Source organism: Jaculus jaculus, chromosome 17 (assembly GCF_020740685.1).
Source record: "Jaculus jaculus isolate mJacJac1 chromosome 17, mJacJac1.mat.Y.cur, whole genome shotgun sequence".
Taxonomy (NCBI): domain Eukaryota; kingdom Metazoa; phylum Chordata; class Mammalia; order Rodentia; family Dipodidae; genus Jaculus; species Jaculus jaculus.
Window position 1 is genome coordinate 2,014,459 of NC_059118.1, and position 121,896 is coordinate 2,136,354.

At 43.6% G+C, this 121,896-nt stretch overlaps 1 protein-coding gene across 2 annotated transcripts; it reads right to left on the reverse strand.

Annotated features, from left to right (window-relative positions):
* Positions 1-74,135: 74,135 nt before the first annotated feature.
* On the reverse strand, positions 74,136-102,205 carry Abhd5 (abhydrolase domain containing 5, lysophosphatidic acid acyltransferase). 2 transcript variants are annotated; one of them, XM_045136908.1, is made up of 7 exons: positions 102,077-102,205; positions 89,892-89,977; positions 86,993-87,365; positions 81,730-81,884; positions 78,165-78,276; positions 77,112-77,298; positions 74,136-76,413 (listed from the first exon to the last, which is right to left on the reverse strand). In XM_045136908.1, exons 1-7 carry the CDS (start codon positions 102,109-102,111, stop codon positions 76,324-76,326), a joined length of 1,038 nt encoding a protein of 345 aa, XP_044992843.1. In that variant the 5' UTR covers positions 102,112-102,205; the 3' UTR covers positions 74,136-76,323. The 2 variants fall into 2 exon arrangements, with proteins under 2 accessions (XP_044992843.1, XP_004662186.2); XM_004662129.2 differs by lacking the exon at positions 102,077-102,205 and adding an exon at positions 101,593-101,742.
* Between the last annotated feature and the right edge of the window lie 19,691 nt (positions 102,206-121,896).

The following is a 121,896-nucleotide window of genomic DNA, read 5'->3' on the forward strand; positions in this document are numbered from 1 at the left end:
GCAGGCCTGCATAGTCCCCATGCTCAAGAGACTGAGACAGAAGAATCAAAAGTGGTAGGATAGCCTGGACTATGTAGCACGACTTTATCTAATGTAGCTTTAATGTCTATCAACATATCACCCTGGCATTCCAGGCAATGCTTTTCCACTGCAAGGTTGGGAGTGTCATTCAGGGACACTCTGCATTTTGAAGGAGGGAAGGAGAGAAAAGCCATAGCACAAGGCACAGTGGCAAGTCAGAAACTGGTTCCAGGGGAGTGACAGAAGAGCTCAATACTATTTCTGCCCCCTTGGTGCCTGGAAACACAAAGTGGAGGTTGACTCAGAAGAGTGTGACAGAACACCTGACTCTGGAGGTGTATGACGTCAGAACATGACCCAGGGGCTAACTGAAGGTGGGTCCCCAGAGTCACTAGGTCATGTCTCCTTCAAATACCTGCTCACCCTCTAAACTAAGGCCCAGGAATAGAAGTGGCGATATGCTGGTGGGGCTATGAACAGGCATGGAACGCAGCTGGAATCACTCCAACCTTGAAGGGAAGCTGTTACACATTCAAGTGTATACCTTACTCAGGTGTCTAGATGCCCAGCCAGGATTTTTCTACTGCATATTGCCTGTAATGATTTATCCCTGCTGTCAACTTGACTAGATTTAGAATCACTTAGCAGACACACCTCTGGGTACGTAAGGATCTTTTCAGAGAAGATGATCTGAGGAGGAGACCCACCATGAATATGAGTGGTACCATCCCATGGGCTGAGGATCTGAGTGAATAAAAGGGGAAAGAGAATGCCAAATGAGATTTGACAGTCTCCTTTCCCTGCTTTCTGCTTCCTGGTCTGCTAAGATGTGAGCCAGCAGCTGCCTCTTGCTCCAGCCACCACAAAGAACCCAACAAAAGTGACTTAAGGAGGGCTGGAGAGGTGACTTAGCAGTTAAGGCTCTTGCCTGCAAAACCAAAGGACATAGGTTCCATTCCCCAGGACCCATGTAAGGCAGATGTGCAAGGGGACACATGCATCTGGAAATTGTTTGCATGCCATGGCACACCCATTCTCTGTCTTTCTCTCTCTCTCTCCTTCTCTCTGCCTCTTTCTCTCTCTCAAATAAACAAACGAAATAAAATATTTTTTTAAAGGGACTTAAGGAAAGAAGAGTGAGTTTTGTCTCACAGTAGAAGGGTATAGTCCATGGTGGGAAGTATGATGGCAGAAGTGTGAGGTGGCTGATCACATTGCATCCATGGCAATGAAGCAAAAAAAGATGAATGACGGTGCTCAACTCTCTTTCTCCTTTTCATTCAGTATGGACCCTCAGCCCCTGGAGTGTTGCCACCACATTCAGGGTTGGTCTTCACATGTCAGTTAAACCTCTTTAGAAAGGTACTTACAGAGCATACCCAGAGGTGTGTCTCCTAGGTGATTCTAAATTCTGTCACACTGACAATGAAAATTAGTCATCACAACCACACACCCCCTTTCTTTCTTCTACCCAAGTCCACATTCTCCATGATTAAAGTGAGGAAGTCTATGAGATATACTGGGAGAACTCAATGAGGTATTCACCAGGCTCACCTCCCTTGGTGGGAGGGATGGGTCCTATAGGCTGAGGTACAGGCAGGTGGCAGGTGGTGGTCAGGATGACGGACAATAATGCAAGGCCCATGGAAGGCAACCCGAGAGAGCCCACATCCATCCCAGCAGGAGCACTTGCTACCCATGCCATTCTGAGCAGGTCCATGTTAAAATGGGGAGGTGCCCACATGGTATTTGACCATCTTGGGAAGACATTCCTATGGGTATGTTGTTTTGCTTACTTATCTGTCAGTGCTGAGGAACCAAACCTAAGGACTTACTCACGCTGAGAAGTGGCTCTACCACTGAGCCACGTGTACCCCAGCCCTATATTTATTTAAAATACTTAGCAACAATGTTATATCCCAACTCCAAAGTAAGGTTGTTTCATTACTCTTCCCACTTATCAAGGAGGAAATAGGCTCACAAAGGTAAGTGGCATAGATTATCAATAATGTTTCTTAATCTCTCATAAAAGCCATGTTAAAGATTTTTTTCTTTATGCTTTCCAATGTCTCTTATATAAGTATACTTCAAAATAAATTCCTTTTAGAATTTAGTGGCAGGTAAGAACCTAGATAATTAGAATTATATAACCTGGATTTATTTTCCATTTCTGTCTTGGGAATCAGAAAACTAGGGGATATATTTAGTTCTTAATCTTCACAGGTATGTGCTTTGGTATTTTTCACTCTACTAAGACCAAAAGGAGGGTATGAAAAGTAAAAGACAGCCTGTGCCCTTCAGCAGTTACACTTTTACAGGGCAGCAAAGAAGTGGCCCATAACACATTCAGTGGATGCCCAGGGGGAAATCCCAAGATTAGGTAGCCTGGTTCATCCTGAAGATTTTTGGCCTGGGCTGTGACCCAACAGCCACTATTTGTATAGACTTCCTGAAGCCAAGGTGTTGTCCTAAGAGTATCCAACACAGCAGCACCCAGAAGTTTCGCCATTGTAAACACATGAGACAAGATCTCGGAGGGATGAGAGAAGGCCTGGAGGGCTGCCAGAGAAGGGTGGAAGGGAGTTTCCCTGCTCCCCTGCCAGCCAGCTTTGGGGGCTGAAATCCACAGGTGAGGTAGGAAAGGTCAATTTGGCAAGAAGGCAACTGGCGCATGGAAATAGGCTGGGACCACTGGAGGAGCCAGATTCTCCCAGCTTCCTCTGCAGTAGTTCTGCCCTGTGGAGTTTGGAGATTTTGCTCTGTTTCATATCTATTCTCTGTAAGCATCCCAAGGACCGCAGCCCTGCCCAGGCTCCTAGCTGTGTGCTGGGCCTTCTGGCTCCAGGTCTGCTGCCTTTCTGGCTGGGAAGACAAATGTGAGGAGGGCCTGAATCCCTGAAACTAGTTGCAGGGCAAGGTCACTGTCACAAGGTAAGCTGCTTCCGCCTGCAAGGTGAGTCTGACGTTGATTTATGACTCCTTCTTACTACACAATACTGTAATTTGGGGAAATTATAGCATTATCGATTCCAGAAAATGTTCTCTTTGCTGAATCCCAGGGTCACGTGCTAAATGGAGCCTCAGGGGAATAACAGCACTTTGCACCTTATTGATTTGATGGGTCTGGCCTCCACTTGGATGGTGCTGCCCAGGGAACAGAGGCTGAGACCTCCGAGCCCTCATTTCTCCAAGGGGGCACTGTTTGTGAAGCAAGGCTCCCTCTCCCTGTGGCACGGTCTCTGGTGACTCCCACAGAACCACTTCACTGCGGCCACTATGTTGTATGGCAAATGCCTCCACATTCAGTAAATAACTATTGCCAGCTTTATCGAAAGCAGCTGGGACAAGTCATGAGGGACTACTGAAATTGAGCCTGTTGACATTCTCCCATAGAAGGAAAGACTTGGGAAAGGTCCTCAGACCCTCATGTGCGAGCTTAGGTACCCCTGAGGCAGCTGTATGCAATGACCCACAAGGTCTTCTGGCCTTAGGGTCTGTAGATGTATATAAAGGTCAAGGGACAGTGAGCTCCATCTGAGCAGCTATGGGGACATTGTCAGCCCTGCTGGGACAAAATTTCACGTTAGATCTGGTTTGGGGACTCCATGCTCTGTGAGTAACCCCTCACACTGAGACTGAGCGGGGAGTGTCCCCAGGAAAAATTCCCACACAGGGAGCTCCATCTGAGCAGCTATGGGGAAGTTGTCATCCCTGCTGGCATGAGGCTTATGGAGGGCTGCTTTGGGGCTCTGTATTTCTGTAAGTAACCTCTCACCCGGCTCTGTAACTAAACTCATTGGCTCACTAAAACTGGTTTTGGTGCAATCATGCTTTCGGTCTGTCATCTGTGCCCCATCTGGGGTGAATAGATGTGTATACTAAAGGTTTTATGCAACATACCCTGAGGAATGGCCTTGGGGTCCTCAGGCTACGTACAGTTCTGTCTTATGCTAGTCCAGATTTCAGGACAAGAAAGGAAGGACTGAGTTCAGGATTAGAAGCGAAATATCCTAATAGGCTGAGGGGATGCAGGGCGGAATAGTGGGATGGAGATGAATAAGGGGAGGGGCATAGCTCAGCGGTAGTGGGCCCTTGGCATGACCCCCAGTGGCAAGCCATGGGTAGGGGAGAAAACAAAGGAACAAGAAAGAAATGAATGAAAAAGTAGCAGAAAAAGTCTATTAATTCAGAATGAACACTGTAAAGAAAAAGTAAGTGATAATTTAAAATAGAATTGGCTTATTTGCTGGGTGCGGTGGTGCACACCTTTAATCCGAGCACTTGGGAGGCCATGGAAGGAGGATCACTGTGATTCAAGACCAGCCTGCGCTAGAGGGAGATCCTACCTTGGAAAAACAAAAAACAAAACAAAAGAATTGGCTTATTTGCCAGTCACGAGATACACTGGCAGTAAGGATTCCTTTGGAAGAAAACAATAGGATTTTTTCTGTCTGTATAAATGTTGTCCCCAGCCTCAAGGTGCATACTGGGTTGTGAGGAATGGAGAAGTGGAGAGGCCAGTTGAATGTGGGCTTTGGTCATGCAGGAATAAGTGGATCAGGAAAAAAGTGGATGGATTAGAGATTTAATTTGAGTATAGCAGGACTTGATGATAGATTCAATGTAGGGAATAAAGGGCTAAGAAGGTGACCCCTCACTATGACGTGATTATAAAATGTCCCCGATTGGCCCCTGTGTTTGAACAATCATTCCCTAGCGGCTGGCGCTGTTTGAGAGGTTTGGAACCTTCAGGAAGGAGAGCCTTGCTGGATTGAAGAAGTGTGGCCCTGGGAGGCGGGCCTTGACGTTTTTGTGGCTCATTCTCTTTTGGCTGCATCCCCTGCTGTTCTGTGGAGATGCGAGGTGGTGAGGAGTCCCTGCCTCATGCTCCAGACACCAGGAAAAAATGCACTACCACACCTTCCCTTCCATAATGGACTGTATTCCTTAAAACCATGAGCCAAAAAAGGAGACTAAGAATACAGGCTTTAGGGCCCCCTGCTGGAAAATGGTCACCTAGGGAAGTGTTTTCCCAGCCTAAGCCACTATGAAGGCACACTGAAGGAATTGCACTTGTAGTTCAAGGGAACCAGGCTACCCATCGAGCTAGCAGCCAAATTTGGTGTAGTCCACATCATACATGGCACAAGAAGATCGTGAAAGCTTGCAATAAAGTTCTAGAAAACTAATGTACCCAGACAACGTGTAGTAAAATTGCGTTTTCTGCATGGAGCCCCTAAGCGGGCCAGTTTTGAGCCTTTACTGTGACAGTAAAGCCCAAGTTGTAGTGGAGACTCCAGGATACTGGAGATGCCGAAACATCAACTACTGCTGAAGAAAGCTGCAGGCACTCAGTGGAGCAAGCCCAAAAGAGGGGCCATTTGTGCTCAGGGCACGAGCTGGAGGGGCGGGTCTACCCAAGGCTGTTGGAATGCGGATCATGTCCTGATGCCAGACAGGAGCTGCAAGATTTGATGTTTTTCCTGCTGAAGTTTTGTCATGTTATGATGCAATCTTTCTTTTCTATATTCCTGTTCCTCCCTTTTGGAATGAAAATGTCTTCTCTGGGCAATTATACATTAGAAGCATTTAACTTATCTGTTGATTTTAACAAGTCTAACAGTTAAGAGATTTCTTTGAGTCTCAGAAGAGACTTTGAACTTTTTATTTTCATATTTTTATTGACAGCTTCCATAATTATAGACCATGATAATTTCCTCCTCACCTCCACCTCTCCCCTCACAAATCCACTCTCCATCATATCCCCTCCCCCTCTCAATCAGTCTCTCTTTTATTTTGATGTCATCATCTTTCCTCCTATTATGAGGGTCTTGTGTAGGCAGTACCAGGCATTGAGAGGTTATGGATATTCAGGCCATGTTGTGTCTGGAAGACTGTATCATAAGCAGTCCTACCCTGCCTTTGGCTCTTACATTCTTTCCTCCACCTCTTCCACAATGGAGCCTGAGCCTTGAAAGGTGTGATAGAGATGTCTCAGTGCTGAACAGTAATATCACTTCTTCTTAGCACTATGGTGACTTTTGAGACTTTCAGTGGCCTCTGCCATCTGAAAAGAGAAGCTTTTTAAACCAAAAGTGAGAGTAGCATTAATAAATGGGTATAAACATTAAGAAAAGTGCTTATAAGGCAGTTTGGTAAGCATAATATATGCATTTAGCCAGACATTAGCAGGTATTACACCCCTAGGGCTCAAGACCTCCCCCATCTAGGTTTTCAGCACGGGGCATGTATTCCCTCTTGTGGCCTCCAGTCTAATTAGAGAGTGGTTGGTTTCCCCCATCACAGACATGCCATCATTGCACCACATGGCACATTTGGCCTAGCTGACCAATCTTAAGGCTTGAAATGTCTACTGCCAATTACCACCATTGATTACTTCTCTCTCTCATAAGGCTGCCTGCAGCATAGCTTTTTCCAGCTTTCTGTCAGCTGGTCCACAGGGAGGAAACTTTCAGCTCAGCTCCAGCTTGTGACCATCAGGCCAAGCATGTGGAGTCTTTAGCAATGGGGTCTTCCCATCTTGAACTTTTAACTTAAAAAAATACTTTTTATTTTTATTTATTTGAGAGAAAGAGAGAGAGAAATAAGCAGGGAAAAAGAGAGAAAAAATGAGTGCACCAGGGCCTCCAGCCAGTGCAAATGAACTCCAGATGTCTGTGCCCCTTGTGCATCTGGCTTACATGGGTCCTGGGAAATCAAACCTGGGTCCTTTGACTTTGCAGGCAAGAGCCTTAACTGCTAAGCCATCTCTCCAGCCTGAGCTTTGAACTTTTGACCAGTATTTGAACTGTAAGACTATGGAGGCTTTTAAGGTTTGACTGAAGGCATTTTGCATTGTGAGATGTTCATAAGCCTATGAAGGACAGGGGAAGAAAGCTTGCATGTGAAATGCTTCCTATAGGCTTGTGTGTTTGAACATTTGCTCCCTAGCTGATGAGAGGAAAGGGCTTAGTGTGGCTCCATTGTGGCAGAGAAAGGGTGGTAGAACAGAGGCTGGACATCACAATCTGCCACAACAGGTGGAAAACAGCAGTGAATGGCCTCTGGCAAGAGGAAGCTGGACTATAATACCCCAAAGTCTGCCCTGTAGCACACACCTCCTCTAGCAAGGCTCCACCTCTAAATTGCCACCAGCTGGGGATCAAGCATTCAAAACACATGAGTTTATGAGGAACATCAGATTCAAACCACCACAGTGGCACTGTTTTGTGTGGGTTGTAAAACCTTTAACCTACTTTTAAAAAATTGGACAACTACATCCAATTGACCACCCTGCTTGCACATCTTCTTGGATTGTAAGATCAAGAAGGCCCTTTTCTGGAGGAAGTAAGTGACAGGAGGGAGGCTTGTGCATTTGTAGTGCAGCTTGATTTCCTGTCCCATCTCTGCTTCCTAATCTTTAAGATGTGAGGAGTCCTAGCCTCAAGCTTCTGTCACCATGGAAGCTGCCCACCACCATGCCTTCCCATCATGAAAGACTGTATTTCCTCAAACCATAAGTGAAAATGAGCTCTTTTCCCCCCAAGTTTCTTTTTAGCAAGTTCTTGATCACAGCAATGAGAGAGGAGTAACTGATGCAGCCCAACACCACCAGTGGGTGGTTATCCCTTCAGGTGGGAAGATGGACAAATACAGCAAAAAGAAAACCTCCTTGTCTAACACTGGAAGCCCACAGGGGCATCTCTGAGGCAGCAAGAATAGGTGCTTCCCCAGAAGAACTTGACCCTATTTCTGCAGACTGTGAGGAGACTGCGCACCAGCTCTTGCCTCCCACACCCTGTGGCTAGAGGGTGCAGGCAGAACGACATTGAAGTGATTGTCCTGCCAATGCCAGTGCTTTACATCCTGCCCAAGGATGAAGTCTAAATCATTAACATGAAAGGAGAAACTGAATGGGATTGAGCTTTGGAGAATATATTAATATCCCCATGGTGGCCTCAAGACACTTGGGAGAAAAATGCTGAGTCACTGCAGGACATTTTATGGGGCCATGATTTTGACAAATTATTTGCATAACCTACTTTTTAAATTTTGGACAGCTAAATCCTGTTGACCAGACTGCGGCATATCCTACTGGATCATAGGGTCAAGATTTTCACGATGGAAGGAGCCTTAAAGGTCCCCCATGCCACTTGCTTCTCTTCACCCAGATCCCTGGTAGCATTCCACCAAGGATGGCCATTCTGATCAGCACTTTCCTGACATCATTCAAGCACTGCAAGGTCATAACTTGACCATGACATCATAACTCAAGTGAGAAGTGCATTTACCTACCACTTTGCCCCCCCCAATACCTGAAATAATACTCATCCTGATTCTTATTTCATTGTGAAAACTCAGGTGAGAAATATATTTGCCTGCCACTTACCACTCTCTCTCTGTCTCTCTCTCACACACCCACACTCACATGTAAACACCCCTAAAACAATACTCATCTGAAATTCTCTACTCTTCTTTCATTATAAAAATTATTTTAGCTGGGCATGGTGGTGCACGCCTTTAATCCCAGCATTTGGAAGGCCAGAGGTAAAAGGATCACCGTGAGTTTGAGGCCACCCTGAGAATACAGAGTGAATTCCAGGTCAGCTTGGACTATAGTGAAATGCTACCTCAAAATAAAAAAAAAAAAAAAAATGATCCCTTGGTCCAGTAAATGGATTGTGTAGATCACTAATGGCTTGCAACCTAAAAGCACTTGTCCAAGTTACAAATTCCAAACCCTCAGGCATCAGGAAACAACAGAGCAAACTTGGGTCCCTCAGTTGCTCTGTTTGATTTAATTCTTCAGAAGAGTGAGTTTCTATTTATGCTTTGTTTTTATAAGTAATCATCATTTTTGGGGGGTGGGGTTCGAGGTAGGATCTCACTCTAGCTCAGGCTGACCTGGAACTTACTGTATAACCTCAGGGTGGCCTTGGACTCATGACAATCCTCCTACCTCTGCTTCCCGAGTACTGGGATTAAAGGCATGCACCATCATGCCCAGCTAATCATAAAATTTTTTGGGGGGGCTGGAGAGATAGCTTAGTTGGTAAAATGTTTGCCTTGAAAGCATGAGGGCCTAAATTCGATCTTCAGTAACCACGTCAAAATGTGATGCACACTTGACTACAGATGTGAGCCACTTGGCTCAATTGAGGAGTTTTCTTAAAATAATGACAAAGCCATGACAGATCAAGGGAATAATTTAGTTTCCTAATTATTTTCATTTCCAACCCAAATCAGTGACTTAAAGAAACATGTTTTGTAACTCTCCACAGAGGGAAATGGTAAGAATCAGGCATGGGTCCATAAAGCACTGTAATTTTGAAATTGGGTTTGTTTAACCAGATTTTGAATCCCCTAAACTGAAGTCACTACACTGAATATACAGCCTGTACCTATGAGAACGGGAGGGCAGGAGGGAGGGAGAAGGGTGGCAGTTAACTGATCTCTGCTTTCAACTTAGTCTGGCCTTAGCTTAACTTCACTTTTAAAATAGGACCTCTTGCCAGGCATGATGGCACATGCTTTTAATCCCAGCACTGGGGAGGTAGAGGTAGGGGGATCACCATGAGTTCAAGGCCAGCCTGAGACCACATAGTGAATTCCAGGTCAGCCTTGGCTAGGGCGAGACCCTATATTTAAAAAAAATATTAGGGCTAGAGAGATAGCTTAGTAGTTAAGTGCTTGCCTGAAAAGCCCAGGTTCAATTCCTCAGGACCCAGCTGCACATGGTGGTGCATACATATTCCTTTGCAATGGCTAGAAGTCTTGCTGTGTTTACCCTCTCTCTCTCTCTCTCTCTCTCTCATAAATAAATAATTTAAGTAAAAATAATAAAATAAAATAGGACTTTTGAAAAAAATACAAAGGCACTTTTAAATGGAGTATCAAATACCCACAAAGCATAAGAAAATAGGAAAAGGATGGAAGAAGGATGTGTCCATTAATGTGCTAGGTTAAACATTCATGTCGAACAGTGGTGTTGTACACTTTGAATGCAACTTTTATCTGTCATGACTTGATAAAGCTGAAGTAAAAATTAAATAAATATATAAATGAAGGAAACGATGAGGAAGAAGCAAAGAAAGAAGTAGGGGGAAATAAAGAAAATTAAATGCACCCAAAGTCCCCTGGAGAAAACCATGAATAACATTGTGTTGTATATCTCTCACTTCTTTCTTCAAATTGCTTCTGATCTCAGGCTCACAAGGCTTCCAAGATTATTTCTTGTTCTTTTAGCTCAATAAAATTCTCACCGCCTTCTCTTTGGCCCAGGGGGCTTTGCTTGAATTCTGGTTTTACAGCCTTGCAAAGCCCATGTTCTCATTAAGACTGTGCCTCATCAGCCTTTTTGAAGCATACATAAAGAGGTGATACCTCTGCCTCACCTCCAGGTCAGCCATTGCTAGCTCACTCCTACCAGCACGCAGAGCACAGTTAACCGACCGTTAAGTCCTGGCTTTGCTTTATGGACATCTAAACACAGAACTTCCTACTGTGACCATCTGATTCTTACTGATGTTATACCCTCAAGGCCTATCACAATCCCAGACACCTGGTAGGCATCCAATCCACGTTTGTGGACATGAACAGAAGAATGTTGAGTGCATTGCTGGGTCAATCTCAAGGGCAGACTGAGAACCTATTGAGAACTTTAAAACTAGGCATGTGGGCTTTCATGATGCACCAGATCACTGAGCAAGACCTCCCCTCTCCAAAAACAAAACAAAACAAAACAAAACAAAACAAAACAAAACAAAACAAAACAAAAACATAGAATAAAAGAGGGTCAAATTCTGTCTATTTGATTAAGTGCCAAAAAGGCTGCTACATTTCCTGAAGGGAAATCCAAAACTCTTCTTTGTGTTTATGTGTGTAGTTGCATGTATCTGTGCAGGTATGTGCACACATGTGTGTAGATGCATGTATGTGTCTGGGCAGGTATGCTCACGCATGTGTGTAGATGCATGGGTCTGTGCAGGTATGTGCATACATGTGTGTAGATGCATGGGTCTGTGCAGGTATGTGCACGCATGTGTGTAGATGCATGTATGTGTCTGGGCAGGTATGTGTACACATGTGTGTAGATGCATGTATGTGTCTGGGCATGTATGTGCACACATGTGTGTAGATGTATGTGTATGTGCAGGTACATGCACACATGTCTGCATGAGCCTGTGGAGACAAGAGGTCAGTATCAGGTATCTTGTTCAATTACCTCACATCTGATTTTATTGAGACACAGTCTCTCAGTGAACCCGTCACTCCTCTCTGATTCAGGTAGCGTAGCTGCTGCGCAGACCTGGGGATCCCCCCGCTCCCACATCCCCAGCACTAGGACAGCGGTGTGCTGTCAGAACCTCTGGTTTTCAGGGGTGCTGCACATCAGAGCTCAGGCCCTCGCGCTTCTGCAGCAAGTACTTGACCAGCGGAGCTGTCTCCTCAGCCCCGGAGCCCAAGGTCTTCTGACGTCAGGACGGCAAACTTGACAGGCCTCACATTTTGACCCTTGAGGGACATCTTGACCCTTGCGGGCTATGAGACTGTCCACCCTAATAGCCTTGGGTTGCTTGAGGTGTCAGCTGTGAATAGAAGGGAGATTCTCACCGCTCAACTTCTCTTTTCCAATGATATTGCCTAGAAATTTAACTTTGTTCTTGTAACAGAAGACAGGTTTAGAACATTTCTCTCCGTTGATGTCAACTTTAATCTCCTTCAGTCTGCAGTAGCCTTTGGTGTCTTTTAGCTTGGATTCCAGGCAATGTCGTTTGTTCTGGGCTTCAGGGGTGTATTTGCTGAGGGATCAATTGGCAGGAAGTCATTAGTACTTCTAATTGCAAAGATTGGCCATGAGGGACCTCATCACTAGTTGCTAGCGTAGCCTGCCCCGTGGCATCTTTCTACAATTGATTTGGGCAAATGCATGCCTGGAGCTCACTCCTTTCAAGATCAGTTTTTCTTCTAAGAACCTCCCTCCTGCCCCCATTCATCCTGAGATTTCCACAGGGGTCTGTAGGGTTCCTCCCATAGGTTGCTGGAAAACTTCCACGTGCCAGCATCCAATAACACCAGCTAGTCCTTCCTGAAAGGCTGCCCTGGAGCTTCAGCAGCTCCCTTTGCATAGACATGGGAGCAGGAAGGACCCCAAGACAGCCCTTAGCCAAGGGGCAGGAAAGATGGAAGTACAAGCCCTTCAGGTTTCTTGCCCCCCAGTGGAAAGAATCTGCAGTACAACCTGTACTGCAAACAGCGCCCCCTGAGGACTCTGCTTCTACATACCCCAGTTCAGCCTTCCCTTTCTGTCCCTCTTCCTCGTTCTCCTGTTGATGCTCCTGGAAACACTTTCTTTTCTTTAATTTTTATTTATTTATTAGAGAGAGAGAGAGAGAGAGAGAGAGAGGGAGAGAGAGAGAGGGAGAGAGAGAAGGGTTTGCCAGGGACTACAACTTCTGAAAACTCCAGACACATGCGCCACCTTGTGCATCTGGCTTATATAGAACCTGGGAAATCAAATCTTGGTCCTTTGGCTTTGCAGGCAAACACCATGACTGCTAAGCCATTTCTCCAGCCCATTTTCTTCTTTTTTTTTAATTTTTAAAATTTGTTTATTTGTGAACAAAGACCAAGGGAGAGAGAGAGAATGAAAGAGAGAAAGAGAATGGGTGCATCAAGGCATCTTGCCACTGCAAATGAACTCCAGATGCGTGCACCGCTTTGGGCATCTGACTTTACATGGATACTGAAGAATTGAACCTGAGGAAGTAAGCTTTGCAAGCAAACATCTTTATTGACTAAACCATCTCCCCAGACCCCTGAAAACACATTCTAATGAACCCCTCACACATGAATCTTTATCTCAAGATAGATTTTTTTGTGTCGCACACTAGCATGATTGACAGTAAAATATCAGATGTTTTAGTTGTGACCTATGGGTTGAATTAACCCATAAGCATACTTCATTCATCGTTCCAGATTAGCTGACCACTACCACTTAGATGTAGTTGGTTCCTCAAAGGTCCAAGTGTTGGAAGCTTGCTTACCAGTGTGCTGTTGTTAAGGGGTGGTGAGACTTTTAAGAGGTGGAGCCTAGTGAGAGGTCCTTGGGTCCTTGCAGGTGTGTCCAGAGGGATTAAGGTAGTGCTGTACTATTGAAACTACAAAACTGTGAACTAAATAAACATCTGTTTTACAGCCCAGCTCTGCTTGCAATTCATTCTCTCTTTCTTTCAATCTCTTCCTCCCTTTCTCTCTCCTTCTTCCTTGCTGATGTGAAAATGTGATTCCAGCTGCCTGCTCCTATCATGCTTTCCCTCCTATGATAAAAGTTTCCTTCAAAACTGTAAATCAGAAATAAGCTTTTTCCTTCCTGAAGCTGCTGCTGGTTGGGTGTTTTGCCCAGCAGTGAGGAAGTAACTGACATGCCCATGCGTGCCACCGTCTTATGCTGGTACTAGGGATTGAATTCATGTCTTCATATTTGCAAGGCAAATACCTTAACAACTGAGCCACCTCCCCAGTCCCAACAAATGACCTCTTCTTCCTGAAAAATCTGGGAATTTCTTTTGCTTCTCTTTTAAGATAATATTTATTTATTTATTTGCAAACACACACAGAAATAGAGAGAAGGAAAGAATAAATGAGAATGGGCATACCAGGACCTTTTGCCACTGCAACCAAAATCCAGATGCATGTGCCACTTTGTGCAGCTGGCTTGCATAGGTACCGGGTAATCAAGCCCCTGACTCTCAGGTTGTGCAAGCAAATGACTTTAACCATTGAGCAATCTCTCTAGCCCCCCACCTTTGCTTCTTATTACAGGTTGATCAGTTGCTGCTAGGAGCTGGGTGCGATTGAAATACTCTTGGCTTGAGGTGTAATGGCACATAAACCTTGTTTCCATACACACCTCTCTCTACTCATGACTTCATGGCTTTCCCTGGTCCCAGGATGGTCCCTTTTGGATGTGCCACCTGACATCTTCCTGACAGAACCTGGGCAAGAGGAGTAGCTTAGAACCATAAAACATATAGTTATGTTGTTTTGTTTTCTTTTCTTTTACTCCCCAACCCCTGCGGGACTGGCAATTGAATCTAGGACCTTGCATACAGCCCTCTTATTACTTTTCATTTCAAAACTAGATCTCCAAAGTAGCCCAAGCTGGCTGTGAACTTGATTATTCCTACCACAGCCTCCCAAGTAGCTGGGATTGTAGGCATGCCCCACTGGGCATTCTTGACTCAGTCTTGTGACATCTTTTTTACTGTGTGTGTGTGTGTGTGTGTGTGTGCGCGCGCGCACGCGTGTGTGTGGTGTAAGTGCATGTTGCTATTTACATGTGTGTATGCATATGAGCACACATACGTGGGCAAGTACATGTGCATGTGGAGGCCAGAGGTCATTCTCCATCTCACTGAATCAGAGTCTCTCTCTTGAACCCACACTTGCCATTTCAGCTAGGCTAGCTGGTTAGCTTGTACCAGGGATGACCTGTCATTGCCCTCCAAGCACCGAGATTACAGGCAGGCTACCATGCATGCCTGGCATTTTTATGGGTTCTGGGGTTCCTAACTCCACTCATGCTTGCTCAGTGAGTGCTTTACCCACTGAGCCATTTCCCTACCCTCTCTTGTGAGATCTTAAGCAGAGGGCCCAGCCAAGCTGTGCCCAAGCTCCTGGCCCACTCTGTGATGCTTAAATGTGTATGTTTTAAGTCACCATGTTTATGGTAATATGGTTGAACAACAAAGATAACTTGTGACAAGACCCTGCAGGTGACACAGAATGACTTGAAGGATGACAGGGATAATGAAGGCTTTCCTTCCCACCCTCATTGCTTCTCCCAGGAGGCCCTGAGGTCCCAGGGAGTAATGACTATGAGGGGCTCTCGTGGGTGAAATCACAGATAGTGACCCCAAAGATTCTCACACAGAAAATTGCTCAGAAGCAGCAACAGAGAACCCCACACCTGCCGAGTTCCCTCACCACAACCAAGGAGTTCAGAAAACCCATGTGCTATCGTGACCAAAGACCAGATACCCTCACTCCAAGAATCCCTGGAACAATGACCCAACCATGGTGACTGGTCTGGGGGCGAATTCCAGGAAACACTGGAAACTTTCCCCAGCTTAACAGAGTATGAGCTTGAAATCGAAACTTAGAATAGAAAATAAAGTTTAGAATAGAAAATAAAGATATTTCTCTTGCAAGTGAAGTTTGAGTTGATTGCAGATGGAAGGCAAGTTTAGCCTGGGGCAGGTGCCCCAGGGCAAGCTAAGGGCAGAGCAAACTTCCCAGTGTCCTCTGGTCACAGCATCTGGGATCAGCCCTAGTTGAGCAAGCTGGGCTTATGACATCCTGCAAGGCAAGGGGTGGGGGTGGTGATGTACAATGTGAGGAACCTTGTGGGGGGACACATCTCAATAAGGAGGTGCTAGGAAGGCTGATGATAGATTTGGGTTTTTGTTAGGTGACTTGGGAGGGTGTGAGGAGACCGGGCTTGGCCCTGGACTGCACACTGTTAGCACGTGGCTGACTTGAGAGAGGCTCATTTCTAAGTAGAAAAGAAGTGGCCATCACTTGTATCAGCCAGAGCAGTAGGATGCTTGGTCATTTTGTGGCTGGAGATGTTTTGTCTGTGTCCAGGTGTGATGTAGTGTGCTCTTGCTTTCATTTCCATCATCCTTGTTTGCTTTTGGCTGTTGTGAACATCTCTAGATTTGCAACATGAAGACCCACCTGTGAGTCCAAGGCTGGCTCGGAGCCATGTCAAAGTCTCCCAGACAGAACCAGGTAAGTCTAGCAGAACAAGGGGGCTGGGTCTTTGTTTGTATGTTTTTTCTGGGGAGGGAGAACCCCATGCTAGTTAGGAAAGGCATTCCTCCCATCACACTCTTTTCAAGGCCCCACCATGCTGCAACATTGCTACAGATCTGCTCCGTGCATTCTCCCAGGAAGTCTCTGGAAAAGCACATCTGGTAACCACATAGTGAAACCTTTTTGGACGGTAATTTTGAATACCAAGACACTTTGGCCTATTAAATCCACCACCAGGGATTTTTCCTGTAAAAATTCAAAAAGCCCTAGACACAGACATTGTGATGGTTAAAGTCTGGTTGTCAATTTGACAGAATTTAGAGTCGCCATGGGAACAAACCTGTGCATTTCTGGCAAGAATTTCCCAGATTAGATTAATTGAGGTGGGAGGACCCACCCTGACTGTGGGTAGGAACATTGCATGGGCTAGGGTGTCCCAGACTGAATAAAAAAGACCAAGTGAGCCGAGCAGCAACATTCATCACTCTGCTTCCCAGCTGTGACTAAATGTGACCAGCTGCTTCAAGCTGCTGTTGCCATCCCTTCCCCTCCATGATGGCCTAAGACATCAAACTATAACTCTCAGTTGCTTTTGATCAGGTCATTCGCTGTAGCAATGTGGAAGTAACTAATACAGATATCCAATATCTAATTGTTTTTTTTTTTAAAAAAAAACACAAATAATGGTGACAAAAATGTCTCATTACGTTGTAGTTTCCATGTTGCTGGGATGAATATCCAACCAAACACAAATTGTGGAAGGAAGGGATTTATTTCGGTTTACAGATCCAGAGGAAGTCCTATTAATGATAGAAGAAACTGGCTCTCAGTTATAAATGCAAGCAGAGAGAGAGAAACCACCAGCAGCCAGAAAACACCAAAACCCACGAAACAGGAATCCTGTCAGAGCTCAAATTACTCTCTTCACTTTTGAACTGCAATAAGATCTGCCCCCAAACACACCTTTGAGCTGGATCCTATGATCCGCACCCCTTCCCCACCCCAGTGATACCTCCTCCAGACAGGTGGATAGAAACCCAAGATACAAGCTTCAATAAAACACCTGAGTCTGTGGTAGACATAAATTCACATTTAAATCACCACACATCACAAGTAGGGGACTGCATCCTTGGGCATCCAGAAAGATCAAGTTTTATTAGGAAACTGGTGCAAAAGTTTAATGCAAAAGTTGCCTTGATCTAATCTAGACATTGGGTCTGTTTTAACAGTGTAATTACTTTGCAGAACTGAATTAAGTCATGCTTTTGCAAATTCCTAGCAGCCTAAGGGTTTGTGTCGGAGAAGCGTGGTACGTGTGTGTGTGTGCCTGCATGTGTGTAAGTCAAATACAGAGTGGTAACTGCATTTCTGTGAGGCTGCTGGTCGGACAGAGGTCGATACAGAGTGGACAGCAGGAACACCCTCACTAAGTTATATCCTTCTGATGAGCTCATGCTGAGCCATCTTGATGCTTGATGTAGTTTGTATGTAGGAGTACTTCCATCCCCAGCTGCTGGTGCTGCTTGGGGAAGGTGTGAAACCTTTAAGAGGTAGTACCTAGCTGGAGGAAGTGAGTCACTTAGTGGGGGGCAGGTGTTGTCATTTTCTAGCCCCTTTTCTGCACTTGTTCCACACTCTCTGCTTCCTGTTTCACCAAGATATAAGGACAGGAAGAGTCCCAGCTTCCCACTCCTGCCACCATAGAGCTTCCTGATGCCATGACTTCCCTGCTATCATGAATGGCACCCTCTCTAACTGTGAGACAAAATAATTCCTGCTCCCCTTAAGTTGCTTTTGTGGGGTATTAGGCCATAGTGCCAAGAAAAGTCACCAGTGCAGAGAGGAACGAGACACCGCCTACCTCCCCTGAATGAAGTGTGGGAAACAACACACCTCCAGTTCCAGCAATATGCCCCAGTAAGGGAGTTGAACATCAAGAGAATAGGGCAGCTCCTCTGAAGACAGGGGATTGGAGCTCACTCTCTGTTCAATTCAGGCAATAGAAAACCAGTTCCCTTTGCCCCACCTTCACCTGCACCAACAGTATTAGAAGGAAATCAGAACACAGAGGTTCTAAGATGCTCATCATTTTTCTGCCTTTTGGAGTCTCCTTACACTCTTTGTTGTGTTATGGCCAGAGTTTTGTAGTTGTAAGAGGTAGAATCTGCTGAGGAGATGGCTCGGTGATTAAAGGCACCTGCTCAGCAAAGCCTGCTGACTAGAGTCCAAATCCATGTTAACTACCTGCAAAGGGGTGCACACATCCATCATCCCAACACACCTAAGGTAATGGCAGTCAGAGCCAGGAGAATCCGGAATCAAGTGCCAACAAACCCTGCATCCTCAAGGAAAGGTCTAAGGAAAGGACCAAGTAGCATGGTGTGTGCCCACACACTTACACACAATTAATAATTATATGACAATTTTTTAAAAGAGGTAGAATCTATGAGAACTAGGATTTTACAACTTGCAAATAGGAGATTCATCATGTTTTTAGGTTTAAGACTTAATACATCTAAAATTTGTTTTCGCTATACATACACACAAAAATATCATTTTCATTCCAATGGGTAACATGCTATGTCATTTAAATTTATCAAACAATGCATTGTTTTCCCAATCAACCTAGACACTACACTTGTCCTGCGTGCTGAGTTCCAGCATTTGCTGGGACATATTTCTAGCTCTATCATTCCATTTGACCTATCATTGTACTCTGATGACAGGAGGTATGTGGTGCCTTTTACCATCAAGGGAGTCTAATGCAACCATTCTTCATTCCTAAGTTCTCTTTTTTGGGGGGATATATGTTAATCTTTCTGAAGTTCAAAGTCATGGTGCTGTGAAGGTTAACTTGAGCAGGTCTAGAATTGGCCTGAACTATTTCACTGAAATAAATGAGTCTTCCTGGCAATGACCCCAGTCTACATATGAAACATCCTGATGAGTAATGCTGCTTTGTCACCGTGGCCACAGATGTCCCTTCTGTTCATGTGTCATAGACCAAATCAAATTAGATCGTCTTGCTGACTTCAACAGGATGGGAACAGAATCCCCTGCTGGGAGGATAATGGGGGGTTGTGTGATATTAACACACCTGTTGCCTAGTCTACTCAGGCTGCAATAGCAGAATACAATAGACTGGTGGTTTCAACAACACTCACTTATTTCCTAACCATTCTGGAGGCTGGAAGTCCAAGATCAGGGTGAGATGGTTGGTTTCTGATGAGGCTTCCCTTGCTTGCTTGCTGACAGTCAACCATCTTTTCTGTGTGTGTGTGATGTGTGTAATGTGTGCATGCACGTGTCCTATGCAAGTGTGTGTGGAGGAGGGTATCGAGTAGTCTCCTCTATTGCTTTTTTGTCTTATTTCCTCAAGACAGAGTCACTCATTGAACCTGGAGCTTTCTGTGGTTTGGGTTACACTGAGTGACCAGGGAGCCCCAGCAATCCTCTGGTCTGCACCCCCTCAGTGCTGGGGTCACAGTGTATATAGCCACACCAGACTTTGTTCACAGGTGCTGGGGACAGAACTCAGGCTCTCATACCTGTGAAACAAGTACACTTACCTACTGAGCCATCGCATAAGCCCTGACAGTCACCTTGTTTTTGTTTTGTTTTGAGTGAAAAGCAGAGAAAAAAGATGTACTGAATGTGGATACATTGGGAATAGGAATAAATAAAGATGTCCAGTGACCCTCAAGTCTGTCTTTAGTCGTATTGACATGAAGTTCAGGTTTAAATAGAGGCCAAGAGGTATGCATAACTGAACAGTACTGGTCCAGGTGTGGTCCTGCCCATCACTGACCCATCACTGTCTCAGCTTCAGTCTTCCTTGCAACCGATGGTCATCTTTGTGCTGTGTTCATGTGGCCATTCCCCTGTGCGTTTATGGAGAACAAAGTCTCTGACATCACTTTGTTTTCTTATAAAGACACTAATCTTGTTAGATTAAGATTAATCACCCTACCTTATTACCTCATTTAACCTTAGTCATCTCCCTATAAAGCCCTATCTCCAAATACATCGATATAATAAGCTGGGGCTTTGCCCTTTGCAGCTGAAGGAGTACTCCTGTAGCAGGTGGTATGGTGATGCCCCCTCAAAGCAGGCACCATGCCTGCAGCTGCAGGTGAGTCACAGTGGAGCCCTCTCCAGGATGCTCTTGGTCTCAGTTCCTGAGCATTTTGCTTCAACAACTCCAGGGCTCCAGAACTAGAGCTGGCTGAGGTCACTGTGGCAGATCTGCCAGAGCCCACCCACCTCCTTCTCCTGCCACTGTAGCTTCCCTTCCACACACGTTCATAGAGGCTAAGCCCAAAAAACAGACTCAGTGTCTGTCCGGCCCTGGGAACCTCATCAGCAACAAGCCAGCCCCCCCGCCCCCCCACCGATGATAAAGCAGAGGTCCTTGGCCACTAGCCGTTCCCACTGTGGGCATTTTTCTCCCATCCAAGCTGTCTCTCATCATTTGAGTGCCAGACCTTCTCCTTCTTGGTGGGCTTGTCATAACTCTGTATCACTCATTCCTGGGAAATGTGTGCAAGTTGGTATCTGAGCAAAATGTTGCAAGTACTGATCTATGCAGACTATGGACTACAGGCTCACTACTGCCCTTTTACCTATAAAAGGAACAACTTGAGCACTGGGGAGATGGCTCAGTGGATAAAGCACTTGCCACTCAAGCTGGACTCCTGAGTTTGATCCCCAACCTCATGTAAAAGGTTGAAAGAAACTTTGCACAAATAGTGGCATAACTTCCTCCTCTTCCCCCTTGCTGAGGTCCTAGAGGAACCCAAGGCCCATTAACGGTCTTCTCTCTGTTCTACAGAACAAGGAGGTGGCTCTATCCCTGAGAGACCAGGAAATTCTGGGATGGCCTATTCTCACACTTGAGGCTGCTTAATCATCGAGCAGAAAAGTCCTTATTGCAACCCAAGATCATGCGCTCATGGTAAGTACCAAGTGGTCAAGTGTAGAGCAGAAATCTCAAGTCCCAAGGTAATTGTCTAAGAGTTAGTCTTTGAGCAGAAACCCAAGCCCTCTTTCTCTCAGGTCCCTCAAAAAGAAAACTGAAGATTACATCAGGATTCATCTTTAAACTACTTGGAAACTTCATGTATAATTGCTAAATAATGAGCTGGAATGTGCAGTGGGAGATCAAGTTTACCTTTACCTTGTCTCCTCCAGCACCTCCTTGGGACTCTGCAAATCATGACTTGCAGGTTGTTGGGGCAGAGGTTCTGGGAAAGGAACAGGATGGGGGTGGTTGAGAGAAAAGTGAAAAACACCAAGTTTACCTTAAAGACACACTTATATACTATCATATATGTATAGAAAAGAATTTACAGGTAAACACCAAAGAAGTCCACATCAGACCTCTTGCCACATCTGAGTTCATCTGGTCAGACCAATTTAGGAATGTCATACTGAATACAAATTCTAAACATTGATGGGACTTTCAGAACATCACCTGGGAAGTATGCTAAAGACCGCTTGGTCCTTCCTTAGCTACTTAAACCACAGGGAAACAAGAAGAAGCTGGTCATCTCTCCACTATGTTCATGCAGATGGTATATCCAAGGCCTGTTTGTAGTGTCAGATCAGAGACAAAAGAAATGAGAGACCTTGAAGCACTGCTCAGGTGTGAGCCATCCTCAGCACACAGGTTTAGGAGAGATCTCCATGAAATGCTGACTGTTAGAGTGTTATATCATTGAAATGTATTACAATACAGCCCAAAGTCAGAGAAATGAACCACTGAGTGTCTCGGGAGACCCAAGAGTAGTGATGGTGGACATTTGTTGGATGTTAACTATCCCAGGTGCATGTCAAAGCCCTTTGCTGTGTAAACTTACTTCATCTTGCTATAAAGCAAGTCACTCTGCAGATAAGACAACTGAAGCATAGAGTTAAACAGTTGTCCAAATCCACATGAATATTAAGTGGGTTTAGGATAGGATGTCACTAAGTTTTGACCCCAAGAGCTCATCATTCATAGCCTTCCCCCAAATCTGTGCCTTACTCCAGAAAATAATTTTTTGTGTTTTATTTGTTTGTGTTTACGTGTTTTATTATAACACTTGTTCATAAGCTAGTCTCTGCTTTGAGTGTACAAGCTTGCTTGAGGTGACCAACCCTTCACAATTTCACATAAGTTAATGACCTAGCTTATCTCCTATAGCCAATGACCTTTTTCTGGACATCAGGTCTGAGGAAGAGGAATGATTTTGAGGTCTAAGAAACATAAATTTGGAGAGAAACTAACTGTGGAGGGGGCTGTGGAGTGCTCTGAGAATCAAGGCTTGGACCAACTAGAGGACATGTGGAGGCACTTGGAGGCTGTGGAGAGCAAGAGAGAGCCTACGTACATTACATCTGCAAGGAGGTACCCACTACTGACAGCCACCTCTCATTTAGCCTGTGTCCCTGTGTAACCTTCACCCACACATTCCCTGTTCCGAAGGCTTCAGTTCACATTGGGGCTACACCCATAGCTGTCTAACCACCCCTCTCCTTGCCGGGGGAGCACTGGCTCAGGATCAGAGCACTACATTCCAGTATTTCCCAAACCTGATCCTCCCTCAGACAGTTCCGTATGCAGGGGTGGGAGGTCACAGGTCACAGTTCGCATGTTCACGCTGCTTCTTCCCCACACCCCACCTCTCCTGCCACACTGATTGGACCAGGACAGAGTGTGCATAGCAAGTGCTCTCAGTGGCCTGCTCCCCATATGGTCCATTCAAGCTTTCAGCAGCTACAGAGACCATGCCCACCTCTGGCACTGTGCTTTTCTCCTACACTCGGGAAGAAGTCTGGTCAGAGAAATGCTTATGTATGGGAAGAAAGAGACTTAATGACCCCAGGGTCAACCATCAACCAGTTAGAGACAAGAGCTGACAGATAAAAGTTCTAGCCTCCCTTTCTCCATTCCCAGGGGCAGGGTACCTTCAGTTAAGCACAGGGTCCCTAGAGGGATGAATCCCCCTGACTTTGGCACAAGAACCTGCTCCATAGCATAGGACACTTCCACTCATTTCATCCTTCTTTAGTCCCACTTCTCCATTGTCTATGAAAATCCAGGGATGAGGACTTGAGTATGGTTGGTTAATCTGTGAGGCAGAAAGGGAAGGGAGAGGAGGTGTCCCCAGAGGAAGCCACGATGAACAAGTTGCTTCCAGGGTGGATGGAAGCATACTCCGTACTATTCAGGAGAGAGGTAAGGATGCTGAGGAATTCATCTAACCATTCTTTCCCTTTGCTGGTGGAATGTTGCCTGTGGGTGGGAACAATGGGAATGTAGTCCAAACCTGCTCTTTCCCTAGATAAACCCTGGATAGGGGCGGGAAGAAAAAACTATTGTCAGTAACCTCTAAGTTGGCCATGGGTGGAATGCCAACAAGATCTGAGGTACACCTGTGGATTTCTGAGGTCTTGAAGCCAAGACAAAGGTGGGGCCTGAAAGGCAGAGTCTGACTTCTCATTGGGATTGTCAGCTGCAGTTGGTCATTGCTGCTTCCCGTGGTTCCACTTTATCTCTAAACATTGTACCAATCATTTGTCCTGAATTTCTGGGGACTCTAGAAATTGAATCACCACTCTCCTGCTTAAGTGATAAATTCCCCTCTTGGCTCTGCCTTTATTTCAGTTACAGAGTACCGAGTCTTTGTTATGTTGAAGGAATTTAAAAAATGGAATATGGATTCTGGTATTAAAGATTCCTATTGCAGGATGTTGCGCCATATCTTTTTCTGGTGAATTATTAATAAAGCTTGTTTTGTTTATTGCCTGCTTATAATTTCTAAAAACAGATCTACGACTTCAGCTGTAAATGCATGTCCATGACTCACTCTACTGAAAACCTAGTTGTATTGTGTGGTGGTTTGATTCAGGTGTCCCCCATAAACTTAGCTGTTCTGAACACTAGGTTCCCAGCTGATGGCAATTTGGGACTTAACGCCTCCTGGAGGTGGTGTATTACTGGGGGCAGGCATATGGGTGTTACAGCCAGTGTCCCCTTGCCAGTGTTTGGCACACTCTCCTGTTCCTCTTGTCCACCTAATGTTGGCCAGGAGGTGATGTCCACCCTCTGCTCATGTCATCGTTTTCCCTTGCCATCATGGAGCTTCCCCTTGAGTCTACAAGCCAAAATAAGCCCCCCTTTCCCCCCAAAGGCGATTTCTGCCAGTAATATGACTCTGACTGCAACATATGGTTAGCAAAAACTTCTGAGAGTGAAAGAGCTCCATCCTCTCAGCCTTTTTCTCTGCCTGGAATTCGTACCAAGGGGCAGCTGGATCAATGCAAGACCCAGGGAGCGAGATGGGGAGCTGAGAAGAAATTGTCTGTATATTCAGCCAGATCACTCAAGGGATACAGAAGCAAATGGAAATGGGGAAGCAGGACATTGGAGTAAAGGACCTCGGGACTTTCCCACTGCTGACTTTGAGTCAGGCATTCCAAGCACCACCAGATGCCCAGCTTCTCCCTTCTATCATACCTGAGGAGTCCCTGCCTCTCTATAGGACGATACTGAGTGCACTCAACCCATCTTCTCAAAGTCTCCACCTACCCTGAAAGCAACTTGCTTATTAATGCATCCCCTGCTTATCAGGGTCAAGGTCCCTAATACCATCGGAGAGCAAGATTCAGGAAGCCTGGGATATAACAAAGCTAGAGTTTAAACCTAGAACAGTGTGCCCTTCAAAGTCTTGGTCTTCCAAGGACCTGTTGCCATAAATAAAATGGCTTTAAAATGCATGTAGTTCATATGTCCATGAGGGAGAAAAAACAGTGTTGCTGTCAGCCTTTTCTCCCAAGAAGAGACCTTGAAGATAGAGATAAGACAACTGTCAGTGTCTATTTGAAAATCCTCTAAAGAAGCTGGGCGTGGTGGCACATGCCTTTAATCCCAGCACTCGGGAGGCAGAGATAGGAGGATCGCCATGAGTTCGAGGCCACCCTGAGACTACATAGTCAGCCTGGGCCAGAGTGAGACCCTACCTTAAAAAACCAAAAAAAAAAAAAAAAAAAAAAAAGAAAGAAAGAAAGAAAGAAAATCCTCTCACTCTGACTGATGGCGCCCTCCTTCCATTAAAGACCTAAATTAGCTTTCTGGTCAGTGCACTGACCCAACCCCATGCTCACTGCGTTGTTATTGATTTAATGCCCACGGCAGCCCGTGCTGTGTTGCATACTGAGGTTCCGATGGGGATACAAACCAGACGTGTCCCTTGCTCACAGTTCATGGCAGGAAGAAACATGAATCCGATATAAAATTGCTCCTATGATGCCCTGAGAACTCTTCTCAGGGAATGGGACCTTCAGGAAGTGATCTTTGAGCTGTCTTCAGAAAATGAAGTCAGAACTCTGAAGGAAAAAGAAGGAAGAGTGCTTCAGGCAGAGGACCCAGCACAGGCGAAGGTGCAGTAATGGCTTCTGAACACAGACCCACAGGCTACAAAGAACAGGGGAGTTTGGTGGCTGCAGGCACTTGGAGGCCAAGTCCTTTGAGGTCTCCAAGCCCCTGTTAAATCATCAGTGTAAAGACAGCAGGGTCATATGCAGAGGTAGAATATAATTCAATTTGCCTTGCTCCCATTGCCCTGGTTTCAATATGAAGAATATTGCTGAAAGGGTTGAAAGAGAGCCAGAAAGAGCACAAGCTCACTCATCCAGAGGCGGCAGCAGGTATCTGAGACAGGATTAGGGCGTTTTGGACTCATGTATGAGTGGCAAAGGACAGGGTCAGAGCTGACATGGGAAAGATGTAGGAGGTCAAGTCATCCATCTCGGGGAGGACTGGACAATGCCAGGGCTTTGAGGGTGGGGGAGAAGGTGTCAAAGGTACTTCTCTTTGTACCTGGATGAGTGAGCCACGATTCATTGAGACAAGGAAAAGGTCCAATTATGGCTTTGTGGAGGATAGGAGAGTAGCGTGTACCTTTTAGATTTCCAAGAGAAAATGTTGACTAGGCAGCTGGAAAGATATAAGCTACACAAACACAGGGTGTGAGTCATCCCCTTACAATTGGGACTGAAAGGTGAGTCTTTCTCACCACTATTGACCTCTAACCCATTCCTCCTGCTGGGACAGCATGTCAGGATGGATCTTTCCCTAGCGACCACAGCAGAAGGGGATTTTGACCCATCTCATGGACCAGAACAGGATTGAGGTCAGAGTCCTACCTGCAACGTTTTAACATATGGGGTCCCTTAATGCCTGACATTTTCAGACTGTGTTCACCCTGGAGTGACACCGGCAGCCTGAGCTTGTATATTCTCCATCCCCATACTGAGCAGCTCATGTTTGTCAACTGTGAAATCCTATACTTAAAAGAAACTCAACATAATTTTCTCCTTCCTCTTCTCCTTGTGACTTGAAGCAGTATGAATATGCCCTCAGCTCTTGACCCCTGCTGGAGCCACCATTCCCACGTGGACTCCCAGAACATCTGCCTTGTTCCTACCTGGCTATGATATAAGCAGTCCACCTTGTCACTTCCCTGGCCTTGCACGCAGAACCTGGTGCTCAGAGGCTTATGACACGTGTAGAGAAGGCAGTCAAGCTGCCTTGTCCTCTTGCTCCCATAGGCATGGCTCACTCTGCCAATGTGGAAGGACACTCACAGTTGACCCTTCATAGAGAGGGGCTCTGGGATTATAGGAGCCTGAGAGCTGTGATGCTGGGTCCAGCATGGTGTCCCCACCCATTTGGTGTTCTAGGAAAAGGGCTCTGTCAAGATGGAACCCAGCAGAAGCATGACACTCGTGTTGCCTTGGACAGCAGGAACTCGGTGCTTATCACGCTTGGCCCTTGATGGCCTGCAGGTAGGAAGTGGGATGCTCCAGGGCAAACACCCTCCCATTCTGCAGCCCCACTCTCTCCCAGAGGCCCTTCAGAGGGCACTGGGTCTTCAGAAGCCCAGGACCAGTAAGGAGAACAGCCACAGGGGTAGCCCCTCCCATCACCCTGTGCTGAGCTCCTGGAACAGGTTTTGTCTTGAAGATCCAAAACTTTTGATGGGTGTGCACATGCTCCAGGCAGGACCAGCTCCCTTCTCTTGAACTGGAATAGTCTGAAGGCACCCACAGGGCCAGCTCTCCTCATCAATTCTGCATCTTCCTGAAAATGTACTTTTAAATCCCTTAATTGCATTTCAGAGATAACCCTGCAAGCAAAGTGGCCGGAAAAGAAACCATGGAGAGAGGTTGGTGGTCAGGCTCTTTGTTTTAAATCAATCCAACATCTGCGACTAATGCAGCCTTGGGCTGCTCCTCAGGAAGCATTAGCCCTATTAGTGGGGGCTGGCAGGAACACAAAATAAGATATTTATGGGCGAGGCACGTGTGCATTGCCATGGGGATTGAGGCTGGGGTGGGGCTGGGTGGAGAAGACACAGGTCAGCATCTTCGTGCAGAATGCCTTGGGGTTCAGGCCAGGCCCGTGTCAGAGTGCCCGAGGTTATTCCGTCTCCAGGCACAAACACACCTTGGCATATTCTCACTGCTTCTGCACAGCGAAGAACACTCTCACGGTCATTGCTTCAACCACTAGCGAGGGTGTCACATTTGTCTGGGGTGACAGGCGCTATGCTTCGGTAGAGACTTGATCAGAACTTGGTCACAACTTGGATTCAGGCTTGGGACAGAAGGCTCATGGAAGCCAGGGCTTCTTGTGCCTGATGGCTCTGGCATCCAGAGGCATTGCCCTCATCCTTCTCTAGACGGTGGCTTCCCACACACTGCTATCCCTGTAGCAGGAAGAGAGTGAAGGGAAAGAGGAGGATGTACTGCAAGTCAAATGGTCGGATCCAAAAATGTGCACATCAGTTATTCACTTCTCCTGATTTCCTATTGGCCAAGCCTTAGTAACAAGTCAGCACCCTGCAGGACTGAAGATGGTCGACCATGGCAAACCATTGAAGGACCATTTGGGTAATTTGTTTTTAAGGTGGGGTCTCACTAGCTCAGGCTGACCTTGAATTCACTATGTAGTCTCAGGGTGGCCTCGAACTCATGGAGATCCTCCTACCTCTGCCTCCTGAGTGCTGGGATTAAAGGCGTGTACCACCACGCCTGGCTGAAGGGCTATGTTGGACAAGAAGTTGTATGTTGCTTTGGTCAGATCACATTGCATAGTGGTGGCTTGGCCTGTCAGGAGTATGGACCAGGCTGCAGTGAAGCACAAGCCTGATTTCAGTGTCTCGCCTTTGTAAGCACAAGGCCCAGGGATCCAGTTTTACCTGACAGGAATCTGCTGATGAAACATGGGGCTGGAAAGCCAGCCTAAAGACCCCAGGGTCACTTCTACCACATGACAGGAGGAGGCTCAGCTATGTCAAAACGAAGCTGACTAGGTTCCCCAGACCACATGCCAAGTTAGACTCTAATCATACCAATTTCACCTTCTGGACTGAGTGTCTGATCTTGCCACCACCCCACCACTAGCCAGGCCATTATCATGTCACATCTGGACACAGCTGCAGGCTCCTGGACATTTTCCTGTTTTCTTCTCAGCCCCACTGCTCCTCCCCAGCTCATCCTCTACCCAGCTCATCTGGTCCTGCTGTCCCCAGCACCACAATCTCCAGTGCCTTCTTCCTCAAAGCTAGTCTGTCCCAATTCTTTTATTTTAACTGTTTATTGATAACCTCCATACATATAGATGATATATCATGATCACAGTCTTCATCCAACACCCTCTCTTTTCCTCCTCCTGAATTCCCCCCTCCCCTGAATCCCTTCTTCATGCCAACTGGTCTCTTATTTCCATGTCATCATTTTCCCTCCTATTATGCAGGTTTTGTGTAGGTAGCATTAGCCATTGTGAGGCCATGAACACCAGAGCTACTTTGTGTCTGGAAGACAGTATTGTAAGCACTTCTTTTCCTCTGGCTCTTACATTTTTTTCTGCCACCTCTCCACAATTGTCCCTGAGCCTTGGAGGGTGTGATAGAGATGTCTCATTTACTGCTGAACACTCCTCTAACCAAAGGTGAGAGTAATAGTAATATATGGTCATAAACATAAGCATTTAGGGGACAGTTTGGTGGGCATAATGTACCCATGCTAAGTCTTCCCATCAACCCTTTGTGACTCAGCCTCTTTCCAAAAGCACCTCCAGGATTCACTTTTCTATAAAAAAAATTTGCATGTGTGTGTGTTCATGTGTGTGCAGGTGTGTGTGTGTGTGCACAGGTCAGAGGATGATTCCAGGTGTCATCCTTAGGAACACTGTCCATCTCCTTTGGGACTAGGTCTCATTGGCCTGGAGTTCACCAGTTAGCCTAGATTGGTTGGTCATGAGCCCCAGGGGTCCTCCTCTCTCCACCTCCTCAGAGCTGGGATTTCAGGCACATGCTTGACATTTTTATGTGGGTTTGGGGGATTGAATCAGGTCCTCATGCTTGTGAGGCAAGCACTTCATTGGCTCAGTTATCTCTCCAGCACCCCTGCCCCTTATCCACTTTTAATGTTGGTTAATAAATCACCACAAACTGAGCAGCTTAAAACAACACAGAGTGACTATCTCACAGTGCCTGTGGATCCAGAGTCTGGTCGCAGTTGAGTTGGGACCTCTGGTCAGGATTTCACAAGGTTGGATCCAGGTGTCACCTAGGTAGGCTTCTTGCCTGAAGGCTCAGTTGTGGAAGCATCTGCTCCAAAACCCAACTCACAAAGGTTGATGACTGAAGCCATTTTAATGAAAGGCCCAAGCTTTCTTCTGGCTAGCTGGTGGAGCTGGACCCTAGTTACCTAGCACAAAGACTTTCTGGTAAGGACCTTCCCCTGCAAAGCTCCCCTTGAGCAACTCCACTCAGAGATTAAAGCCTTATTGATACAGCCATGATATCCCTGCACAGTTACCATAGCCCTTTGAGTAGGAGTAAGTCTTACACACATTCACTGTAAAAATGATGGACACCAAGAGGAGAGGATCATGGAGCCACTTGTTCCACACACCTCCCATGTTCCCACTTAACTGGGAAACTTCCAATTCCCTGATTATGTAAGCTTATGTATTTCTCAGTGTCTGAAAACCTTGCCTGTCCTTTGAGTTTCAACCTCCCTCTTCCCACCACCAGATGGTCATCTGGCTACCAGAACCTCTCTTCCTCCCTCCAAGACTGAGCTAAGCAGCCATACTACCCATAGGCCCTCCTAATTTTCTGCCAGATCTCAATCCCAGGCCAAGAAGTAGCCTCTTCTGGGTTCCTGGATGCTTGACTCACTCCCCAGATACCCTCACCATAATAAAACCCCTCAGGGCCAAGCTGGCCCTGCCCCTCTGGATATAGGAGTCAGCACTGGGACTGGTGTGCTATGGGTGCTTGATAAATGTGTGTGGCCAAAGTGGGATGATTGCCACTGGGAGGTTTGAGAGGGAGCCACTGTGAGCAGTTGTGTGTATGCACACACAAGTTAGATCATTCCAACATCTGCCCTGTGGGGAAGGTAAATGAGACAGTGTTTAACCCTATATTGTGCAAACCAGTCTGTGAGTCCCTGCTGTCATCTGGGAGCTTGAATGAGACCAAATCCTGAACCACCTCACCCCACAGAATCTGCAGTTTAGAGGTAAGATTGCACACGATTGGCATACATGTTAGAGACTCCAAGCATTTCCACTGGTCTCCATTTGGGCAGCAGAGCCCAGATTGCACTGCTCCATCCCTACCATGCCCAGGCTGGCTTCGCCTTGAATTTGTTATCTTCTCTGGGAGCATTCCTCAGGAGCCTTTTGTAATTACTCTACTTAGGAAGTTCTTTCTCTGCTGGGCATCCTGCCAGCTGCAGACTCAACCTCCAGCTCCAAGCTGGAAGGACCAGACAGGTACACAGCTACGGGCAAATGTGATTCCTCAGCAAGACCTGAAATCTCCTGGGAAATCTTGCTCACCCAGAGGCTATGAGGCAGCAAGGCAGCCCACAGGCAGAGAGGATGAAGGTACCATTATTCCTGTCTGTTCAGTCTTGGGACTCAGTAGACCACATGTTCTCAGAAAGAGAATACGAGAAAGAGAAACATGAAGCCAGTCATGGCAAGTTGTGTCTGCATCGTGTCTGCAACCCCAGTAGCACTCGTGGGGGCTGAAGCAAGAGTACCAAGAGTTGGAGGCCACAGGGGCTGTTTAGGGCAATGGTTTAGTTGGCATAATGCTTGCAGCATAAGTGTGAGGGTCTGAGTTTGGGTTCCCACTATTGGGTATGGTGGAGTAAGCCTGTAATTCCAGGAGGTAGACACAGAAAGATCACCAGGGCAATATGGCTGGGCTTAGCCAAACTGATGATCCCTGGATTCAAGTGAAAGATCTTGCCTTGGTAAGCAAGGTAGAGATTGATTGAGGAAGACACACAATGTTGACCTGTGGCCCACATGCATATACAAGCATGTGCACATGCACCCAAACACATGCACACACACATACATACATACATACACATGCAAAAAAAAAAAAGAAAGAAAAAGAAAGAATTCAAGGGCTACATAACAATCCCTTGTTGGAGACATTTTTCCACAGATAATCTGGGTCTCTTATTGCTCAACATCAGCTCTGATTCACTGGCAACATGAAACTCAGGCCATAGTTCCTCACAGGAAGCAAAAAGAAAAAAGTACTATTGTAGGGGCTGGAGAGATGACTTAGCAGTTATGGGCCTTGCCTGTGAAGCCTAAGGACCCAGGCTCAACTCCTCAGAACCCACATAAGCCAGATGCATATGGCAGTGCATGCATGTGGAGTTCATTTTCAAGGGCTGAGGCCTTGGTGATTCTCTCTCTCTTTCCTCAATAAATAAGTAAAATAAAATTTAAATTGCTTTTTAAATATTGTAAAATGCTGGCTTATGTTTGATTAAGAGAGATTATTTATCTCAAGGGAGGGATTCTTATATCTTCTGGCTCCTCTTAGCTGGGAAGATAGCTCAGCAACTAAAGGCACAAGCCTGCTGAGCAGAGCATAGACCCCCAGAACCCTTGCAAAGCCAGACCCAGTGGTGCAGGTGTCTAATTCCAGCACACATATGACAATGGGAGGTGGAGTCAGGAGACTCCCCAAGCTCCTGGGCTAGCTCCTTCAGCTGTCCCTGCAGCCATTAACCACAAGAGAGACCCTGTCTCAAATGAGATGAAAATAAAGGACCCATGTCTTAAGGTTGTCCTCTGGTCCCTTACATGTACACTGCCATATGCACACACCCATACACACACATACACACACATGTGAAAACAAAAATGAAAGCTGCTCTAGTATGGACAGCCCTAAAAGTGAAAGAAAGTGACTGCAAATCCATTACCAAGATGAAATGAATCACCCTAAGGCAATCTTTCACAAATTACCAAGTCACTTCACTGTCCAAATGACAGAGCTGCCAAGACGTGTGCATTTATTTCAGACTTCTCAGCAGAGTCCCAGATATACTGTCCGCTTTCCACTGTCCAAACACTCAGCTCAGGTCTGAGACTTCTGCCAGTGATTGTACTAGTTACTTCTTTCATCACCATGACAAAATACTGGGCAAAAACAACTTAAAGAAGGAAGAGTTGGGGCTGAAGAGATGACTTGGTGGTTAAGGTACTTGCCTGCAAAAGCCTAAAGGACCCAGGGTCAATTCCCCAGTACCCACATAAGCCAGTTGTACAAGGTGGTACATGCATCTGGAGTTCGTTTGCAGTGGGTAGAGGTCCTGGTATGCCCATTCTCTCTATATATCTTCCTCTCTCTCTTTCTTTCTCTGTCTCTCTCAAATTTTTTTTTGTTTTGTTTTGTTTTTTGTTTTTGGAGGTAGGGTCTCACTCTAGCCCAGGCTGACCTGGAATTAACTATGTAGTCTCAGGGTGGCCTTGAACTCATGGCGATACTCCTACCTCTGCCTCCCAAGTGCTGGGATTAAAGGTGTGCGCCACCACGCCCGGCTCTCTCAAAATTTTTAAAAGAAGGAAGAGTTCATTTTGGCTCATGGTCTTGGAGGTTACACTCTATTATGGTGGGGCAGGCATAGAGAGGTGAGGAAGCAGAGAGAGTGGTTCTCAGACTACTTTCTCTTTTTTTCCCTTTCTATTCTGCTGAGACTCCAGCCCATGGGATGGTGCCACCCACATTCAGGATAGATCTTCCTCCTTTAGTTTAACCTCTCTGGAAACACCCTGAGAGGTATGCTCACAGGTATGTCTCCCAGGCAATTCTAAATCCAGTTCAGAATGAAGATGAACCACCAGAGTAGCCAACCATAGCTTTCACTTCTGCATATTTATGTCTGCACTGCTGAAACCCGCCTCCTCCAGGAGATCTACCCCATCACCTCTATTACTCCAGCCACATGTGAGCTGTCTTTCCTCTGGTTCCTGCCAACTCCTGTATAGCCTGGTCTGGACACTGCCCCTCGTGACTACTGGGCCACGCTTCTCTGCTCCAGACTGCATTTCTTCATGCCAACCCCAGCACTGTGCCTTCTTACACTTTTCACTAATGTACCTGCAATGTTAGAGGACCAAATTGAAGCCTTGTGAATCTTTCAAAGAAGTCCCAGCAGCCTCATATCTCTTGCCTCCATAAGCACAGCCTTTCATTCCCCTTTTTACCAATAAAAGAGTATGTTCCTCCAAGTGGTCTCTGGGTAGATGTATGGCTTCATGCTGCCCAATGCCCACCATGAGAGTTCTAAGGCTGAAATTCTATAATAATAGGATGGACAGACAGTTCCAGAGAAGAGCACCTCCCTGTGAGGCCAGCTGAGTTTTGCACGACTGTGATTAAAAGGGTTTGAGTTTTAGTTTGTTCCCTAGTCCAGGCAAGCCTTTGGTAAATTACAAATCCTCTTTTCTATGTGAATATCAATCCCCTGGAGGTCTAATAAATGAAGGCAGTGGGGGCTGGAAAGATGGCTTAGCAGTCAAGGTACTTGCCTGTGAAGCCTGATGATCCAGGTTTGATTCCCCAGAACCCATGTAAGCCAAACACACAAGGTGACACATGCGTCTGGAGTTCAATTGCAATAGCTAAGAGGTGTGCCAATTCTCTCTTTCTCTCTCTCTCCTTCTCACTCACTCTTGCACTCTCTCATAAAAGAAAATTAAATTTAAAACAATGAAGGCAGGGAGGTAAAAACTACTGTCTGTCTATCTATCTATCTATCTATCTATCTATCTATCTATCTATCTATCTATCATCTATGTAATTTTTGCAGTGCTGGGGATCTGACCTATGATTTTCCATATGCCAAGCAAATGCTCCATCCTTGAGCAATATCCCCAGCCCTATTATCCCCATTTTACAGAGAGGTCCTGGACTGCTTAAAGACCAGCAGCCAAGTAATCAGGCAGATGGGGCTGAAAACCTTTTCCAAGTTTTCCTAGCACAGAATCCTGTCATGGGCCCAGCTTGTGAACAAGCCGCAGCCCGAGCAGGAATCCTACCCTGCACAGCACGCAGGGCTCGTCTGAAGACAGCTCCACCCTCCTACCCAAGCACTTGCCGCCCCAACCCCCAGGTTGCACATTTGTGCTTTAGGTATAAAGCTCTCAGCAGCCCCTTCTCTGACACTTGTCCAACGATGTATACTTCTGGCTGTGGTTCTGAAAGCCAAGAGAATTCCAACACTCACCCAGAGGCTGCCTTCTAGCCCCTGAACACTATGGGAAGCTTTCTGAAGATGCTGGGAAAGAGGTGGAGGAAAGAAAAGATTTTTTTGTTCAGACAGCCTTTGACCTCCCTCATCTTCTCCTTTCCCGAACCATTTCCTGTTGCTCCTGCTCTGTGGTGTGGAGCTAGAGGCAATGGTGAACTTAATGGACTCAGCTCCCTAGCAGAGCCACTTTAAGGTGGTGAGTGGCTCTAAACCTGGGAAGCTGAGCAGGGCATGAGCTAACCTGCTGGGTTGCTTTGTGGTGGGGGGCTAGAGGCAATGGTGAACTTAATGGACTCAGCTCTCTAGCAGAGCCACTTTGAAGTGGTGAGCCTGGGAAGCTGAGCGGAGAGCAAGCGCCTGAGTTAACCTGCTGGGTTGTGATGCTCAGCAGGTTCTCAGCAGCATCTTCCCCGGGTCCCTCTCAGAGGAGCACTCTGGGGACGTGTTCTGATTTGCTGTAAAAATCCGCCACCTAGGAACTTTCTCCTTAGACCTCCACCACCAGTACGCCTGCCTGAGGATCCCTAGTACTTCCTGGGCTAGACACTGTCACAGAAGGAATCAGCCACTGAAGGCTATTCCTTTGCACAGGGTAGCTATGCCTTCCCTGGAAGCCACTCTAATAAGATTTTTTTTTCAATTTCAAAATGGGATATTCACTCTTCCTTGGGGAATGTGGGTAGAGAGACACATCTCAAATTTTATTTCCAAACGTGCTTAGATTCTCTGACCCCAGATTCCACAAAGGAGATTTAGACTGATGTCCATGATAGCCACACCCTTGTAGCATAAGTGACTCATTTGAACAGAGTGGAAAGGACCAATGTTGCCATGAAGCCTGGTTCAGTAGTGATGGAAGAGGCCACCAGTCCCCTAGTGGATGGTTAAGGGGACAGTTCACTAAATCAGGGGCCAGACAGGGACAAGGGCTATGCAAAATAGAAGAGATGGGGACTATGGCCACTAGAGACAGTACACACCTCCCTGGCCATGTGGACACTCAAGCCTGTGTGATCTTCAAAAAAAGCTGGAAGTCAGGGCTTATATGCAAAATTCACCAATGTTTTCTGGTTAGGAACTAATTCCAATAAACTTAGAAGAACATGTAGTCAGTGCCTCTTGTCTCTAGGTGCCTTTGCCTGCAGTAGTGAGCTCTCTGGGTGCTGGATGGTGGGTGGTGATTCCCCAGTGGCCTTTGGGGGAGGGAAGGCCGAACAGAAAGTCATCAGGTGGATCAGACTGCTCTGGAATCTTGCTGGAAAGTTCTAGCCTACAGCCAAAAGCCATTGAGAAGTTCCCCTTCTCCTCACACCTCTCCTTGCTGCCAGGGTGGGGTCTCTGCAGCCAGTAGCCGCCGCAGGGTGACTTGCAGCTTTTGTTGGCAAAGCTCTCTCTCTCCCCGCCTGGCTCAGGCAGAGAGTAGGTCCCGAGGCTGCTGCTGCCACCCGCCCAGGCTGTGAGGGGCTGGGCTCAGGGTCTGACTAGGAGCCTGATTATGGGCCTTGGGCCTAGCCCCCCCAACCCCCCATGCTGAAGGTCTGTCTTCCTGCATCTGCTAGTGGGGCCACCTCCCCAGAAACCCAGCCGGAGACACAGCCTGTCTCCATGGCAGATATTGGTTCATTGATCGTGCTTTTGTTGCACCTGCTGCAAAGCTTATCGGGAAAGTCCCCAGGCTTGTCTTTGAAGGGGAAAGATGACTCGGGTGGCACGCTTGTGATGTGTCCTGAATCTTGCCCTTGTGAAATTGAAAGGGGCATCAATACATCCTTCACCCCTGCTTTCACTCACAGACCTGTGAGAACATCCGGAGAGGCTCCGACCAATTCTGCCAGGTTTCCTGGGATCTGAGAACAGATCTTTCCCCTAGCCCCGCCCTTTGGAAAGGAAAAACTGGATCTCTGTAGGGGTCATGGACAGACAAGTTTTGAAAAGTGGATTAAAAGGGCAATTTCACCACTAAAAACAACAGTATCAAAAAACAAACAAACAAAAGCCCTGGGAAGCACAGCTGAAGATCAAGCAAGCCCTTTTGAAGAAATCTCTGCTGGGTCCGCACAGGGTTGGCATAACTCATGGCCACTGATTTCACTGCTAGGAAAACAACTAATTTGGGTGCCTTCCTCCTTCCTCATGACTTTCTTTTTTTTTTTTTTTTCTTCTTCAAGGTAGGGTCTCACTCTTGTCCAGGTTGACCTGAAATTAACTCTGTCATCTCAGGGTGGCCTTGAACTCATGGCAATCCTCCTACCTCTGCCTCTTGTGTGCTGGGATTAAAGGCGCGCGCCACCACGCCAGGCTCCTCATGACTTTCTAAACTTGCCAACAACGTTTATTCTATGGGTTTTTAATAATTCTGTTTAAGATACTCCAGCAGGCCCTCATCTCTGAGATAAAGAGCTTTGACACAAAAGAGCAGGTGATTTAAGCCACCCAGCTTTCCTGTGACCGCCTATGATAAGGAAACTAACCAGATAAAAGCAGTTCTTTTCTCATGGAGTTGTGTTGCTCTCAAGGGAAACAAAATTTTCAAATATAAAGATCCATCCCAGAGGTGGCTTAGCGATTAAAACACTTGTCTGCAAAGGCTAAGGACCTAGGTTCGATTCCCCAGAACCAACATAAGTCAGATGCAGAAGCTGGTGCATGCATCCGGAGTTCATTTGCAGTGGCTAGAGGCCTCGGTGTGCCCATTTTCTCTTCCTCCCTCTCCCTCTCAAATAAATAAAGTATATATTTTTTAACTCCATCCCAAAGCACAGAAATTGAGAGATGCAGAACAGAGTGCTGTTCCCTTTGCTTAATGCATGAGCAGACCTGGACATGTCACTTGAACTAAATCCCAGTTTTCTTTGAATAAATTGAGGTGTTGACAATGGTCCTCATGAATATCCAGAGAGCTGTGCAATTGTAATATGTACACTTTTTTTTCTTGAGGTAGGGTTTCACACTAGCCCAGGCTGATCTGGAATTCACTCTATTCTCAGGGTGACCTTGAATTTACTCACAGCAGTCCTCCTACCTTTGCCTCCCAAGTGCTGGACTTAAAGGCATGTGCCACCATGCCTGGCAATATGCACACTTTTCTGCTTGTGCACTATACTGTAATAAGTTCATTCCCGGGGCTGGTCGTGTAGCTCAATAGCAGAGCACTTGTCTAGAATGTGCAGGACCTGGGTTTGATTCATACCAGTCCAAAAAAAAAAAAAAAGATTAAAGAAGTAAGTTTGGAGCTGAAGGGAATGGCTCAGTGGATAAAGCACATGCAAGCATGAGGACCAGAGTTCATATCCTCAGGCCCACAGAAAAGCTGAACTCTATAGCTATCGTCTGTAATCCCAACATGTCTACAGAGAGATGAGAGGTGGAGACAGGAGAACCGGAAGCTTGCAGACCAGCTGGTGTGGGAAACACAGTGGGGACAATGAGAGCTCCTTACTCAAGGAAGAGGTCAAGCAGTGATACCCAGGGCTGTCCTCTGACCTACACACACATGCCATGGCACGTGGGTACCAGTACTCTTATACATATACATCACACATCACACAGATGCACACACAGACACATACATCATGTGTACACAAATACATACACAGTCACACATACGTATACAGCACACATCATGCATGCTCACATGCCATGCACACATCATGCACACACACACACATGCATACTCACACATACATATACAGCACACAGAATACACACACGTCATGTACACACATACATATGCACTCACACATACTTATACAGCACACATCATGCATGTATATGCCACACACATCATGCACACACATACACCACACACACATATACAGCACACTTCATGAACACACACTGCACACATCATGGACACACACACAGCATAATCATGCATGCACACACCACACACACATACATACACACACACATATACAGCACTTACCGTGCACACACACACACATACAACAATTAGGCTTTTTTTTCCTCTCTCCATACATGCATTATAGACCTTGTCCCTGTCTGCCTCAGGCGTGCTGTGAGATTAAAGGGTTGATGCACTTGGCAATGGTCTCTAGACCACCACGTGTCAGAAGAGGACAGCCGTCACCACGAGCAGGCAGCCTCGTCCGCCCACCCCTGTCAGAACTGGGGCTGGCAAGAGCAGTGTGACAGCATTCAGTGAAGAGTCGGGAAGAAGGCAGATTCCACCCCGCACCAGCTGCACTACTTAGGCAATTATTTAACTTCCCTGTCCCAAGTTTATCTGCCTGTAAAGTGGGCACAGTAACCATCACTCCACTTGATGAATGCCAGTGGGGTTGTTGCTAACTATGTCATAAATGCCAGCTATGCAAGGGTGTGAATTCACTTCCTACCACCGTCCACTTCTTTCCTCCCCTGCCCCTCTTGTCTGAATAATCCAAGGCCCTGTGCTCTTTGTGGGGCTGCAGTCTTCCAGCCCCACACTGCACCCCTGCTGGCTCCTCCCACCCATGGGAGAGTACCATCAGGGCCTGATATTGAGCAAAACTTACAGCTGGCCTTTACAGGTTTACCTGGGGTCCTGACTCTAGGCCTTCCCAGGATTCTCCCCTTCCCTGTTCATAGACCACCCTCTTTTCATTAAGCTGCTTCCCCTCTTCATGCCACACTACCCTATGTGTGAAATTAAAGAAATAACAGGTTCTAGAAAGCAGGCAATAGGGTGAGAACAGAGGACAGAGCCTCTATATAGGGAGCATCTTTCCTGGCTCTGAGTGGTAAAGTGGTACAGCCAGGACCACAGTGACAAGATAACAGCCTGAATACGAGCCCAGCCTCTCTCTCAGTACAGATGAAGGGTGGCCTGTGTGGCTAGACCCAGTCACATACATCTTTCCCTGATATCCAAACATAAGCAGAGGGCTTGCTCACACAGAGCCTACAAGTCAGGCCACCTCACCCACCTGAATGGCCATCCAAGCTGGTTGCTACCCCTCTGACTGGAGCTGTGCCAACCTGGAGTTGCCCCAGTGAGGCAGAGCTGCCTCTGGTCTCCCAGTCCTAACATACAGGCCACCCTCCAGTCCCTAGAGTGATGACTCACTGCTCCCCTTTGTCACAGCCTCGTGACGATCCCGAGCCATTAAGAAATGGAACAAATCACTAAATGGGAGGCACAAGAGAAGTCTCGGATTAAACTGGCTCATTATTCATAAATCATAAACGAAGCTTTCTCTCACAGATTCTTGTCTCTATCTTGGCCCACTGGATTTGAAACAGCAATAACATCGCATGTGTAGGAGTACAGGGGTCATTCTGAGGACCCCAGGACATACTGCCTCTGTGGGAAATATCACCTCTGTACTATGTGTGGCATTTATGTGGCATGTTACCTCTGTGAGTCATGTTACCTCTGGGATATATCAACTATGTATAGCATGTTGCCTCTGTGTAGTATGTCATTTGTGTAGAACATGTTCCTTCTGTGAGCTGTGTCATCTATGTGGAGCATGTTATCACTGTGTGTATGTCATCTGTATTTCACCTCCTGTGATATTTTCTATCCATGGTTAACTTGTCAGGACCTAGAATCATCTGTGAGGGGTTACATAGCTTAGGTGAGTCTCTGTGTGTGTCTGTGAATGAAGATTTTTTAAATTTAAAAAACAATTTTATTTATCTTTTGAGAGAGAGGAAGAAAGAGAGAATGAGAGAGAGAGAGAAAGAGAGAGAGAGAATGGGTGTGCCAGGGCCTCTAGCCACTGCAAGCAAACTCCAGAAGCATGTACCACCATGTGTATCTGGCTTACTTGGGTACTATGGAATTGAACCTGGGTTCTTAAGCTTCACAGGCAAGTGCCTTAGCCACTAAGTCATCTCTTTAACTTGTGAATGACTATTTTGATTAGGTTAATTGAGGTGAGAAGACCCACCTTAATTGTGGGTGGCACCATGCCATGGACTGGGTCCTGGACTACCTAGCAAAGGAGAAAGCTGGCTGAGCAAGCAGCATTCATCACTCTGTTTCCTGACTCTGGACTGAATGTGAACAGCTGCCTCAAGCTCCTGCCACCACACCTTCCCTGCCACAACGGACCATACCTGGAACTGAAAGCTGAAAGAAACTATTTCTCCTTTAAACTGATTTTTGTCAGGTATTTCGTTCCAGCAATGAGAAGCTGAATGATAGACTGCTGTAGGGCATGTCACTTCCTCAGAATATATTGAATTTGCAAAGTTTATATAATCTTTTGAATACAGCATACCTTCTGGGAATATCTCCTCTCTGATGACTGAGAGCCCCTAGATGGCTTGCTGTCCTGGTTGGAGAAAAGACCAGTCAGGGCATCTTCAGAGGACTGTCTTGTTGGTACTGGAGCCAGCAAAGAGACCAGCCAATGCACTACCCTATTCTGAGACAAGGTCGTTCTTTGTAGGTCTGTGAAACTTGACCCACAGAAAGACATAGAAACGTGGTCCTTGTGTCAGAGTTTGGGAAGCAGAAAGTGGAAAGAGGCCTGATGGGACTAAGGAGCATTGAGCCCTGCTAGGATTGTGGAAATGGACACAGGAGAGGGGGCCTCCCCCTGCTGGTTACAGCCAGGAAAGCCACGCTTCAATAAGCCTAGTCCTGGGCAGGGAGCAGAGCAAGAGGTATTGCAGTGGTTATGGGCAACGACTTGCTGCTTTTGGAGTCACCCAGATGCAACACTAGTTTGATCACGTGTGACTCCTAAGTGATGGGTCATCAAGCCAGAAAAATAGCAATGTTATTCTGAAACTACATATGTGTGTGTGTGGGGGGGTATAGTTTCCTAACCCTAAGTTACTGTTATCGTGCCAATGTCAGAAGAAACACCCATGCCACCAACATCCCTCCTGTATATCAATGAACAGCTGGGTTTGAAAGGTAAGCTGAGGCTGGAGTAGAGGGGATGGGAGCTGGGAGGGGCCAAACAGCTGATCCACACAAGAGGTGAGCCCAGATTCTTGCATCACAGTAGGGAGTAACTCGCTAAGGGCCTGCCATGTCCCAGCCACAACCATAACCTCTGAACGCAGCATTGACCCAGGCCTTATTTCACAGATGAAGAAGTTCAGTCTCAGTGAATAGTTTCTTGGGGCAAGTGCCTGATTTTAACTGAGGTCTAAAAAACTTGAGAGCCTATGCTTTATTTATGCCACCAAGCTACCTCTGCAACTAGGGCCATTAGCAAGGCTTGGGTGCTGACACCTTACCTGCCTTCAAAGCATACTCAGGCAGCACCCCCTGTGGTCTTGCCACACCGTCTTGACTCCTCTGAAGTTCTAATTGGGAGGAAGGTCAGATTTTTCCACACTCTCAATATCCAGCTCATCTTGTGCACTTTGATTCTTGGATTCAGGCACTCTCACCCCTGCCTCTTGCTTAACTGTTCCCCGGATGAAATTCAAGTCTTAGCCAAAAGGGCACAGTTCCCAGCGAAGCCAGAAGTCAGGACCTCCTCGCTCACAGCCTCACCAGGCTCCTCACAGACAGCCTGCTGCTGACAGAGACAGTGCCCTGGCCTGTCACCAAGGCTCACTGGGACCCCACAAGCCATTCGATGTGACACTAATCTGTACAGCTATGCAGCAAGTTTCCTTAGTTCCCGTCCCCTGAATGCATTATAAAGTTAAAGGGAGAAAAAGAAGTCTTTTAAAAAATCCCCCAGCTATCTTAATTAACATGCAGAGTGCTTTTCTGGCTGTGCACAGGCTGTGATAAAACGGGAAGCTCCTTAACACAACATATATTTCATCTGTGGCATTCGCTCGCTTCCACATGGAATTCAATCAGATATTTTAAGGGAGTTAACAAGGGCTCTCGGATGGAACTATGAATAAATGCAGGTGTGACAAATACATTCTAGCTATGGAGGTTTTTTTCTTTTATCAAATGAAAGGTATAGAGTGTGGGGTTGAAGGCTGGAGAATAATTCTAATTCTGCCCATCATTGAAGGGCTTACTGGACAATTCCAGAGTATCACATGACCCATTGCCTCTGAAAAAAAATCAATGGCTTTTTTCTTTTGAGGCAGGGTCTCTAGCACCGGTCAGGCCTCTATCTCATAGGTATCCTCCTACTTCAGCCTGCTGAGAGCTAGGACTAAAGGTGTGCACTACCACACCCAGCTTGAAAAAAAATCAACGGAACATGCTTATTGGTTTCATTTTTGCCAGAGCTCAAAAAATAATTTTTGAGACAAAGTCTCATTTATCTCAGGCTGGCCTTAAACTCCCTATGTATCCTAGGATGACCTTGAACTTTTGATCCTCCCACCTCGATCTCTTGAATGCTGGGGTTCTATGTCCCACCACACCCTACTTTACTAAGCCACATCCTCAGCCCACCAGGAACTCTTACATGGCCTGCTATGTGCCAAGCACCAAGGAGATGGTGGCTAACCCATAATGCAGTTTGGGTCTTGTCCCCTCAGTTCCCAGGGGTACATACATTCTATAGAGAGATGAACAATAATCAAAGAAGTGCAAACACAATTTCCAGTTGAGTTAAGTAAGAGCAAATGAGGTGTCCAGGCAAGGCATCTGCAAGGAGTGAGGGAAGGTGAGGCAGGGCTCGCCATGCAGAGGGGACCGTGGTCTGTTGCTGCAATTGAGGCACGAGGTCCTGGGCCAGGCAAGCAGGCAGCTGCTCAGAAGTGCTGGATTGTAGAGGTAATCCTTCCAGATCCTTTTCTTCTTCTCTTTCTCCCAATTAAAGCTTTTGTCTGCTCCAAATCTGTGGAGGCTTGCTTGGCTGCTGATAGGAGGAGAATTGCTCACTACAGGGAAAAGGAGAAAGCCATCATCTCCATCGAAGACAAGTGGCAGCACCAAGGAGGCCCAAGCACTCCCTCGGTGTGAAAGCCAGCAGGCGTGGGAGCCAAGGCGCAGCCTGAAAGGGAGAGCTCTGTGGCAGTGGGATGAGTTCCTCATGTGACCCAAAGCCATAAGCTCAGATGAAACCCAGTGGATGAATCTACTCTCATCAAAATGAGGGATTTTGTTTTAAAAAAATGCTTTGAAGTCGGGCTTGGTGGCGCACACCTTTAATCCCAGCACTCAGGAGACAGGTAGGAGGATCACTGTGAGTTTGAGGAACCCTGAGACTACATAGTGAATTCCAGGTCAGCCTGGGCTAGAGTGAAACCCTACCTCAAAACACACACACACACACACACACACACACACACACACACACACACACATATATATGCCATATATTCACTTTGGCCAGAGATAGCAGATGGGTGGAGATGTGGGGAATATTTTTCTATTTATGTATTCACATGTGTATCAGTGCAGTATGCATGCGTGTGTATAGCATTTGTATGTGTGTGGGTGCAGGTGTGTGTGAGTGGGTGTAGATGTCGAAGGTAGCCACTGAGTGTCTTCCGCAATCATTCTCCACCTTAGCGTTTTTTCTATTTTGTCTTGTTTTGTTTTCAAGTTAGAGTCTCATTCTTGCCCAAACTGACCTGAACTCACTTTGTTGTCCCAGCCTGGCCTCAAACTCACAGCACTTCTCCTTCTTCCTCTTGAGTGCTGGGATTAAAGGCATGTGCCACCACACCCAGCTTCCACCTTATTTTTTGAGACAAGGTCTCTCACTGATGCAGCTAGAAGAGCTAGCTGGTGAGCCCCAGGGCTGCTCCTGTCTCCACCTCTCTGGCACTGGGATTATGGGTGTGTGCCACCATGCCCAGCATTTTTACACGGGTTCTGGGGATCCAAACCCAAGTCCTTCTGTTTGGATCGTAAAGACCATCTCTTCAACCCAGATGTAAAGATTTTAACAGGAGGCACGAGAGGAATCTGTGACCATGAAAAGAACAGTGGATGGCATCCCAGAGGAATGAGACATATCTTGTGGCAGAATGCCAGCAGGCCCTGCCATAACTGGAGGGTGCTGACCCAGTGGATGTCAGCACGGATGGAAACTGTGCACGTCACTGAACACACCAAGATGTGGACACTGCACACACTTTGCACCAGGCACAAGAATTAACCAAAACTGAGTTTTTCACCTTGAGATAGATTGGAAGTCCAGGATGGAATTGTGATTCAGTGAGAGAAAAGCTTACATAGGGTTGCTACTCACAGATCTGTTATCACTGCACAAGCTCCTACCAAGAATAAGGAATGTCATTAGCTGGAAAAGATTATTAGCAAGTTCATTCATCATGGTGCTTGTCACACTTGCAAGGTCAAGCTCAAGTCTGGAGGTTTAGAAGAGGGCCTCCCCACTTAATTACAGTGTTTAGCAATTAACAGTTCATCTGCTAGTACAGGCCTGCCCTGGCTTTCAGTAAAAGACAAAGGGCTTGAATTCCACAAGTGCTCTCAGCAGGGGTCTTTACATTTCGACAAAGAGCAGAGCTTGGTGTGAACAGGGCAATCCTGTTTGGTGTCACCAAGGCATAGCAAGGTCACTTTGTCACCTTCCAAGGAATTCTTGTCCCTCTGGGACAGGCAGTTAGAATGACAGACTTATCCCACAACCTCACCTGTGCTACACTGTAGCTGGGTGGACAGGTCCATTTTCAAGGATGGTACTAACGACCTGGCCTGATCTATGCACTTCAGGGTGACGAGCAGGGCAGCTGAGAAACCCTATACAACTTCTCTTAACCACTGCTCTCTCGTGTGTACAATGGGGATAATATCAGAAATCATGTCAAAAATTCAAATGACACAATACTGTGAAGCAGTTAGAAACAGCGGTAGCATGTAACACTAAATGCTATTATATATGTTATATGTGAGTGTGTGTATATATGGTGCCTGTATGTGTGTGTACGTGTTCATATGTGTGAGTGTGGGGGTGAATATGCCATGGGATGCATGTGGAGGGCAGACGACAACTTTCAGGGATACATCCTTACCCTTCTACCTTGTTTGAGGCAGAGTGTCTTGTTCTCATTATTGTTCATTTCTGTGTTTGCCAGGCTTGCTGGTCTGTGAGCTTCTGAGAAGTTCTCTTGTCTCTGCCTTCCTTCTTGCTGTTGGTGTACTGGGATTATAGGAGCCCAACTCATCCTGCTTCCCCCTGCACACCACACACATGCACACACACACACACACACACACACACACACACACACACACACACAGCTTTCAGCTTCATAAAGGCTCTGGGGATCTGAACTCAGGCAGGTTTGTGCAGCAAGCATTTCATCCACTGAACCATCTCCCCAACCCATGTTATATATTTTTAAAATACTTTTATTGACCACTCGCATATGAAAGTGCTCACATAACAGTACACTTACAAATTCCCCAAATGGACAAAAGTCTGTGGCCAAGACTAAGGGAATCTCACCAGGGCCCCAAAGTACCCTCTTACCCCTGTGGTCAGACCCCAGTGGCAACATTCCTGCCTTTCAGTAGCTGAGACTACTTTTGCCCACTTCTGTGTTACTATGGGCTCACCTGTATTTCCTTCATCTCACTTCCTTCACTTGGGTGAGGTCCACTCATGATGTGTGTTGTCATTGTGTGTGAGGTCCAGTCATGATATGTGTGGTCATCATGTGTGAGGTTCGCCCTTGGTGTGTGTGGTCATCATGTGTGAGGTCCACTCATGGTGTGTGTCATCATCAGGTGAGGTTCACTCATGGTGGGTGTATCTGTGTTTTCTATATTTTCATTGTTTAAATTGCTTCATTGTGCAATTTATTTATTTATGCCTCAGTGTTATGGCTATTGGGGTTATTTATCCAAGTAATTATGAATGAAACCACTACGTATGATCATACTTAAATGTAAACTTTTATTTTTACATAATTTTAGATGCCTATACAATTATAAGAAATAATTCAGAGACCTGTTTTACTAGTTCCATAGGTTCCCTCAATTACATCATTTTATAAAACCACAGGAAGTATAAGTGGCTGTGTTCAATATAAACCACTTATTCAGATCCCCCTCCAACTTGTGCATATGTTTGTATGCGCTAGAGTTATTCTGTTTTATCATCTGTACAGGGGCTATGTCACCATCACTGAAAGGAACGTGTGCCTGAGCTTAAACTGGGTGGGCCAACAACTTGACTGCTAGAACTGACCAGCTAAGCGACCCTGGATTCCTGACCTCAAAAGCCTGACTCACAGAAATAACAATCATCACCTTAAGCCACTATGTACCAGTTTTTCTTTTTCTCCTTGGTTAGCAATCCCTTAGATACTTTTTTGGTAGAAGAATGTTTTGTGTGTTGTCTAGCCTCCTTTTCCACCATTGAGGGTGAGGGTTAGGGTTACTATTCCACCATCTTAATTGTAAGCCTGAGAATCCAGAAAGAGACGAGTACAGATAGCGCGTGAACGCTTCTTGTCCAAAATGCTTGAGACCAGAAGTGTTGCTGGAATATTTGCATGTACATAATGAGGTATTTAGGGGTGGGACCCACGTCCAAACACAAAACTCATTTGTACCGCATACACACCCTGCACAAATAATTGGAAAATGGCTTTTATTTATTTGAGAGAGAGAAGAGGGAATGGGTGCACCAGGGCCTCTAGCCACTGTAAACGCACTCCAGACTCATGCATGACCTAGATCCTTTGGCTTTGCAGACAAGTGCCTTAACTACTAAGCCATCTCTCCAGCCCTGGAAAGTAATTTAATCAATATTGTTTTCGAGCACCTGCATTTTACTCTGGCCTTGTCACATGGAGCCGAGTATGGAATTTTCCATTTGTAGTGTCAGGTTAGCGCTCTAATAGTTTTTGGGTTTGGGGAGCATTTTTTTAATTTCCAGATTCAGGATATTTGAGCTGTATCTCCGAGAACCTGGATAAAACACAGATCTCTGAGCCTCATCTAGACTTGGACTACATCTCTTTAGCCTCCCCCAGTCAATTCTAATGTTCAGTTTTTTTTTTCTTTGAATTCCTGGGTTTTGTTTGACTTCAGGGGTTGGAATAATGTACATAAAGCATGCATCCCCCAACCCCAGGCACCACGTCCATCTTCCCCTCTGGCCCGTGTCATTTCAATGCCTGCTTTATGGGACACTAGAGGCTTCCAGCAGCCACATGGATTTGCCTGAGAACTTCTCTTTCCTCAGCAATACACTGAAAGTGCTGGGTATTCAAATCCCTCCCAGCAACCTCATCACTTGGAAAAGGTGACTCCAAGCAGTGAGCTCTACAGTGACTCCCAGAATTCACAGCAGAATACAGTTCCATTCAACTAGAGGGCCTATTTTCTTAATTAACAATGCACCATTTCTTTTTATTTTAGAGAGAGAGCATTGGTGAGCCAGGGCCTCAGACACTGCAATTGAACTCCAGAAACTTGTGCCACCTTGTGGGCATGTGAAACCTTGTGCTTGCTTCACCTTTGTGCATCTGGCTAACATGGGATCTGGAGAGTCCAGCCTGGGTCCTTGGGCTTCTCAGGCAAGTGCCTTGACTGCTAAGCCAACTCTCCAGCCCAACATACCACTTTTTAGCTCACCCTCCTTTCTGTGATTCACTTCCTCATCCCCCTAACATGTTGCCTTTGCTTCCTAATAAACCACTTACACAGGCACTCTTTTCTTATGATTAGCTTCAGGGAGAATCAAACTTGAACAAGTACATAACAGTGTTGACATATAGCATGTGCTCTACATAGCTAACATTCTGATTAAATATGCATACATATACATACACATATGCATAAATATGTGAACAGAACTCAGAACTTCCAGATCAGTGGTATCAAATGAGGTGTGCTCTTACATCCACCAGAAGTATAAAAGTTTGAAATCTGGTGGGTGGAGCCTTCACACAGCTGGGAAATGAACCCTGGAGCCACTTCTCTGGAGAGCTTTCTGGTGGCATTCAGCAAAATTCAGAATGCACTGGCTCCATCACCCTGCAATGCCACCACAGGTGCATCAGTCCCACGGAAGTGTTCACAAACCACCAGGGGGCCCACTGCCGTGTCTTTACACTGGGGAACTATAGGCAGCCTGGTGTTGCCCTAGGGGATGAGTGAGGAAGCTGAAGCCATGCATGTCAGAATAATAGCACACAAGAAGCAGAGTCCATGCCCAACACGTAGAGTGGGAGAAGTAGAAACCCAAATGAGATTTACAACTAAATTCCATTATGTAAATTAAAAAGACAGAAGACAGAAGTGTATGTATGTGTAAGAACATACTAAACAAGTGGGAAATAGGGTGGGAAGGAACCATAAAGAAATTCTTAAAAGACGAAGGACGGAAGTAAACAGCCATGGAGTGGGGAAAAGCTGGCTTCTCGGGTAGGTGCTGACATTCTTCTCATTTTACAGATCAAGAACTTCAACAGTGGGGAGGAAGAAAGGCCATCTAGGCCAGGCAGTGGGATGGGAAGCTAGGCTTGTTTTCACATGCACCTTTCAGCCCAGCTCCTTACCTTTTCTTCATTCTCTTCCCTTCCTTCCTTAAAAAAGTTTTTTTTTTGAGCTGGAGTGATGGCTTAGTGGTTAAGGCACTTGTCCTCAAAGTGAAAAACCCAGGTTTGTTTCCTCAGGACCCACATAAAGCCAGATGCACAAGGTGGTGCATGTGTCTGGAGTTTATTTACATTGGCTAGAGGCCCTGGTGCACCCATTCTCTCTCTGTCTCTTTCCTTGTCTCTCTCTCTCTCTCTCTCTCTCTCTCTCTCTCTATATATATATATATATATATATATGTGTGTGTGTGTGTGTGTGTGTGTGTGTGTGTGTACACACACATATATATATAATAAAAATAAAATTTTGTGCATATATGTGTGTATGTGCATGGTGTGGTGAGTGTACACACTTGTGTACAGGTGCACACACTCCTGCACATGCTTGTGGAGGTAGAGAATATCAGATGTCATCTTGTATTGCTCTTCCACTTTATTTCCTTGAGACAAAGTTGCTCAGTGAACACAGAGCTGTCAATTTTTCAGTCAAATTGGCTGAACAGGGAACCCCAGTGATTCTCCTATCTCTGACTCCAATAAGATTAAGATTATAGGTGTGGATGGCCTTGAACTCAGGCAATCTCAGGCCCTCTCAGTCCTTCATGCTTGAATGATCTTCCCTGATGAGCCAATTCCCTGGCCCTTTTTCTGTTGTTTATTTTGAGGTAGGCTCTCATGTATCCCAAGTTGGTCTCAATTTAACTCCTGATTCTCCTGCTTCCACCTCCTGTGGGCTGGGATTTCAGGCATGTGCCACCATGCCCAGCTTCATTATTTTTTAGTATAAAAACCACCCAGAACTCTAGAAACATTTTGCTTCAGAAGTGGAATGTATTTCTGAATGTGTTTCTCAGACATTAACTGGAAATGAACGATGGGGTGAGATGAGAAACAAGGCTTGTGTATATAGTGTACCTTAGCACTGTAGGGAGAGACCCAGAATGGAACATTTCTACTAGGACTACGAGGCAATCCTGTGTCTCCAGGTCCTCACCACTCACTGTGGCACTCGGGTTCCAATGTCACACACCCGTGGGCTGGGATCTGGGGACAGGTTTGCTTGGCATAATCATCCTAAGCCTTTGCATTTGAACGTGTGGGCAGCAGGGGGCTCTGCATGCTTAAAAAGATAGTCAGCATCATCACACCAGGCAGAGGCCAAGAGCCCCATAGGTGACAGTGCATGAATTCAAGACTGATGGGGATGGCATGAGTGTAGACCACCCTGGACCCATCTGAGGGAGCAGTTTATTGACCGGTAGAATGATGTGGCTGGAGAGCCAGCTTGCCCACCAGCTCAAGCTTCTTTGGCTACTGTGAGTCAAGCCTGCAGGGAAGTGGGTGAGAAGGTGACAGTCACTTGAGGTGTCTGTGGCGAGCCTCCGAGCCTACAAGGTCAGCTGCTTGGGGTGTCCCCTAGTTGGAGGTTACAAGGATCAGAAGACCTCCCACATGTCAGGGAGAAAGCTGCTGGCAAGGGGGGGCTAGTCAGAGCAAACAGCTCTCACAAACAGAGGCAGTGCTGCTGCCAGGCCCACAGAGGAAGAGGAGCTCTGAGAAGAGAGCCAGCCAGCTCTTGTTCCCATCCTCCTCCATTAGCCTGCCTGCTCTGGCAGTTGGAACAAGTCTGGAACAAGATCCTGAGGTCCCATCACATTGGCCACCTGTGGTACTTTGAGTGAAATGATCCCAAAGGCTCGTGTGTTTTGAATACTTGGTGCCCAGCTGGTGGCAATTTGGGAGAGCTGTGGAGCCTTGCTGGAGGAGGTGTGTGGCTGGGGGCAGGCGCTTTGGCGTAACACAGCCCAGCTCCAATCCCAGCACGTTGCTCCTTCCTTTCTGGTCCTGTGGAGACGTGATGTCTGGCCTGCTGTGCTCTGCCGGTGCTTTCCCGGTCATGAGCTTCCTCTTGAAACTGTATGGAGAAATAAACCCTTCCCTGCCATGCGCTACCTCTGGATGGGTATTTTGTCCCTGCAACAAGACAGTAAGTGTTGTGCCACCCATGGTAAAGTCAGAGGTCAAGGCTAACTGGCTTATTCTTGTTCGGTGGGTGTGGTGTTATCTTTAGCAATGTCTCAGACAAGCTAGAAAACCTGTCTCCTCGTCCCACCTCTTTTCCTGCTGGACTTGTACACCCTTCTTCCACATGGCAGCCTCTCTAGCCTCCATTTATCAAGAAGTCAAAGCACAAACATGCCAACGTCCCCAAGTTCACTACTTGCCAGTGAGCCACACCCAGAGTCCTAGCATGTGACCACATCCAGACGATCTGGTCACTTTCTCTCTCCCATACTATTTCTCCCTGGCTCTACAGCTGCTGTCAAGTCTGGTGTTACCACCCCAGTCTTGCAACAGAAGGATTAATGCATCAGCCCTCAGGAACACACTGTAAGTGTGACAGTGAAATAAATACAAAGGGCAAATCACAACCTTCGCATTTGGACAGGGACATGGCCAACAAATATCCACTCCAGCAGCTTAATCCGAAGCCAAATGTCACCATATTGAACAGCAGCACGTGACAGCAAGCATGGGCCCCTGAGAGGGAATGTGCTTGTAAATAACCAGGTCTAGGATAGGACCGCAGAATTCCATGAACATCACTGTGAACTCACAGCCATGCCATAAGGACAAGTTCTTTGGACAGCAGAGAGAGCTTCCAGGCGGCTAGGGCTTGCATTTATCTTTTTATCTTTTTTTTTTTTTTTTTTTTTTTTTTTAGACAATCCCAACCAACTGGCTTTAAAAAAAAAATGAGAGAGAGAGTGAGAGAGAGAAGTGACATGCCAGGGCCTCCAGCCACTAATCAAACTCCAGACATGTGTACCACCTTGTGTGCATGCGCAACCTTGTGGGCTTGCATCACCTTGCACATCTGGTTTACATGGGGCCTGGAGAGTTGAACAGGGGGCCTTAGGCTTCTCAGGCAAATGCCTTAACCACTAAACAATCTCTCTAGCCCTTAATTACCCTATTTTAAAAATTATTTTTAGCCAGGCATGGTGGCGCACGCCTTTAATCCCAGCACTCGGGAGGCAGAGGTAGGAGGATTGCCGTGAGTTCAAGGCCACCCTGAGACTACAGAGTTAATTCCAGGTCAGCCTAGACCAGAGTGAGACCTTACCTCGAAAAAACAAAAAAAAAAATTATTTTTATTTATTTGCAACTAGAGAGAGAGAGAGAATGGGTGTGCCAAGGTAGCCTGCCACTGCTAATGAACTCCAGACACATGTACCACTCTGTGCATTTGGCTTTACATGTGTCCTGGGGATTTGAACCCAGGCAGTTAGTCTTTGCAAGCAAGCACATTTAACTACTGAACCATCTCTCCAGCCCCCTCTATTATTTTTACATTCCTCATGTTTCTTACTTACATATGGACCCTGTCCTTATATGCATGGTACATTGTGTATATATATGTACATGATGTATGTCTGTGCAGAGCACGTGTGGTGCAGTGTGTGCATGCAGCAGTCAGAGAAGAACTTTGGTGCCCTTCTCTATTATTCAACTGCACACTTCTTTGAATCAAGGTCTCTCCCTCAGCCTGGAACTGCTGTTTTCAGTGGTCAAGCCCCAGGGATTTTCCCTTTGTCCCCCATGGACTAGGATATATATTATAAATAATATATGTAATATAATATATATATAATCTGACCTTGGACTTACTAAGTTTCCCAGGCTGGTCTTGAACTCATGGCAATTCAGAAGCCTCAGGGTCCTGAGTGCTGGGATTACAGGTGTGAGCCACCAGGCCTAGCTAAAAAAGTACCTTTTGACAGAGCATGAGGAAGTGAAGAATCTCAGCCTGTTGTGCTCAGGATGGAGAGAAGAGGGAGGATGGCTGAGGTGTGACTGGGCTGCTGCTGTTGATTGGTGGGAAGTTTCCTGGTTAATTACCTGGAGGAAGCAGGAGGTGAGGTTCATAGAGATCCAGGGCAAGCACCCCTCTTCTTCAGAAAGGCCCCTTTGACAGAATGCATGCCAAAAGCAGCATGAGGGTTCATCTTCATTGTCAACTTGACTGGATTCAGAATTGGCTAGGACCAACATTTCTGGGTGTGTCTGTGAGTGTGTTTCCAGAGGGGTCTAACTGACGAGGAAGACTCGCCTTGACCGTGGACAGCACCATGCTATGGGCTGGGGTCCTGGGCATCTCTCTCCTCCTGAGTGAGAATGCCTTGTGGCCAGCTGCCTCACACCCCTGCCTTCTCATCGTGATGGACCAGACCCTCAAACCCTTCCTTCTTTAAGGTGCTTTTGTCAGATGTTTTGTCATAGCAATGAGAAAAGTAACTAATACAAATGGTCTACAGAATGTCTTAAAGGAAGGAGGGAGTCTCCAGGTCCTAGAGCATGACTCTGGCGTGAGATGTAGGAATGAGACCACTGCAAAGAGAGCCTTAAGAACTGGAACCAGCATCCATGGTTAAAGAGGCAGTCAAATGGCAGAAGATTGTAATTACTGCTTTCAAAACTTTTTTTAAGGGAAAGGAACAAAACAGAAAGACTTTTCATCGAAGATTTCATTGCTGTTAAATCTTGTCAACAAATTAGCAAAGAATTCTTATAAAATTTGATCTGCACAAATGAATGCTCATGAGTCTAAGGATTGGATGGACATTGCATGTGACCCAGAACATGAGCTAAGAAGACAGACACCATGCTAGCTCTGTGACCTAAAGAAGCTGACAGACACCTCTGCTATGGTGAGGTGTGCTTTGTCCCCCAAAGGGTCATGTATGGAGTCCTGGGTCTCGGAGTGGTGTAACTTTACAGAGTTAGAGCCACTGTGAGTGCTTCTGTCAGAAGAGATGAGGTAATTCTTGTGGGGCCCCTGGTTAATTTTTTGTGAGAGGGCTGTTGTTTAAAAAAAAAGCGGGGGAGTCCAAGCAACTCATTGTCTAACCTAATTAGCAACAAATAACCTGATGTGATGCCCACACAAGTGCAATAGTGGCACACAGCCATGGTGGGGAACCAACTGCTATTGATTTGGCTAATTGATCCCCTCAGTGGTACGAGACCCATAGCTGGAGCTGGGAAACAAGTCAGAACCATACCCAAACATAAGCCCACTCTCCAATATCAAGCTACCATCAATTATGGGGTAGAAGAGGGCCTACACCTATCAAACTCTCTATTAAAAAAGTAATTGTTATCTCAATTTTCCGGGTACTAACTTACTCTCCATTGGAGAATCTGCTTTTCTTTTTCAGATAGATGCATATCCTAAGGAGAGAAGCTGCCCCAACATACCTCAAAAGGGGCCCGACTGAAACTAAGGACAATTGGCGAAACAAGCAAGGGTGATGTTTTCCTGATGAACCGGATACCAGCACAAAGGGGAAGGAGACAAACACAGAGAAAAATCAACTCCTACCAAATCAGAGAGCCAGAGCCTCAGAGGCCCCCAACACCTCAGCACTAAAGCAGACCAAAAATGAACCCAACATGGCTCAGGGAAATTTTGCGGAAGAGGGGACGGAAAGAATGTCAGAGTCACATGTTGGGTCATGATATGCAGAGACATTTATCCTACCAATAACTGTGGGCTAACTCCACAATGCACGACCCATTTACAACAACAAGGAGGGTCCAATGGGAGGGGGTAGATCATGGATGAGCCTAAACAATGGTACCAAACTGCCTGTATTTGCTGAAAAGAAAACTAATAAATTAAATTTTAGAAAAAGCGGGGGAGATAACTCAGGTGTTAAGAGTGCTTGCTTGCAGAGCCTGAAGGCCCAAGATCAATTCCCCAGTACCCATGTAAAGCCAGATACACAAAATGGTGCATGTGTCTGGAGTTTGTTTGCAGTGGCAGGAGGCCCTGGTATACCCATTCTCCCTCTCTCTCTCTCTTTCTGTCTCTCCTTGTAAACTTCTCTACTTGTAAGTATATATATTTTAATTTAAAGCCTGAGGGCTAGGAAATGGCTTATTTAGTAAAGCCCTTGCCTTCCAAGCATGAGGATCTGTGGTTGATCTCCAGAACATACCTAAAAAGAAGCCTGGTGTAGGGTCACTTGTAATCCCAGCATTGGAGAGATGGAGGCAAGTGGGTCCCTGAAAATCACTGGTCAACCAGTCCAGTCTACTCAGCAAGCCCCAGGCAATGACTGGCCATGTCTCACAAAAAGTGGACAGTGTTTGAGGAAGGACACCCAAGACTTTCCTCTGGCTGACACACGCACATGCACATAGGTGCATGCTCATCCCCCCACTCCACATGGACATGCCTACACACACTTTTCACAAATAAAATAATTCTGCTAGGATCTCAGCTCTGACAGGATGGGAAGGAAGGATGCCATGACCTAGAAGGAAGGAACTTTCATCCAACACCTTTGCCTTGAGACTGACCTCCGAGGGGACAGACCATTGTTTGTCATAATCAGAGTGTTTCTGCACTTCTTACATATCTGCTCACACTTGGGCCACTTGTAGCAGAAGCAGTCAGGTGTTGTGAGCAATACTGGTTCTTGTGTGCCTCCATCTCAATAACCAGCACCTGTGTTACTTTTGGGGACACTGTCACTGGACAGCCAGGATCCACAGGTCCACTTGGGTATCTGAGGTTTTAAGCCTATAGATGTTACTCAACATTGGACTGTTGGTTGAAGGGATGAAAAGATTGAAAGTCACTAGCCCCTGATAGGGACACTGTAAGGTTTGACCTATCTGTCCCCAGAGCTCTGGTGGAATTGAATCAGATGGAAGTTCCTTCCCCTCCTCCTCCATGGGACACCACTGGTTGTCCCAATGAACTCCTTTCTGGTCTCCTTCCACCCCCAATCCCATGGCCCTGAGCCCCTACTGGCTTTTCCTGAGAACATTGTCTGAGTAAACACTTTCTTGTCAAAGATTCATCTTGCCATGCATGGTGGCACACACCTTTAATCCCAGCACTGGGAAGGCAGAGATAAGAGGAACCCTGTGAGTGGGTAACCAGCACGGGACTACAGAATTGAGGTCCTGGTCAGCCTGGGTTACAATGAAATCGTACCTCAGAAAATACAAATAAAAAATCATCTCAAGGTCTGTGTCTGGTGGACCAAATATGAAACATCACCACCAAAACCAGAGTTCAAATCAGACTTAACTATGTAGTGCAGACTGTCTCAAGAGGCACAGAAACCCCACAAGAAGGAACAATAGTGTCACAATGATACCCTGGAGCAAAGACAGGAGACCTGAGGCAGAACTGCCCTTCCTCCCCCGGGATCAGGAGTCTAGCCCAAGTGAGGCCTGGCTGTGAGCTCTGTGGGATGCTCACCCATGGTTTTGGGACTCCTGAAGTTCTACAGACCCAGATGTGGCCCCTGGCAGCCCAGTAAGGCGTATGATGGAGAAAGTCCTTTGAATTTTAGAATCTTCTGGGAAGGCTTTCCTTAGCCTGGTCACGTGTTTTGTTTTGTTTTCTTTCAACCCCTTCTAAGAAGGACGGAAGCTAATTGATCAGAAACTAAAGCTCTGTGTATTCCCTTGTTCTCTTTTCAGCAGCCAAATGAAAGTGTGCATCTTTGATGTGTGTGAATTAGCATTTCTCTCAGCTCCTCCCATCAGCAGAGCAGAGAAGAGGAAACCCAGATGGCATGTACAGCTGTGAGAAGTGTCTCCAAGGGGGCTAGGGAGATAGCCCAGTGGTTAAAGGCATTTGCTTACAAAGCTTGCAGGCTCAGGGTTCAATTACCCAGCCACCCAAGTAAAGCAGGCACAAAAAGTGGCATAAGTGTCTTGTGCTCTTTTACAGTGGCAAGAGACATTGGCACACACAAGCAAATAAATACACTTAAAAAAAAATAAATTCCTCAAACTGGGGTGGGGGGAATAGAAGCCCAAGGAGGAGGAAAGCCTGCTCCCTGTTCCACTGTTTTGAGACACTCATCCCAGAATAATTAAAGGAAAATAGCATCTTTATGAATAGATAACCTCTCGGGGACTGGAAGGAGCACACTACATGCTCAACCTAACACTCCAGCCCTGACTCCTCTGCAAGGTTGCATTCAGGTCCAGCACCGCCTCAGGCCCTCATGCTGGCACAGGAAGTCCTCTTAACTGCTGAGCCATTCAATTCTCCAGCCCTCACCAAACATTTTACTCATCAGCTTACAAATTTGCTGAAAACTGACTCTTTGGCTCCTGTGAGCTGCTGTCAGCTAGTCCTATCACTGCATTGCTCTCACCTTAAGCTCTTCCTTGCACCACCTCACCTACTGTCTGAGAATGAGGGAGCAGGACTATATGCTGGTAACCATGGCAGCACTGTAGAAGCTTCACTTTAAGGCTTGTCTATAGCTGATACATTGGTTTCACCTCCTCAACAGCAAGAAAACCAAGGGAAACATCCACCAGTGTTTGGAGCAACACATTCACACGTGTCCAACCATCTACCAATAGCTTAAGGAATTCATGGAGGCACCTATAAATACAGTGCAGTATTATTCAGTCTCAAAAAGGAACAAAGTGCTAATACGTGCCACAGTGTGGAGGATCCCTGAAAACATTTTGTTTAATGAAATGAGCCAGACACAAAAGGACAAAAAGGCTATGATTCTCACTTATGGGAAGTGCCTGAAATAGTCAAATTCAGAGAGAGTAGAACAAGGGTGCCTTGGGTTGGAGAGAAGAGCTGAGGATGTGTTGTCTAATGGGGACCAAGATTCTGTCTGCAATTACAACAAAGCTAGAGATACAGAGATGTACTTCATGCTACTGAATTCCATGCTTAAGATGGCCAACTTTGTCATATGTTTTCTTTTACAATGAAATAATGTTTTTTAAAAAAAGACTCAAGGAGCTAGAGAGATGGCTTAGCAGATGAGAACGCTTCCTGCACAAGCATGAGGGCCTGAAACTGCCTGAGTTCAAGACCCTAGCATCTACATAAACAGCTAGGTGGGGTCATGCATGCCTGTCACTCCAGTCCTATGGAGTTCTCAGGTCAGCCAGTCTGACCAAATATGGCAGCTCTGGAAGGCTCCTTCTCAAGGAAGCACATAGATGAGAACTATAGAAGGATAAATGATGTTCTCTGACTTACACATGTACACGCAGGATGCGTATCTGCACATACCTATGCATACACTGCATTTGCACACAACACACACACTACACATGCACCCCCCCCCCAACAAACAAAAGGCTGGAGAGATGGCTTGGCAGTTAAGGTGCTTGCCTGCGATGCCTAAGGACCCAAGGTTCAATTCTCTCTACCCACATAAATCAGATGTACAAGATGGCTTTTCTCCTTGCACAAGTTGCTGTGTGGCCAGACTGCCCTCACTGCCCCACAGCCCCATGTCAGGAGAAAAGGAGCTCAGAATGGGAGTAAATGGCAGTTCCAAGCAGTGGGTCCCTCTGTCCAACCGAATGGACACTGTAAGTTTGCCTCTGAGACCTTGAATCAGGTGGTAATGGTGGTCTCAGCCAAGCTGGCCACTTCTGGCTTTGAAGATGAAGGGCCCATAAGCCAAGGGCTGCAGCAACCTCTAGAAGATGGAAAAGGAAGCTGACTCTCCCTTGAACTTCCAGAAAGAAACCGAGGCTGTGGACTTCTTGATTCTAGTCCAGAAGGGAATCAAACCTGAAAATGGTATAGTGCTAACATATGTTGAATCTAGGAATGGGTTATATGAGTCTCGCAGTGTTTTTTTCAATATTTTAAAATTTTTATTTACTTATTTGAGAGAATGAGAGAGGGAAAGAGGCAGACACACAGAAACAGAGAGAGAGAAAGAGAGAATGTGGACACCAGGGCCTCCAGCCATGCAAACGAACTCCAGACCCATGTGCCGCCATGTGTATCTGGCTTAGGTGAGTCCTGGGGAATTGAACCTGGGTCCTTTGGCTTTGCAGACAAATGCCTTAATCACTAAACCATCGCTGCAACCCTCTCACAGTGCTTTTGTGTTCAAAATATATTTTTAAAGAAAAGTAGGGAAAGTACTGTTCTCTGATATGCATTAATAAAGGAATCACATTAATATTCTCTCTCACTCATTTCTACATAGGCCAATTGTCCATCTCTGTCTTCCTTTCCTCCCATCACAGAAACAATTTTCTCTGCATATAGAATTTGTATATCCGCAGTAGTCTTAGCTCTTCTTAAAAAAGTCAGTGCATTTTCTTATCAATTTAATTATTTCAACACATTGTTCAAGTTAATTAACTTTACAGAACTGATTTAATTTTGTAGTCACAAAAGGGTTTTTTGAACTCAAGAACAAGTTTTAGAAGTCAACAATATGAAAAGCTTGCTTGTTATTGAACTTCTGGCTGAAAAAATATTTATATTTTCTAATCGCTCTACCCACCCAACCACTTCTACAAATCAATCTTTTAAATATTTTATAAATTTCCTTTTGATTGCTTTTCAAACTATAGGTAAAAATAGGTGATTTATGCAAATTTGTATTCTTTTTCTCCCTTAACAACTTGATAATTTAATAATGCCATTAAAAACTTTTTGTAGGGCTGGAGAGGAGGCTTATCAGTTAAGATGCTTGCCTGTGAAGCCTAAGGACCCATGTTCTACTCTCCAGATCCCATGTTAGCCACACACACAAAGGTGAGGCAAGTGTAAGGTTGTACATGCCCACTAGGTGGTACAAGCACCCAGCATTCACTTGCAGTGGCTGAGGCCCTGGTGCACCAATTCTTTTTCCTTTCTCTCTCTCTCTCAAACCACAACACCATAACTTTTCTAAGCATGATTTCAGCTGGCCCTTAGCTTTCATTTTCATATGCATACGTAGGTTGTTTAGACAATCCCTAACTTGCCAACATTTAGCATACTCTGTTCTTTCCTTGTTACTAGAACACTGTGGCATGAATCTTTGTCCCCAATTGTGTTTATTTTCTTCAGGCATTTCTTAGAATTGAAGTTCCTGGGTGAAAGGGCACATGCTCATGTTTCTTGATAGCAGTTTCTAAATTGCCTGCTAGAAAGAATATAATAGAGTGATGTGGCCTCCAAGTTGACTGCAGGCCTGCTGGCTCATGCAGGAACTTGGGCTGCTAGCTCACTGTCTAAATTTGTTGTGGTGATTTGAATCAGAAGCCCCCCATAAACTTGTGTCTTTTGAATGCTTGGTCCCCAGCTAATGGCAGTTTGGGAGGTGGAGCCTTACTGGAGTAGATGCGTTGTTGGGGCAAACTTAGAGGTGTTATAGCCAGATCCCCCTTGCCAGAACTTGGCTCACTCCCCTGCTATTTTCCACCTGCTGTGGCAGAGGTGGTGCCCAGCCTCTGCTCAGGCCATGCTTTTCCCTCCCATCATGAAGTTTCCCCTCGAGACTGTAAAACAAAATAAAAAATTTTCCTTCTATCAGCTGCTTTTAGTTGGGTGCTGTAAGAAGGTAACTGCAACATTAGCTTTTTGTTGATCACTAGTGAACCTGAATGGCTTTCCTCAACTATCTTCAGCATTTTCATGTCTACTTTTGCCTATTTGTGTCTTTACCCACAAAATCTGCAAATCCAGCATCAATCCTATGGCATCAGCCCTTTGTTGGCTCCCAGACTCTGTTCTAAAAGAGAGGCCAATATTTCTTAGTTTACTCCTTGCTCGTCCTTTTGTCTCAGATGTCTTTGGTGAGTGGACAGTCGTTTATGTAGCTCTATTGATCTTTTCCTTTGGAAAGAGATGAACAGCAAAGATCAATGTGAATCATAAACGAAAGCTTCAGTTCAAAGCTATGAAGCACCTGAAAGTCGGTGATCATTTGATTTTTGTGACTCATCTGACATGCGTTTGAGTGTCTAGCAGCAAGTAGAGTAGTAGAGCTCCCTGTGGATTTTCTTTCCTCTTAAAGAGCTAATCTGTGTCTCAGCATCTGTTTTTATTATTATTTTTCTTAATTTCACATTAATTTGCAGAGCTTTGTCATGGATTATACCCTGCCCTGTGTTAATGCCACCTTGAAACGACAGTGTCTCCACTCCTCATGTGTGTGTGTGTGTTATGTATATAGTGCAGGGAATGCTCGTATATGTGCAAATGTGCATGCCTGCCCTCATGCGTGCAGAGTCCAGAGTAGAAAAGCAAATACCTCCTCTATGACTCTTTTGCTTTTGTTATCTTGAGACAGTCTCTCACTGAACGCAGAGCTGTTGCTTCTGGTCAGACTGGCTGGACAGCAAGTCCATGCCCACCTTTTTGCATGGGTGCTGGGGACTGAACTCAGGTCCTCATGCTTGTGTGGTAAGCAGTCTTATCCACTGAGACTGAGACGTCTCCCCAGCCCATGTCTCTGGGCTTAAAATTCTTTCTGTCTGAGACTTTGCTCTTTCCTGATTCTCTTTGTTGCTCTCAGCATTTGCAAAGCTGGGTAATGAAGTCCACATGCTGCCCAGGGTTCTAGCCTCCACCTGGGCTCCTCTCAATCCACATCACTCAGTCTGCAGCAACCTTCCTCCTGTACCATGCTTAGTAACTGCCACCCCCTTCCTAATGAGGCTGTTTTTTTTTTTTTTTTTTTTGAGGCAAGCCCAACAGACAGGACTTTTTAAAAAAAATATTTTCTTTTTATTAATTTATTTGACAGAGAAAGAGAGGGTGAGGGAGAATGGGTGCACCAGGGCCTCCAGCCACTGCAGATGAACTCCAGATGCATGCGCCCCCTTGTGCATCTGGCTAACATGGGTCCTGGGGAATCGAACCTGGGTCCTTTGGCTTTGCAGGCAAATGCCTTAACCACTAAGCCATCCCTCTAGCCCTGGGCTTTTATTTTTTATGAGAGAATTCGCATGCTAGGGCCTCCAGCCAGTGCAATCAGTTTCCAGATGCATGTGCCCCCTTGTGGGCATGTGCAACCTTGTGCTTGTGTCACCTTGTGCATGTGGCTTACGTGGGATCTGGAGAGTTGAATATGAGTCCTTAGGCTTTGCAGGCAAGCTCCTTAGCCACTAAGCCATCTTTCCAGCCCCCATATTATTATTTTGTTTATAGTGCCTGAGGCTGAAATCAGGGCCTCACACATTCTAGGCAAGATTTCTAACACCTTTTCTCTCAGTTGTAGAGCTTCCTCGTGTTTGTATGAAGAGATACTTCAGTCCAGGCCAGGACCAAGTTACCAATTCTCATACTGCAAAACACCCATGCTGAAACTGAACAATTAAATAAGTGGGTAGTGAGGACTGAGAAATCAGGGTTCTCATTGCTGGGATGAAATTCCATTTTGTTTTGTTTTGTTTTTTGTTTTTCGTGGTAGGGTCTCACTCTAGCTCAGGCTGACCTGGAATTCACTATGTAGTCTCAGGGTGGCCTCCAACTCATGGAGGTCCTCCTACCTCTGCCTCCCGAGTGCTGGGATTAAAGGCGTGAGCCCGGCTGGAATTCCATTCTTTTACTCCTATGTCCATCTTACCTTTCTTGGATATCTTACCCATTGTTATACTAAGGCCCTGCTGGTGTGATAAGGTTGGGATGGGGACACACTCTAGAAATCTATTTCTGTATGTCTAGGTTACTAAAGTCCTTTAGTGGTCCAAGTCCCTGGGCCTTTAGGAGAGTCAGAAGGTCAACTCATGCTGGAGCTGGAGAAATGTCTGTTGTCCAGGTGAGGGAGGACTCTGAGCAAGCCTTTCACTCTGGGGAGTAGCCTGGTGGGGAATTCTCTGGAAGTATTCCACAATGGGTACTTTCTCCTCTTGGCCAGACCCAGGGTGGGATCATTCATGTTTGTTTGTTTGTTTGTTTGTTTACCAGGATAACCTGTTGGCTTCCTGGAGGTAAACCCCACAGGAGCATGGTGGAGCCCTAAGATGGAGTTCCCCAGAGCATCTCACTCTCCTGTTTGCCCACAACCATCAGCTGCTCATTAAAATCTCCATGAGACGTTTCTACCAGTGGATGTGTCCATTGGTTTCTGCTTGGGTAAGCAGATTTCAGTGCACTGCTTTTATGTATTTTATGTTATTTTTTGAGGCAGGCTCTGACCTGGAACTCACTCTGTAACCCAGGCTGGCCCTGAACTCATATTAGTCCTCCTACCTCAGGCTTCCGAGTGCCATGATTAAAGGCATGTGACACCATGTTCAGCTTTCTTTTTATGTATTTTATTTATCTATATGGTAATTTTGGGGATCAAACCCAAAGCCTCATGCATGCTAGGCGCATGTTCTATGCCCGAGCTACTCCCCCACCACTCAGCGTGACCCCCTGGACTTCAGCTTTCTCCCCAGAGTTGGGGGGGGGGGCATTTACTCTGTGGCCTCTTCTACTATGGGTCCAAGAAAAGGCATTGGTTTTCACATCCTTTATGCTTTTTCTGGTGAATGAGAGAAAGATTTCTGTGTTCTTTACATGTCAGAAAGCAAAAGAAGTTTAAAAAAATCTCCATGCAGGGCTGGAGAGGTGGCTTAGCAGTTAAGGTGTTTGCCTGTGAAGCCTAAGAACCCAGGTTCAGGGCTGGAGAGATGGCTTAGTGGTTAAGCGCTTGCCTGTGAAGCGTAAGGACCCCGGTTCGAGGCTCGGTTCCCCAGGTCCCACGTTAGCCAGATGCACAAGGGGGCGCACGCATCTGGAGTTCGTTTGCAGAGGCTGGAAGCCCTGGCACACCCATTCTCTCTCTCTCCCTCTATCTGTCTTTCTCTCTATGTCTGTCGCTCTCAAATAAATAAATAAAAAATGAACAAAAAAAATTTAAAAAAAAAGAACCCAGGTTCAATCCCCCAGTACCCACATAAGCCAGATGTACAAGGTGGGGCATGCTTTTGGAGTTTGCACACAGTGGGTAGAGGTCCTGGTCTGCCCATTCTGCCTCTCTCTCTCTCTCTCTCAAATAAACAAAATATTTTTTTAAAAAATCTGTATTCAGTTTATATAATGTCCCAAACCATTCAATGGTTAAGGTTGAATTTGTCATTAAAACCTCTACTCTTAAAATTCAAAAATGGCCAGGTGTGGTGGCACAAGTCTTTAAACTCAGCACTCTGGAGGCCAAGGTAGAAGGATCACTGAGTTCAAGGCCACCCATAGTGAATTCCAGGTCAGCCTGGGCTAGAGTGAGACCCTACCTTGAAAAACAAAACAAAACAAAAATCTCTCAGAAAGAGGAAACCTCAAGGCCCAGGTAATTTTATCAGAGAATTCTACCAAACACTGAATAGTCCTGTCACCATTATCTTTCAAACTGCTCCATCTGATTGAATTCAATCCTCTCTTTCTATCACTACAGATTTCACATGGACCTGAAATGTACTACCACTTAATATGTCTAGTGATATACTTCTGTCTTCAGCACCAATCATTAGCATGTTATAGCCTTGCACACATCATAATCCATCCTCAGAGTCACTTCCTAGCCACACATTTCCTTAGACTGCCACTTGAATATTAACTTCCTTTCCTATCTCTTTCTTCTTATATGCTCTCTTTCTCTCTCTCTTAAATAAATAAATAAATAAATAGATAGATAGATAAATAAAGGGACTGTGGAGCTGGAGAGGTTAAGATGCTTGCCTGCAAAGCCAAAGGACCCAAGTTCAATTTCTCAGGACCCACCTAAGCCAGATGTGCAAGGTGGCACATGTGTCTAGAGTTAATTCACAGTAGCTGAAAGCCATGGAGCACCCATTCTGTCTGTAGTTGCCTGTTTCTCTCTCTCTTTCTCAAATAAATAAGTAATTTTATTTTAAAGGACTGGGAGTGTAGTCAGTGCTCGAGTGTTTAGCTTGCACAACATTCTGGATTTGATCTCCAGCACTAAATAAATAAATAGAAAAAAAGAAAGAGGAAAAAAGGACAATTTATAGAAATCATTTTTTCCTAATACATTAAAAAAAACCCACAACACTTCATCACTTTGCTTTCCTGCATTGACTCCATTCAAGGGATGGTTTCTTTAACAACATGTGATTAAGAAGGTGGACATTAAACACGGCCCATAGAGTTGTAGTCTCCTGTATCCCTGGCTGGGCTATAGCAGAACAAGCAAAAGGCTTGGTGCAGACTGGGACAGCCACAGCTCTGCTCCAGGTCAACAGAAATACCTGGAAGGCCCTGGGCCAGATTTCCCAAGTCAGCTGGTCATCCAGGAAGCCAGTCTCCTACAGCCTAACAAAGTCTAACTCAGCAGTCTGGGCCTCGCAAGTCTCCCCAGACCCTCTGTATTGTTGCTACACTGTGGGTTTTGGAGGACTGCAATCTGGTACATTCCTTTGGCTCCCTCGGCCTCCCCAGGACAGAACTTCTAGACAGTTCTTGGAACCTGTGGAAGGGCTTCTTCTGGGATTTTCATAGAACATCTCTAGTTGCCCTTCCTTGATGGCATTCCATTCAAAATCTTTCCTGAGCGTGGCATTCACTTGCTAAGAACAAAGTTCAGCTTGTGGTCAGGACACCCACAGGGCTGGGGTGAAAAGAGATGAGATCTGTTTCAGTAGAATGTCCTCAGCCACAGCCAAGAAATAGCAGCAGGTAGTGAAGCTGTTCTCCCAGGAAGAGGGCCTGTCATCTCAGCTCAGCAGCCTGTACCCTGAGTTGAGTCATCAGTGGCTTTTGTCTCCTAAAGGGCCTCCCTGACCTACCCTACCCCACCCTGAGCACTCCCTTCCAAGTGCATTATCCAGTCTTGTCTCCCATGCAGGATGCCTTTGTCCCAGCTTTTGCTCTCCACAGCAGAACCTCCAATGATGACCTTTACCAACAAACAGCACAGCCATGTGTCTTCCTTATCCAGCCTGGTCAAATTCACTGAAGACAGACACACCCGAAGCTTTTGCTTGTACTTTGTTCTGTCTTTGATCTGCTGGAGCAGCTGATGGTGAGACAGTGGCCAAAGGTTAACTTACTCTATTGTGGAACTGTTTTCCCAACAGCTCTAGAACCTAGGAATGGAGTTCCAAGGAAGCAAGACCTACTATATGCCCAGGCCATTCTTAGATGTGTGGTTCTGCCCCACAAGGCTTTGTGTTATACTTGACCCAGCCATTGCCTGCTTCCACCATGGAACAGTGCTGGTTGAGGATCATGAAGCAGGTGGCCAAATTCCATGGGGCCATGCCACCAGGTGGGTGCCCTTCCCCACCTGGTTCATCACAAGAACCTGGACTTTTCTGATAGCCATGGGCCCCTGACTGTCCTGGAAGTATGAATGGCCCTCCTGTAATGAAGCATTAGGGGTTCAGGAAAGTCTTTGGACCCCAAGCCCTGGGTTTGTTTCTAATTTTAATCAAAGAATTGAATAAACTAAGACTGAGAAGGATGATTATTAAATTATTATATTTATTGAGGGAAGTACAGAACCAAGGAAAGATACCCATGTGGCTAGAAATCCCACGTGGAGGGCCTGGGAAAACTGTGGAAAGTAAAGAAAGAAGAGAAAGTTCAAAGAGCTCCTGCCTTGTGTGGAGATGGAGGGGATAAAGAGCCCAGGTAGAGAGTAAGGGCTAAGGGAGCCCTCCCCTTGCCTCAGCCCAACTGGCTGAGCTGAAGAGGAGCTCACCAGCAGCTGGAGGTTGGGGGAGCTCAGGCAGCACAGAGCTTGTCCTCCCACCACAAATACATTTATAATCTCATGGTAGTGGGCCCTAACTTCCGGCTCAGGTGAGCCAGAGGGACAGTTGATTGGTTAGAGTTAGGGGCTGTCTCAGGAAGAGGTTAGCCACATTCTGGGGTCTAAGTTTGATGAACCACAATGTTAGGATTAGATTTAAATCCTAGGAGAGACCCCCTCCCAGGAGGGCACCAAGTTGTTTGTGGAAAAACAGGTCTAGGGAACCAGGCAAGAGATTCAAAGTCCTTTGATTTCCAGCAAAAGTGCAGACCATGCTCTTTTTACTTTCAGAGGCCCCCTAACTGCCTAAATGAGCTCTCACTCCCACTTTTTTTCCTGGCACCCTTTCACAACCTTTCACCCCACCATAGAGCAAGGTCCTCCTGCTTAGGCCCCAGCACTTAGCCATCCCCAGATAGGACATGTCAATTGGTAAAGCTTGTTGGTTTGTTTTTGTTTTGCTTTTTTTTTGTTCATTGAGGTAGGGTCTCTCTGTAGTCCAGGCTGACCTGGGATTCACTATGTAGTCTCAGGCTGGCTTCAAACTCACAGCAATCCTCCTACCTTGCCTCCCCAGTGCTGGGATTAAAGGCGTGCGCCACCATTCCAGGAAAAAAAAGGTTTGTTTTTACGGTAGTCTCAGAACCAGCATGCATGGTTGTACACTGGAAAATTAGGGGGCAGAGGTGCCATTTACAGACTGAGTTGGATGAAGATGCAATGTCCTCTATCTCTAATCCTCACTTCTTGCCATGCCGAGCCCTCCTGGCATGTCTGTTTTGTAGTTTTCTAAATCAGAGTTGGAAAACTATGCCAGATCACCTAGTTTTCTAAATAAAGTTTTATCGGCCCATACTCACATCCATCTATGTCTATACTTTCCCTTTGCAGTAAACCAGCAAAGGCATTCTATCGCAGGGCCCTGTGGCCTGAGCAGTCTAGAACATTTCCTGTCCTTTCCCAGAAGACATGTGCTGGCCCTGCTCTAAACAGATGGTCTTTAGCGTTCTCATACTTTTTTGGATTGCCTAAGCCCACAGCAATATCACCTGGCCTGGAGCCTACCCTGCTCAGCTTCTCCAGTCCTACAGGAAGGCCAGCCATGTGTACCTGCACTGGACTCTCCTATCACCCCTTTGCAATCACCTGTCCCTCAGGTCTCTTTCTCTCCCCTTGTGGATGGCAATCCATTGGTCTTTCTTCACCAGCACTGTCAAGGTCTGTGATGACTGCAGCCAGCTGCTGTGCTCATCCAGCCTGAGGAGATGCTGAGACGCAAGAAGCAACTGCTACCTGCTGAAGTTGCTAAGAGGGCCAGATAGGATGGTTCTGGAGAACACGTGTGGCCTGCAGCCCCAGTGCGAGCTATCTGTTTCTCCCTTCTCCCTCTCTCATTTTCCATTCCCTAACTTGCCATGGATCCAGAGGCTTGGGAGGGGTAGAGAGTGCTTTTGGCAAATGTCTGGTGGTACAAGTACCCCCTGGAGGCCTTGGGTTCTTCTGGAGGCTGTAGATAGGAACATCAAATCTCACTGCCCCTCTGAAGGGGTGGCCATGTCTGGAGCAGGCCCCACAGTCTCTGCTTCCTTCAGCCCTTGTCACCTTTACAAGCAACAAGCCTCTGTTTCTGGGGCCACTCCTGAAGAAAGATCTAAGTTAGTATTTACCTGAGCCCATCACTGCATACAGGATGGATGGCTGGCCCAGGCCAGGAATCTCATTGGTGAGAGACTTGGAAAGGAGTCGACTTCCTCTCACTCAAGGATTTGCAGAATGAGCACTGGCCTGATCTTCATGCCAAGAAAAGGAGAACGACATTCATGAATCAATCTCAGCCATGCCATCTGGACGTGAACCCAGGGGTCAATGCAATGACGCCACTGCTCTTCTGTACAGATTTCAGTTCATGGCAGTGCGGGCTAGAAGGCATTCTTCTCCCTCAGCATATTTAAAGGGAGGTGCCATACTGGCTCGTTTCTTTGAGAACCATTCCTAGCATGAAGACAGGACAATGACAACTGTCCAAACAGAAAAGACAAGCACTGTGGCATCCTGAGGAAAGTTGTTCTGGAATGTGGTGGTCCCATGCCTTAACTTTTGAGGTATGTCGTTTTGACCTTTTAAAATGCAAACTGCTCAATTTATTTCCACGCAAATAAAAACCTGCTAAAGGCTGGAGATATGGCTTAGTGGCTAAGGTGCTTGCCTATAAAGCCTAAGGACCCAGGTTTCATTCCCCAGAACCCATGTAAGAGTTCACTGCTCAACCAGACTTCTGGAGTTCAATTCCCCAGGCCCCACATAAAAAAGCCAGCAGCTGTGGTGGCTTTTTGTTGTTGTTATTTTGAGGTAGGGTCTCACTCTAGCCTAGGCTGACCTGGCATTCACTCTGTAGTCTCAGGGAGGCCTTGAACTCAAGGCAATCCTCCTACCTCTGCCTCCCAAGTGCTGGAATTAAAGGCTTGTGCCACCATGCCTGGCTATGTGGTGGCTTTTTGTAAAAGCAGCATGGTAGTGCGATAGGAGGCAAAGACAGAAGTTCCCAGAAGCTTGTGGTGAGCACTGCAAAGAACAACACAGACAGAACAAGATCTAGAGCGAGAAACCCTGCTCAGATGAGGTGGGAAGGTGCACAACCCAAAACATGTCCTCTGACCTCCACAACTGTCCATAACACATGAATACCTGCATCCATGCACATGTGAGCACACATGTATATATGCACACACTCACGACAAAATAAAAGAACCAGAAAAAAATTTTCAAATTGAAAAAAATGGAGATGATGTTGGCGGATACCTTGTAAATGTACTTAGCTCCCTTTCTTTCCCCATAAACACTAAGGATAAAATGCAGAATTCATGAGGTGCCCTAAACAGATATTATGGAAGGACGTGCTGATGGCCCCTTTTCCAAAAGGGCTGAGCTTCGTCCATCTTCACATCCAGGTTGCCATGGCTCCAATCATCTGAGATGACCTAGTGCACCCTGGCTGATCTCATCATGAGGTCACTGCTGCTGTGTATCATTAGGCAGTCATCAACAGCTGTTTTTAATCCCAGAGGAGGGGTCTCATAGGAGCTCTGTCCAGGAGCAGTCTGGGAGAGTTGCCAGGAAAACTTTAAAAGTTGACATTTGAAATGAACCAGGGGCTGGAGAGATGGTTCAGTTGTTAAAGATATTTGCCTACAAAGCCTGATTGCCAGGATTCAATTCCCCAGTATCCACATAAAGCCAGTTGCACAAAGTGACACGTGTCTGGAGTTTGTAGTGACAGGAGGCCCTGGCATGCTCATTCTCTCTCTCTCAACTGAACATTTAGCCAGGCGTGGTGGCGCACGCCTTTAATCCCAGCACTTAGAAGGCAGATGTAGGAGGAGCACCTTGAGTTCAAGGCCACCCTGAGACTACGTAGAGAATTTCAGGTCAGCCTGAGCTAAAGTGAGACCCTACCTTGAAAAAACAAAAAACAAATAATAATAATAATAATAATAAATATTTTTAAAAAGAAAACAGCTTGTTCTTCACTGCTCTTGCTACTCAGCCTCTCCCAGAAAATGTTCCCAACGAAAGGAAGCTGAAAGCCCTTCCCATGAAGGGTTTTAACACACCCAGCAAATTAAGAGGCAATTCAGATGCATAGAAAAAAGCAGCTTCTTAGACGATGGAGGCACCTCCTAGTCCAGCGTGAGTGCATGGGCTTATGTGGAGGTTAGTGGAGTCCATGTTGGCTACCCAGACCTCTTTCTTTAGTATTCAGGAGTGTTTCCATAGCTGAGGCTGCTGGACAGGTCTGTGTGTGACACCTGACTTAATGATTGCCTTCTGTACCCACAGGGCAGATGAATGAGCCATGAGGCAATGATGATCAGAGCAGCCATTTGTAGGTCATGCGATTGTGACTCAGATCTCAGGTCCCACTTCATCCCTCTCTGGGAGTTAAGGAAACTTGTGTTGGTGTCATCTTATTATTTTCAGCTTCCTTTTGTGTCAGCATCACAGAGAGGAGGTGTGGAGGAATATTTCCAGAAGCATCACCTCTTAGACTCATGTGTAGAGGGGGGCCAGTTTCAGTTGCCATCACTGGTTCTGTCTACAGCAGTGGTGGCTGCCTGTAGCCCAAGGAGCTCCCCTTTTAGGGACCTCTATTCAGCATCTTGATTTCACCACAGAAAAGAATTTCAGGATGACTCAGTATGAAGCCAAGCTGGGCTCATTAAGTAGAGACAGAGGCAAGAGAAAGTACATGCTTTAGAACATGCAGGAGGGCAGGCATGATAACAATAACTTAACAGTAGCTGTGTGACTTTGCAGCACCATATTGTTCAAAGGGTATAATTTGCAATTAGGTTCCAAGATTAAGCAAAAATTCAAAAATTAAGTTTAAAAATGTCAAACATATGAGTGGGTATACTTGTTTCTCTTAAAGAACTTTCTTTTGTAAACAGAATTGTAAGGTGCCATGCACTCCGGTGTAGGGATGAGAGGACCTGGCTAAACTCAAAAAGTCTTAAGTGCTCTGGCCTTAAACAACACAGTTTTTAAGACCTTTGAGACATCTCTGTAGGCAGTCTTTTTTTGTTTTTTTTTTTTTTTTTTTTGTTTTCCTACAAGCAGGCATCTTATGCTGAGCACACTCCTCCAGTTGTGTTGACATTCTTTCTGCCAGAGGAAATGTAGATTCCAGGGCGAGGGGCTTCCTTCCCTTCTCAAGTCCCCTTGTCTTTTTATCCTGTCTCATTTTGTTTTCCTCAGTATAGCAGAAGTTTAAAAACACCCATCCTTAAAGATAGCTGACTTGTTCACTAATCATACCCTGTGGTTTGTGCCCTGGGCTTCTCAGTGGTATAGAATATTGGGATGCCTTAATGATCTAAAGTTGTTAGAAGCCAGTTAATTTCCACAGTTTACCAGAAGTAGGCACTTTGAGTTTACTGCAGTTAAAATGACAGCATCAGGGTAGCTCCAACCACAGGTAGTAAGATGTTATGGAAATAGAACCCTTGGGAACAATGGGCCAGATATGTGGCAGTTGCTAGAGCCACCATGGCAGGGGAAGGACTTGCAAGGCCGAAGTTAGGGAGCACTAAAGGAAGCTGCTCTGGGATAAGGCAGAAATGGTGGCATCCAGAACAAGAGGACAGGCGTGGTGGGCAGACATGCTTGCAAACCCAAGCACTCACGGAGGCAAAGGCTGGGGGAGGGGGATGGATCCCAACAGAAAAGCATTATTCTGTTGGACTGTTTGTCTGAGTTATGACTTGAGTCAATTTTTAATAACTGATTGACATACAACCTTCTATACGTGATCTTGCCCTCTCCCCATAATCCAAATCTATACATCCATACAGACAGATGTGCCTACTTTCCATACCTCAGACATGTGGCTTGTGCTGCCATAGTGGAACAAAAATTTAAAAGTTTGGACAAAATTATTTTAGAAGCTATTGTGCCATTCTTTAACTAAATCTACTTCAGTAATCAAATGTGCTCTATAGGTACATACATCCAGGCTGGTATAAGTTCCCTTCTAAGTGTTTTAATCACCTATGTAGAAGCCAAAGCCAACTGGAATCACCGGAGCAAAAGGGGCCAATATTTTGGCCTGTGCTCCCAGGTCATGAGGCCACTGGAGATGATGGGACACTTATACACCGGTCCCCTGGTAAGTCACCTGCCTTCCTGGGATACAAAGACCCAAACAAAATTGGTGTACAGTCTGAAACAGGAGAGTCACAACTGAGGAGCAGTCAGTCCTCCTGACTTCCCAAAGAAGGGAAAACTTGGCCAGCACAACCTTGATTCATCCTAACAGACAGAAAACACCAGTAAGCTATAGGGCTACTCCTGGGCCCCTAAAGTCTCTTTGGAGAGCCATTAGTGACCTCAAAAATTAATCAGAAGTACAGTCTTCAGTGCTTTAGTTATTTTCTTACCTGTTTTGGAGTAACAAAGATTTTTTTCCTATGTTTTATGTGGCTTTTACTAAAACATAATATAGTCAAGAATAACCTTGATTTCTTCTTGCCTCTGCAACTCTCAAGTGTTTGGATTAAGGAATGTACCACTACCCCTGATAGATATAAACATACATACATACATATATATATGTATATATAAAATGTATATATAAAATATACACATTTTTTTTGAGGCAAGCCCAACAGACTGGCCTGTTTCTATGTGAGTGGGGAAGACCTCGCACGCCAGAGCCTCCAACCACTGCAATCACACTCCAGATGCATGCGGCACCTAGTGCTGCGCATGTATAACCTTGCGCACGTGCATCACCTTTGTGCATTTGGCTTACTTGGGAACTGGACAGTCAAACATGGGTCCTTACGTTTCGTAGGCAAGCACCTTAACTGCTAAGCAATCTCTCCAGCCTTATATTCTTTTATTATTACTTTAATTGTACTTTTAAAAATATATTTTATTTATTTTTTTGAGGGGGGGGAGAGAGAGAGAGAGAATGGGCACACCAGGGCTACCAGCCACTGTAAACAAACTCCAGATGCACACACAGCCCTTGTGCATGTGGCTTACGTGGGTGCTGGAGAGTAGAACCGGGATCCTTTGGCCCCCTATATTCTCTTTAAAAAAAATGGAGATATAGTACATGTTATGTTCATATAATTAGTAATTTTAATGTTTATAATTTATATTCATTGTGTAATTAAGTTATACAATTAATTATATACTACATAAATTATGTTAAAAATGAAGGCAAATCTATATTTATTATAAAATACTAAATATACAAGGTTCCAAAGTTTATATACACAGCAGAAAGAAATGTTCCTCTTCAAAGCTAACCACTGTTAACAAACTCAAGTACATATTTATCCTCCCCAAAGTGTCTATACATATATATGAGCATATGTGTGTTAAACATATCTTAAAGAAACTTCTCACACACTATTCTGTATGCATGTACATATTTATGTATGTCTGCATATACATGAAATAGTCTGCATTTTGGTGAAGTTTTAAAATTAGATATTTTGGAATTTTCCTCCAGCCAGTTACTAAACTACCTCATGTCTGAACACTCGGTCACCAGCTAGTGGTTGTTTTAGGTTATGAAACCATTTGGACATAAGAACCAGGCTGGTAGATGTAGGGTTAGGGGGGCAGGATGAAGAAGTGAGAGCTAACAGATCCCTTTCTGAGTCCTGATACCTTGCCTACATGATACTAACTGTGAGCTAAAACAAATCTTTCGCTTGCTAGGCTGCTTCAGTCAGTTTATCCTAGCGATAAGAGAAATAATTACTAAAATGACCATACTGCACTTTAATCTATCACAACTGGTGCCAGACTTTTAATGTTGTACTGTTATTTAGAGGTTCTCACTGTTATAACACAGCCACTGACACTAGGTACAATAAGAAATGGATCTGGGTTTACTTTTCCACATGGTGAAGCCATACTTGGAGAAAAACATTTAGAATAGCTCATCAATGAGATGTTCCTTGATCAGATTCTAAACTGCTAAACTTTCTCCATGGTGTTTGTAGAAGGTTAAAATTGTAACCAGACAAGGTTATCCTTTTCCCCTCAGTGTTCTTTCCTCAGGTTCATCTGGATATTTTTATTTCTTCTTCCTAATAACTTGGTAGAAAAAAAATAAACTTGTTTTATTGGGATCTGGTATGGCCTTTTGAATATAAAAAAAATGTATGTGAAAAGATACTTCCCAAAGTGTTTCCCAAGTAACAGCCTGAAATCAAGTGTAGGGAGCTCTTTTTTTTTTTTTTTTTTTTTAATTGAGTTTTAGAAGAAAACGGAAAAACAAAACAGGAATTATTTCAAAGAACTACATAAAGATAGAATCGTTTATGGTAGCCACACACAGGCATGCCCTGCAGCAGCTTCCCTCGTAAGCATGTGTTCACAGGATGCTCAGTGGTCATGGTCCTGTCCTAAGTGTTATGAACAGACCAATTCATGACAAAGACTCAGAAAACCATGCAGCTTCCTTGCTGCTGTCGCCACCACAGTCAAGTTTATTTTATGAAAGAAGACAAAGGCACACTGTGTATAACTCAAATCAAATATTGTAACAGATTTAAGAAAGCACATTTAGCACCCATCGCATTCTCAGGGATTCTAGGATTATAAAATTCTCTGATAGTTCAATCTTCACAAATCATATATGTTTTACCACAGAACAATTTAAATTCAAAAGAGGTATGACAACAAACAAAGCCAGGTCAGTCAGCAGGAAAATCGTTTTTGCTTGATATCTGGGGAAAACCATTTCCTATACAGAGACTTCCCCATATGAGAGAAACCAGCATTCACCCAGCAAAGAATAACAACTAAGAGAGATTAGTGAGTAGTAAACAAAATTTAGAAGTATTGCTCAAATTATTCATACCACTTCCAGGTTTCAATGTGGCCACTCAAGACGCTCACTAACTACAAAGTAAAGGCTACCTTTGTTCTTAAGGTTCCCCTGTCACCTTTCTGCACTAAGCCAGTGCACCTAAGGAGTCACCAGGAAGCTGAAGGCTGGCTTCACTATCATCTATCTCTTCTTTCATAGGGGAAGATGCTGAAAACAGAAGTCAGTCTTTCTGGTAGTTAATGAACAGTGATAAAATTTTATCTCTTATAACAAATTTCCTAATTATCCACAAACAATGCAATGACACCAACCATCACAGGATTAGCTCTAGTTCACTGCTTTCTCCTAGATAAGCCATGTTAGCAAAGTGCACTGCTGGTAATTCTATTTCATTTTCTGTGGAGGAGGCTGTCTGCAGCATCCAGTTACCACATGGAACTTTCTCACAGTTACAAAATTTCCCTTGTTTTAAATATGTGAGAAAGTGCTAAATTTGTTACTAGTTACTGTCAACCAATTCAATCAACATTATAGGATTTTTGTAATATAACTTCAAAGTATATAAACGACTCAATCAACACATTACTCATTAAAAAATAAATACAAGTGCTAGCTCATGTCTGATACCACAAGACATAACCGCACCACCTATTCTTTATGGTTTAGTGGTAAAAATGTAACCCAGTTTTATCATATATATACTATATATGAATATGAGTTAGAATTTTCATTAAAAAAATGACCTGGCTTACTGAAAAGTAACAGTCTCAATATCCCCATGAGTGAGAAATCTGTTCCATTTGTTCTTTCCTGGTTTCTGGGAAAGATCACATTAATGGGAAGGAAAAGGGGCAAGTTTTCAGTAATTATCACAGAAGTATTAAGGCCATGTTTCCTTGGAAGTAAGACACTGTATCACACAAAAGTTCCAATGTAATGCAGACTGTATGTCAGGATAGGTCACATTTAAAATGTTGAACATAGCCTTCCAGTCTTAAATATAAAAACAGGAAAACCAGGAGAATTAATGCTAGTGATTGACACCCATTCTTTTGATCAAAGCCTATCTTTTCATTACATTTCAAAACGAAGTATTCTAAACAACTAAAAATTTTTACATAAAAAATACTCTGGATTTGGATTAACTATATTAGTTGTTAGAATAAAATATTTGGAAAGAAAATAAAGTGCACCTTTATGCATATAACTAACATACTTGGAAATCGTGCCCTTCAATTGGCAATACAGACTAAAATATAAAAAGGACCCAATCAGCAAAGTTAGGTAAAAATGTCTCATTTAAAAAATAACAAATTTTTAGTATATCAGAGGACAAATAACCTTTTATTTAAGGCTATTAAGTTTGTAGGCTCTTTTATATTTAAATGTTGTATAGGAGAAAGGAACACCCTTCTAAAAGGCACTAACTGGTTTAGATATGCAAGTGACTTCTTAAAAACATGTGCAAAGTCAGCACAGGAGACTGCCTAGCTCTTGGGTTATTTCTCATTCTTGGCTATAATGGTGAGTTTGCCAAAGAGCCTGCCAGTCACCAGTTGTTCCTACAGCGCTTCAGTGTGCTCAGTCCACTGTGTTGCAGATCTCCTTGACCTTCTGGTTGAATTCTTCGGGTTGATCTGCATATACATAATGCCCTGCACCAAGGATAGCCTGGGGAAGGAAGAGCCAGTGAGTACAAGTATTATTAAAACACAACAATAAATAATAGGAGGCAGAAGTAGGAGGATTACTAAAAGTTCAAGACCACTCTGAAACTACAAAATGAAGTCCAGGTCAGCCTAGGTTAGAGGAAGACCATACCTCAAAAATTAAATTTTTTTTTTAAAAAGTAAAGATGCCTCAAAGCAAAAGTGAGCAACAGTAGCCGGGCATGGTGGTGCACGCCTTTAATCCCAACACTTGGGAGGCAGAGGTAGGTGGATCACTGTGAGTTTGAGGCTACATTAAGGTCAGCCACGGCTAGAGTGAGATCTTACCTTGAGAAACCAAAAATAAATAAATAAATAAGTACCTAAGTAAGGAAAAATAAATGAAAAAGTAAGCAACATTGCATTTTAAAATAAACAGAAACTAAATTCTATTGTGCAAAAGCCAACATGAATTCAGAAAGAAACAAACTGAAGTGCCTTCCTGGGAAACTGGTGTGAGTTGAGGTGATACTGGATCACTCTTTCTATCAGAAGAAAGGGGACATGAAGGTTTGTATGGCTCAGCCCTATCCCCTTCATGTTTGCTATTAGGTCTCTGGCTAAGGCTACAGGTACAGCCCAGATGTGAAATCATGGGCATGATTTAAACCATAAAAAAGTAACAGATTTCATTCATAAACCAGAGCAGTCCACACTTACTATAGTCTTCACATATGACTGTGGGCGTAACGATTGGATGCTGGTGCCAGAATTGCCATCTATGCAGGACCGGGCGCCAAAGATCACTGAAACTGGAATGTCAGGGTGCAGTTTACCAATTCGCTGCAGCATTGGCCTTTTTGCCCATCCATAAGGAATTGTCATATTCTTGAAAGCTGTCTCACCACTTTAGAGGTTAAGGAGAGAATCACATTACAGAACTTTGAGGATGAGTATGTACTATCATCTCTGTCAAAACCTAAATTTAACTTCCCAGCATTAAAGAAAAATTCTAGTTTAAATAGAAAATTTACTCCATAGTATAAGGAGAAATCTGGTAGATCACATTACTGCTACTAGAGAAACAAAATTGCTATCTAATTTTTTTTAATTCAAAATATGAGGCTGAGCTGGAGTGGTGGTACACACCTTATCCTGCCAGTGCCCATCACTGCCTGCAGAGTTGGTTTTCTAGTAGTATCTAGCACCTAATATCCAAAGTCATATTTTGGAAACAACTTGTTTGTTCCCTTCTTCTTCTGGCTGCAGTTTATTTAATGCCTGCTTTCTGACCCTCTCTTACCCCATCCCCCCACTCAGTCTATCCCTGAAGCTGTACTTCTCACATGGTTCAGGAAGAGGGGATGTCCACTGAATTGTTAACTGTTGCAGAGTGCTCCCCACGCACCAAGGCACAGCACATGTTCTGTTCCAACAGAACAGGAGGCCATCCACTTTTGCTTAACATGGCACCTCCTTTTTTTGTGGATCTTTCACACTTCATTTAGGAAACATGCTTTATGTAAAATTTTTGTTTTAGCACTCGACCAAGACCATCCATCAAGACCCTTAAGCCCAAGACTTCTTTGGTTTATCTATAAGCATTTTATTGGAAGAAAGTACATTTACTTTGCAATGCCTCATCAGTAGCCAGCAATGGTTTATAGAGTGGGAAGCATGAAGAAAATATTTATTTTAAGTACTAAATAAACACATTTTTACAAAAAGAAAAGTCTTAAGCACAAACAGTGAACTGAGAATCATGATCCTTACCTGGGGGTTTGTACATTACAGTGGTAGATGTACTCTGTCACAGTATCATCTTCAAACATTGAAGAATACTTCCGTTTGAAATCAGGCCTTAAACGCTGCACTAGACTTAAACCTATTTGACAGGAAATTTAAAAAATGTTTAAATTATAATTAACTTGTAAATAATATAGTTTTAGTGCTTGTTTATATAATAAGTGCTATGTGCATACAACTATACATGTATTCAAATGTATAATTTAGGTGGATCATAAGCATACATCCTAGATTAAAATAGGAATTAAAGGATGTTGACTGACAAATATGCTTTAGGAGTGCAAAAACATGTTAGTTTCCTAAGACTTGCTTTTATAGGAAAATAAATTAAGTATGGTCAGTGAATAGAGCAGCCTACACATAACATAACCATACCTTATTAACTTGTAACCCCTTTCCCCCATAACATACTAAGTGAAGCATATTAGGATAAGTAAGTATTTCTATGAGAAAATAAACTCAGAGCTTCTACTTGGGACACTGTAACATCCTCTCCCTCTTCAGATCATCCTGATGACACCACAGTCCCACTCTGGGGAGTAGGACAAGGCCACAAGGAGAACAGGTCAGGAGCAGAGGCCCTGTACAAGCAGTAAAGGAAGATGGGCCTGGCCACTACCTCTGAAGGATCCCCTACAGGCTCATGATTTGAACACCATCTGCAGGTGGTGGTGCTGTTTCAGGAGACTATGGAGACTTCTGGATGGTAAAAGTATGTCATTAGGGCCAGGCCTTTGAAGGTTATACCTGGTCCCTGGTTCTTGTCTCACTGTCTACTTCCTGGTCTACCACAACATGCTCCTACCTCCATGATGACCAGAGCTGTTCCACCATGCCTCTCCAGTTATGGTGGATTGCAACTGTGAACAAAATAAGTCCTTTACCCTGTTTGCCACAGTCACCACTGAATAGCAATGAGGAAAAAGGTCAAGAGAACCACAGGCATAGAACCAAGCCCTAACACCACTAAGCTGGCTCCCAAAACAAGTGCTGAAACTGGACTGCTTGTTAAGGAAATAAAAGACCATTTAGTCAGATGTTCAGTTATTTGTATCCAAAAGCACTCCAAACTTTCACAAGCTGAGAGGGCAGGAAAGGGGCTCAGACCATCATCATCTGAGGTAATGAGGGAAGGAAATTCCTATGGCTATGGGCTGAGAGTCACTGATTATACACTGACACCTCAAAATATGGCAGGCCTGGCAAGGTATGCCTGAATGGTGCAACAGTGCATGTCGGCTATGGGGATAGACAACTGCTCTGACTGGACCTGAGGCCTTGTTCCACAGGGCAGAATTCATGCCTGGTACTGAAAACCTAGTCAAAAGCCTATGGATGGGAGGTCATAGACCTAAGGGGGGAAGCTGCTACTTTTGTTTGGCTAAACAGATATGTTGTGCCATCAACTGTCCTCTAAATATTTGTTATGCTCGCAGATTAGTGCTGCTCTCACTTTGGTCATAGAAGCTTTTTTTTTGCAGATGGTGGTGACTACTGGGGAGACTCAAAACTCATCAAAGTACTGAGAAGTCACAATTGAGTGCTCAGCACTAAATGAGGTATCTCTTTCACACCCTCCAAGGTTCAGGGAACACTGCAGAAGAGGTAGCAGAAAGAATGTAAAAGCCAAAGGATGGAAAAGAGTGTTTTGATTGATATCTTTTGGACACAAAATGGCTACTGCATTCATGACCTAACAATGGGTATCAATCACTGGTTACCTGCACTGTACTGGGCCCATCAACATGCTGTTATGGATGATGGAGGGGGATAAAAAGACACAAGGGCTGAGGATATGGCTCAGCAGCTAAAAGCACTTGCTTGGAAAGCCTGCTGGCCCAAGTTCAATTCTCCAGTATCTACATAAAGCCAGATGCACAAAGTGATGCTTATATCTGGAGTTCATCTGAAATGGCAAGTCTGTACACTCACTCCGCTGCCATATAATAATTTTTTTTTTGAAATAGGGTCTCACTCCAGCTGACCTAGAATTCATTCTGCAGTTTCAGGATAGCCTTGAACTCATGGCAACCCCCCTACCTCAGCCTCTCGAGTGCTGGGATTAAAGGCATGTGCCACCAGGCATGGCTTCAAATAAATACTTTTTTAAAGAAGACATCAAAATATAAGCTGGACTAGTGGTAAATAAGGGCTTTAGTGGAAGGGGTTGAGCCAAAGAAAGTAATGTGGGAGGAGATTATGATCAAAATACATTATTTATATGTATAAAAACTGTCAACAACAATTTTTTTTTCTTTTTTTAGGTAGGGTCTCACTCTTGCCCAGGCTGACCTGGAATTAACTATGTTGTCTCAGGGTGGCCTTAAACTCACAAAAATCCTCCTACCTCTGCCTCCCAAGTGCTGGGATTAAAGGCGTGCACCACCACATCTGGCTCAACAACAAAAAAAAATTTTTAAATAAAATATATGGATGGATATAAATCATCAGGAGTCCTAAAATGTTTGTGGAAAGGATGATTTTATCTTCCCATCACACTGACACAAAGAAGAAAGAAATTTGTCAGTACAGTCAATCAAATGAGGTTTTATAATCTACCACTGTCATCAATTGGCCAAATGCCCTCGAATAATCCCCCAACAGGTCCACATACTTCTCTCTCCATGCCCTGGGCTAGCAGATAAGACCTCCCATTGACACTGGGCTTGCTTAATTTTTTTTTAGAATGCCCAAGACTGACTTATTTTATCCTCAGAATTCTTCCCTTCTCTGCTTTGCCAGTTGCTTGTTATGTTTAAAATGTAATTCTCGGGCTGGAGGGATGGCTTAGTGGTTAAGCACTTGCCTATGAAGCCTAAGGACCCCGGTTCGAGGCTCTATTCCCCAGGACCCACGATAGCCAGATGCACAAGGGGGCGCCCCTGTCTGGAGTTCGTTTGCAGTGGCTGGAAGCCCTGGCGCGCCCATTCTCTCTCTCTCTCTGTATCTGCCTCTTTCGCTTTCTGTCTGTCAGTCACTCTCAAATAAATAAACAAAAATACATTTTTTAAAAAATAAAATAAAATAAAAAAATGTAATTCTCCCATGAGGAAAAAAGCTGGCTTCATTCATTTTATACATGGCCTAACACTTAGTAAGTATCAGGACCAGAAAAAGTAAGGTCTCAAGTCTGTTTAAGATTTGGACTAACAATGGTGACTGGTGAACACAGTGGACCCTGTGATGGATCAATTTATGATGGTAGGTCAACAATAGGTTCCCAGCAGAAACCACACTTTGGATTTGGATGGTTCCTGGCTGTGCTATGTAGTATAATGTTCTCCTGTGATGTCGGCCATGGTAATGATCCATAGCTCTTTCTGGCTATATGATCACATGGGCTTTGTGGGGACAGAGCTGCTACTCCATGGTGCTTAGGAGGTTTGGAATATTAAATGAATTCCTGACTTACTTCATTTTTAGCTGATGATGGCATCCTCAAGATATAACCCTGCCGTGAGTGGAGAAGCATACACATTCCTCTACTCCTCATCTATGAATACCTTGCTTTCCTAGGACATCAAACACTCACCAAAGGGTCCTGCAATCCTGAGGCCCGCTAAGGGGTTAAAGGGAGTTAATGCTGCTCCCAAGGCTCTGATCCAAACTGGAATTGGTCTGTCTTGATCAGCAAGGTCTGGTCGCTCAGGAAAACCCCAAGGCTCCACTAAAATGAGGTGACTGACCCTGTTGGGGGAAAGATCAGATTTAAGTTCCCTTGATAAATTTACCCTAAAACTACAGAACTAACATTTGTAAACTCTGAAAAGGAGACTAACAGCTAAGCAGGTTGTATCAAGTTCTTACTACATGTATACTATAGTGATTGGCAGGATTGGAGAGGTGTACACTAGAAAGAGGGCTTTATTTATACTTAAATTTATATAACAAAAGATACATGAAAATAGAATATATAACTGTTCCTTAAAAAGAAATGAGAAAAGAGAGGGAAAGAGAAGGAGGAAGAAGAAAGGGGAGAGGAGGAGAGGGCATCCTGGTAGATGACCCAGATACTGACCACTTAGAAAACCCCACTGTGTATATCAAGGTGGACACTGCAGAAGTGACTGATGACCAGCATCACACTCATAAAACAGCCTCAGATGCTAATAGTTAACCTCTTATGAATTCACTAATTAAAAAGTTAGGTTAGGTCTTAAAGTGGGTAAGGGGCTAGAGAGATGGCTCAGCAGCTAAGATGCTTGCCTATAAAGTCAAATGACTTAGGTTCAATTCCCTAGTACCCACATAAGCCAGATGCACAAAGTGGCACATGCATCTGGAGTTCATTTGCAGTGGCTGGAGGCCCTGGTGCACCCATTCTCTCTGCTTGCAAATAAATTAAAAGACTTTGAATGAACTTTTCTACAAACATGACAATAATATAACCTAGGCTAAAAATACACTTTTCAGGGCTGGAGAGATGGCTTAGCGGTTAAGCGCTTGCCTGTGAAGCCTAAGGACCCCGGTTCGAAGCTCGGTTCCCAGGCCCCACGTTAGCCAGATGCACAAGGGGGCGCAAGCGTCTGGAATTCGTTTGCAGAGGCTGGAGGCCCTGGCGTGCCCATTCTCTCTCTCCCTCTATCTGTCTTTCTCTGTGTGTCTGTTGCTCTCAAATAAATAAATTTAAAAAAAATACACTTTTCAGTTTGAAAGCCTGAAATTTGGTGAAATGGAACATGTCTATCTACCCTACCAGTATATCATGATGTCATCATACACTGCCCCTACGTTCTGTTCCTAACACTTTCCTAAATTTCTTCTACACTAGCCACTAGTCATTCCATTTTCTATAAAATACTCAGACTATTAACAGTTTAATTTTCCCATGTTATAAAATTTGTTAATAAAGAAAATACATTACCACCACTATGAGTACATTTCTGTTATATACCAATGATTCTAAACAGAGTGCATGGTCCTTTGAACACAATGAAACATTCAACTGTAACCAAAGCAGCCATCAAATGTCAGGCAAAAAATTTCCAAGCATAAAATGACAATGGTTCTAAAGACCCTTTCCTAAGATATACCTGCAAACAGAAAGGTAAATAAACTAAGAACTGTGCCAGATGGTATTATTTCTTACATAAAATCCATTTTATTATTTCTGTCAGCACATGTAAGGATGAGTTAATAGTGAGTTTCTTCCTTAGATTGTATTCTTCCAGCTCCAGAACACAGTTCTAGGACATGGAGCTCTTTGGTTCACAGAGAATATTCCAGTCTTCCATCCCAGATAACAGGCAGCTGAGACACATGACAGATCATACCAGGATGCAATGCTAGCCAATGCAGAAGAGAGCTAAAAACCTACATTGTTCTACTCAAGCATGCTAACAGATGGCAACCAGCCACTGGGCTGCCTAAAGTAACCAAAACAACATGAAGGTGAAGTTTCTGCTTACCAAACTTCAGCCAGTGCTAACCTGTCCTCTAAATTTCACAGCCCTGAGAGGTCTTTGGAATAGAACTATGAATTTTCATGGAACTACAGAGCACATGACAGTCCCATATATTTAGTGTGCTTCACAGCCTGAAAGCTCTTAGAGTAGTATCTGCCTAATAGTGTATGAGGAGGTTGAATATAAGTCTTATAAAAATAAACCGGCAAAGACTATCTCTCTTAAATTCCTTTTGTCACACCCCACAGTGAGATTCAGGTACAGGGTGTGGGATACAGCCAGAGGCAGGAGTGGAATTAATTAGTGAAATAGGTACCTCACTGACAGCAGCAAAAATTCATGTTAGGAAACAGCCCATGGTATTTATTACTGACTTCTCTCTTTATTTAAACAAGCCTCATCTTGCTCTAGGTGACTTGTTTTCACCTTACTCGCTTAAATAATCTTCAAACTAAAATCTGTGAACTACATAAATGAGGGCAGACCACTTCGTTCTGCTCAGTTTTGAAAGTAGTAAACTGCCCCAGCACTGCGTAGCCCTGTCTTCAGAATACCCACGGTATATGTGGCAGAAGCTCAGCCACCTTTTCTCGTGGCCATCCTCAGCAGCAATGCACAAATTGTATAAGGTGTCAAGTATAGCTGGGACATCACTGCTACTTATTTGTAGTGCACAGTTTCACAAGTCATTTCTTACCAACTGATAACACAATCCATTTAGAGGGTCAAGGGCCAGGGTGGTTTGTTTATTTTTTTTTTTTAATAAAAATGTATTATTTGGAATGAAAAAAATATAACAAACATGACTATCATCATACAAAAGTTCTGGTTCAGGCACATACATATATAAAATTCTTACTGAGAGGTAGAGTAAAAAATGTTTGAAGCTGGGCATGGTGGTGCACGCCTTTAATCCCAGCATTTGGGGGGCAGAGGCAGGAGGATTGCCGTGAGTTTGAGGCCACCCTGAGACTACATAGTGGATTCCAAGTCAGCCTAAGCTAGAGTGAGACTCTACCTCAAAAACAAAAACAAAATGTTTGAAAATAATTTTTAAACCCCCAACATCTAAACTGTGGTTCTATAGCACCTGTATCAACTATATATTGACAACCTCACAAAATAACTGCTCCTAATTTTCCACTGTAAGCTTTTAAAATATCAAAGATAAAATATAGGCTGTGCAAAGCACCTAGGCTGGTGGCTATCAAGTGGCATTTACTGAGTAATATAAGCTACTAGAGCAGAATTATTGCAGAGTATATGAAGACCCTGGCTGGACAGGGGAAGAGCAAGTCACTTAACCTTCATTCCGTAGGAAAGCCTGATAACAAGCACTGGTTCACAGGTTATTACACCCATTCCCCAGACCAAGTACCCAGGCTATCTTCTCAGCTATCTACTGAAAGATAACTGCCTGCTTGGCAGTACTTACCTGGGTCAATGTATATCTAACCTAGCATAATTGAGGCTGGGGAGATTGCTCAGTGGCTAAAGGCACTTGCCTGCAAAGCCAGCTGGCTCAGGTTCAAGTCCCTAGCCATCCACATAAAGCCAGATGTAAAAACTGGTGCAAGCATATGACATTCTATTTGCAGTGGTAAGAGACCCTGACATGCCTACAAATATTGTAATTATCTAAACACTACCTTCATATTCCATAGAAAATAAACTAATGTGATTTTTGAGGTAGGGTCTTACTATGTAGCCTAGGCTAGCCTGGAACTTGTGGTAATCTTCTTGCCTCTACCCTCCTGAATGCTGGGATTATGGGTATGAGCCCTTGATGAGATTATTTGGTCACATGTAGGGTAAGGAATGAATCCAAGAAGATGGCATATGTGAATCATCCAATCAGACATCTTTATGAAGGACCAGAGAGGGATTTAAACTATGGGAAAACAAGGAACTAGCAGAGCAGGAATAAGAACAGCTCATCAGTTTCAGCACATGAAAAGACATTCATCTCGTGCTAATCATTTTGAAGCTGATAAAACAGGTGATACTTTAAAGGGCAAAGCAGTGGATAACATCTATAGCCACATATTATATACTAGAATGAGATTTTAATCTGTCTAATGCTGAACTGGCTGCTCAGTAGATGAGTGTATAAACCTGACCTCTGTAAGATTCAATTTTCTATCTGCTACAATAACAAAGTAAGAACTATCAATTTGGGCTGGAGAGATGACTTAGTGGTTAAGGCACTTGTCTGAGAAGCCTAAGGATCCATGTTCAACTCCCCAGATCCCATGTAAGCCAGACGCACAAGGTGATGCATGTGCATGAGGTGGCACATGTATATGGAATTCAACTTCAGTGGCTGGAGGCCCTGACACATCAATCCTCTCACTCTCTCACTTAAAAAAAAAAAAAGAACCATCAATCAAAGAACTAAAGTACATGAGGAAATCTATGGCCTACTTCTGGAACAATGAAGTAGATCAGAAGAAACTGTCATCATGGTACAAAAGGACCATTCTCAAGCTGAAGTTATCCCCAAGTACTTCCTGTTGGCTCCATCCCTGAGAAAAACAGAAAACTGGGTAACAACAACCTAAGCACCTCCAACTCCAGGTCAAGTACAGCACACACTTTCCTTCTCAAGAGGAGCCAACTTGCTCAGCCTTGGTTTGTGTAATAAGAAAGCAGATGCACTATACTACATAATATTACACAGCAAGATTCTGTCCCAAAACAAACAAAAAAGTCATTAAGAAAATAGTTCTGAGGCTAGACAGATTGCTTAGTGGTTAAGGCATTTGCCTGCAAAGCCAAATGACCCAGGTTTGATTCCCCGGTAACCAAATAAAGCCAGATGCACATGACAGTCTATGTGTCTGAAGTTTGTTTGCAGCAGCTAGAGGTCCTGGCATGACAATTCTCTATCTGCCTCTGTCTGCACCTCATTCTCTCCAATAAATAATTAAAATATTAAAAATTTAAAATAATAGTTCTGTAATGAGAAACATTAGGGAATGATGTAACAATGAAGGAAACTAAAATTGAGAAGTCACAAAGCTCTAACTCCTAACCTACCATTTCCCATTATAACTTTCTACAACTTAGAAAAGGGTTAGGGGTTATAATAACAATAAGCAATAATATCATAATACATTTTACTTTGTGACTTAAACAACAAATTTTATATAACTGAAAATAACAAATATAGAGTCCTTTATAAAGCTTATCAACCTGAGAAATGTATAATAGGAAAGTTAACTTCATTCTTAATCTACTAGACTGGCTATGAATTATGATTAACTGAGCTGTAGGATCTTTTAAGAGAAGCCTCTTAAAGCTTGGGCAGCAGTAAGCAGCAAGCATGGAAACCAGAGATGAACACCTGGATGCTAGCTGTAACTCCTCTCTTCCGCCACCAGCACTTACCTCAATGGGTACTTCAGTGAGTAAGCAGCAGCCAAGAACCCACCCAGGTTGTGCCCGAGCAAGATCATTTTGTCCAATCCTAAGGCGCATCTCCATTCTTCGATGGATTCCACAAACTGATTCTCTACTTCTTCTGCATCGCTGTCAAACCTGGGTCTACTACTTCGTCCAAAGCCCAATAGGTCAAAAGCATAAACAGGCCTATTGGTGCAAAGATCTCCAAAATTCAGTACCCAGAGTCCAAGCCCTCCTCCAAAACCATGGAGGAGAACAAGGGGAGTTTTATGGCAAACAGTGTGGGAGAATTTCAGTGTCCATATTCTATTCCCATTAGATATACGAACATGCTCCTTTTTGTAAGTGCAGGGAACACCTAGTGAAGACATAAAAGAGACATTCTGCTTAGCTTCATTACTGATGAGCTCTCTCAGAGCAACAAAAAATTAGCAACTCAGGGACCATATGATATCCATTCATATGATTTTTAGCTTATATTATATTATCCCTAAAGAAGGGGGTATATATTTTATTGAAAAAAGTAATTCTAAATGACCATGTTGTATATCTAAGTGGGAAGACTTACCTTAGACAAGCCTCAAGTATTTGTGGTCAAAGTCTTTGGCAAGTCATATTACCTCCTGACTTCTTTCCACTCTAGCAAATTGAGGGTATTAGATGCCTAGAACTGGAGAAGAACTCAGTGGTCACTGAACCCATTATTTTAAGGTTCCTTACTTTGCAGACAATAACAAAAGAATGCCTCCATGAATTTTCAGAAACACTTGATAGATTAGCACTGAAGTCTGAAGTCAGACTTGACATAATCATAAAAGTCATGAATTTAAGGACGGGTTTATTATATCCATATCAAACACTGAATTCAAACCTAAAGTCATTTTCTTAATATTTATTTATTTATGAGAGAGAAAAAGAGAAAAAACGGGCACACCAGGGTCTCTAACCACTGCAAACGAACTCTAGAGACACATGCCACCATGTGCATCTGGCTTATGTGGGTTCTAGGGAATTGAACCTGGGTCCTTCAGCTTCATAGGCAAGTACCTTAACCACTAAGCCATCTCTCCAGCCCCCTTAAGTCATTTTAAAGCTTAGAAGAAAAGATATGAGAGGGTATGGCAGAAATACCTCAGCATGAGGTACCAGATAACCTAAATTGGTTCGAGTTCAGTAATTGCCTAGATAAAAGTGAATAATCACAGTTTTAAAGATCAACTATGGTGTTCAATGCCAAGTGACTAAATACATTAAGCACTCCTCAAACTGACTAACAATGAAACTAAATTTGAATTTATTTATATTAGCAACTGAATTGCTTACACTCTAGGTAGGCCCTTAATTATCTGTGCTGATCACATGCAGTAGACAAAGCATGACACAGCCAAGTGTTTCTGCACAATAATCACACAGTGGCAGCAAAGAGAGAGCCAGCATTCATTTAGTGTTTGGACAAAACCCATGTCCATATGTGGGAAGAAATGCCCTCATGTGGAATAGATGATCTGAATTAGCACCAAGCCAAACCTGCTCAACATTTTGAACAAGGTGTCTCAGCATTTCTATAAAATTATTTATAGCATCTAGTACAGAGTGCATCCCTGGCATTTACGCCTGCTACTAGAGCAGCAACCAATTCTCACTCTGGTTTTCATTCCTAGAACCTAGGGTCAGAAACCAACACATACACATTAGGCATCTAGAACACTTTTTAAGTTTTCTTTCAAGATTTTTCTTTTGTAAACCACAATGACATCTCTGTGAGTTTTGTACACAGCAAGATTATCCAAGTATATGGAATAGAAATTCATTTTCATGTTAAAAATACAGTAACAGGGATAATTATGCATTCCTAAGGGTATGTCCAACTATGGTCACTTACTCTGGAATCACCAAGTATACAAATAAGAATATTCACTAATGGTGAAAAGGATGAAAAGCAGGTGTGAAAAGCTATCAGCAAAAACATCCAAAATAAGCACATACAGAATTTGCCCTCACTCTAGGTCTTAACAGAAGAACCAAATTGTAAAATAAACACCAGAAGATTTAAATTCCAGTGCTCAGAAAAAAACAATAAAAGGCCTCCAAACCAGTATGAAGGTAGAATTAAAGGAGCTACAGCCATGAGACATGCTAAGGAGCATCCTGTCCCTTGTTCTATAGGAAAGAAATGGGAAGCTGAGCAAAGTAGCCACCCAGAGCTTGTAACCACCCAGTGGCAGTTCTGAGCCTATACCAAGCAACTGGGTTCAAGTTTAGACTATGTTCTGCTATGTGTTATAAGCTATGAAGTGTCTAGCATCTGTTCTGGATAGTTTGGGGATATGTGGCGATGGTGGGCAGGGGGATGACACCCTAAACTGTTTTGATATTAGTACTGAAACTTTATTTGCCTTTCTCACCCTCTTCTGAATAGTATACAGTGGAATTTTGCAGAGGTCTCATGCTGTGTGATTATCTGAGGGCAGATTAGAACACCCCCCCCCCCCCCCCCGCTCACTAGAGATCTGCAATCATGCCAACAATGCCATTCTTCCATCTCATTATGCTCAGGTCCGCAAGAAGGCACTCTTTTATAAACATGCTATCTTAAACTGCAGTGCATTTGTTACTATTTTCAAATAAATTAATACATTAACATTTTCAATTATTCAAATTTAAAATACTATAAATATTAATAACTATAAAACCATAAACAATGTTTCCTGAATTGTTAATAATTTAAGCTTTTAACAGGTATACAAGACCAAAAAAAATTGAGAATCACAGCCCCCATTTTTCCACTTGTTGGCACAGTGAAGCAAAAAGGCTTTTGCCAATAACTAACACACTCTAGGGTCAGAGCAAATAGTTCGGGTGACTTACAATAAGAAATCCTTACATTTTAACATTTTCTCTTCAGCTTCTTTAAGGTGTGATGTAGATGTAGGACACCAGGTGGGAAGCCAGCCCGTTAGCCATCCTGACCTAGAACACCAAAAACAAAATGCAGACAGGTGAGGTTATGTTCTCCTAAGTCTGCTTAAGTGATTACATGCTGAGAAGCAAGGAAAGAGAAGAAACAGTATCTGTGTGATAGCAAGCAATCTGTGACAAGTCACCCAGTGGGTACTATGTTGAGAATAAGAAACACAGAAGCTAAAATTAGGCAGGAAAAAAAAAAAAAACAGAAAAAAGTATTTGCTCATGGCTAGACACTTTTTATCTGTCTTGAAGTGCAAAAAAGTTAAAGGTTATAGGAGCAGGTTCATCTGAATGGCAGATTCACAGTGAGTAGAAAAGGTGTGTGCTGTAAGGGTTGAGAGAGAACCTTTATTTAAAATCTTAGTTTTAAGAAAGCCTTGATATTGCTAAAGACACATGCTTGGGTAGCAGGGTCACTGAGAAATATTGCTGGAGTGGAGCTTAAAACCTCCTCTGAGTAGACCAGCTGACTGAAAGCTGAAAAAAAGCTATGTTTCATGCAGTTCCATGGGAGAGAGAGAAGTCATTAGCGGAGATAAACAACAGTGGGCACTGCAAGCCTTAAGTTGGGACAGCCAGGCCAAATGAGGCAAAGGGTGTAACAGTGGTATGTCTGTTATGGGGGAAGCCAACTGCTCTCTAATTGAACTGGGGGGCCGCTCCATGTGAAGGAATATATGCCTGATCCTGAAAACCTATGACTGGGGAAGTCATGAGCCCTAGGGGCTGTAATGCCTGCTGGTGTCCGGCGAATTGCATATATTATGCTCACCAAACTGCCTGGTGAGCACTTCTCTTAATATTCATAACAATATAGTAATACTACTCTCACTTTTGGTTAGAGAAGCTTCTTTTTTCAGATTGTGGTGACCTCTGGGATGACTCAAAAGGCACCACAGTGCTGAGAAGTGTCAAAGGAGTGCTCAGTACTGAAACATCTCTATCACAGCTTCCAAGGCTTAGGGCCCATTGTGGAAGAGGTGGAGGAAAGAATGTAAGAGCCAAAGGAAGGGTAAGACTCCTTACAATGTGCTCCTCCAAACACAAAATGGCCTGGATATCCATGACCTCATAATACCTGACATGACCTACATTAGACCAGTATAGTAGAAGGAAAAGATGATGACATCAAAATAAAAGAAAGAGGGCTGGAGAGATGGCTTAGCGGTTAAGCGCTTGCCTGTGAAGCCTAAGGACCCCGGTTCGAGGCTCGGTTCCCCAGGTCCCACGTTAGCCAGATGCACAAGGGGGCGCACGTGTCTGGAGTTCGTTTGCAGAGGCTGGAAGTCCTGGCGCGCCCATTCTCTCTCTCTCCCTCTATCTGTCTTTCTCTCTGTGTCTGTCGCTCTCAAATAAATAAATAAATAAATAAATAAATAAATAAATAAATAAAATAAAAATAAAAGAAAGACTGAGAGAAGGAGGGAGTATGATAGAGAGTGGAGTCGTGAAGGAGGAAAGTGATGAGAGAGGGGAATCATTGTGGTTTATTGTTTATAATTATGGAAGTTGTCAATAATAATAAACATGGCATGGTGACCCATGCCTTTAATCCTTTAATCAAGAAGCAGAAGTAGGAGAAACAGCATGAGTTCAAGGCCACCCTGAGAATTCCAGGTCAGCCTAAACTAGAGCGAGACCTACCTCAATAATAATAATAAAAATAAAATAAGCCTCAAAGATAGGTGTGGTGACCCATGCTTTTAATCCCAGCACTCAGGAGGCAGAGGTAGGAGGATTGCTATGAGTTCAAGGCCACTCTGAGACTACACAGTGAATTCCAGGTCAGCCTAGGCTAATAGTGAGATCTTACCTCATAAAACCAAAAAAAAAAAAAAAAAAAAGGCCTCAAATCTAATGAGAAAGTGTTATGCAATTCAAGGATCTGGCCTGTGCTGTCTGCCTAGGGCAAGCTGGTTAACTGCGAATGGACAAACTAAACAGCTCTGAATTCCAGCAAACTGTAGATGAAAAGAAGGACCCAGATGTCATTGGAACACAGCCAAACACAGAGAACAAGAAGCAGGTTTAAGGCAACAGGTGAGGAAAGATATGGGGAGGCTACAACTGACACTTACCAGGAACCTACCAAGGAGTGGGCAAGCCTTCAACTCCAGCTTGGCAGCAGCAGACCAAAGCCTTACTGTAACAATGTGAGGCAATGCAGAGCGTCAGCAGCCATCTGCCTTGGCAAAGACTCAGTACATGGTGGTATGACAAAGTGAGAAATTCTTGGTGAAAGAAAAATGAACTTAGAAGCTAGATGTGGTGCCTCATGGCTATAATCCCAGCACAAACAAACAACAGGAGGAAAACAAGAAAGAAAAAAGAGAAATGAACAAGAAAGAGACAGTGACCAATTCCAGCTGAGAGTTAAAAGGTCTGAACCAAGGAACTGGTCACAGAAATAGAGACAAGATCTGTCAAAGGAAATAAAGAAGGTGTAACAGACATTCGCACTTCTGCCTCAATGTACAATGGGATACAGCAAGTAAGTTACAATAGGTGTGAGTGGGTTGGGCATAACTCAGTGGTAGAGTACTTGTCTAGCAGGCTGGAGATCCTAAGTGTGACTTAGGTAGCAGTACCTCAAACAAAATAAAACAAAACAAAGAATAGGTATGAATAGAAGACTATGTTAAGGTTTGGAAAGGCTAATTCAGTACCAGCTTTTTCTAACCTGCATAATTCATCCTAAGACATTTCCTTTTCCTGTAAAATGTATTACTATTTTTGTATATAATAGGTACTCAATAACTAATGTCTGCTGCATGATTACATCACAACTCAAATACTCCCAGTCTAAGTCAGACCCAGTAAATGGATGGCAAGCACTACAGACAAGAATAAACAACCAGCAAGAGACACAGGAGATACTTTGAGCTCAACTCTGAGTGACTCCCTTCCCTCTCCCCCCAGATAACCTTCTTTAAAATGTCTGTTAAATTATGCATGGTGGTGCACACCTTTAATCCCAGCATTTGGGAGGCTGAGGTAGGAGGGCTGAACTACATGGGGAGTTTCAGGTCAATCTGAACTAGAGTGAGACCCTGATTCACAAAAAAAAAAAAAAGAAAGAAAAGGAAAAAAAAAAAGAAAGAAGGGAGGGAGGGAAGGGAGGAGGGAAGGAAGGAGAGAAAGAAAGAAAGAAAGAAAGAAAGAGAGAAAGAGAGAGAGAAAGAAAGAGAGAGAGAGAGAGAGAAAGAAAGAGAGAGAGAGAAAGAAAGAGAGAGAGAGAGAGAGAGAGAGAGAGAAAGAGAAAGAGAAAGAGAAAGAGAAAATGCCTGAGAAATGGCCCATGGCCTATAGGACAAAGCCCTGATTCTCAGGCTGGCACAGAAGGGACTTTACAATCTGCCCACAGCCTGCTCCCACCTCAGCTTTTCTTTTGCAAACTAAACTTCCTTGGAACCTCAGTACCCAAAGCTTCATTCTACCACATCTCTCTATGGCTTTGCTCAGCTCCTTCCTTGGCCCAAATCCTCACCCTTTGAGACACTATCCCTGACTTTGACCCCAGCGATAGAGGAGTGGTCCTTATTACAGATACAAATACTATAGTCAATAGCTATCTATTACAAAGTTACGTAACTGCACTGTGAATACACCAAAAGTTAAATCAAGCCTAAAAGCCATCTTTTTTTTGCAGATGCTGAACACATTTGCCAGTTGGCTGTGATGGGAATAACCGTGACTGTAAACTCGTGTGTCAGGAAGAAAAGCAGATGGGTTTACTTTGACAGACATAGTGTTTACAATGCCATAGGTTCTTAATAGAAGGTGCCGTACAGACAGGGCAAGGGGCTGAATCCTCCAAAGCAAAACATGAATGAGCATTATACAGAAAAGAGAATCAAAGAAAGGATCATCAAGGTACAAACATAAAACTTTAATATTGTTCCACTTTAGGTATGGAAGCCTGTTCACAAACTATAAAAAAGAACTCAATGCTTCAGCAATTAGCTTAATTCACTAACTATTTTAATTGTTGAAAAAAGTAGTTAACAGGCAAGAGTGTGTCTTTTAAACCAACAACAACAAAACTGAAATGAACTATAACCTTTATCATAAACAAGTTGGGACAAAGAAAACACACCCAGATGTGATCTTATTTTCAGTCTTATAAAATTCCAACCTGAAGTTCCTATGTATTAAGCTCTTATACATGTAACTTAGTTATTATTTACCTTTGAAAATTCATATAATAGCCTATAACACAGGTATTGTTTCTAGCTCCACTGATTTACAGATATTGTCTACCTAGCCCCAATGATTTGCAATCACAAAACCAATTTTCTTTTCTGAGAAAAGGCCTCATGTAGCTCAGGCTGAACTAGAACTCACTCTATGTATGTTTTATAGAAACACTTCTACTTCTGTCAGACTGAATGTTACACATCTAATAGCCCCAAAGCAATGCTTAAAAAGAGTGAAAGGCAGCCAGGCATGGTGGCGCATACCTTTAATCCCAGCACTTGGGAGGAAGAGGTAGGAGGATGGCCATGAGTTCGAGGACACCCTGAGACTACATAGTGAATTCCAGGTCAGCCTGGACTAGAGCAAGACCCAACCTCAAAAAAAAAAAAAAAAAAAAAAAAAAAACAAAAACAGTGAAAGGCAAGAGTCTATGCTACCCATCACCTGCTCTGTTCCAGAGTGCTCACAATGCATCAGACTGCTATCTCCATTGCTTCAACTGCTAAACCATACCCACCCAACCTTATGTCCTATCTTCAGGGTCAGTTAACCACACCTTTAGAAAGACCCTCTGCCTTTCAATGTTGCTCAACATTCCTTAAGAATGGTATATAAGGACTGGAACTAGGACCACAAGACTGAAGCCTATATATACAAAGCCATTCTTCTGAGATTCAACAAAAATATTCGCAGGGCCTAGGTGTAAAACAGTAACCTGATGCAGGGCTAGCTGCCTTCCTACAATTCTGGAAAATAGACAAGTAAAACTCATTTTATTTAAGCAATAATCCATAAGCACAATTATCCATCACCAAGTCTCATTTCAGTAGAGATCAAAGTATCAATCACAACACAAACAAAGCCAACCACCTACAGCATGAGGAAGGAAAACACCTACAGCATGAGGAAGGCCTAAAATGTGTGCTACAGAGCTTTCTACAAAGCCTTACTACCTGGGCATTGACCTTACTGGCAAGGCAGGAGATTCAAGCCCCAAAGCATCTCATACAAATAAATAAATAAGTGGAAAAATTTAGTAAGGGCTTTTAGAAGACTACACTAGAAGTGGCAAAGCATAGTACATATTTACCAAAAGTTATATATGATATTAAGCATTCTAAGTTTCTCCCTGAACTTTCTACCCAATTCTTTTTGCAATTGTAACTAACATTACTTTACTCTGTGCCATGAACATTTAAGTTTCCTGGTAATTCCTGTTTTGTTCTTTGAGAAATTTGACTATCTATACTATTACTAAACCTGAATTGCACAATCTATAAATATTGTGAAACAGTGAAAGAGGTTTCAAAGTATTCTGAAGAAAATATACAGAAGTCTGGCCAATTTCCACATACTCTTGGCCACTTAAAACAATATTTCAATTAGGTTATAAGTAAAGAGGATTTCACTATGTTAGTTTTGTTTAAAAATAGCCTCCATCCATGTACTGGCACAGTCATGAGAAAAAAAAATACATGTTTATTGTTGCTCTCTAAAAATTACCATAGTATGCTCTCTTATTTAAAGAAGCCATGAGCCGGGTGTGGTGGCATACACCTTTAATGCCAGTACTCGGGAGGCAGAGGTAGGAGGATTGCTGTGAGTTTGAGGCCAGCCTGAGACTACACAGTGAATTCCAGGTCAGCCTGGGCCAGAGCGAGACCCTACCTTGGAAAAAAAAAAAGGAAAAAAACCCAGAAGCCATGAATTGTGATTTTTACTGTAAATATCCAAGGTAATTAGAAGTGTATATGTGTATGTATATGTATATATATGTGTGTGTGTGTGTGTGTGTGTGTATATGCACACACATATATATATACGCACACACATATATTTCCTAACCAATGAAAAACTGTAAACTTCCAAATTGGAAACAGGAACAAAACTAACAGTCTTTCTTCGAAACAATTCCTAAATCCTGCCTTCTTGGAAACTGACTTCTTAAATCCGATCTCATAAAAAAAGGGGAGGAAAAAGAGCATGTCTCATACAACTACAATTTAAGTGATTAATATACCATTTTATTTTAAAAACATGGCTCAATGGGCTGGAGAGATGGCTTAGTGGTTTAAGGCATCTGTCTGTGAAGGACCCAGGTTCGATTCCCCAGGACCTACATAAGCCAGATGCACAGGGTGGCAAATGCATCTGGAGTTCATTTACGTGGCTAAGGGCCCTGGTTCACCCATTCTCTCTCTCCTTCTCTCTCCGTCTGTCTCTCTCTCAATTAAATTAAATCAAATTAGATTTTTTTAAAAAAACATGATTTAAGTTATCAGTGGCTATTACATCAATGACAGACAGCAGAAGCCCTCTAATATATCTAAACACATTAAGAGTTCTTTAAAAGCTTAGTGGGGTGATGTTTACCTGTAATGCCAGCACCCAGGAGGCAGGGCAAGGAGAATTGAAAAGAAAACTAAAAATCCTAGACCTCAAATGTATAATTATTTTTAACAAAATCATCTCTACACTTTTTTTAATAACACAACTGGGAGTAAGAAGTTATAACACTATCAGGCTAAACTAAAAATCTAACAATTAGTCCAGGCTATTTTTGGATCAATAATGTTTCATAATAGGTGTTATAAATAGTATGGGTCGAATTTTTTAAGGACTCTGCTCAGATACCTGAAATTCTGAAACATTATTGTCCAGTATTTTGTTTTATATATAAAGTGTACCATCCCTAACTTTATAGTCTTTTTGTCACAGGATTGGAATTTGCATTTACTGGCCTGTGACTGGCACTTTACTACAGGTGGAACTGTGAGGCATAAGTTAGTTCATCTGAGGTCAAGAGAATCCTACTCCCAGCCTCTCCAGGACAACTTAAGTTTAACTGTTGTCTTATTCAATGCAAACCTTTCTGAGTAGCTTATGAAAAAAAATTAAGTCACACAGCTGTAATATAAACAATCAATCAACTACCATTACCACCTGACTTCTTTAAAATCAAGATCATATGGTTTTTTGTCTTAGCATAAATTTACAATAGTTGAAGGGTTTAATAAAAATTTGTTTATAAAGCCCTTTAGACTCTAGCAGACATGACTGAGACAAAAGCCTTGTTCTGGGCTTATAAAACAAATATACAAATAACTACTATATGAGTAAATACTGATTTAAGAGCAATAAATAAACATTAGAGCAGGGTGTGGTGGTAAAGGCCTATAATCCTAGCACTTTGGAGGTAGAAAAAGGAGGATCAAAGGTTCAGGGCCATGTTAGGATACGTAGCAAGACTTTGCCTCAAAGGAAAATCAAAAACTGAAAGAGGAAGTTTGAAAAACAACAACAACAACAAAAAAAAATATCAAGTGTCTTTAGAGAAGGGAGATCACAATGTATCTTGGATTAGAGGAAATAAAATTACAAATATAGAAAGGAGCCACACTACCTCCAAATGGCTTTGAGGTCAATCTGAGATATAATAAACACAATAAAACCACTGTGTAAAACAGGACATATAATAAAGTACATGACTGATATTCTTGGAAATGTAAAAGGAACTAATGAAGTGACTTATGCTTAAATTACATTATCAAGCTTACAAAAATCCAATGGAGAAAATGAGGGACCTGATCCAGGCAAAAATGGCATAAGAAAAGACATGTCAACTTAGAATCTAGGGAACTTGGTATTCAACAGCCACAGCTGTTTCTGGATAACCTGAAGACTGTAATTTGCCCTTAAAAAAATGTAGGGGAAGAACTGTTTTGTTTTGTTTTGTTTTGTTTTGTTTTGTTTTGTTTTTTTGCATTGTTTAGGAGAAGGAAGATACAAGTAAGATCTGGACATGATAAATTGGAGAAATGAGGTATAAACAGCTGAGAAACAGAAACAGCACTATAGAGCGAAAGAGAAAACGATCTTTGTCTTCCACAGACAAGACAGTTCAAGAACTGTAAGTAGATAAAAACAAGGACAAATTTAGACTCTTGGAGGATTGCTACATAAAAATTAGTTAAAAGAACAGAACCTAATAAAATTAATTGATGGTCTCAGCTAAGACAGTAAGCAAAATGTCTAAGAGCTAAAATGTCTAATAAGTGTTTCATTACAGTATCAAACTAAAAAGAATCCCAAGAGGGCTGAGGATGTTACTCAGTGGTAGGGTGCTTGCATGAGGCCCTGAGTTCTATGTGTATAGGGTAAGTGGGGTGGAGTGGGGTGGGGACTGGGGGGCTGGGAGTATGTGTGAAGGACCGGGAAGAATAACCTACTGAGGAAAATAGAAGGCCACTGTGATGTGGCATTGAAGAGTTTCTTGATTTTAAAGAAGTCAGGTGGTAATGGTTACACAAAGAAAGGGAGGTGGCAGCAGGGAAGAATGCACAGAGCTCAACAGGTTTTTAAAGAGGTAAGAAGATAAATTCACTCTTCTATTCCCGTAACAAAGAACAGAATACAAACTTTAACATAAAGTTGGCTGGATGCTGTCAAATAACTTAGGCAGGAAAGAACAGACAGAAAGCCTTCATTTATGCCTTATTATAGCATCTGATGATTTCCACTGTATAAATAATCCCACAATGGCTGGAGAGATGGCTTAGTGGTTAAGGTACTTGCTTATGAAACCTAAGGACTCCCTAAAACCCATGAAGGCCGGATGCACATGTGTCTGGAGTTTGTTTGCAGTGGCTAGAGGCTCTGGCGCACCCATTCTCTCCCTCATAAATAAATAAATAAAATATTTTTTAAAGATTTTATTTTCATCTATTTATTTATTAGAGACAGACAGAGAGAGAGAGAGAGAGAGAGAGAGAGAGAGAGAGAGTGAAAGAGAATGAGCACACCAGGGCCTCTAGCCACTGCAAAACTCCAGATACAAGTGCCACCATGTGCATCTGCCTTATGTGGGACCTGCAGAATTGAACCTGGGCCCTTAGGCTTCACAGGCATGTGCCTTAACCGCTAAGCCATCTCTCCAGCCCAATAAATAAAATTTTTTTTAAAAAAATGCTCTCACAAAGGCCACTTTCAAGCTGCTGATACTGGTAAAATTCCCAAAAATTCAGCACTGGCTTGCCAGTATACATCAACTCCAGAATGCCACTGTAAATCAATTTTTTTTTTAAGTATTCATTTATTTGAGAGAAGGAGAAAGAATGGGCATTACAGGGCCTCTTGCCACTACAAATAAAGTCCAGATGCATGCACCACCACACTGTGCATATGGCTTTACATAGGTACTAAGGAATCGAACCCAGAATGCAGACTTTGCAAGCAAGTGCCTTTAACCACTGATCCATCTCCCTGGCCAAACCATTTATTTTATGGCTTACCCTGCAACTGAGAAATTCTGTGATAGCTTTCCTCTAAACTCTACTGGTATTTAATAATTCTCAGGGACATTACAGCAATTCACAGAAGTCTACCCCAATCTTGTGATATTGACCTTTCTCACCTTCTTAATACCTCACAATGAGGATTAAATTTCAACCTTTAAAGTCTCTTAGGACACTCAACCACATACAAATAAGGTCTAAATTCTTAGGATAAGAACTTGACTTAAAAATAGCCAAACATGGGGGCTGGAGAGATGGCTTAGCGGTTAAGCGCTTGCCTGTGAAGCCTAAGGACCCCGGTTTGAGGCTCAGTTCCCCAGGTCCCACGTTAGCCAGATGCACAAGGGGTCGCGCGCGTCTGGAGTTTGTTTGCAGAGGCTGGAAGCCCTGGCGCGCCCATTCTCTCTCTCTCCCTCTATCTGTCTTTCTCTCTGTGTCTGTCGCTCTCAAATAAATAAATAAAAAATATTTTAAAAAATATTTTAAAAAAAATAGCCAAACATTCCACGAGTTTCGATCTAAGCAAATAGCAGCAGAAATGTGGTAGAAAATACCTTACAAGCAAATCCAAATAACTGGGGTAGGAAGGTTCCAACTAGCTCTACTATTTGGTAGTGGTAACTCCAACTGGAATGGGAATAGTCATATACCCAGCACTCAGTTGACATGAGGTCTAAAATCACCACACCTGTGAAACACCTGGTAGGAGCTTAGACATCTTTATTTGCCTGCCTGATACAGTTCAGAAGTCCATCCCAGTGTGGATACTGCTGATTTATTGTTGCTGGGACAAAACACCCAACCAGAAGCAGCCAAGAATACCAGGGAGTTCTGCCTCTGTCTAAGGACTATGGCTGGTAAGCTGCTAATGACTTTTGTATGGTCTATATTCAGTGGCTTCCAGCAATAATAAAACCCTTTCACTGTTGTTCTTTGGGCTACCAAGTCTCACATCATCAAGACCAAAGGGTCCACCTATAGGTACTCTCAAGAAAGAGCCAAAATAGAACTGGAGAGATGGCTTAGTGGTTAAGGCACTTGACTGCAAAGCCAAAGGACCCTGGTATGATTCACCAGGACCCATGTAAGCCAGAAGCCCAAGGTGGTGCATGTGTCTGGAGTTCTTTTGCAGTGCTGGAGGCCCTGGTGCACCCATTCATTCTCTCTCTCTCTCTCAAATAAATTAATTAAAATTTAAAAAGAGCCAAAATAATGTTTTGACAAACCTAATGTGAATACAAGTTACCAGTTGAGTTCCTACTTATCATGGCCATAACAATGAACAATGAAGCATGTCAACATATCAAAACAGTGTACCCAATTATCATATAAGCAAAACTTAGAAGGTCCCAGTGGCTAATATTCCAAAATTTTCCTCCTCATGCTATCTTCCTAAGTACTCCTATATTCATAATATCCCACATTCTACCTTTTAGATTATGTTTCATATACGAATTTCCCCAGATATATGAAGCAGAACTGTTGTCATAGTAATTTATAAGAGAGAAGTAGGTAGCTTATTTTCCTATACAAAACTGTAGTCTTGAGAAGGTAATACCTTCATGATAATTATTGTACCAATTACTATTTTTCTTTTTTACTCACAAAGGCACAGAACCTGTCATAGAAAGTAATTTAAACTGAGTCTACATATCAAAATCTCAGCTGGGTGTGGTGGCTCACACTTGTAATCCTAGCACTGGGAAGGCAGAGGCCAAGAGGGTTGCTGCAAATTTGGCTAACCTTGTTTGCATATTGACATAATTGAATTCTAGGCCATCCAGGACTACCTAGGTACATAATCGCAAAATAATAATAATAAATAATAAGAAGAAATTTCATGTTAGGCACCTGTCCTTCAACTTCTAATAATAATGATAATGATGATAATGAAGAAGAAATTTCCCTTTATGCACCTGTCCTTCAACTTATAATAATAATAACAACAACAACAATTATAGAAGAAGAAGAAACTTCACTTTAGGCACCTGTCCTTCAACTTCTAGTAATAATAATAATAGAAGAAGGATCTTAACTTTAGGCACCTGTCCTTCAACTTCTAATAATAATAACAGAAGAAGAATCTTCACTTTTGCACCTGTCCTCCAACTTCCACAAAGTTGCTACCTGTAATGGTCGTCTTCCGAGGTCCACACTTCAGGACAACCACAACGACCCATCTCAGGAGCACGCACACGCACAGCAACGTTGGGAAGACAATCACTCTGCACACCCTTCCGTGAAGTTTCTGCGAGGGAGGTGTTTTCCCAGAAACCCACGGCCACACGCCCACCTCCCCGTCCTCAGTCGTCCGGGCTTCCAGGTGAGCTCTGCGGGCCAGGAGCGCCGCCCCGTCCCCCTGCGCGCGGCCCTGTCAGCACCGGCCCCGCGGGCCGCTCCCGGGAGAGGGCGCTGAGGTGGGGGCCGTGAGGGGGGGTTCCCCACACACGACCGCCCCGTCCCCGCCTCCGCCTCGCGGCCCTGGGCTCTGACACACTTCTCAGAAAGCGCAGCTCCGAGGGACCGACCACGCGTCTCAAGAAGATCCCAAGAACTTGGGGCCGCCCACCGCACACACACACACCATCCCCTTTGCCCCGCCAGTCCTCACCCTTCGCCCGAGTCCACCTCCTCTTCAGCCGCCATCGCCGCCGACGCGCAGGCGTAAAGAACAACGCGTTCTTGAAGCCGGCTGACAGGCCGACTGGGCCGCGCCCGGCCGCAGAGGCCCTTAAGGCTGCGCCGCCCGCGCATGCGTCGAACACCCAACTGAAGCGCTCCGGCGTCGCGGCCGCGCCTCTGCGCGTGCTCGCTCCGGGTGCCCACCCCCCCGCCTCCGCGCGCCCATCAACGGCGCATGCGTCACCTCTCCCGCGGTGCGCCAGTGCTTATAGAGGCTGGGCCCTGAAAGGTCCGCCAGGGACGAGAACCGCTGTGGGGGATTCCCTCAGCGGTGCTATGTCATCGCTCATTTGAACGGTGACCATTGATTCATCATGGCATGGGTACGGGCTGTCAGGTCTGGGCAGCGGTCAATCACTGGGAGTCTGGGGCCTGAGGAGACACCCTGGGCCGTGAGATAAGGATGGGTAAAGGCTGCGGGGGCGGGGCGGGGACGCTCTGATGGAAGTCTGTGAGGTCTCTACCGGCCCTCCCCAGCACGTAGGTGGCCAGGGACACAGGACAGTTCACAGGACCCTCCATTCCGTAGACTGTGTGAGAGGGGGACACTACTCTGTGCTGGGGTTACAGACCTGACCCAAACCAGGAACCGCATCTCACTTCATCCAAATCCTAATGCTTGGGAAGGGGGAGAAGAGCCTGTATTTAGGTACTTAGGGTTACTTCACCACCTCCACCCCAACCCCACCTTCTATCAGCTCTAAGGAACTAAGGGGAAAAGTCCCAGAATCCGTTCTATCTCTCTCCCATCCCTCCCTCTCGCTCAGCTGGGTGTACCAATGAGTTTAATTTGGGGTTACTTAGAGGAACATGGACAACTAATGAGTTCTAGACACCATTGAAGAAACTGTCTCCTTAGAGTCTATTCTTGAATGATGGCTGGCTCGCAAAAATATTTTCACGAAGTAAGTTTAACTTTTTTTTTCTCAAGAGAAGGAAGCAGATATGTGAAAATAAGGAGGAACAATGAAAAGCTCTATAGACAAGCAGAAGTTAGCGCTCAAAGCCAGATTTTAAAGACAGAATTCAGAACCTTGACACCATTGTGATTAAACAAATAGAACCATCCTGATATTGCATAAGGGATGTTTTCCAAGGCCAGCCTCTTGCTGTTAGGAATAAGTGAGCTGGATATGTTATTGTTGTCTGTACTCTTCACTGAGAATGGAGAATTCAGTAAGTTCACTTAATTCAGCCACACAGGGATGGTGATGACCACTAATATCTTTAGCGACTCAATCTTTAGCCTTAACTAGATCAGGATTAATGAGCTGAATCTTCAAACTATAATAAAGATACATACTTTTGTTTTTCCAGAGGGCTATGCAGATGCTAGGTACATAAATTTAGACTTACGCAAAACTGTCCCTGCTGCCCTCTTTCGTGTTCGAGACTTTCTGAGGAGGCGTGGTTAATGGCAACATTTGTTATACCTATATTCACACCACTTAAACCAAACACAACATGCTTTGGTGATTACACTATTCCCTCCTATGTATCCCCTTCATGTTTAGAGTCCCTGCTCTGTCCTGTCTGAGGGTAATACAGGCCTCCAGCCTTCATGAAGGCAATACTGGTATAAGACTTAGTTCATCACTGTCCATCTTAGGAATACCTTTGACTGATCTATCATGAGCAGATGAATCTTAAAGTTCTGGAAGCTATGAGACAAAAAGGCAATGTGTAACATGATGAGGACTTTGCTGAACTCCTTTTATAAAAAACCCACACCTTCAAAACAAACCCACTCTTGACATAAAGGCATAAATCCATGAAGGTGGTACCTCTGTGACTAAAACACTTCTCATTATGCCTCACCTACACACCTCTGCATTGGGATTGAACTTTAGAAGACACATTCAAATAAAAACATTGCCTCTGCCTCTCGTCCCTCACTACTGCCTCCCTCTTCTCTGACTCCCATTTCCTATAAACTTGATAGGTCTTGGGAGCCTTTCAGGCACTCAGATTTATAGCCTTGTATGATTAGTAAAGCTTTTAAAAAAATACTTTTATTTATTAGAGAAAGAGAGAGGGCATGCACTTGCCAGGGCCTCTTAACTGATGCAGATAAACTCCAGACACATGTGTCCAATTTGGAGCATTTTAATGCATATTTTTGCATGTCCTTCCAATAGTAACAAACTTTTTTTTTTATAAAATTTTTTATTTATTTATTTGAGAGTGACAGACACAGAGAGAAAGACAGATAGAGGGAGAGAGAGAGAATGGGCGCGCCAGGGCTTCCAGCCTCTGCAAATGAACTCCAGACGCGTGCACACCCTTGTGCATCTGGCTAACGTGGGACCTGGGGAACCAAGCCTCAAACCGGGGTCCTTAGGCTTCACAGGCAAGTGCTTAACCGCTAAGCCATCTCTCCAGCCCAGTAACAAACTTCTTAAGACACAGATGATGTCTTTGGATTTGAAAGGTAAAAGCTACCCATAACTAAAGTAGTAAGTAATAAATATTTCTTAATGTATGTGGTGGTTTGAATGTGGAATGTCCCCATAGACTCAATCAGGGCTTTAATCCCCTGACGGTAGTGCTGTTCCTGAAGGTGAGCCTTTGGGAAGTGGATCCTTGCCAGAAGAAGTGTGTCTGGGGCAGCCCATGGAGTGTTGTAGTCTAGGCCCAGCTTTGTTTTCTCTGTTTCTCTGCTTCCTCCATGTTGCTATGAAGATGGTGCTGGTGGTTCATCCCATGCTTTCCCTGCCATGATGAAACTTCCCTCTCAAAATTGAACGCTGAAAATAAACCCTTTCTGGCCATAAGTTGCTTCTGGTTGGGTATTTTTGTCCCAGCAATGAGAAAGTAAAAGATACATTGTATCTGGTCCAATTCCTGAAATATTTTAGGAAGAATGTATTTACTTTAAAGCAATAACACTTCTGTAGGAATAATAAATAAATATAAAATATTTTTAAAATAAAAATATATAACAATATGGAATTGCTTCAGAGCATATTATGAGGTTAAATTTTAAAATAACAAAAATCATGAAATATCTAAAAATTGGTTCTTTGATACTCTTTGATATAAAGTCTACAAACTCTGAGATAACTGGCCAAGGAAAAAAGGAAGCACAAACAATATCAGAAATGGAAAAGAAATCATCACTACAAATCTTATCCACATTAACAATGTAGCCAGCAGTTCGGTGCAGTGGTGCATGCCTTTAATCCCAGCATTTGGAAGGGCGGGGGTAGGAGAATTGCTATGGATTTGAGGACAGCCTGGGCTAGAATGAGATCTTACCTCAAAAAAAAATTAAAAATGTATAACTACCAATATTTCACACAGCTTTATGCCAATAAATATGACAACTTTGATGAATTAGACAAAATAGCAAATTGAGCTGGAGAGATGGCTTAGCGGATAAAGCACTTGCCTGTGAAGCCTAAGGACCCCAGTTTGAGGCTCATTTCCCCAGGACCCATGTTAGCCAGATGCACAAGGAGTGCATGCATCTGGAATTCGTCTGCAGTGGCTGGAGGCCCTGCTGTGCCCATTCTCTCTCTTTCTCTCTGTCTGCCTCTTTCTCTCTGTCTGTCGCTCTCAAATAAATAATTTTTTTAAAAAAATAGCAAAATTGACAAGTTGAGACAAAACAACAAAAATTCTCTGTACTCTAAATAATTAATTTACCTCTATGGTAGAATGAGACAGCCACAAGTTCTTTGCCACTTCCCAAATTAACTGTAATTTTCCTCCACTTGCACCTGAGCCTATAACTTGTTTTGATCAACACCATGTGGCAGAAGTGACTTATTTCCAAGCCTGGAACTTAAAAGAGCTTGAGTTCAGTGTCTGCCAGTTAGTGTACTTTCTCAAGTCAACCACCATGACAAAAGTTTGAGCGCCCAGAGGCTGCAGCAAGGAAGTTAGCTAGCTACTTGGACAGAGATCATGCATGAATGGAGCACTGAGGTACCAAACTTGTGAATAAAAGCTCAATAGGATTTTTAGCCCATACCCACCTTAGCAACTGAATTTAGCTTAATGAATGACCCCAAGCAATACCAAGTGATCTAAAATATCTGCACATATAAGCTTAAATTCCTGACCATAAGAACTGTGAGAAAATGTGGCATGTGGTGGCACACACCCATAATCCCAGCACTACAGAGGTTAATCCAACATTTGGGGACAGATCTTGTCTCAAAAGAATTGTGAAAAAAATAAAACAGGATCTACAGCCACAACAGCCTGAACATGTCCAATCTAATCTGATCTTGGAAACTAAACAGGGCCAAAACTAGTTAGTACCCAGAATGGGAGGAAATAAAACTGGTTGTTTTAATACACTATATTTTGAGATAGTCTGTTATGTAGCAATGGGCAATCAAATCTTTCTCACCATTTGCTGATAGCCTTTTATCTTCTGCTGTGTGGATTGAATATGTCTGCCAAAGTTCATGTGCTGAACATTTAAATCAATGCAATAGTGTTGATAGGCAGGGCCTGACAGCAGTATTAAAATCATTAAGACTCCACCCTCAGTATCGGAATGTTATCAAAGAAGTAAGTGGTCTTGAAAGTGTATTCCTTATACATGAGAGTTTGGCCCCTTGAGGCTTGCCTCACTCACTCCAAGTAATGCATTCATTATGTTGAGAAGTAATAAGAAAACCCTCATCAGGTGTGTCCTCTCAATCTTGCACTTTCAGCTTATTATGGATTACCCAGTCTGTGGTATTCTGTTATATTAGACACTCCACCAGTGTATGATGCCACTATTTTGTATACCAAATTATATCATTTCTTTTTTTAAAAAAAATTATTTACAAAGAGAAAGAATAGGCAAACCAGAGCTTCTTGCCACTGTAAGTAGACTCCAGATTCATGTGCCACTTTGTGCATTTGGCTTTATGTGGGTACTGTGGATTCAAACCTGGTCCAGCCTTTACAAGTAAGTACCTTTGACGACTAAGCCATCTCCCCAGCCATATAATTTCTTGATTTTTCACAAATAGCTTTGTTTTTTAATTTTTCATTCAAGATAACCACAGATGTCATGCAGCTATAAGAATAATGCAGAGAAGTCTTATGTGCCTTTTGCTAGTTTCCCCTTGTAGCAGCTTCTTGCAAAACTATAGAACAGTGCATAACCAGAGTATTCACATTATAAAGCTATGAAACATTTCTGTGACCACAAAGATCCACCTGGTTCCCCTTTCATAGTCACAGTCACTCCCATCCACACACATAATCTCTGTCAACCATTTTACTAGTCATACAACTTCGTTATTTCAAGAAGGCTGTATAAATTGAGTCAACTTTAGAAATTGTCTTTTTCCTCTCTGTATAATTCCTTTAAGATTCATTAAAGTTGTGAATCCATAATTCATTCCTTTTTATTGATAAGTAGCATTCTTTGGTCGGATATGCCACAATCTAACCATTTCACTTATTGGAGTATATCTGCGTTATTCCCAATTTCCATATATTACAAATAAAGATGCCATAAACATTTGGGTATAGGCTTTTGTGTGAACCTGTTTTAATTTCTCTGGGATAAGTGCCCAAGAGTTCCATTGCTGCTCAGAAGGTAGTTGCATGTTGGAAAGCAAAAGCTGCCAAGTCATTTTCCAAAGCAGTTGTGCCATGTTATATGGCCAACCATTAAAGTGTGATTGGTGTGAGTTTTCTACATCCGTCACTAATGTTTGGTGCTACCTCTATTTCTTAACATGTCCATTCCAATGGATCTGTAGTGATGTCCTGTTTTGATGAACCTATAGTGATGTCTCATTCTGATGGGCCTATAGTATGGTTTTACTTTGTATTTCTATGCGACTAATGATGCCATACATCTTTTCACATGCTTTTCTTTTTATATAAATGTTCATTTATTTTTATCTTAATTAATTATTAGAGAGGGGAAGAGAGAGGTGGAGGGTAATGGGCACACCAGGGCCTCCAGCCACTGCAAATGAACTTCAGATGCATGTGTATCTGGCATACATGGGTTCTGGGGAATCAAACCTGGGTCCTTAGGCTTTTCAGGTGAATGCCTTAGCCACTAAACCATCTCTCCAATGCCACATGCTTATTTTCAATCTACATATCATTTTCTCTGAAATAACTGTTTATGTTATGTATTTTTCCCAGTTTCTAATGGTGTTTTTAGAATTGTTTATGTTTTGCAGATACTAAGTCTCTGCCATGTGTGGGGTTTGAAAATATTTTCTGCCATCTGTAACTTGTCTTTTTATCCTTTTCACATGTACTTTTGCAAAGGAAATTTTTTTTCAAAAAAGATTTATTCTTTTATTTATTTGCGAGAGAAAGTGGGGAGAGAAAGAGAGAGAGAGAGAATGAGCGCACCAGGGCGTCTAGCTACTGCAAATGAATTCCATACAAATGCACTACCTTGTGCATCTGACTTACATGGGTATGGGAATCAAACCTGGGTCCTTAGGCTTTTCAGGCAAGTGCCTTAACCATGAAGCCATCTCTCTAGGCCAGAAATGTTTTAAACATGGTAACTGCTACTTTATTGACTATTGAAAAAACTATGTATTTAGTAGCTGGGCATGGTGACACATGCCTTTAATCCTAGCACTCAGGAGGCAGAGGTAGGAGGATTACCATGAGTTCAAGGCTATTCCAAGAATACATAGTGAATTCTAGGGAAGCCTGGGATAAAGTGAGACCATACCTTGAAAAACCAAATAACATAAAATAAAAATAAAATTTATGTATTTATTTGAGAGAGAGATAGAGAGAGAGGGGAGGGAGAGAATAGGCATGTCAGGGCCCCTAGCCACTACAAAGAACTCCAGATGCATTATCATGTGTGTCTGGCTTATGTGGGTACTGAATAATTGAACCTGGGTCCTTTGGCTTTGCAGGCAAGTGCCTTAAAAAAAAAAAAAAAAAAAAAAAAGCTATCTCCCCAGCCCTTTGTTGACTTTTTGATGGACTGTTTTTAGTGTAAAATTTTAAGAACTCTCTTTCTAATCAGAGGAACCAAGGATTTTCTACAACTTTTTTCTAAAACTTTTGTGAACTTGAGAAAGAGGGAGAGAGAGTGAGATAATGGATGCACCAGGGCCTCCAGCCACTGCAAACGAACTCCAGATGCATGTGCCCCCTTGTGCATCTGGCTAACTAGGTTCTGGGGAATTGAACGTGGGTCCTTTGACTCCTCAGGCAAACACCTTAACTGCTAACCATCCCTTCAGCTCTTGAATGTTGTATTTAAATCCATGAGGCAGTTTTGTTTAATATGAGATGTTGGTAATGATCATTTTTGCTTGTTTGTTTTTTTTTAAAGTTTAAAGAGATGTTATTAGATTAAAAGAAGGAAAGAGAATGAAGTATAGAGAGCTCCTGCCATATGGAAGGCAGGAGTGGGTAGAGAGCCACATTTTTGTTTCTTAAATTCATTAGTTCCATATGATTAAATCACAAGAAATTTCAAATAGTTATTTTTTAAGTATTTACTTATTTATTTATTTATTTATTTATTTATTTATTTATTTATTTATTTATGAGAGGAATAGGCAGAGAGAAAGAGAGAATTGGTGTGCCAGGGCCTCTAGCCACTGAAAACAAATTCCAGAAGCATGCACCACATTGTGCAGCTGGCTTACACAGGCCCTGGGGAATTGAACCAGGGTCCTTAGGCTTCACAGGCAAATGCCTTAACCACTAAACCATTTTCCCAGCCCTCAGAATAGTTTTTGTTGAATTACTTGGCAGTACTTTTTATTGATGAAAGATGTAAGGGGTCAAAGAGATGACCCAGTGGTTAAACCACTTACCTACAGTGCCTGAGTACCCATGTAAAGCCAGATGCACAAAGCGGCATATGCATTTGGAGTTAGTTTGCAGGGGCTAGAGACCCTGGCACCCATACTCTTTCTCTCTCTCTCTCTCTCTCTCTCTCTCTCTCTCTCTCTTTCTTTTTCTTTCTCTCTCTCCCTCTTCCTCCCTCCCTCTCTCTCTCTCTCTCTCTCCCTTTTCTCTTCTTGTAAATAAACAATTAAAAAAAGATGTAAGGAATGTAAAAGCTGATGGCCTTTTTAGGGTGGTGAGACACTGTACTGAGATGTAATGCTCAAGCCCCTGTCAAGGAAGAATTTGTTGCTTCAAATGTGTGGAGTGTTTCAATGGATCAGCTCCCAGGTCTTAGTGCCTTCAGGGAACACACCTCTACAGAGAGCCACCCCAACAGGTCATTCCATTATAATGATGGGTTGAACCAGGGACCCAAAGGACTATTTTGGTCTGAAAAGGACAACTCTGCTAAGCCCTTTCTGTTCCAAAATTTCCTGTGGCTGGGGCTACTGAGCCTGTGTTACTGCTCAGCTTCACCCTCTGCCAAACCCCACGTTCTCCTCTCTTTCCTATGAGTGTTGATCTCAAGGGCCCTTCCACAGTATTAAGCTCTGTTTTAGGAGATTGCTTCTTGGAGAACCCAAATGGTTACTTGCTTTCATTTAATACTGAGCATAAAATTTGACCTAAGCTTTGAAAATAGTGGAAAGGTCATAACTTGATGATTTATGTATCAGTGTATAGTAGTAGCAGTATGTGTGATGGTGCATGTATGTCCATGTATATGCATGTGTATGTGCAAATGCATGTGCCCTGCACAAGTGCACAGGCCAAAGGATACCACTGGGTATCCTCTTTTATCATTCATCTGCTTGTTTTCTTGAGATGCTGTCCTGTATTGATCCCAGAGCTGGTGATTTTTTTTTTTTTTTTTTTTGCAAGCTCCAGAAATTCTCTGGTCTCTGCTCCCTACAGGATTGGGGTTACAGATATATTTGATCATGACCAGCTGTTTAAAAGGATGCTGGGGAATCAACCCAAGTGATTTCAAGCCCTCACAGGCCCTCATGCTTATACAAGTGTTCCTACCTGTTGCACCATCCCTCCAGCCCCAACTTGAGAGTTTTTATTCTGCTATTGTAGGAGTCAGTCATTTTATTTATTTAAATTTTTATGATTAACAACTTCCATATTGTAAACAATATCCCATGGTAATTCTCTCCCTCCTCCCACCTTCCCCCTTGAAACTCCACTGTCCATCATGCTCCCTCCCCCTCTCAGTCTCTCTTTTATTTTGATGTCATCATCTTTTCCTCCTATTATGATAGTCTTGTGTAGGTAGTGTCAGGTGTTGTGAGGTCATGGATATCCAGGCCATTTTGTGTCTGGAGGAGCACATTGTAAAGAGTCCTACCCTTCCTTTGGCTCTTACATTCTTTCCACCACCTCTTCTGCAATGGACCCTGAGCCTTGGAAGGTGTGATAGAGATATTGAACTGCTGAGCACTCCTCTGTCACTTCTTCTCAGCACCATGATGCCTTCTGAGTCATCCCAAGGTCACTGCCATCTGAAAAGAGAAAGTTCTCTAATGAAAAGGTGAGAGTAGCATTAATATATGGGTATGAACATTAAGAGAAGTGCTTACCAAGCAGTTTGATGAGCATAGTATATACATTTAACCAGACAGCAGCAGATGTTACACCCCTAGGACTCATGACTACCCCAGCTGTAGGTTTTCAGTATTGGGAATGTATTCCCTCCCATGGAGCAGGCTTCCAGTCAAATTAGAGGGAGGTTGGTTTCCCCCATAGCATGTGCCACTATTGTACCTGTTGGCTCATTTGGCCTGTTTGGCCAAATATATGGCTTGCAGTGTCCACTGTGGAGTATCTTCACTGGTGATTTCTCTCTCTCCCATTGAGCTGCATGCAGTATAGGAGCCAGTAATTTTAGGAAAACTTTCATCAGAAACTTTAGTCTCCATTTGGGAAGCTGATGCAGGAGAAGTGCCACAAGTGCCAGGCCAGTCTGGAATATATAGTGAGTTCCAGGTGAGATTGAAGTACATATTGAGGAAAAACTAGGGCCTGAGAAGATGGTCCAGCAGGGAAGAACCATTGCTGTCCAAGCACAAGGACCTGAATTCAGTCTCCAACACCTGTGCCAAGAGCCAGGAGTAGCCAAGCCTGCCCATGACCCCAGTGCTGATGTAGGCAGAGACAGAAGAATTGCCGGGGCTTACTTTGTTGGTCAGCCAGTCTGACTGGAAATAGTTCAATGAGACATTTTCTCAAAGAACAAAGCAGGAGAGTGACAGGTAGACACCCAACATTTTCTTCTGGCCTCCACGTGTGTGTGCAAAGGGTGGACCTATCTGCACACATCACAAATACACACAGCAAAAATATAAAAGAAAAATCAGGAATGAAAAGAAAGAAAACTGCTTTCACAACATCCCTGCAGAAGAGAGAAGCTAAAAGGAAAGGAATAGTAGAGTGGTGATGGGGAGGTGCCATTAATACATTAATACAGGAGCATGTACACAAGAGAAAGGGTAGCTGCCAGATGCTGTCCTCTGCTGTTGTGGTTCCTAGTGGTCCGATCCTCAGGAAGGTAGCCAGGAGGGTTTCCCACACCCCAGCGTAGCAGAGACATATCTTATCAACAGGGTTTAACACATCAATCATTGCCTTTGAAATAATCCCTGGGTTGGCTTTCTGTCACTGTGACAAAATGAAAAAGAAAGATGTAGTTTGGCTAATGACTTTAGAGGTTCCAGTCCTATCACTTTAGTGATAGTACATCATGATGGGAGTGTGTGGTGGATGAAGGACCTGATGAAATCCTACGTCATGGCGGAAGTGTTTGGTGGGGGAAGGGGCCTATGGGGATAGTATTTCATGGTGGGTGTGATGGTTTGAACATAATATATGTCCCCCATAGCCTCAGGGATTATTTAAATTAAGAATATTCTTTCAACTTAAGTCTCCAATAGTCTGCTAGAGGAGGTGTCACTGGGGATGGATCTTTTACTCTCGCCTAAGATATGGAAAAAGCAGTTTGAGCTCTGGCTATTCATGTTTGCTAGAAGTGAATGTCCAAGTTTCAGGCTCAGATGCCACTGGAGGCAACGGTGGGAGAGAGGGGAGAGGCTGAGGGGCTGCACTCACTTTCCTTTCATGTGAGATAACATTAAGTGTTCCTTTTCTCTGTCTCACATCTCATTTGATGCAACAGAAGAGTCTAGTTTTCTATTTTCAGTAAAATCAATGTTTTCTTTTAAAATTTCCTCTGCATTCAGATTTTTCATTTTTGTTCCATTGTCTTGTTTTCTTGTTTTGGGTAATTTTGTGCTGAAGTAGTGAGCATCCTAATAAATCAGGAGACACTGTGCTCTCTGAAGTACCACTTGCTTTTCTGTATTTGAGCTTTCAAGAGCAAAACTCATCTATGTAGACATTACTAATGCCTCCTAACAATTTGTACCAAGGGCAGGCTTATATAGTAGAAAGAACATGTTCATATCCATAATCCCCTCTGACATTAATGTCTGTTCTTTTGCCCCCGCCACAACATTTTGAAAATGAATCCATCTAATGGCTTAGTGCAGCTTACCGAAACTCCACTCTACTTTGTCCACACTTGTGGGAGTAAACAAGCAGTGATTGGTGTCTTGGCTCTATCACATTTCCTGACAAGTGGGAAATAATCTGTTTGTGATGCAATAAATACTCTGTTCTAAGAAACTCAGCAAACTGGTTTATTTCATGTTGGCTCTGCAGGGATGCACAGAGGGAACAATCTTCACCCATCATCAATTGCACACTGAAATATGTTATGGCTGTCTGTGCCCACAGCTGGAAGAACATTGTGGTGTTATGAGTGAGTGAGCAGTTAGGGAAATTGCTGCTCTAAGTTGGTGCAAAGCCAACAATGGTCATATTGCTCATGTGGCTAGAGATAGCTTTTATCTGTTCATGAGAATCAACTTAAATATTCAGTAATTTCATGAATCTTGGAACTTTCAAATTGGGAGAATGTATACCACTGAAATTGTCAATTATTTCAAATTAAGACTATGAATATTTGTGAAAAAAATTAAAGCAAATTTATGAGAGCACCATTGTCTCTTCTATATCAATATAGGAGAACAACAAAGGAGACTCTGGTTGGTACAGAGTTGAAGGTGTTACAGAGAGAAGTAAATACCGTGGGCTGAGGGTGGAGCTCAGTAGTACAGCACTTGCCCCGCATGTCTGAGGCTCCATACCATATCATACCCAGCGCCACTAAAGGAATTTTTTAAAAGCACAATAGAAAACTAAAAACACAAGAAAAGATGGACAAAAAGCATTTCATCTTTCTGTAAAGGTGCACAGTGTGGATGAGCATCTTCAAGCATTTGAAAGCTATACCTTGCTATTAGGCTACCCGTATGTGGTAATCATTTATGACAGTGAGTCTCGGTAGAGCTTGGTTTCCTTTTTATTGAAGCACAAAGCACAGATCATAATCGTTATCAGCCAGTGAACACGCCCACATAAGCACCATCCGGGATGTGAAGTTGATTTGGAAGGAGGAAAGGGGTATCTGATGGAAGAAAGTGGAGTGAAGCACCAGGCGGGTGCAGCAGGAAGATGCTGACCAGTTTCATTAATGCAGAAGATTGGTTTGTGAAGACATGTCAGTTGCGTTGATGAATATATGTCTGATAGCTAAATTTAGGAGTTTTATTTTAAGCCTTTCTTCCTTTGAAATTTGAAGGTGTTGCTTAGCTACCCTCCCCTTTTCTTAGTGTAATCTCTGATTTAATGCAATCCTTTCAGCTGCAGGTGCTGGAAATGGGCTGTTATTTAAGTACCTTCTTCTCAGGTTCGGTAGTATGTACAGTACATGTGGTGTTGTCTGTTTCTTTTGTATTAACTCCTCAGTCTCTTAAGACTGCACATTTAAACTGTCATTTCTTTATATGTATGTTGTTAAAAGGGATAATTTTGGTGGCAACACATGTAGTTATGTTAGATTGATTATTGTTTTTATTAAAATTAATTTGCATGCAATTATTTATCATAAAAATTAGTGTTTTAATATAAACAAAATCACACAGTAGCATAAAGTTATGCTAAAATTATGTTACTTGATAATTAAGCCTTCAGTATATGTCCATTTTATAAGCATAGTTTTCTTCCTTGAGTTCTATCAAGCTCATTGTTCACTACATCTGAACCTGGGTATGGACCATTGGAGAGACATCCGGCTTCAGCTGCTGTAGCTGGTTATGTGTTTGTTGGAGTACTTACCAACTTTCACTGGGATTAGTCCTATCTTATATTAAGTATAATAATTTACTCTTATTTACTTTATATTTCTTAGAAAATGGGGTTTTTTTTTTACTGATAGGTTATAACTCAAGGAATTCAAAACACAACCCAGTTAAACCCATTGATCTTTTATAGAGAAATGATAGCAAGAGGCAAAGGGCCTCATCTGTCTTGTAGTGTATCATGGGCCTCCACATAATAGCAGTAACTGTTGGTGGTGGTTTGAAAAGGTGATTTCACCCAAACCCCACTAAGATGCTCTCCAGGGTTTGTGCCTGAAGTAGATTTGCAGTTCAGTTGAAAAGAGCAATGTGTCCACAAACCTGACAAGACCAAATACGCCAGCCTTCTTACCATGGTGTGGCAACCACTGAGCTTCCACCCATACATGTGATTTTTGAACTTTAAGGCAGATGTCATCAGCCAGAGACTCTGGTCACATTGTCAGTCAGCCCATTCAAACTATGCAGTACTAGTGAGAATCAAGACCTTGGCTGTTAGCTAAGGTTGTAAATCATGTATGTACTTGAGAAATTAACATATAGAATATACATATAGCATACAATATTGATTTTTTGATAATTGATTTTTAAAATTGATAATTTGCCCTATTTCATTTGTTCTGCAGAGTAAATCAGAAGGGTTATTTTTCACCATAATTGGACACTTGGAAACAACTTGGACATAGTCACATGTGATGATCATTGTTAACTTAACTGGATATAGAGTCACCTAGGAGACACACATCTAGGTGTGCCTGTGAGGATATTTCCAGAGAAGTTTAACTGAAAAAAAGGTTCTATTCCTACATAGGTGGCATCACTCCATGGACTGGGGCCCAGGTTGAGTACAAGAAAAAAAAAGAGAGAGAGAGAAAGTCATGTGAGTGCTTGTATTCCCTTTCCTCTGCTTCCTGGTCTACTATGATGTGAGCAAATTCCAGATACCACAGCTGTGAGCTGCTCCCACTACCATGCCTATTCCACCATGATGGGCTACACTGAACTATGAGTCAAATTGAGCCTTTCCTCTTTCAGGGAGCTCTTGTTAGGCATTTGGTCACAATGACGAGAAGAGTAACTGATACAAACATCATGTTTTTTCACACCAAGTCTAGGTTATACCATTGAGTTTTACTTAAAAACAAACTAAAAAGATTTGTGGACCAACATGAAAAGAGCTTAAAAGTCTGGAAAGAAGAAGACCCTCAGGGAAGTGAGGTCACAGAGAAAACTGATGCCCTGAAAACTGGCCCCTATAACAAACAAAGGAGGTAAAAAATTAATAATAACCAGACATAAAAGAGGGCATCATTGCAGATTCCATGGGCATTAAAAGGGCAACAAATGCATATTATGAAGAACTCTACATCCATAAAGGTGATAACTTTGAGAGCGCAGATCCTGAAAGAAAACCTGCTAAAACTCACAAAAGGAGAAGCAGGAAAAAGAAGAACAAGTCTGATGAGGTCCACATCTATTATAAGAAATCAAAGCAGTAATGACCTTCCAAAACAGTAAGCAACGGGCGCCCAAGGTGTTCACTGGTAAACTGTAGCAAACACTTACAGAAGAAATTATGTAAAATTTCCAGTCTCTTCTAGAAGGGAGAAGCAGAGCGGAAGTTCCAGGTATGTGTGGCTGGTTCAACATTCAAAACTCAGCCAACAAAAATGATCACATCAACAGGCAAAAAAAATCACATGATCAGAGCAGCAGATGCAAAAAAAAAAAAAAAGAAAGAAAGAAAAAAAAAAGCATTTGACAAAATCCAGCACCCATTCATGATAAAAACTCTCAGCAAACTGAAGAAACAAAGCGGTATGTATACCTGGAATTTGTTTGCAACGGCAAAGAAGGCCTGGCTTGCTCATACTCTGTTTCTTTGTTCATAAATAAATAAATAAATCTAAATATATATAGCTAGAGAGACAATTGTGCAACGATAATAACCAGGAGACTGGGGTAGGAGGATTGCTACTTCGAAGCCGGTCTGGGCTTAATAGCAAGGTGTAAGCTAGCACAGGCTATGAGCATGGCCCTGTTTCAAAAGCAACAAGCCGGTAGTGGTGGTGCACACCCATCATCCCAGCACTCAAGAGGATGAGGCAATAGGCTCACGAATTTGAGGCAGGCCTGGGCTATACAACAAGACTATCTCACAAAAACAAACCAATCAACCCCCCTCAGCCACCACCACCGCAAACACAACCCACACCCAACCTGCATGACTGATTACAAAACAAGAAAGGATAAGGTCACTTTTATGAATGTTTAGCTGTTTGAACAGCTTGCAGAAAAATGATTACCAGGGTTAGTCAATTCAGTTTCTGAGAGAGAAAGGCTATACCCTCTGCTAAGTGCAGCTCTAAGTCTCTTCTTGTCTGAATCGCCACTGCGGTTTAGCTTTTTATTTATTTATTTATTTATTTATTTATTTATTTATTTGAGAGCGACAGACACAGAGAGAAAGACAGGTAGAGGTAGAGAGAGAGAATGGGCACGCCAGGGCTTCCAGCCTCTGCAAACGAACTCCAGACACGGGTGCCCCCTTGTGCATCTGGCTAACGTGGGACCTGGGGAACCGAGCCTCGAACCGGGGTCCTTAGGCTTCACAGGCAAGCGCTTAACCGCTAAGCCATCTCTCCAGCCCAGTTTAGCTTTTTTATTCAAGTGGAGATTTTTTTTCCTCTTGAGGGAAAGAAAACAAAGGGACATTAAATACTTCCTTCTGAATTATCTGTAGTACTTAAAATATAGGCTTAACTCCAGAACCAATGTTTGTACTTTGAACAGCATACAAGTCAGACAAATCAGGGTTTGAATTGAAATTCCTGAATGTGTGACAGAAATATGACATTATTTCAAATGTTCTTTAATATGTAAATTACTTCAAGTCACATTAATCTATTTTTTTAATCATCTGTGCATACTGTTGCTTCTATGTAGTCATTAGAACAAAGATGTATTGGAAAGAAATAAACCACTAAAATCACATACTGAAACTCATTTTAATTACAGAACTCAGTTCCCACAAACCTAAATGTTTCTGCCAGCCAGAAGCTCTCAACATTGCATACAGCAAGAATACTGCCCTTTCAGAACAGCATTTTTGATAATATGTTAATTTTTGTTTAGAGATTAGTGAAAATGAAGATGAAATTCATTTTCTCATTCAGACTCACATTTGAATTTTTTCTCCATCTAAACATTTCCAGTGTCTGTCTCAGATGTTGAAGGTCAAGAAAGGACATTCAACAGAATGTTTTAAAGAGACATGAAGAAAATCAAGGCCCTCTCCCATTCGTATAGAGGTTTGTTTTTATTTTTTTCTTCTGTTTTTCAGGTTTTGGGGAGAAAGATAAAAGTGTGTACTATGCTAGCAAATTCCAGAAAAGTCTCTTGCCAGTCCATCTCTAACGATGAAATTTATAGGTTTGTAGCTCTAAGCCTAGAAGAAGGAGGATTTGGGACTAACTGGCTTTCCACCTTGTTTGAGGTCGAATCTCTCCTTGCTTACCACTGCATTGGCCAGGCCATGAGCTTCCAGGGTATTCTCCTGACTCTGTCTCTCATGTCACCATAAGCTGGAATTACAGCTGTCTGCTACAGTATCCAGCTTTATGTGGGTTCTGGGGATCTGAACTCAGGTTTATTAACAGAGCCATCTCCCTAGCAATTATTCAATCCTTTGCCTATGACAATTACAGGTGTCTGACCACCATTTGTTGAAATGACTAATTTTCCCATACTAAATTGTATTGCATTTTTTTTGTGGGAAAAAGAGGTTTATTTTGGCTTATAGGCTTGAGGGGGAAACAGTGGCATGAGCAGAGGGTGGCCAACACATGTATTGCATTCTTCTTTAAAATTTATTTCTCATAAGTTAACAGGCTCATTCAGGATCCTTGGTTTTAATTCCCTTGGTCTACATGCCTGCTTTTTAAAATTATTAAATTATTATATTTATTGTGGGATGTGCAGAGCTAAGGAAATGCATCCACATGGCTAGAGATTCCATGTGGAGGGACTGGAAAAAAAAGTGGAAGTAAAAGAGAGAAAAGAAAGTTCAAGAAGCTCCTGCCATGTGGGGTCCAGGAAGGGATAAAGAACCCATATGGAGAGTAAGGGCTGGGTGACCTCCCAGCTGGGCCTAGGCCAAGGCCCAGGCTGATCCAGCCCAGGCCCAGCCAAGGGAAAAACAGGTGGAACTTCCCAAGTGGTCAGAGAGCCTGTTCTCCCCTTGCAAAGGTACTTACAACCTTATAGTAGTGGGCTGTCTTCTGGCTCAGGTGAACCGGAGGGACAGCTGGTTGGTTAGGGCTAGGGGCTCTCTCAGGAAGAGGCTAGGCCTGACACCAAGTTCTGGGGACTGAACTTGATCAACCACAATGTTTAAATCCTATGAAGACCTCTATCCCAGGAGGGGTCCTGGTTGTTTGTGGAGGAAACAAGTCTAGGGAACTAGGCAAGAGATAAGAAGTCAAATCATCTTTGATTTCTAGCAAGTGCAAACTTTTCTTTTTTTTTACCTTCAGGGGTCCAGTCACCCTAACTGTACCCCCATCTCATTCCCCTCTCTCATGAGAAGACACTCTAAATGCTGTTAGAGGACAGGGGGCGATGATGTTAGATCTTGAATTACTACTGGCTGAACAAGAGTGTAGAAATATGACACTTAGAGGGTCTTTCCCAGAGAGGGGAGGTATTCTACGGGACCACAAAAATGTATTGATGGAATGCAGGAAGATAGTCTTAGAAGAAAGTGTTGGGAAGAAAGAGTAAAAGTAAGGAGCTATTGAGAAGTAAGCATACAGCAAACTGGTCACCTTTAGGGTTGTCCCTCTTGTGGACTTCTAGGCCTTGGGGAGCATTTGAGGGAACCCAGGTAGACAGAGTTGGATTGTCATCTGAGCATGGGGTGACAGTGGTTTTCTTCCAGAACTGTTCATCGAATGACACAATAGCGTTGGCCATGGCCTGAACCTGTTTCTGTATAGTTTGTGAAACAGATGAGATATTAGCAGTAATCAAGGATTAAGTTTGGAGGTCACTAATGGCTCTCCAAAGGAGACTTTAGGGACCCAGGAGTAGCCCTATAGCTTCTCTAATACTGTCATTGTCTGTGAGGATGAGTCAGGACCATGCTAGCCAAGTAGTTTTCCCTTCGTTGAGAAACCAGGAGGATTAATATTTTTTCTCAGTTGTGACTCTCCTGTTTTCAGACTGTACAGTGATTTTTTTTTTTTGTTTCTGAGTCTCCATATCCTCCCTGATTAGGAAGGCATGTGACTTACTAGGGGACTAGTGTAGAAGTGTCCCATCATATCCAGTGGCCTCATGACCTGGAAGCACAAGCCAAAATATTGGCCTTTTTAGCTCTGATGATTCCAATTGGCCTTGGCTTCTACAGAGGTTATTAATACACTTAAAAGGAAGTTATACCAACCCTGAAGGGTGTACATATATAGCAAATTTGATTATTGAAACCTATCTAGTTAAAGAATGACACCAATGTTTTAAGTTATTTTGTTTAACCTCTAAGTTTAGTTATTCTGTGACAGTATAGAAGGCAGGCATGTCTAATCCTTTAAATATCTAATAGCTATAAATGCAGGCAGTACCTGTTACCAGTTTTGAAAACAATACAAGTCTAAATCAATTAATTTAACCTATAAGTTATCAGCAAAAAGACAAGTAAGACAGTTTAAAGTCTTGGCACCCATGTTTGAAAATCTCTTTGATTAGCCTAGATACCTGTATGGGTACCAATTACCCAGGGAATGTTGGAAGCAGAATCACAGAGCTTGAAATTATTTCTCTCAGATGAGGACCATTGTTCGAGCATGAGGCTGCACCCTAAAGCAGGGAATGTCTTTAAGAGTTAGGAGTTAATTAAGAATTAATTTTGTTATAAGCACTGGGCTTGTTATGCCAGAAATGAGACAGTTACTTTACATATAGTAGAGCAGAATTTGGTCATTGGTGAGCCAAAACAGCTAAGCTCTAATACAACCTTTGACAAATCTGTTCTGAAAGTGAAAACACTATTTGACAACCAATGTTTTCAGTTTAATCTTGGATACCAAGTGATCTATGTATAATATAATTATGTATAATAGGAATTTTTATTAAACAAAACAATTTTGTCTTACTCATGATGTGAAATTGATAAAGCTTAGGCAAGTTATCCCAGCATATTTTATGTAACAGGAGGATAAAGGTTATAGTGACTGAAATTAAGTCACTTAAACCTAAGAGATTAAATTTAGTGATGACCACCTGATAGAATTAGCACAAATAAAACAGGAGCTATCTTTAAAGTTACAATATCCTTAGGTATGAGTACTTCATCTTTGGAAATTAAACACTCATATGTGAACCTTTATCTTAAGATTCCATTTCTCCAATTGTTAAAACCTTGCTGGGCATGGTGGCATACACCTTTAATCCCAGCACTCTGCAGGCAGAGGTAGGAGGATTACCATGAGTTCGAGGCCACCCTGAGACTTCATAGTGAATTCCAGGTCAGCCTGGGCTAGAGTGAAACCCTAACTCAAAAAAACAAAGGACAAAAAGAAAAAAATAAATAGTTTAAACCTTGACAAGCAGAGGAACCTAATTTATTTTATTGAGAACC

Coding starts and splice junctions, on each gene's coding strand:
- Abhd5 (XM_004662129.2), bottom strand. CDS start 101,645: ATGGGTCGTTGTGGTTGTCCTGAAGTGTGGACCTCGGAAGACGACCAT. Junction 89,978..101,592: donor TCGGAAGACGACCATTACAG/GTAGCAACTTTG, acceptor TTGGTGTTCTAG/GTCAGGATGGCTAACGGGCT. Junction 81,885..86,992: donor TCACTGAAGTACCCATTGAG/GTAAGTGCTGGT, acceptor TTCCCCCAACAG/GGTCAGTCACCTCATTTTAG.